At 52.7% G+C, this 118,502-nt stretch overlaps 4 protein-coding genes and 1 long non-coding RNA gene across 13 annotated transcripts; 2 read left to right on the forward strand and 3 right to left on the reverse strand.

Moving 5' to 3' along the window:
• Positions 1 to 2,621: 2,621 nt before the first annotated feature.
• Positions 2,622 to 14,275, reverse strand: LOC147598823 (uncharacterized). 2 transcript variants are annotated; one of them, XR_015260216.1, is made up of 6 exons: positions 14,235 to 14,275; positions 13,490 to 13,765; positions 9,809 to 9,948; positions 8,227 to 8,370; positions 5,345 to 6,900; positions 2,622 to 4,267 (listed from the first exon to the last, which is right to left on the reverse strand). It is a non-coding gene; the product is annotated as an uncharacterized LOC147598823 (long non-coding RNA). The 2 variants fall into 2 exon arrangements; XR_015260215.1 differs by lacking the exons at positions 2,622 to 4,267; positions 8,227 to 8,370 and having other exon boundaries at positions 6,183 to 6,900.
• Positions 14,257 to 25,794, forward strand: DHRS7B (dehydrogenase/reductase 7B). Of its 3 annotated transcripts, none has more exons than XM_086759916.1 (7): positions 14,257 to 14,405; positions 19,987 to 20,162; positions 21,211 to 21,326; positions 22,043 to 22,253; positions 22,946 to 23,038; positions 24,478 to 24,630; positions 24,973 to 25,794. In XM_086759916.1, the coding sequence occupies exons 1-7, from the start codon at positions 14,386 to 14,388 to the stop codon at positions 25,176 to 25,178; spliced, it is 975 nt and encodes a 324-aa protein (XP_086616042.1). In that variant the 5' UTR covers positions 14,257 to 14,385; the 3' UTR covers positions 25,179 to 25,794. The 3 variants fall into 3 exon arrangements, with proteins under 3 accessions (XP_086616042.1, XP_086616041.1, XP_010128068.2); XM_086759915.1 differs by lacking the exon at positions 14,257 to 14,405 and adding an exon at positions 14,797 to 15,873; XM_010129766.2 differs by lacking the exon at positions 14,257 to 14,405 and having other exon boundaries at positions 17,125 to 20,162.
• A 3,729-nt stretch (positions 25,795 to 29,523) lies between these two features.
• Positions 29,524 to 39,511, reverse strand: TMEM11 (transmembrane protein 11). 5 transcript variants are annotated; one of them, XR_015260214.1, is made up of 4 exons: positions 39,367 to 39,505; positions 38,087 to 38,365; positions 36,426 to 37,813; positions 30,337 to 30,440 (listed from the first exon to the last, which is right to left on the reverse strand). XR_015260214.1 is itself a non-coding variant. In XM_086759917.1 (2 exons), exons 1-2 carry the CDS (start codon positions 39,429 to 39,431, stop codon positions 29,924 to 29,926), a joined length of 582 nt encoding a protein of 193 aa, XP_086616043.1. In that variant the 5' UTR covers positions 39,432 to 39,511; the 3' UTR covers positions 29,524 to 29,923. The 5 variants fall into 5 exon arrangements, 1 of the variants encoding a protein (XP_086616043.1); XR_015260211.1 differs by lacking the exon at positions 36,426 to 37,813 and having other exon boundaries at positions 30,300 to 30,440; XR_015260212.1 differs by lacking the exon at positions 36,426 to 37,813 and having other exon boundaries at positions 30,300 to 30,440; positions 38,087 to 38,384; positions 39,367 to 39,480.
• A 2,738-nt stretch (positions 39,512 to 42,249) lies between these two features.
• On the reverse strand, positions 42,250 to 53,407 carry NATD1 (N-acetyltransferase domain containing 1). The gene is made up of 3 exons (XM_086760089.1): positions 53,191 to 53,407; positions 46,233 to 46,351; positions 42,250 to 45,743 (listed from the first exon to the last, which is right to left on the reverse strand). The coding sequence occupies exons 1-3, from the start codon at positions 53,285 to 53,287 to the stop codon at positions 45,627 to 45,629; spliced, it is 333 nt and encodes a 110-aa protein (XP_086616215.1). The 5' UTR covers positions 53,288 to 53,407; the 3' UTR covers positions 42,250 to 45,626.
• A 2,749-nt stretch (positions 53,408 to 56,156) lies between these two features.
• Positions 56,157 to 89,871, forward strand: MAP2K3 (mitogen-activated protein kinase kinase 3). 2 transcript variants are annotated; one of them, XM_086759791.1, is made up of 13 exons: positions 56,157 to 56,242; positions 75,048 to 75,080; positions 75,496 to 75,565; positions 77,433 to 77,481; positions 80,294 to 80,407; positions 80,906 to 81,025; positions 81,490 to 81,606; positions 81,761 to 81,812; positions 82,584 to 82,711; positions 83,343 to 83,420; positions 85,607 to 85,746; positions 86,508 to 86,553; positions 87,023 to 89,871. In XM_086759791.1, the coding sequence occupies exons 1-13, from the start codon at positions 56,227 to 56,229 to the stop codon at positions 87,104 to 87,106; spliced, it is 1,047 nt and encodes a 348-aa protein (XP_086615917.1). In that variant the 5' UTR covers positions 56,157 to 56,226; the 3' UTR covers positions 87,107 to 89,871. The 2 variants fall into 2 exon arrangements, with proteins under 2 accessions (XP_086615917.1, XP_086615918.1); XM_086759792.1 differs by lacking the exon at positions 56,157 to 56,242 and adding an exon at positions 69,901 to 70,181.
• Positions 89,872 to 118,502: the final 28,631 nt, after the last annotated feature.

A 118,502-nucleotide genomic window follows, 5' to 3' on the forward strand; every position in this document is an offset into this window, starting at 1 on the left:
GGAAACTAAAACTTCAAGGCCAAACATTCATTAATCGCACCCATAGCCTGCTTTGCCAATAGCAAAGGGCAGCAAGGTGCGGTGTCTTTGTTCCTACCACTTTCTTAGCCCACGTCACCACCAAAGGCATTCAATCTCTTCCTAGGTTCCCTGAGAAAAGATTCACCACCCTCTTCCTTTCTCATGACGGGCTTCCAGGGGGAATCTGGAAACTCGGTGCTAGACGTTGCTGCGAAAGCAGTATTCTTTAACTTGGCTTTCTCGTGGAGCCTGAGGCACCTCAGCTTCAGGATATGGCCCATGTAATTCATTATTAGCCAAGTGGAGTCAAGTTCCAACGGTCCAGGGAAGTTAAACGTTACCAGCATTTCGTTCAAGGTGGAGACAACTCAATGGGATGGGTGATTAACGTCCTGACAGCATCCAGTATTTATTCTCTGCGATCTGAGTATTTCCAGTTAAACAAAACCCCCGATATTCCTACAACCTAAATCCAAGCAGAGAGTTATTCTTATTCTGCAACAACCTACTGTTACTAATCTTGGGCTCTTCTCCATGGCTACCACATCAAAACAGGAGATAAAGATAAAAGAGAGAATTTCTGCCAAAGAAATTTAAGTCCATCTCTCTGAAAAAAAAAACCCAGGATACCAAAACCACAATACATATGTTCAATGCCCTGCAGATTCTGAAATTTTCACGGAGATCACTGTGCCACTCTTTCTTGCAGAGCCCTCGTGTTTACTCAGTGTAGAGTCTGGTGGTGTTTGTCCTGTGCAGAAATAACAAGAATTGTGAGTTTATAAACACAATTGTTTTCTTTTAAGAACACCTGCATTTGTTAGTGTTTCCATCTCAAAGAAGTATTTCCTTTGGAAAAACACTGATTTTTCTCTTTGGCCCATTCAAGAACAATTACACATTTAACTGTTCCTGCTCCCTGAGGTTTCATGGCCCACCACTTGAAGATCTCCTGAGCGTGTGAGAAGCATTCTTTGAGACACGAGGAACCCACATGCAGGACACCCATCCTCGACCACACCTGCTGTCATTTCCCAAAGGCAGGAATGTAGAAGCTTAAAGATCAACTCTTGGGGAACATTGCCAAGGAACAGACATTACCTTTCAAACTTAAAGTTCCCCCAAGGTTTTCCTGGCATTTATTCTCCACAAAGAGGAGCCTCTTTAAGCCAAAAATCCCATTTGAGATTCTTGTTGTCAAAGAACCGTTTTGGAACAAGAGTAAAAATCCACTCTAAAATAGTCTACAAAAGAATGGCTCTTGAGATTTTTTGAGGCCAGCTCCTGACTTGGGGAGCTTGAGGCAAGCTCTAGAAGGGGGCACTGTCACTAAACCCTTTGCTTTCCATCTTGTGAAGACACCAGAATCTTTCCTGCGAACGATAAATCTTCAGACTCTACAAACACTTCTTGGTTGTTCCAGTCCACGCAGCAAAGGTGACACAGCAGCACCGAGCAGCAGTTAAAAGAAAATAGGAGTGGAAAATAGTGACAACATTTTGTCACGCAGTAATTGTCAAATCAAGGCCCGTTCGGTACACACACAGACACAGCAGTTTACAAGTTTGCTGTAGTATAATTTACTCTTGGGCACAGCTTTGGAATGTTTCTAGAAGAAAACCTTTTGGTGCAGCAGAAAGCTTGGGAAAGGATTTGCCTCTGGGGACAGGAAACAGTTTCAGTCCCTCCTGTGTCTCTTGGAGGAATTTTTAATTTTAAAGCATTGATGATTATGCTAATTAGTGCTTACCCCCCAAACGACAATGGAATATAAATGTTGATAGTAGCTAAAACATACTGCAAATGTGCAGCAAATGCTGCCTCCAGAGAGTCATCTATGTTACGTGATAGCTCAGCTGGGAAGAAGCAGCATTCTCCACATGGAAAAGCGAAGTAACTGTTGCCTCGATCCATGTCATCCCAAGGTGGCACTTCTAGACTTTGCTGGATAGCCATGAATCAGTCGTTATTTTATCACTTGCATTAAAATGCCCTGAGAATTTAGTTCTGAGGTAAACGTGAACTTTTCCCTAGATCAGATGTATGAGGAACATCAAGGATCTAGCTAGGATTCCTCACATGAACTTGGATTACAAGTGAAGCTGACTTAAGGTTGAACCTACAAGAGGCTGAAGACCCTGGCTCCAAAAGTGGATTTAAAGGGGGCTATTCAGGAGCTTCCATTGTGTGCTGGTTTGAAACACAAGGACTGAATAGCTGGCAAAGTTCTCAATTCTGCACATGCTTGGTAGGACTGAGATAGGAACGCAGGAATATGCTGCCATAAAGTAGCACTCCTTACGTGTCATCCTGCCTCTGGTAGAGCAATCAGAGCTGATAACCAGTACACGATACAGGAAGATTCCTCAGTACCTCTCCTGCATTTTTTTCAGGCACTCTAAAACAAATTCCCCCACAGTCCAACGGGAAAGAACTTACAGAACAACTCTGTTTACTGAAACCCATATGGAAAAATTTTTGAAATCCTAAACAGAACACTTTTAACATTTTTAAAATACTCTATTTTTAAATCTTTAGTGATTTTTTTTTCCCTAGCTCAAGCCTTTTTTCATCTATGCATCATGAACTTCCATCCAAGTCGTACTACCATAACTCAATCCAAAGCCTTTAAAGCAGATCAGGTTGTACTTAAACCTCTGGAGATATCATAGGCAGAATCTGTTGCACGGTTCTGCCTGCAGCTGATTGCCTTTAGCTCCCGACAAAGTTCATCTGAGGTACTTCAGACACCTCACAGTCCGTGGGGAGAACGCTGTGGACCTGCGCATTTATCTCGGGGAGAAAGTTCTGACCTTGCACCAAAACTGAATTATCTGTACAGTCACAGCTACACCAGCTTCTCTGAAACACAGGGTTTGTTTCCAGCCCAGTCCATTGGGAACAGCACCTGATAGGTGCCAGATCAGAGGTTTCCGCATGGCTCAGTCCCTGTGCAGGAGACAGAGTGGCTTCTTGAATTTAAAATATTCAATGACAAAGGGTTTGTTCAGCTGCACAGGTCCTGCCAGAAGGATGCTGGTCGGTCCAAGAAGTACAAAGAGGTGGATTTCTATGGATCAAGCTGACTCAGAACTTTGTAATCGACTCCTGAAGTTTTTCCTTGGAATCAGGGACCTCTGTGTGGCTAATTTAGATCTACTGACAAAAACCTTCCTGGTCTTTGTGATCTTTTGCAGACCTCTTCAAAGTAGCACACAGAATTCCAAGGATTCATGGCCCATAGGTTCACGGCCCATAGCCCTAGAAAAACAGAACGCTTGCGCTTTTTTTTTCTGAAGATCATTCGTTAGATTTCCCATCAGCACTGTCGTAGGATGAAATCTTGGCCCCAGTTGAACTCAACAGGAATTTTGCCACTGACTGAAACAGAGCTAAAATGTCACTCCTGCTATTTGTCAAGCCAATTACATCCAGACAATACTTCAGCATCTGGCTCCGACCGAACACACAGAAAAGTTCACTCCCTTTGTCTCTGAAGACAACACAGGACGTTGGCTATCTCAGTATAAAATGAAAAATTTGTTCTTGGCAAGCTGCTCGTAACAAAGAGTGGATCCGTCCAGTGACACCATTGGAACCAAGTCCCCGTTCTTCAGCACATGGTTACTGGCAATCGCGTCAACAGTCCCTGTCACTTTCTGGGAGGGATGTCAAAAGCACCCATCTACTGTTGCAAGTCATTCTGTTGTAAAAACTTTGTTTAGAACAACAGATCTGCCCTCATCTGTGGTTTCCCGCAGACGAGGGGGGTTTTCACCCAATTCATCTTCTGTTTCCCAAGCTGCCGGAAGGTCCTTTGCTAGGTCAGGTAGCAGCTGTTCTATCTAAACCCTCTCTGAGCATGGCGATCAAAGGCAAGGTGACGGATAACTGATTATAGAAGGACAAGTGATGCGAGCTCGTTTCCCTCTCTAAAAACCCAGCTGAGACAAGGCATCACTCTTTTATTGCAAAATATTCAGGCTAGGTTAACCATGAGTGGGGTACATCTTTTGATGGCAGGGAAAAAAAAGAGAGTTATTTGATCAGTGGTGACTTAAAAAATTTGTTCAAATGGGAAGAATCATCAGATGGTGTCTGGAAGAAAAGGGATGTACGAAGAGAGGGGCTTTTATGCTTACGGCAGACAAGGATCTGCACAGTGCTGTTCCCAGCTCCAGGTACTGGTGAGATACCACACCGCACACCTGTGCAAAACCAGCTTCCTTCCATCTTGGTCCATCCCCTGGGAAGCAAAACCGAAATCAGGCTCCAGTATCTGATGAGCCTTAATTCCCAGCACTTAAATAATTAGCTTCTCAAATGTACGAAAACAACTCTCATTTTCTGGATTAATGAAGGAAGCTGGGTTCCACTGAGCAAAGCTATTACGGAGCTGCTAATGCACGGTTTGATTTCATCGCCTGCCGCTAAACGCAGAGCGATGCGGGCTCCTGGGAGAGCAAGGCTACAAGGAGAGCAACGCTGGAGGGTTACAGTGGAAGGCAGCAGGGAAAACCCTAGCAACACTTTGTGGTTTTCTGCAGAGCGAGGGCTGGCTTTATTTGTGCGTCTGCTGAGTTTTACCTGGGTCTGTGAAGATGCCAGGTGACCCAAAAGAAAGCTAAAGCTCAGGAAGCCAAACCTGAGGTAGCCGTGCAGCAGCTCCTGCCCAGGTTCTGTAGCCAGAGCCACAGAGAATGGCAAAGAGCTGTGGCGTGATGTCTTTCACAGCTGGAGGGCTACAGTGGGACTGGAGTGCACTTGTCCTCCCTGTTCGTTTGGCTTATGAATTGATAGGAAGCTGGTTGCAAAGAGTCAGCCTTGTTCTTGCTTCATCCTGGCAGGTACAGGCTTCAAACTCTTCAAAACAAACTTCTGGTCTTCCTTTTCTATCTAGGCACAGGACTGGTGATTTCATTTTTCCTAACAGGATGGAGAAGGGACTGAGAAGATGTCAGAAAAGACTGCAAAGGCTGCTTTGCTCTGCCCTGGGAGATTCAAACCTGGGCCGTATGACAGGAACAGCTCGACACTCCCAGGACTGTTCCCTTCCCCTCTCTGCGTCACTATTTTGCTGCCTTGCCCCAGCCTCTGCTTTTTCACACAGGCAGAACCAAAAGCTCGCACTGAACCTCTCTTCATGGTACATCAAATGGGGAGCAGAGAAAAACTAGGAAATCAGGGCTTTTGAGGTGTAACTCCAGCTATAGGAGACAGAAAGGCCTGGAGTACAGATTTCCATAGATTCTTCAACCATCAAAAAGCCCTTCAGTATGTCATTCCCCCCCGCCCCCCCATTAGTATGTCCAAATTAGCAGACCTGCAGTTCTGGATGTGGATTTGCGGCTAAATAGCTTCTTACACTGAAGTTCTTCTAACTGCAGCAATGTCAGTATGCCCTCAAGCACACAACATCTGTCACACCCTGCAAAACAAAACAAAACCAAACAAAACAAAACTTCTGACCTCTGTAAGAAAAGCCTGAAATGGTAATGGAAGCCCTGGGTTAATAAAGAAACCGTGGTGCAGACACGCAGCAGTGGTTGAGAGATTAACGAGGAAATCAAGGGAACGGGGATGGTTTACGCAACAAGGTTTGTGCTTCACAGCCCAATTTCAGAGACGGGGACCAAGGACACCGGGGACCTGCAGATGCTTAGGAACCTCAGCACCTTCCCAAATCCGGAGCGGTTCTCCAGAGGCGGCCGTTCAAAATGAAGCATCTTTGAGAACGCAGAGATGCTGCTTCTGATGTCAGGGCTTGTTGGACCACTGACTTCAGAGGAGCTACACCCCGTGTCATTCAGCTGAAGCAGTCAGGAAATAATTACGTACAGTGGAGAGTTAAAAGACGGTAATTAAACTGTACAAATAAATAACTGAAGTGACTAAAAAAGTTCACCCGAAGCCTACTTTTGGAGCACTATTTAATGTAAATGAATCACTTGGTGGACAATGCAACAATCATCTGTTCAGCTTCTATTCATTATCAGAAACAATACGAAAGGATTGGCGGGGAGCAGCCAAGTGCCAGAGGGAGCCCTTTAGGAAATACCACGGAATCTGGACTGGCTTTTGTCTGTTCTTCTATTGTCTTCTGACAATGCTTCGCTAATGAATGTCCAACGTCATTTTGGTTGTCCTTTTTTATTCCCCCCCCTCCCCAAACCAAATCAGTAGTAGTCTTGGCCTTTCAGGATGAACTGAAATGCTTGTTCGTGTTAGGAAGGCTTCGACACATCAGTTTTGCCAAGGTCTGAGAGGCTGAGCATGTGTGGTCTCATGCCCCCTGGGAAATCCCACTGTAGGTGATGAGGCAAAATCCTTCGATTTGGGAAAAAATCCACTAAGTTTTAAAGAAATCATCACCTATATTTGAAACTTCAAGCGCTCGCTGAGTTCAGTACTGCAGTGAGTTGTATACTCAGTAAATTCATCTTTTGTTGCTCAATTTGGAATGCCACTAACCTCATTCTGAGCAATCAGCTACTTTTCAGTAGGGAATATTTGTACAGATCATGCCCAGCATTATCTTGGGAGTTATCTGCAGGAAACTGTAAGCTAAAGGGAATCCCGTTAGGGATCCGGGGAGGTAAACATGCCAGGCAGACACCTCTGCTAAGAAGAAACAGGCCAAGAAGATAATATCAAGCATTGAAATATTGCCAGTATGCTTCAGAACTGATGATCCACTGGTGTTCACATCTCTCGGAGTCACTGGTTTGGAATATCTGAAAGTCCAAAACTGACACCACAGCAGGTATCCGTAGGGGTTCATTCCCTTCTCGTACCGGGTTCCTTGGCTCGCTCCGACATCCCCGCTGCAACTCACAGCTCCCGCAGCGACGCTGGTTCAACTCTTTGCAGACCTGCAGTCTGAGTTAAGAAAAAAGGGCAACAACGCTACACGAAAGAGAAAGGAGCGGGGCAGATAAGCAGGCTCGGCTGCGGAGCACAAGGCACGTGGAATGGCACCCAGACTGGACTTCTCAAGGTTGTCTCTGAGGCCATGAAGTACAGGGTTTGTTTTATTTTGTCTTAAATAAAATCTCAGGCTCTGCAGCAAATTTCTGCAGCCAGATTATTTTTGTCATATCCAGTGACAACAGAATATGTGGGTTTCTAGTTAACACTATCTAAAATTTGAGATAGAAATGCACACTTCATAAAATCTTGCTTCTAGCTCAGTCTTCCAAAGAAAAGAGACAAGAGATGGCATCAAACCCCCTAGGGCTTATGCTTGCAAAATCCCCAGCAAGTGAGCTGCAGAGCTTGGCTGGCAATTTGGGAGTTTTATGCACAGAGTGTATTCAGAACGCCACTGACGGTGGGACTCGAGGGGAGTGCTGCCAGCCCGTAGTGGGACAATTTTGGATATTACTATTTCTAGCTTCTTCCTGTCCTTCAGCTAGAGATCACTGCTGCCGAAGCAGAGGCTGCAAAATGGGTGGCACGTCTTCTCGGTGGCCACCACAGCTCAGCGCGTGGCATGGTAATGCAACCTGAAGTAGCTGGCGGTTTGGATGAATACGCTGGGCTGAGAATGGTGATGCACAGCCCAGCCTGCACCCTGGGAACTGGACAGAGACCTGTGGCAGCGGGCTGGGGCAGCGACGTCGAAAATCCGTCTGCCTGGAACTGCTAGAGCTCTTTGGCAGACACCATGTGTATCAGAAGTACCATGGGACTTGAGTTCAAGATCCAGGACTCCCAGTACCTGCTAGGCAGAGCTGCCACGTAGAGTCATGAAAAATGGGCGCTTCTCCTACCCCGGAGCAGGAACCCTGAATGGTGCCCTTGCACTAAATATTTTTACCACTGGCCATGGGTTGGGCAGGGAGGGACAACTACTCAGCCGCTGATAAACAGTAGTTTGTTTCGCAAGACCCCTGCCACCATTTGCACTAGATGATACTTTTTAATAGCAATCTCTGTTAAAAGACCAAAGATCTCAAGTATCCTTTTGGAAGGAAAGCAAGCCCTGATTACATTAACACCCAGTATATTAAAGGCGTCACCCTGATATTGGGATATACTGAGAAGAAACCAGAATAATTAACACCCTTTGTTTAATAAACTTCCCCTAAAATATCCCAAAAATGTATTCAGTAAAATTCCGTTCCTCCCTGCTCTGGTAAAGCATTTTTTTTTCGTTAGTCCCTCGAGTGGTTGCCTAAGTCAGGTCTGACTGTAATTACACACCTCACAGCAGCACGGGGAGACTTAATTAAGCGAGTCGCCGTAGGTGCGTTGTCAGACAGACACAACCCAGCGCTGCTGGAGGATCAGGCTGCAGTGGGCATCTTCAGTTAACAATTAAAGTTTGCAGAGGGTTTTGAGATCCTCCTGAAAAAAAAAAGCAGCAGGGACACACCCAGCAGCCTTTATTCAAAGCCCCTCAACTCCATCGTCAGGGAGGCTGCGGTTTTCAGAAATCTCTCTGTACTCACCAGGAGACGCTCTGCCACACCGCAAGATTTCATATTCTCTCCTCCCTCCCCCCCCCCCCAAAAGTGTGACTCACCAGTTTCAAACGGTGACATTTCATTCCCAAACTATTCCGGGAGCAGCTGGCTCCATAACCCAGGGGGGTGTGGGGAAAAGGGAGGAGGGAGGGAAGAGCCAGATTGCAAAGTGGAAACCACTCATTCTCTCCCGCGTACAGGTACGTCGCTTTTAAATTTCACATCATTTGGGACACGCTGGCAAATTCCATTGCAGAAAAACAATAAAACAAGCACATCTCAGGGAAAAAAAAAAATCTGCACGCCCCAGTGATGCAATTCCCCTCTCAGACAGGAGAGACTGGGAGAGCAGTTTGGTCTCCAGATCTAATAGCTGTGAGGAAATGCACTGTCCCCACTTCGCACTCCTCTTACTCCTCTGGGCTGCTCCTTCAAACAGCTCCCCTGTGACGTAGACCCAGGGTTTAGTCATCAGCAGTATCATGCTAACGATGAACAAATGTATGTGCACAACAGGGGAGTGACACAGAAATCACTGTCAGCTCCCAGTCCCGAGAGGAGTTTTGTGTCACACTGCAGCCCAGCGTAGCTGGCGTCCCTGCGCTGGGGACGTCACTGCCATCAGCACAGCATCCAGCATGTGAGGACGGGGCTGCTGCGGGCTTGTCAGCACACACATGAAATTGCTGTCACTGGTGCGCTGCCAGAGGCAGAGGCATAATCTCTCCTGGCCTCGGACTATAAATCTGTGCCTGGCTGATCGGCGTCATGGCAGCAATCCAGCCCCATTCATTAATGTTCGTAAAATTCCCCGGGGAGGGAGCTGCGAGTGATGCAACCTCGCGGCCTCCCCAATGGGACTGTCCGGATGCGCGTTCGCAGCGGGCGAGGCAGCCTGGCACGAGGGCACGGGCGCGGCAGGCTGCAGGTAGCCGTGCGAGCGCGTGGACGTGGACAAACGTCATCGCTTGCAGGCGAGGGCCGGCGGGGCGAGAGCCTCAGGGCCGATTCGGAAGGGGCCCAGCACAGCACGGTTATCACCCGTGTGTGCCGGATCGGGGTGCTGGGGGCAGGCAGCCCCGCTTGCCCTGCACGCGCTGTCACGGACGGTGACAGCACACCACCGCACACCCTGCTGTGCCTCGCACCGCACGAGCTCACCCATCCCCGTGCGTGTCTGCACAGGAAATGTTGGATTACAGTTTCATTCATCTCCTCTGCTGCCTTTGTAAAAGGGAAGGCTGTTCTTGTGGCTTCCTCCACCCAGCAGAGACTTGGGACCTTACTTTGGCCGATTCAAGCCTATTCCCACTCCTTACCTGGGGAAGCCTTCCCGAAATCCATGCTCATTCAGGGAAGAGGAGGCTGGCTCGCTGCTGGATACTGGCGTGCAGCAGCGGTGACCTTGGCTAGGTAGCCATCTCCTGAATACAAAGATGGATACAAACGCAGCAATTCCCTTTAAAAAAAAACAAACAAAAACCAACCAATCTTCTGCTAAGGTAGGGAAAGGCAGTGGTTTGTTAAATAAACGCGTCTGTCAGAGCTGGATTTTTTTTCCCTGCTTCCCTAAATGCCCTTCACCAGCAGAGAGGGGGAGGGGACCTGCTCTTTGAAGCCTTTTCCTTATGGGAATAGAAAACACGGAAAGAATTCAATTCTCTGCCACAGCCCAGCAGCACTGATACGCGCTGCAAACCCCAAGCGCAGAAGCCAGGCTGGCTGGTGGCAGCGGGCGGCTCGGAGCCGGCGTCCCCAGCAGCCTAGCCTTGCTCGGAATCCAGCAGCATTGCGTCCCCCGTAGTGCTAAAGCACAGAAAGAAGAGGAGAAGGAATGGAGACCGGGGAAGAAAAATTAGGAAATCTGTGCAGAAAAGAACCGCAGTTACTCAACTCTTTGATCAAAAGCACCATCTAGTGAAGGATGGGATCACTGCAGCCGGCGTTGCTCTCGGGCAGCTGCATCAGAGACAAACAGAATTTGACTTTCAGCACAGGTTTGCCTACTAAAAAAAACCCCAAATATCACCGTATGCACAGCCCGCGCTGTGTCTGAGTGAACAAGAACACGTCCCAAAATTGCCACCCTCTGTGTACACATTTCTGCAGTGGAAACGTGTTCTCCTCCCATCATCTCCCACCGGAGAATCTCGGCCACCCTGAAACCCGCGGCACCACAGGAAGAGAATGGTTTCCACGTTGTAATTTGGGAGCTAAGGAAAAGAAAAGGTAAGTGGCCGGCCCAAGGTCATGCAGGAAGCCAGAGGCAGATCCGGGAATAGAGACCAGCCACCCTGGACCCAGGGATGCCTGAACAATAGCACAGCCTCTCCCTCTGCTGTCATTTAACTCCTTCCTAACCCACCAAAAAGCAGAAGAGGGGGAAGATATACACTTCTGTGCGTATGTGCCTGCCACCTTACAGCTCCTGGGGGGCCCAGCCTGCAGACCTTACCTGCTTTTACCATTCTAAAATAAAGAGGGAAGGCAGCAGGGAAAGAAGGGGTTGCATATGCTGAGATCAGAGAAGCTGCAAGTAGGAGATCGTTCGATACACCGGGCCTGAGCTGCCCACTCAGCAATTAAAGCAATGGAAACGGCACCTCAGCTTTGCTACGTCTCCATTTTTGTGTGTGACAAAACATCACTGTACCCCCTGGCAGCATTCAACCCTGTTAAAACGGTTGTGGTGTGTGTCTGAGGATCTTCAGGTGCAGGAGGAGAGGATATTGCTCCCTCTTCCCCGGCTTTTGGGTTAGCTGCAGAGATCGAGGCTTTGCAGCACGGTCATACATCAGAAACGCAGCCTCACCGAGTTTGCACTGTTTCATACTGAGCTTGGAAATGCTGCAGTGCAGGGTCTGGAGAAGACAGTAATTATAAACAACTGCAACCAAACCTTATAGAAACTAACTTAAAAAAAAAAAAAAAAAAGACTCAGGCAGTGCAAAAACCTGTGAGTGCAGTGAACTGAACCTAGAGCAAAATTCTCCGAGAGAGAAGAGCCGAGAGACAGCGACCAGGTGTCCAGCAGTTCTCCTTGAGTCAGAGCCCAGTTCCAAACCAGACTGGGGCTAAAATCAAAACCATCTTCTTGGGTCCTCTGCCTGGAAGGGACACAGATGACTGATCTGCGCAGACCTGCAGAGACAAGAGGATGGAAAAGCCCCAAGAAGCCCTGGTTTCTCTGTTTTCTACCTTAGGTCTCTGTTTCTTCCCCTAACACCCTAGTCTGCTTTCATTCCCTCTTATAAACCCAATCTATGCAAGCAGGGAGGGGAGGAGAGGCTTCAGAGGCTGAGACAAGAAAATCTTTAATCATGCCAGCGCCCTTTGAACATTCACATCTTCCAGCCAAAGGCACAGTGAAATCAGAAGCTTTCTGTTCAAACTACTTCAAGGATGTTTTCCCTGGGGAAGGTTTTTGTTCCCCTCTGGGGATTTTTGCACAGATCTTTGCTCTTAGGGTAAGTAACCAAAGCTTTTCTTAAGAGAGAAGCTGCATCTTATACTCCTTGAAAAAAAAGGTGACAAATAAGAGCCTGGAAGAACTAGAGCACAAAATTGTTGCCCTAGAGAACAGGGTTAAAAGGCTGTAGATCTGCACTCAGTGATGCTTGCAGTAAAGCAGATGCCACCAACCACAAGTGCAAATAGTTCCTTGAGTTTGGAGATTTTTTCCTCCTCAAAAAAGAGCTCCTACACTTCAGGGGGGCAGCGATAGGCCAGCAGGATGTTTGCCAAGGAAGTGTTAAAATGCTAAAAGGGTTCCAGCCCTTTGCAGTTCTGGCCTGATACAGTGAGAAAGAGAAGAGGAGAGTGAGTGCTAACAAAAACAACAGGCGTAGTTTTGGAAAACTCTGCCAACATCTGCCAGCCAAGTCTGTATGGTCTCCAAAAGCAGACGTCCTGTATTTAGGATGGACTCCCCTCTAATGTTTTGGAGAACAAAGGCCTGTAAGCCACCTAACTGCCATCCAACGGGCCCTGTGTGCATCACGAGGTTGAAAGAAACGGTGAATTTGTTGCTAATCACACTAGGCTAACCTAAGAAAACAGAATCCTAATCAAAGCAACAAAGGCAAGCCTTAGTTCACTGAGCTTCCTTCTCTAATTGCGGCTCCGGTCTAACTCTTTGCTATGCCACTCGTACAACCGCTGCGGGGCACTTGGTTTCAGTCAGCTTCACCAGCACCTCCCAGTCTGGTGACAGACCATTCCCCGTTAAAATAAATAGGCTGACAGACACCAGGTAGACGGTCTGAAATGGCTTTTTCTAGCTCTGACTTTCTGAAGGCTGAGCTGATTACAGCCTCCAGTAAGGCTGCCATGACATAAATTACCTTCTTCTTTTTTTTTTTTTGTTTGGGTTTTGTTTGGTTTGTTTTGTTCTTTAATGTCATTTGTGTAAATAAAATTATTGATTCTTTCCTTTAATTTCATAAGGGTCCTGAAGCCAAAAAAAAGTGCATTACCGTCAGACCTTTCAGAATGTGATTTTTTAGGAAGAATTTTAGCAATTCTTTTCTCTTTTTTCCTGAAATATGGAACCCTTACTAATGGCAAACTTACTGAAATGAATTCACAGCTTCAGTGTATTTTCCTTATTAGAAGAGAGGAGCAGAACACTGTTATCATAAAAAACTTAGGATAAAACTGCCTTTCAGATAGCTCTTTATGTCAGCTATCTTTTATCTTGCTGCTGTTCACAGGGAAAAGACGCCTGGGATTAACTGCCTGTGTCTCTGGATAACGCTAAAGTCTTTCCGATTGCCTCTGTGTATTTATCTTCTGCTTATGCAAACCGTGACAAATGGGTGGAAAAGCTCCCCATGCTGGGATGAAGCCACGCGCCCTGTCCTTCCTCAGGGTAAAAGCTCCTTCCACCTCTGAGTCCATTTGGACTTTTGGGATCACTGGGGCCTCGGGTTTCCAAAGGCCAGGTCAGATTTGTGCTACAGCCTGGACAACGCTGTGTCCCCCCTAATCAGTGCCATTACCTCAACGAGGAGATTTAAAGCTGCAGACCCTGTCGCACGTTCAGGCCCCATTTCATCACAGACAAACTGAAATGCGTCCATACCAGCGTTGCAGTCTATGAGCATCAAAATCTCATTAAAAACTGAAAAAATCGGATTTCCCCGAGCAAGGCTTTGAAAGGGACTCTGCGGAAGTGCCTCTTTTTCTCATTTTACAGGAACTGGCCATCCATTCTTCCTCATAGTCGCGTACTGCACGCAGTCCCATCGCAAGCAGTTTCTCCGTCTTCACCTTTCCTGCGGAGATATCGGAGAAGAGACGAGAAGAGAATTTAGGTCAGCGTAATCGGCAATGGGCCCGTAAAAACACGACCACTGCCAACGGGCAGCCTTCCAGGCTCGTCAGGATCCGGCTTGGAGGTCAAATGGGTAATTACAGAAGGCTGTGGTAAAACAAGCCGCAGACGGAGCCCGCCCGGCCCAGCTGCTCAGGAACGGCCGCATTTCTCCATCCTGAATCTGGCGCTAAAAGTTACCCTCGACTGCGGGTGTTTGGGGAAGCCGAGCTGCGCCCACCCGCCCATTTTCCCCCCTCCACCCACGTCTGGCCTTCCCGTGCCCCAGGGACCGCTGCTCGGCCGCTCCCTGCCCCGTTCGGAAAACCCAGCAGCGGGGCCGGGGCCGGGGCCGGGGCCGGGGCGGCGACGCGGGATCAGCAACACCCGGAACCCCGGGCCCGCACCGCTGCTCCCCGGCCGGGCGGTACCTGCGAGCGGACCGGCGAGGGCAGGCAGCCCTCCGGCAGCGACTTCCGGTTCTCGCCGCGGACGAGCTGCTGTCATTGGTCGCTCTGGCGGAAAGCCCGCCTCCCCGCCTCAGGCGCATGCGCACCCCCCCCGGCACTTCCGGCGGTGGCCATGGTGACGGCGGTAGCCAGGTAGGGCCCGGCGGCCCCCGCCGCCCCTCCAGCAGCGAGCGGGGCGGGGCTGCCGGCACCCCGCGGTGACCGCCCGCCGGCGAACTCCCGTGGGGAGCGCACGGGGAGCTGCGCTGCCGTGGGGGACCGAGGTCGGGGGCGGGGGGAGGCTGGGTCAGCGCGACCCCGGGCTGCGCGCAGGGACCGCCGCGGTGCAGCCGGTACCTCCGTCCACACGAACACACCGGGCCGGGACAGACATTACGCCAACTGGCCTTTTCTCGCTGTGTTTCAGGTGGTTCTTGATGTGCGAAATGCCTGCAAAATCCTTTTTTTTTTTTATTTTGCTGGCACAGCAAATGTTTTCATTTTCTGATCACGCCGCTCTGTAACCTTTGTGGCCCGAACACCAAGAGAGGATTTCCGAGTGGGAGGGCTGGAAACGACGCTTGTAACCCAATAAAGGTGGCAGGAACATGCATGAGAAGGTGGTTTCTCAAGTCCAGTCTGGTTTCTGGGCGCTAGAAACACATTTTCTCCCCCTCCTCGTACCACGGGGCGAGGCAGTTGTTTTGCACAACAGTTACGTAGAAAGATAAGCAGGGTGCTGCTGAACGACCACGGAAATAGAGCAGATGGTTTTCCTGGCCACCGCTTCAAGCGATGCTGGTGAGACGGCAGCTTGTTCAAATCACACCAGAAAAAGTTAATTCAAAATCTTACAGCTGACGCTCGCCCACCCCTCAGCAAACCTCAAAGCCTTGTCCATTGCTCCCAGCTACTGCCCACAAGACCCACCAGCTACCGGTGCGGAGCACTTCTGTGGCAACTGGTACCACAATTTCTTTTGAGAACTCCAGTTGGGTTCCTGTATTCCTTCTCCCGAACCCCCTCTCTGTTTTCTGTTTGCAGCAGTTGTGTTGTAGCGAGGAGCTCTGCCCCGTTCCTGTGCTCCTTCTTCGGAGTTTTACTGGTTTCTGATGACCTCGGTGTATTTTTTACATTATTTTCTGCTTAGAAAGTTTGGGATTAAAGGTGTCCTTTTTGGTTTAATTCGTGCGGTACCCATTTTAGAGCGGGCACTATAAAATCAGAGTATGCCCCAAAACTAATTACAGTTATAGAGAATTGCAACTGACTCACAAGTAGCCTTTTTTTTTTTTTTTTTTTTAGTATTGATATTTATGGATGCTCTGGATTTAATACTAGAAGTTATTTATTTAGTACTAGGAATAATCAGAGGGTCATCTTAAGTTTTGAATTCACCTCTGTCTTTTTAATCTGGGGGTTAAACGACCCCCACCTTTCAAAGGTCACAGACCGTACGCCCGAGGTTTGTTTTTAGAGGCAGTTCTTGGCTGTGCTAGCATTGGACAGAGCGCGTTTGCCTGGACTGCTGCCATGTCCAAATTTAAGTCGGGTCTGTCCTGTCAGAAGAGCAGAGGGAGACACCATCTCAGAGTCACTGGCCAGGGAGTTCTTTCCCCAGGTAGGATATTGTGCTTTCTTCAGAATAAAGGCGATAGCTAACCAAGCTTAGAGCTGCTGTGGTGCTGGGCAAGGGCTTCCTTCGAAAAACGTGATTTTTTTCCCTTTCTTTTATCCCCCCACCTTTTAAATGACACCTTTTGATTTCTGAAAATAGCCTCCCAGTTGCCGTCAGCTGTCACGTAAAGGACAATGTGATTCTAGGTGGCTGAAGCCGAAGGAGAATAGGTGCTGGTCAGGGGAGCTACCATGGGGTTTGTTTCTTCTGGGACTCGATCTCATCTTTGCTGCCTTCAGTGCACTCTTGACCTTGTTAACCAAGATCCTTGTTCCTTTGGAAATCACTGTCCTGGCTTTTACAGCATAACATCCAGTTTTCTTTTAAGGGGAAAGTTGTTTTTTTTTTTTAATATGTGATTTATTCTATGATATGCCTTTCAAAGAGTTTTCCATCACCTGTATTTGCTTACTTGATCTGTGTTCTTCTTTCTGCTCCGTCATAACCTGCATGTTCCAGTCACGCCTTTTGGGATGGAGAACTGAGAATTACGGGACTTTCTTTGAAGCAATTACGAGCAGTGGCTTCTCTCCTGCAGATAACCTGGTGTCAGAGTCCGTCAAGAATTAATAACAGGCTTTTTTCAGCATTAGTAGCCAAAGTTTTGAACAGAGGTGGTAGTGGGGTCTCAGACCTTTGAGCAAGAGGTCTGAGGATATCCAGTTCATCTCAAATTATGTGTGGACACCCCGGTATTCCCTGCCCTCCCCCGTGTTTTTAATGTGGTGTGTTGTTATCTGCCCTGGGATGGCTCTAGCTGCTTCAAAGTGTTCTCTCTCTTAAGTTGGGTTTTATGCTTTTTATCTTCTTTTCCCAGCCTTTGTCTCGCAACTTAGCATTTTGTTGATGTGAATCAAGTATTTTTTAACTACGATCCATCTCATTCTCCACCAGATTGCAGCAATTTTTTCCTCTGGCTTTTGCAGCAAATAACCCTCATACAGAATATAACGTCGCCTTCAGGCTGCAGCATTGCTTTCCTTTGGCTTTTCCATCAAATAACCCTGAAAACTGCACACAGGGTAACTGCCACCCTGCTGTGTCAGCAGCCTGGCACTGGGCTCCGTAAGGCGGCTGTGACTGTACTGCAGTACGGCTCTGTGGCCTCAGCTGGTTTCCATGTTCTCTTGTTCCACCGAGAGTTCTTTTATCAATGATTTCCATATTCTCTTGTTCCACCGAGAGTTATTTTATCAATGCCTTTTTCAGCATGTTCAGTGTGACAAGCTAAAATAAGGACTCAAGGTTTGTGATACAAGCTAGCCTATGAAATCAAAGAACTTCTTGCTGTAGGTCTGAAGTGCTACAGAAATTTTTCTTTCCAAAATAATTCAGTTCAGCTAGGGTGTCCTTTTCTCAAGCTTGACTGAACTGCGACTTTCTTTTTTCTGCGGCTTTTTAAGGGCCGTTTGAGTACCTTTCTTAAAGAAGGTACTGCAACTGTATGCCCTAATTAAAAAGGCCCTCTTTCTCTGGTCCTTCTCTCTCTTGCTCCCCTCCTTCATCCAGTCTTTCTCTTCCCCATCCAGTATTCCCTTCCCCGTCTATCAGAGGGAGTTGATTCACGCTCCAGCCTGGAAGCTGCCCAAGTGGGTTGCTGCCACTTCCTGGGTTCTTGGGTTGCTGCAGCCTTCAGGCAGAGATTGAGTCATTTGCCCAGTTCCTGTACATAACATGGAGAAGAAGGAATAAAAAGAGAGAGAAAGAAACAATATAAGACTTGGAAAGATTTTTTTCAAATGAAAACATTCAAGGCAAACCATCTTTGTTTAGAAAAGTAAATGAAGAATAATTGATGTGATTAAGGAATAAGTTAGCCAGGTGTCACTGGTGCCTACTGGTGATCAGTACGTGCTACCTGACCAAAACACGGTTAGGTTTTAGTTGGTAGGCTTGGAGGCTCTTTTCCAACAGCCCCTGAGGCAGAGAGTTCAGTCCTTGCACAGTCGTCCTTTATTTTTGCCAAAGAATGTGAAAGAACCGTGCTGTAATCAAACACGGGACTCCCTCCCATCTCCTGGTGTGGTTTAGTTAGAAAAGGTGTTGGAAAAACCCCCTTTTCCCAGTTACCTTCTCCTCTGCTTTACAGAGTCACCTGCATTTCACTGAAATCAGAAGCAAAGCTGGTCAGGGCCAGATTTTTAAAATGCCTCAGCTTCAACCTGGGTTCTTAACGGAAGTGCCACTCCACCTGCCAGCTCCCACTCTGGAAATAAGGAAAGATCCTAAACGGGAGCAGAAGATTTTTGATTCCAAAATGTCCTGCAAGCCACGCTGCTGAATGTCAGCACAGCACCTGTTGTCCATGCCCACATCTTGTCTTCTGAATCTCAAGAGACTCTTGAGAGGGGGGAAAAAAAAACAATGGACAACATAAAGAGGGCAGCTGCTTTAAATGAGTCACTGATGATGAAGCAGTAAGGAGAACCCCCTGCTTACCCAGCCCAAAGATGGCCCGTGGCCCTGTGTCTAAGCAGCTCTTTCCCAGGAGCTATCTGGGGGGCGACACGCACTCTTCTTTTGTGTTAAAGCAACCGTACCAAGTCCTCTGCTGTGAATCAGTACAAAATGCCCTCAGCACAAACAGGTGGAGGAATAAGATGCTGCTCTGAGCAGCTGGGTGCTGTGCTCATGCACTGCTTTGCAACAGAATGAGTTTAATCCTTCTTTTGGGTTTCTGATTTCCCGCTTTGGGCACACTCCCCGTGCCCGGGGGAGGCTGTGGGCCTGTCTGTGTTATACACGTGTCACACAGAGAAGTGCTTTGCAGATTTGTGAGTTAGCTCAGGAATGGGAGGCTCCATGGTCCCTTGAGAAGAGCTGTGTACTAACTTGATGGCTTTATTTTTAGACCTTGTCAAGCTTGGTTAGAGCTAGCTCGGCTATCCTTATGTGTTACTGTATTGTGTTCTAGCTGTATCTCCAGAAATCCTTATTTTATGCAGTTCACTACTGTTTCAGCAAGGAAGTCTGTTCACTCACCAGCTACTTGAGGAATTCTGTCCAAATCCCCAGTGGAAATCTGGAAGGGCCTGACATTTTCCACATTAGCTCTGTTCCACAGCAGGTAGAGCCTCTGCCATCCCTTCAGCTCCATACAAGCTCAGTCCTACTTAATGACACCAAATTCTGGCTTAGCATTAGTTGCCTCTTGTTTTCTGCACCTCCTGCTGTCCTTTTGTTTGAAGTAGTGCGAGTTGTGTGCTCTGGCCTTTCCAATATCTTCCTGTCTTGCAGATCAAACTGCAAGAGTTCAAACTCTGCCTGCACAAGGAAGATACAGTAATACACAAAAGTTGTAGAGATTCCAGGAAGGGGTTGTAACTGACCTTACTGCGACATCAAGCATAAAAGCCTGGGGGTAACAGTGGGAAAATTAGTGACCTTTTTTACAGCAGAAGGATCACTTACTCTTTGGCCATGTAGTAAGCTGTAACATAAACTACTCCCTTGAAGGCAGTGGCTTAGCGAGGAGATTAGGGCTCTGCATTGGTATCAGAATCCAGTCCCAGGATGAGCTCGGTCTTGTAGATACCTTCAGCTTGAGTTTCAGTCACGGATTTAATTTCAGTGTATTAGAACACAGGTTCGTGCTGTTAAACTGCACAATTAACATCGGCATGAAAGTAAAGAGCATGCACGTAGGCGTTAGCCTAGTAGATTGGACACGTGGTTTATTTAAGTCAGGTAACTTGTCTCTACTAACGGGGAGACAAGCCCTGAGGAGCCTTCACTCTAAATACCCTTCGTACAAGAGAGTGAACCTACAGCAAAATGTGGGAACAGCGTCTCTGAGCCCGATTCTGTTACATGACAGCTGACAAGATCCAACACCAAGTGTCCTGCTGAGATGTTCAGATTAGCATTTAAATGCTTAAAATTGGGTACTGATTTTGAAACTTGAACTTTTGAACTCTTGAAGGTCTAAATGAAGGGATGGGGAAATCTATTGAAGATACCTCTGGATGGGATTTGGTTTATTGGTGGTCCGAGGCAAGCCTCTGCTAATTTTCTTGATGGTGAAATGGACTGTTTACTTTCATCTTGTGGCTCCAGGAAGACCGCTCAGAAAGGAAAACTCATGGACTTCACAAGCACAGTCATCATCCCACTGCTTTTTGGCAGCTTGGGGATCTTCGGCCTTTTTCGGCTACTGCAGTGGATGCGGATGCGAGCTTATCTCCAGGAAGCGGTGGTTGTGATCACGGGGGCTACCTCTGGCCTGGGAAAAGGTAGGTACCGAAAGAAGGGCGCCAAAGGTTTGTGGAAGGGGCCAAAGAAGGCCAAGCAGAGGTTTGTGGAAGGGGCACCTATTGGAATAAAGCAGAAATGAGCATAAAGTTCCTGGTGCTCTGAATTTTGAGAGGCAGATTGCACAGCCATATCAGTTATAACTATAGCCAGCACAAATTTTGATGCAAGAAAGTCTCAAAATTTGTTAAGGAAAATGTTAATCATGCTGTATAAACTGGAGCTCATCAAAGCACGGAACAAGTTTTGCTGCTGCTGTGCTCTCAGGGTGTCTTTTCTCTAAATCCTGAAAAGGCCAGGAAGTCAAATTATTTCTCTAAAACTTCCCAGAACTGGTGTTCTGCCTTCATCTTTGTTGTATTTCCAGAGACCCTGCCATACTTCTCACTCCATCTCCCTGTTCCTCCATCCCCAAGTTAAGGTATCTTCTCTCTTGTGGTACAAATCCATCCACGCTAAATTCAAACTCTTGGCAATATTAGTGCCAGTGAGTATTTTTTTTTTCCCAAATAAAATTTCTTCTTTGAGTGGATACATTCTCTAATTCTGCTTTCTAGAATTGCTTTAAAAGCCTTTTCTTGATGAAGAGGGTCCCCTTGATGAAGCCGTTAGCTCCACAGTTTCCAAAACCTTTGGAGGTGTTCACTAAAACTGGATCTCCTAAGATCCCCACTGCACTGGATGACATACGCAGGGTAACTGTAGTCCCTCTTAAGAAGGGCGTATAGTCAAAAATGAAGAGGCACAGGCAAATTCAACCAGCTGATAGGGGAACACGCGAAAACAGCACAAGAACTGCATAACGAGCACAGTAGCTGTGAACACACCAGCTGCCTCGCCGCTGTCACGTGTCTGACAGTCACAGGAAAATGGCATCTTGCTGACATCCCTCAGGAGTAATAAGGCCACCGTAGACCCTTGCCAGCTAAAAGAAGTTGTAGCCTATCACCTATCAGGTATGATGCGGATCTGCTGCTTCTCTCTGGCATTCAAACGTCTACTTTTCTCTCTCCCTTGCTTCCTCCAAAGAATGTGCAAAAGCCTTCCATGCGGCTGGCTCCAAGCTGGTGCTCTGTGGCAGGGACAGCGAGAAACTAAAAGACCTGGTGCAGGAGCTTTCCGCCATGACCAATCACCGAAAGAACGTAAGTGCGGGAGACGGAGGGGCTCGTTGTCTCCTGCGGCTGGGATTTCTGTTCATGTTGTTACAGAAGTTACAGAATTGCTTGTGGGCTGTTCTGTTGAGCAATGGGAAAAATGCAACTCTGTGGTTAGGGATAGATATTGCTGTAGGACGGCACTGAGCTGACACGTTGTATCTTGTAAAAACCCTACCGAAATAAGCCAACTGAAAGAGTCCTTGCCTAGTTCTGGAAGTGAAAACATGCGAGTGCAGAGCGCCCAGACCCTTTGCATCTGTATGTCACATAGCGAATCTGGAAAAGCGGCTTGCCTTCTGTTGGCTTTTATTTTTGATGTCTGATTCTGCTGACAGTAGCTAAGAAAGGTATTGCTGGCTTCTGAAGATAGCACAAGAGTTAAGTTTCTGACTATTTCAGACGCATTTTCTTTAATGAGACAACAGCAAGTTTTAGTACTAGAGGAAGATCTCACTTGCCCCTTTCCTAGCCTAGGTATAAGGAACAGGCTACGGGAGCAGAGAAAGATGAGAGCACAACCTGCTTCTGTCATATATCCCTGCCAGATGCAACTGCTGCACTCTCATTGCACAGGGTTTGGATGGCCCTGCTTCCCCGTTTCCAGAGCTGGGAAATTCCATCCCTCTAAGTCATGAGCATGAACATACAGCACGTTCAGCACACCCTGAACTGGTCTTCTGCTAATTTTTGTTTATTCACAGACACACAAACCTCACACTGTGGTATTTGACCTCTCGGACACAAAAACTGTCCTAAATGCTGCTGAAGAGATCCTGAAGTACTTCGGTTACGTGGACATACTGATCAACAACGCAGGCATTAGCTTCCGAGGCACAATTGTGGACACAGGACTGGATGTGGACAAGAAAGTGATGGAAACAAATTATTTTGGTCCTATAGCCCTCACCAAAGGTACTCGTGATCCAGATTACAGGGGGACAATGGATTTGGCTGATACCTTCTGCAGGCCAACACAACTAAGCACAGCTTAACTTCTGTTTGTAACTGTATTTGGTAGAGTACGGTATAAGAGGGGAGGAAAGTTTTGTTTTATGGGCAGGCCTAAAGTTGATGCTTGGGCATGACTGCATGGGAAGCACCTGATTAGAGAAACCATCTTGTTTAAAACACTTCCTGACTCTAGTCTGGCAGGAACTTACAAAGAGAGATATGGTTAGCTTGTCTGCGCTGATAAAACCCTAGAGAGCGCAGTATGGGTTCTAGGTGAAGCTGTACCTTTCCTAGGAAGCTTCCTGAGTTACACAGAAAGTTCAGCCTGGAGCGTGGCAGCAGCAGGAACTGGAAAGATGTCCTGGTGGCAGAAAAGAGTAAGTCCTGCTGACCACGCCTGTGGGAAATCATAGCAACTCCAACAGCCTTTGTGCAGCCTCAGTGGCACAAGGAGCGTCCTGACAGGTGAACATCCCAGCCAGACCGAAGCTTCAGTTCGAGGCCTCCTAAGCACTATCCCTTGCCCAGCCCCTACTCTGAATGAGGATATTGGAATTCACTTAGGCACCTCTGAATGCTCTGAAAGCATTGATTCTCAACAGCAGTAATGGCAGGATGGTTACTCTGAATGGGTCTTTTCTGTCTCTTGCTAGCACTTCTCCCATCCATGATCAAGAGGAGACAAGGCCACATTGTGGCCATCAGCAGTGTTCAAGGCAAAATAAGCATTCCTTTCAGATCAGCATGTAAGTACCTCCACGGAAGATGGGGAAGACATATTTGGGGCACTGAACTGAATGAATACTTGGCTACAGTTTCCACATTTAGCTCTTCGTAGAGCTGGCTGCATGCAGGGCAGGCAGAGCTGTGCATCATTCTTAGTGTGCTCGCAGATCTCTGACGGGTGTTAAGGAAGGCACTCTAACACAGAATCTTAGCCCTGTCCTAAAGTTGTTAAGGGATGGGGAAGGAGAATATATTTTCAGTGTCTTGAAAAGAGATTGATATTCCTGTCTTAAAATTTGAGAGTCCCTATAAACTTTCTGATTAATTCCATAATTTTATTGCACTTTATCCTTGCCTGGATAATCTCCTAGAAGAAAGCAGGAACTTCTTGTTTTAATAAGTTGTGAAGTGCCGTAGTACAACCAATGCCAACATAAAAGCCTGAACACTTCATTTGATCCAGCAGACTTTTCACTCTAAATCAGTTATGACAAGAAATAATATTGGTGAGATTACTATAAAAAGCCTTATAAAAGATGGAGGAACTAAGAGGAGAGCGTTTGTTATACAAGCATCTGTAAATCACTGAAAATAAACACAAACATGGAAGAGTGCAGTGGGGATGGCGTAAGAGTGGTAGGGCCTGATGCCGAGTGAAGGAGAGCCTAGAACGTCTGGGCCATCTGGTCTCGCAGATGACGTGGGTACGGCTGCACCAAGGAGCGTGTTCTGAAGAGCTTCCAGAGCGCTTGCAGTGAGCAGAGCCACACGGGCCTGGCAGCACGGAGCTCAGGCCTTGCCTAGGTCCTCAGACAGGGTGTGCAGCCTGCGCTCAGCTCTGTGCTGCTGGTGTCAGCCCCGCAGCCACGTTGCGGTGATGGCAGTCACAGTGGTAGTGACCAAGTATACGTGGAAATGGAGTGAGCAAAAGGAGGTGCTTGGCCACTTAACTGGGGGAAATCCTGCCCTAGGCCACATTTCTCTACTCCCGTCTGTTTGTGATCAGGTTTTGACTTGTGCGCAGCCCAGCTCTGAACCTGCTCTGCAAGTCCGGAATGCTCAGCGCATGTAGGCCAGCAGCCAATGTCAGCTCTGCCCTCCTGGCATCGCGTTCCCCCAGCCCCAGCCTCCCTTACCAAATGCTTCCCAAGCCAGGCTTCACATCTCCTTTATCGCGAGTGGGAGGCAGCTTGGGTTCACTCCGCAGCGCTTTGGCATAGCTGTGATATTAAGCTCAGAATCCCAGCCAGTTTCCAACTTGGTATTTACATTTTGCCTTCCTAAATTGCCTCTCACTCCCACTACCTGTTGCTGCCATTCACAAAAAAAACCCCAACCAAACACCTAAAAGTTGGAGAACAGCTGCTGGGTTCTTGCTGAGGAGTAGTTGCATTGCAGTGAAAAACCCATTCAGGGAAATGAAGCTTCCTTCAGCCTTACTCCTTTTCCTGTTTTTCAGATGCTGCCTCTAAGCATGCTACCCAGGCCTTCTTTGATTGTCTGCGGGCAGAGGTAGAGCAGTACGACATTGACGTGACGGTTGTAAGCCCTGGATACATTCAGACAAACCTCTCTCTCAATGCGGTAACAGCAGATGGATCTCGCTATGGAGGTGAGATACGATTTTGTGTCCTGTATCTAAAGCATCTCCACCTCACTGCATTACTCCAAAGTATGCTTGCAAAATATGGTCTCTAGTAGGGACACAAGTTAGCCCTGAAGTATCAAAGTCAACTTTGGATGCAAGGTAGGAACAGTAACCCCCCAAAATTTCGCCTTCCTAGAGAGCAATTACTGATTTCTAGCCCAACCATAAATTATACTTGCCTGTGCTCCCATACACAACTGGTGTGAAAAACCAGAGCCATGCAAGCAGCCATGTGCAGTTAGAGCAGAGCATTCCTAGGAAAGGTACTTAAACGTGGGCTTACCTTACTTGGCTTTCCTTTGGCAGTCATGGACAAGAACACCGCCGAAGGACAGACAGCCGCAGAGGTCGCTCACGTGGTTCTCAACGCAGTGGGACAGAAGAAGAAGGAAGTTCTTGTAGCTGGCCTGGCACCCTCCCTGGCTGTCTACCTGCGAAACCTCTTCCCCAGGCTTTTCTTCACCTTAATGGCAACTAGAGCAAAAAAGGAGAGAAAAGCAAAGGACTCTTAGAGCTCAGCTCATGCGAGCAGTAACAATAGGGAGAGGCCAACCCCCTGCAGTTTGGCTGGGACATCAGTGGAGGTGCTCCTGCAGGAAAAAACTTTCTCAAACTGCTGCAATTTACCATTGCATGGAGAGCGGGAAGCAGTTTCCCCCCCATCAGGGCAGGCCCTCTTGCTGGAAGACAGCAGCTAAGCCTCGCCTGAAGAAGGGTGCTCGGACAAAGCGGGAGAGCTGAGGCTGCAGAGGAGGGTAACTCAAGGGAACGCGCTTTGCAGCACGGGAGGCTCTCTTGCTGGAAGACAGCACCTTCCCTCACCTCACTCCAGACACGCTCAGCTTTACTGGCCTGCTACAAATAAACCTCACCTGTTTTGCCTTCACACAAGCAGATCTTAGCTCTCCCCACCCCATGGCCCTCCCAATCCTCACCTGGGAGCTCTCGTGATCCGTGTCTCCTTCCCACACCTTCCAATCTGATCTAGAACATGTTGCTTGAAGTGTCAATGTTCAGAGCCTCTGCTTGTTAACATGCCAAGTCATGTTGTATGTTAAACTAAAGTCAACTCCAGCGCCACTTTCAAAGAAGTAACTGATGTAAAATATAAGTTTTATTTGGCAATTATTTTATCTGTCTCAATGATGCCTCACTGATGTACGGGGGTGTTTAACTCTGCACCACCTGACAGGACAGTATTAACCCCAGCACAAGGTAATGCAGGGGAAACACTGAACAGATAAAAAAATAGCAAAGCGGGGTATGCTGTTGAGTGTAAATACTGCGCAGCTGATAGCAGCACACCTGCTTCGCCTGCAGCCTGGAGCAGAGTAGGCACGATTCTGTAGATGCCAGCAGAGTCTCCTGGCAAGCAGAGGAGAATCTGTGTGCGTAGGGTGGGCAGTACAGGAGACAAACCCTTGGTTCTCCTCTGTTTTAAGGCAATCACAGATGCTAATGAGGATCACATCCAGTGGGGGAACGATACCTGCCTGTTCACATATCACAGGCTTCAGGGAGTCCGAGTCTGACAGCCTGAGGGGTGCCATATTCCATCCTTCACCCCTTCTCCTCATGTGAGGGATAGCAGCACCACTAGGAAAAAGGAGGGGCTGCACAGAGATAGTTCAGTAAAGACAGAAATAATCTTTTTTAACTTATAACTGAAATAAACCCTTCTAGTAGGAGCCACGGTCCAGACCCCCACTGCCTCCTCCATGCACTTACAGCATTCTCCGTGTGTACTGCCTTGTATGTCCTGCCTGTGAGCGCACATCTGACGACAAATCAATCGCACTGCTGTTAAATGAAGCCTTTGTTCTACTTCAGCTCCTCACAGCAGGTGACATTGGAGGAAGGGAAAGCAGGAGGGTTTTGTTTTCCTTTTCTTACATTCCTGCAAGGTGCTATCGTACCAGTAGTAGCTGCAGAACAACATACTGCATCTGAGCTCTCTTACATCCTCCGTTAGCTTACAGCAGGCGGCGTGAATCCACACACAGGATTAGTCACCACAAAACTCTGATACAGGTGTGCAGGGTCAGCAGGACCCTCTCCTTCAAAAAACCTTTTCTTGACCACTACAGATTTACAAATGATCTCTGAGAATCCATCCCAGATGACGACCAGGACATGTTTAATGATCACAGTGCTGCTGCTCAGTTAGCACAGCCTTGACCGTTTTCACTGCAGCTGAGGCTGCAGATTTGTTACCTAAAGGCCTTGGGTTGAAATTACAAGTTTAAGCTTTCAGGTGTATGTATATTTTTTTTTTCCTGTTAAGATAGAAAACCAAGGCATTACCTTCTCTCACTTTCCACAAGGGGAGTTTCTGTGTTAGTAGTGCTTTTCCTTTCATGTTTTGCTTGTTCAGGTCCTCCATTTCTTGGCAAAATACAGTACTCCTGGCAGTCTTATCCAGCTGCTGTGCCTCATGGCTACCCAAGAAGCACTGAGGGGCCACTTTGCATTTCTGTGTTACCATCCAGGGTGCTGAGGGGTGTAACATGTCAGGCCTGAGGAAAAAAATTACGTGCAGGGCGTTACTGTAGTTCCTGTTTGAAATACAGCTCGAAGTCAGAGGTTATTGAGAGCGTACACGTTCCCCTTTGAAAATAAATTCCCTGTGACGACAGGAACGTAACAATCCATTTCAGAGCACCTCCACAATGGTCAGGATGGGCAGCAAAGTGCGGGGCTTTTGAAAGGGAGGCTTGTCCCCAGCCACCGTAACCCACAGCTGCCAGCACGGCAGGGGACAGAGACTGACCCCAAAGCCCCGCATGCAGCAGCCATCTCATGTGAGTCACTGAAACACACGACCCTCGGGATCCCTCTCATTCTGCCACGTCACCTCGCATAGTTCCAGCGCTGACTTACTAATAGCCAGGATGTCACCAAGCATGTTACCTAGACTAATCGCTAATATTTACTGGAAAACAAGCTCTCCCACCACCACTTATGTCCTCTCCACCTCAGAATGGAGTGAAAGGTGTCGTTTAAGACAGACCTACCTGTTGCAACAGCTGACTTTTCACCTTTCCTCCTGCGACAAGAGACCAGAGAAAACTTGACTTATTTTTAACTCCAGAGTCATGCATTTAGGGAGCCTACCAAGGGTTAGTCCTTCTGCTGTAGTTGTCATTCCAGGCAAGGGAAAGCAAAAAAAAAAAAAAAAGTGCCCAGGACCACCGAGGTTTGGTGAAGAAAAGGAACTAATAGCCCTGACAATTATTCTGCATTGATTAAAAAAGAGCAAGAATGTCTTTTGTGTGGCTGGCACAAGGACATTTCTGGGCCCTCTGCAGCAATAGAGGACATATTAGCCATGGCAGATGTGCCACTATAAAATTCATCCAGCAGACAGGACTTCAGGAACAAACGATGTCAGGGCTCGGAAGGCAGCCTGCCCAGCAGTCTTGGCCTAACCGCAGGAAGATGAAGTAGTTGCATTTCTTCCCCTCCTCTCTGCCAAGGCAACTGTACATTGTTGCTATAAATAGAGATGCTCTGGATCTCAGCTTCTAACTTTGCAGGGAGACGACTCAGCCACTGTACCAGCAGAAGAGGCAAAGGGCTGTTGCCACCTAGAAACGTCTCGATGCCACAGGAGTCTCCTCCAGCCCGCCTGCCTGCTCGGGTACAGCTGCCTGCACGGGTGGTAAAAGCGGTTGCTCCGAAGTCCCAGCAAACCCCATTTGCCCAGCACGCGTACGACTGGGATGCACGTCCTGCTAACACAAAAGCTGCATCAGCAGAAAAGCACAAGTGGAACCGTGGCCAGAAAAGCCTGCTGCAGTCTGGAGGCGAGGAGCAGTTCTTGCTGCCTGCTCTGGCGATTGGGAAAGGTAAAGACAGAACTACTGAATCTGGTTTCCGACCTCACGAGACTCCCTTCCAAGGTCAGTGCTTCTGCTGTGGGGCTCAGACCGCAGCCACCACTGAAGCAAGCAGTACACCTGCGTGCAGGCAGTGTTTATTACAGGCCTTTGCGCCTGTATTCAGATCATCACACTTGAAGCTTTGCCAAGCTGGCCTTGCAAATGCAAGCCACACCTATTTTCCATGTGGTAGGAGGAGATTATAGAAAGCAAGCCCCTATCTTTTGAAAGTAACTGGCAGACCTTGCAAACCAGTAAATACGTCCCATTCGAAGAACAAGATTTTGACAGTTTTGAGCTAAAAGATGAATTAATGCACAAGAATGAATTCTAAAATTCCAGATACCACAGTTACAAGATACAACCTTGCAGCAGTAGCAGGCAGCTCCAGAAGTGCGTGTTCCAAGCAAGAGCTTGGAATTGCACGGCAGGGCCATCCCAGTGTCAGCAGCAGTAAGAAAGCACAAAGGTAAGGCCGCTGGACTCCCACCTCGGCAGGCCTCAGCTGCACGTGGTACAACGCGTTTCAGTGGATATGTATCCACCTAAGAACTGGCACAGGAACGGAGCAGAACGTGTTTGTAGCTGGAAGCTTACAGTGTTATCTCCACTGTGTAGAGAAGTTACAGTTGGAGGTGGCAGGGCAGCAGAGGATTTGGACACCCTTAGCCCCAGCCATCAATATTTAAGCAATTACCAAAAAGATATAAACACCGGGGTAAAAAGTAAGCCCTCTTCCGAGAAACAGAAGTAGTCAAGCAAGAGGAAAAGCAACACTCTACAGCTATTCCTTCAACAGATGGCTGCTGTCAAGTAACGTGGATGCTGCTACCATGTGCAATGGCCAGGAGGAGTATCAGGGCTGTGTGTGAGCACGCTAAGTCATTATCACCGCTGGAGTTCTCAGAGCAAAGCCTCCATCCCCTGGAAGCACACTATAAAAGGGAACTATGATAACAGTAAGAAGAGAGCAAAAGCATTTGAAATTCTTATCCTTTAATGGTCAATGATAATTCTGGCTGGTTCTGTGTAATACAATTAAACAATATACTTAAATGTTTCCAAAAAAAGAAAAAAAAAAAAAGCAGCTCTCACACCCCCCTCTTTCTATAGCTTTCTTTTCCATCAACATTCCGCTGCTGGATTGGACTCCCATGGCCTAACATACAGCTCTCAAGTCACCACACATCCACATCTTAAGTGTAACGAAGAACTGAAAAACCTTGGTGCACCAGTGATGTGTTATTTCAAAAATAACAGCTCTATTAAACCAAATCCTTCCCAGTCTCCACTGCTTCTCAAAGAGGAAAAACAAAATGTTACTGTGGGAGTCTTAATACGCTTGTCTTTGTGGGTTTCTCTCTTCCCTGCTGAAGTCATACAGCATAGAGTTCATAGATCTTCTTTACACAGTACACCAGGGCGGCGAGTGCTATCGTGTTATGCAGTCTCTTTCTGTGCAGGTCGTCCTTCCTCACCAGCACCACTGGAGTGGAGGAGGTGAGCGTATGCAGGGGCAGGCGGGAAAGTTTATAGGCATCGTACTCGACTTGGTACTTGCAACAGGGATCAAACTGCCAAGAGATACCATACAGGGTGCAGCAAGCCACGCTCAGCACACCAGCAGGCAGGGAGATGTAGTGAGAATAATCGACTGGAAGCGCCAGAGGGGTGAAGAGACAGGTGGTGCCCGCTAACACGGCCGTCTTGTGCAGGCAGTTCCCGACAGTGATCCAGCGGGCCGTCTCATCCCCAATGCGAGTGGGCTCTATCACTATGTATTTGTACTGCGCTTCCAGGGCCTGCTCCAGCTCATACTCAAACTGGTCCTGAGCGTTCTCTCCGTTGTAGATCTCGTGCACGATGTAACAGTCCGTGGAGGACAAGGTGACCCTGTTAACAGGAAACACAGAATTAAAACTACAGAGCTTCAAGACAGACTTTACACCCACCCAGCTGCTGGGAGAACAGGAGAGAAAAACACCTGAAGGGAGGGCAGCCCTCAAGGTCAGTCACTGCCTCTGCTCAACGACAAGCAGCTTTTTCAAATCAAGATTCATTTCACATCAGCCGATTATGCCGACTGTACACTAAGTCCTGCCAAAGTAAGGCAAGGTATTTTTCCTTACCTTTTCCTGACTTGAAGTAGCTGGAACATTTTGAGAAAACGGGATCTTGTTAACAATCCTGAAACGGTTCCTCACACTGATACCCAAGCAGTTTCTCTACAGATACTGGAAACGTCACACCTTAGCAACCACAGCACATCAATGAATGAACTGTACAGACTTAAGCGGTTTTCACAGAAAATAAGACTAGCAATTCATCCAGCAAGAGGGCAAGGTGCACTGGAAGGTTTTAAGAGAGGAAGCATCTTCAAGTGAAGATGTCTGCCTTCTCCCCATAATAACGGCCTTGCTGCCACAGATGCAGCTTGCTATTCAGTCCTCCACAGTACACCCAACCTAGTAAACCCACAGGAAATCCAACAAGGACGGCCAAGAAACACAGCTGGAAGTGAAGGTGAAAAAGGTAACCGAGCGCTCTTACAGAACAGTTCACTCCCTCTGCTGAAATAGGGCACAGCAAAGCAAGAAAGGATTTATTTTTTTTTTAAACAGGGAAGAGCGAGCTGCTCGCTTTACCTCGGAGCAGGCTCCCTACTGGCAGGGGATGCACAAGACTTGTACATCTTCCATTTGAGTAGCAGCTTGTAGCTACCTAAAAATCACATCAATTTCCACCTTCCCTTCACCCTTCCACATCACCTTAGCTGCAGCTACGCGAATGTAACAGATTGCAGAGAAACAGGATTGTGACTGTCCACCTCTGCCGAGAAAGGGTAAAAGCCTATCGATTAGAACCAGGCAAAACCCTCCCTTCCGAGCAGGAGAAATAACTATTTCTGACATACTTGTGTTTAACCAGAGCAAAACTGAGCACGTGGCCTCTCAGGGATAAAAATATCTAGCAGATTCCTTTAGCAGAAGGAGAACAAATACGTATCTGACCTAAGCACAGCAGACAAAACAACCTCATCCCGACGGCATTCAGACCCTCCCGACACTGGGAGGCAAGACACTGCTGAGATGGAGAACAAAACCAGCACTTTTTGCTCCATTAGTACAATGGTATTTATGTGCACACACTGGAAAATAACGGAGGGAAAAAATACACATTTGCAAGCTGCTGCGTTACCAGACATCACCCTTGATGTGCAGCTCCAGTCATGCTGCAAAGGGTAGCGCGCGGTGGCCATCTGTAATCAAGAATATTGTTACGCTACACGCTGTTGCCAGAAGTGGCTGCTTTTGGGAACGGCAGCAAACACATCAAACAGCAGGTCTCAAGATGCACCAGCCTCTCTCAAAGCAGAGTAATAAGCAGTTTCATTAAAAGTCTGGCTGGAATTTATATAAACTACAAGGAAAACTCCACTTACAACCTAGTTATTGAGTTCTCTGCAGTGCATTTCCCCCTTGGCCTGTTCATGAGTAGAAAGAAAAATAAAAATCCACCTGGATGCTGCCACGGGCTTCTTTAAGGCCATCATCTTGTCAGACATGGTTTGGAAAATTGCGATAACCCTTTCTGCACAGGATGTGGTGGGCTCTGATGTTCTGTAGTGAATCGACAAGTATTTATAGAAAATTTTGAAGGACAGCACCTATATAAATTTAATAGTACATCTCTAAATAACTGTATCAGCTAACACTAAGGAGTTTCTAACGAATAATTAGTTAGCCAGGTGTTCCACTGAGACATTACAGACACAGCTGGTAATGGCTTCTGCCAAGGATTTTTTTTTTTCCTTGATGACAACTGTTCTAAGTGCAGCTTCTTCCAAATAAAAAAATTCCAGTTTCATTGTAGAAGACATGCAAAGACTTAAGGTACCTCTGTCAAACACCACCAATGACCCTGTGAAACCACTTGCTAAGGCAAAATGACTTCAGGGAAATCTACTGCTGAAAGGCATGTTCGAGCTGGAAGCTGACCCAGTACTAACACAACCCTCCAGATAAAATTAGTATTTCCTACCAAGGAGCATTTTCAGCATTTGGTAACACCTAGGAACACGCAGCGAGGGTCTGCAAAACAGAAGCAGAATCCAATTTCAACTAACTACTCCACAGAGGCTTAGGAACACGCACAGTCCCCCTGCCTCTAGAAGCACCATGGGGAACTAACTCTAGGAATTAAGCGAAGTGACTACATCAGATGGCATTTCTCCAGGCTCAGCACCAGGACAGGTGGCACTAACCCATCGGCCTCACTCCTCCTCGCTGAGGTCTTGCCTGTTTTTCTCTCTGAATATCCATTTTTTCCCTTTTGCCAGAATGTGTCTTGTGTGCAGAGCCATAGCACAAGCAACAGCCACCTGTCAAAGAGAGCAGGAATCCAACAGGCTTTGGCCAAAGGCAGTACTGCCCATCTCTTCTGCAATCTTTTGGCTTGCCAGGCTCTGGGGCTTTATAACAATAAAGTCAAGAAAAGCAGGATCCTTCTATGCCAAAATAAGCAGAATTAAAATATGTTCTGTTGAGAAAAAAAAATCACTGAGAAATAAACTGCACAAAGGCTTCATCCCTGATAGGGCGTGGCCCCTTGTCGATGCTGTTTCTCCAAATCAGCCCTCTAATATGGGAGTACATCTCTACCACAGTGCCGAAGCTGCAAGTGGCAAAACAGGTAATCCAAAAACAAAGGACAAAGAATGAAAAACTAGCTGCTCAAACAATAGGACACAGAGTCAGCAACGCAAGCAGAAAGCCTGCATTTCTACAACAGAGGAAGCGAGGTTTATCACATATCATTTCCACATGAGGACTGGCTGCCCCTGGAGGATGGAAAGCTGAAAACTGGTTTGTTTTCAGACACTACAGAAAGAGACACAGAGGAGATATGTAGGCTTGAGAGGGTTTTAGACCTTGTTGGCACACAGAGAAGGAGCAAGGACCTCAGTCTACAGAGGCAATCTCTCCTGACACAGCCTTTCAGTTGAACACAGCAGCTGCACATGAGCAAATCCAGTCAAAGCAACTGGATTTGCTCAAACACTGCAGGCTGTGGAGCTTGGCCCCCACCCCCCAGCAATGACAAACAAAAATGCAGAGCCGTGCAATCAACTCCAAGCTGGCATTCACCGGTTATGAAGTATGATGACTTTATATAAATTTCATTTTACTTAAAAAGAACAATAAGTAACCAGGGTCAGAGAGGATCTAGTTCCAGAAGACACGAAATGCTGCCACATGTCCAGAAGTCCTGAATATTATTTACTAGGCAGATCAGAACCTAAAGGCAGTTGTTAATATTATTCAATCAAATTCTTTTCCCTGCCTCCCCACCCCAAAAAAGAGGGCTACATTCAAAAGTTGTACAGCTGTTCTATAAGAATAGTTCTGGACCTTATATCCAAGTAATTTTATTCTATTACAGCTTCTCACGTTCTATAACTGGGAAATTTTAAATATCTCATTCCTGATGCCAACTGCATGCATAGATGGGAGAATGTGACAGTACTCAACTATTCAGCGTAGAAAGATGAAAATAATTTAAATCACCGACGTAAAATTTGGTATTGCCAATTTATAAATAAGAAATCAGTTGTTAACAGAGCTACCACCAGCAGGAGGGGTAAAGTGTCTGTCTTAGCTATAGGGCAAGCTTCAAATTACATCTGGATTATCTTCCTAACATGGGAATATCAGAGAGCACCAGGAGAGGGGTGCTGCAGCTGGCTGAACAATAGCAGCTCCAGCACTTTCCCAGTGACAGCCCTCAAAGCCGCTCCATTTCTCTGCCTCCGACTTGGAAGCAGTCTCCTAGCTGCCTCTTGAAAACAGCAGCCTGCCTGTTAAAGTTAAGTTTCAGCTGGACAGACTTTATGGATGAAGAAATAAATACCCTTCTAAGGAGGAGGCGCAGTGCCACTCAATGCGAAAAGAACTTAAGATTTGCCAGGTGCCAACTGGCAAAAAGAGAAACAAATGAGCCCAGTGCTGAAAACAGGCAGATGACAACATCCTGGAAGAAACCCAAGCATCCTTCTACCACTGTCTGCTTGCAGTGGAAAATGACTGAGCCTCAGGAGTTCATTGCTCTCGGCCTAATAGAATCACAGAATCATAGAATGGTTAGGGTTGGAAGGGACCTTCAAAGGTCATCCAGTCCAACCCCCCTGCAAGGAGCAGGGACATTCCTGACTAGGTCAGGTTGCTCAGAGCCTCATCCAGCCTGGCCTTGAATGTTTCCAGGGATGGGGCCTCCACCACCTCTCTGGGCAACCTGTTCCAGTGTTCTATAACTCGCATCGTAAAAAATTTTTTCCTAATTTCTAATCTAAATCTACCCCCCTCTATTTTAAAACCATTACTCTCGTCCTATTGCAACAGGCCCTACTAAACAGCCTCTCCCCATCTTTCTCGTAGGCCCCCTTGAGGTACTGGAAGACCGCTATCAGGTCTCCCCGGAGCCTCCTCTTCTCCAGGCTGAACAGCCCCAACTCTCTCAGCCTGTCCTCATAAGAGAGGTGCTCCAGCCCTTTTATCATCTTCGTGGCCTTCAGTGGACCTTCTCCAACTGGTCCATGTCCTTCTTGTGTTGGGGGCTCCACAACTGGACGCAGTACTGCAGGTGGGGTCTCACCAGGGCAGAGTAGAGGGGGAGAATCACCTCCCTCGACCTGCTGGCCACGCTTCTCTTGATGCAGCCCAGGATGCGGTTGGCCTTCTGGGCCGCAAGGGCGCATTGCCTGCTCATGTTGAGCTTCTCATCCACCAGCACTCCCAAGTCCTTCTCCTCAGGGCTGCTCTCCATCCATTCCCCGCCCAGCCTGGATTTGTGCCTGGGATTGCCATGACCCAGGTGCAGGACCTTGCACTTGGCCTGGTTGAACTTCATGAGGTTGGCACAGGCCCACCTCTCCAGCCTGTCAGGGTCCCTCTGGATGGCTTCCCTCCCTTCCAGCATGTCGACGGCACCACACAACTTGGTGTCGTCGGCGAACTTGCTGAGGGTGCACTCTATCCCACTGTCCATGTCGCCGACAAAGATGTTGAACAGGGCCGGGCCCAGCACGGACCCCTGAGGGACGCCACTCGTGACCGGTCTCCACATGGACATCGAGCCGTTGACCACCACTCTCTGAGTGCGGCCATCGAGCCAACTCCTTATCCAATGGTGTTCCTCAACCTGCCAGATAGGCTTTTGGCAAGGGTTTGTACTCATCCAACTATCTCAGTTCTGCAAAATGTTCAGAATCACAATTAGAAACAATCCCAATCTGCATAAAGCACAGGTACAGTTCTGTGCAAAAAAAAAGTTCTTTCTAAACCCCTCCCATACCACGCAGGTAGTTTGCTTCTTTTAAAAGAAGAATGTTCCTGGACAACAGTATTGCTCAGAGCACCAAACATACTGATTAACTGTAAATGAAGACTAGTCTGATTAGCAGTTAAAAAAATAAGAAGGGAGAGGCTTGCATCAGTGTGATAACGCCTGTCACAAGCGGCACACACACAAGCACAAAGTCTAGTTCAGCAATGCAACAGAGGGACTCCATGCTGGCTGTGCAAGTGACCTGCAGAAAAAGGACCAGCACAGTGTCTGGGGTCAGTGTCTGCATCTCAGCCAGGCTGGAGTAGGTCAATGAAGTCAAGGCGTGACAAATTCTAACATTAAACTTCCCTCCCCCCACATAAACCCTTCTTGAAAATTAATTTAATTTCAATATTACGGAATGGGCTGTGGTCTGGCTTTAATTCTCAGTGGAAATACTCCACCTCAAAGTCATATCCAGCAGCATATTTTTCTACCCAGGAGAGCTGCAGGGTACAGTGTACAGAAAGCACCAACACATCCGAGCTCCAGCACCTGAAGAATTGTTTCTCTGCTGAACATCCGCAAGATCTCCCAGTCCCAGGCCATCAGCCACGGCTGTCAGGCCTATGGCTTTAAGAAGGCCATTCTCAACAGGCTGTCCACGCATGCATTAACGCGGAGGAAGAACAGGAAAAGGCTGGCTATAAAGCAAGACTTTCGTTCCAAAGATGTACCTTAAATACAAATAGGAAAGAGAACAGAAGAACATAGATGAGATCTTCAGGCAGCCTCAGCAAGGGAAGACAACATTAAGGAAAACATCACCAGCCTATAACGAAAAACCCCAGCCACCAGACAAAAAGGAGGTGTCAATTTTAAGTCAACTAATGATTAGCCAGGCTAATGGAAATAGGTCAATCATTGCTGTAAGCAAACAGAGTAGCAGAAATCTGAGCGGCGCAGGTAGGAAAGGAGAGACCTCTTCAAGGGTGCAGAGAAGCCAATACAAGCGGCGGTGATGACAACAAAGCTGTTCTTTCTGGAGTTTGTTAGAACATCTCCCGGGGGAACAAACAGCATTCTGTCTTGTGTTCTGGCGGTCATCGTGCTGAATTTTATACAAAAACACTAAGTACAATTCAGTGTCTGTTCTGTATAAAAAAGTTGTTTTGGTCTACAGATTAACAATTCCCTTTAGACAGTCTCCATTAAAGAGTCTATCCAGAAGGAAGAAAACCAAATGTTTAGTTGGTTCTCTTCAGTGTTTTGGGTTTTGTTTGACCTTATTATTTCACCACCAGAGCACCAGTTGGGGTTCACAGCCAATACCCTTTGAAATTAACATCCTTACATTTAGTCCTACTGAGGAAAGCACTTTGTGACCAATTACAGGCTTCCTTGTATCAATAAAGTCGTTTATGAAGGAATACAGACGCCACAGAGTTGCTGAACTTTTTTCATTTTTTTAAGAAATGAAAGCTGGTCTAGTCTAACAGCAAACAGTATTTTATTCACTACCGAGTCTCCTCACACCACCTCCCAACACACAGATGCCTTTTAGACTAGCTGGCTAACAACCGTAAAAACTCCCTGAAGCAGCTCATTTATGAGGAAAGCTGGATTAGCACATTCAGTTCAGAGGAATGTGTCTTTGGACAAGAATCCTGCCCAGTGCAAGAAAACTGTATTCACCGTATAAAAAGCAGATGTCGTCATTTGATGACATCAGGTCTGTCAGCACTGCCCTTTACACAACCGGCGTTGCCAGCAGTCAAACCAGATCAGTAGGTGTGACGATTTAGGATGAGCCACCGCTCGCGAGAGGCAGAGGCCCAGTCACGTGTATCTCCGGCTCGGCAGAGGAAGGAGCAGCCCCTAGCTGACATCACCCGGCACCTATTAGAAGTATGATCTTCCGTCACGTTGGTACAGGATGACACCTGTAAGAATCACCACCTTCTGATAGGGATTGGGAAACGCTGGTCACTGGTGTATCTGCTGTTCTGCCATGTCACTTCTACGCTTTCTTACACATAGCTATATACCTCTCACTGCCAAAGGAAAAGCAATATACGCAGCAGGTTCATGAAGTAACCCAGGGTTATGAATAAGTATTTTCAATCATAAGATCAAGAGTCATCATAGCTTAAAAATTCACCTCCAACTACAGTTATTGTATAGTTCACAGATTAAGTTACAAGGCAACAACTCACTTGTAAGCGTGCACCAATTTCCATCCTTGTAGAATAATTTTCACTGAAGTTTATTAAGCGCTCTTTTCCATATTTTTTTCTTCACTTCTGCTGGGAGGACAGGTCTGCCACACGAAAACTCCACACCTTGTGTGCTTTGCGCTGGGGTAAGTGCCAGCACTGGGTGCAGACAGCTTTACCGCTGTGCCACTGAGCTCGCTGGTATTCTTAGTTGTTTATATAAACTACGCTGATGCAGTAGTTCCATTGGCTCTTCCAGCTGAATTACTTTTAAACTCCCTGAAAACAGACAGCATTCCTGCGATTCACATTAGCGCCACAATTTTAAGGGCTGCTTGTGCCTCTCCTTGGCGATGCAGATTCGACGCCATCAAAAAGAATACTGCTGAATTACAGCAAGGAAAACAAACGAAGCAAAAGCCCCAGCAAAAATTAAGAGGGATATCAGAGTCTCTAGGTAAGGCAGCAGGAGAAAAGAAAACGCCTCACAATAAAAAACGCAGCAGCTTTCAGCAGCTGCTGGTTACATCAGTCAGCCCTGGGGCAAAACGGGGAAAACGCCAACGTAAGGAAATTCAGGATTGAACTGGACATTTTAAGTAGGTAAAGCAGCGTGCATGCAGATTTTAAAGTAGCTCAACAAGATTTTCCTCTGTCTCTTTCTCCCGTTGTAAAGTTACGATTCTCAAACTTCTACAGCTACTCGGTGGGCACTCCCAGCACGTCCCGGCTGCTCCTCGCTCCGGACAGAGCCAAGGAGGGAGCCTCGCACAGCACCGCGTCCACCACCCCCGCCCGCCCCCGGGCCCCGCGGACCGGGGGAGCGCGGCCGGGCCCGCCCCGCAGCGGGAGGTCACCCTGGAAGGACTGGTGGCCGCCCTTCCCGCCTTTAAAAATAGCCGTGGAAGGAGCCTCCCCGGGGCTGGCCCTCCTCCACCCCGGCCCCGAGCGCCGCATCCCCGCGGCGGGAAGGGCCGCGGCCGCCGCCGCCGCCCTGCGCTGACCTTCCCCGGCCCCCTCCGGGGCCCCCATCCCCGCGCCCGCCCACAGCGGGAGGCCGCCGGCCCCGCACAGCTTCCCCCGGGCCAGCCCCACCTCAGCGAGGCCGCGTTCCAACCCCCCCCCCCCCGACTCGCCCTGCCTGGCCACGCTCCCCTCAGCGTAGCCCCCGCCCTTGCCCCGGGGTCGCGGGGAGCTCCGGGCGGCCGCAGCCCGTCTCCTCCCGCTCTTCGCCAGCCCGAGGAGACCCAGCAGCCCCGCACTCCCCAGCCCCAGCTCACCGCTCCCGGCCGCCTCCACTGTTGGTGCTGCCGGGGCCAGCGCGCCTCCTTCCCCACGCCGCCATCTTGGAGACACTCGCCTCGCAAATGTCTCCGCCAAGAGACCCCGGGCCCGCCGAGACGCCCGACGGGAAATGTAGTTCACGGGGGCCGCCGGAAACACTCAGCAGGCGGGGGAGCGTGCTCACGCGTAGACTACAAGTCCCACAGTGGCCCGCGCCACCACCCGGCTGCGGAGGCCTCTGGGACGCGTAGTCCCCTCGGGGGGCGTGGGGGTGGTAGGGCCGGACGAGGCGCCAGGGCGGGAGTGCGAGTGCGGTCCTCGGTGACCGGCGGTCGGCTGCGGCGGGCTGAGCAGCTCCGTGACCCTTGGCTCGGCCCCTGCTCCTGGCCTTTTCCGCTGGCGAGCCCCAACACGAGCGGGCCGGCCGCGGGAGGAGCGCCGCGGCGGGTCCCGGCCTGCCCCGCGGTCCCGCCATGGCGTGGGGTGGGAGGGGGCCTCCGCCGCGGCCGGGCCGTGGCGGGGAGCGGGGTGGGCCCTCACCGAGGTTCAGCAGCGCTCCAGAGCATGAGCGGTGCTTTGTCTTCCTGCTCGCAAGAAAACGCGCGGTTTCTGTTAGCAGGCGGAGGAGGAACGGAGGAGCCCCTCAGAGCTGCACCTCTCAGGGGATGAGACGGGGCGTTGCTGGGGCAAATTTACCCCCTTAATCCATTCTGAAAGAGGAGGGAATGGAGAGGCTGCACCGCTGCTGGTTCTCCGAGGACAAACAACAGTTCATAGTCAAACGCTCCACTAGAAAACAAAATGCAGCTTTGCCACTGTCCCAGGTTTCCCAGCTCCCGTTGATCCAGCAGCATTCAATGCCCAACGTTTTGGGAGGTGTCCCAGGACCCACCCTGTCCTCAGCCTCTGGCCCCAGGGTCTCCCCACAGCGCAGCAGGTCTGCCCACAGGGACCTGTGTTGGGGTGCTTGGATGATCCATAGGGATCCATGTGCCTCTTCTGGGCCCTCTCTTGCTCCCCGTTCCAACCCTCCCAGGAGAGGAGCCTTTTCCTCAGGAATTTGTTTTCCCTTAACAACCAGCAGCTCCCTGCTCCGCAGCCTCCCCTTTCCTGGGGATACTCTGCACTCCCAGCTGTCCTCCGCACGACTAGCCCTCCTCCAGCCTGACGGTGCATTTCAGAAGACAGCATCGCTGTCTTTGCATCTCACATTCCTAGAAAATGCCTCTTTTTGACAACATTATTTCCACGTGATGTAATGTAACCAAAGAGAACAAACCCATGGCTGCCTCGGCCCTCCCGGACATCATCAGGCTGTGCTTCCAGACTGCAGGGCCCTCCCGCACCCCTGCTTTCTCAGCTGTAATTTGGGGGTCGGCTCTTTTGGTGGAGGGAAACGGTCCGTTTGCACGAACAAGAGGCGTTTGGGAAGCGTGCCCGGCCTGGCAGAGCGCGTGGCCGAGCGGCGGCATTGCTGGGACGGGCTGGAGCATCGGACTGTCTGGAATGTGGAATGTAAACACAGCGTGTTACCAGCAACAGCCCAGCTTCGTGCTATAACCCAAACCTACCGCGCTGTCTCTTGGGAGGAGCAAAACCCACGCTTCTGCCTGCTCAAATTGCAGCCCAGGGGCCACTTGCCACTTGTCATGTTGGATCAAATCGTAACTGTAAATAAGCTGTGCCCCTGCCTCCCACCACCCCTGGCATTTTCAGCTATTGAAGCTCCAGCCTCAGCCTCCATGGCTCGCGCCCAGCTTTGGGAAGCGACGTTAACTGGGAGCCCGAGCGCTGGGGCTACGCTCCGAGGGCTGAGAAGCGCTGGCCCTGGGAATGAAGCGCCTTGTTCCTCTGAGTCACCTGCCCACCCACCTTGCTCTGGACAAGCACAGCAGGGAACAACTCCACCAGCTGGCTATTTAAATGTTTTCAAACATCTTGAACTGATGAACACAAGCATTGAGTGTCAGCTCACAAGAGGCTGCATTTGCAGAAAATCTCTCAAAGATTGTTTGGCCTGAAATCTCAAGGCAGGACTGGCGAGCGTGAACAGGGGCGGATCTGCCGGCAAAGGAGAGGAACCAGTTGTGATCCCGCTCAGCCCAAGCTGCACGCAGTCACCACGAGGTCAGCCAGCCCTATGACCTGAAATAAAATTCAATAGCTTCAGCCCACGCCTCCCTGTTGGTTTGCAAAGGGAACATGCCGGGCTCGCCTGGGATCTGGCTCCGAGGTGCTCCGTGATGGGAGAAGGGTGCTGCAGGCAGCGTGCGGGTTAGGTGATGAAAAGACAAGAGTGCCTGCCCACAAGTCACAGGCAGCTGTGGCCAGCACCAGGACTGGGACTCCTTTGTCCTGAATCTAGCAAGTGTCTTACAGACCTTCCATCATCCTCACCACCCAGATGGGGTTCTTCTTGCACAAGATCCTCTTCCTCATGAGGGAAATAACTAGCATTTTCTCCATTTTTTTTTGGAGGGAAAGGTTAGGCAGTAGGAGAATAGCTGCTGAGTACACCAACACGCAGATCTGCCAACTGCTGCCTTTTCTCTCACCTTCTCCAAGACACTGACAGACGCGTGGTAGTTACTGTCCAAGAGATTTGGGGATAGATGTGTTAGAGGAGGTGTTTCTTTGAGGATGAGAAAAAGATTGTTTACATTTAGATAGAAAATGAATATGCTGCAACAAGGCAGGAAAAATCATACCCTGGACGCAGATTGAAGAGCAGAGTTGTTTGACAGGACCTGTGAAACAGGCTCTCTGCCGAAGCGACTCAGCCCAGCGGTGACAGAGCTGGGGATGCCCAAGGTCCCCCTGTTCTGCAGGCACCTCCTCCTGCCTCCCACCCAGCGTGGCACAGTGAAGCACTGCGGGTGAGTTAAGCCACACTTTTTATTGTATTCCATGCAATATGTTCAGGTTTTATAGTATGACAGAGGGAGGGATAAAGAGAAATGTTAGACAAAGAAAAGCAGAAAGGTCATTTGTAACAGGTCCTGAGAAGGAAAGGCACATCGTAACCACCGAATTCAACAGAATGGAAACCTGGGACAGAGGAAGACAACGCTGGAAAGGGGATGAGGGAGGGGGTGTTTCAAGTTGGGCGATGTGGAAGCAGGTTGGACAGCAATTCTGCGTTTCCCCACCCACCCAGGTCTGTAGTTCAAATGGGTTTGAGGACCCCAATATTCAACCAAACCACTTCCACATTGCGGTTGCCAGAGAGAGTCCAGGATCCCCAGCTCCTCCAGGCTTAGTCAGCACCAAGAAGCAGTGCAGTACTCAAAGCTCCTTCCTGCAGAGATGAGCTGGGACAGGGCAGCTGGCGGGGAGGCAAGAGGGAGGGCCGCCCAATGCCGAGGGACCCTGAGCCATCTCCACCCGGCAGTGCCAGGTCACAGGAGCAGCGTGGAGCACAGCATCGCTGGTGACCTGTGGGTATTGCTATTCACCAACATCAAAGACCACGAGGAAGGGAAGGCTGGGGCAGAGGATGGGTTCAGCAGTGAAACGGTTGGCACAGACACTGGTACGTCTCTGTCAGGTCAGACACCAGAGGGATTGTAGCACCTCGAAGGGAAGCAGCAGCAAAACCACGTGCTGTGCCTGATTTAAGGCAGCGATTGCCACTTGTGATCCAGTGCCGGGAAGCACGAGGTTCCTGCCAGAGCAGCACGAAGGGCTCCAAGGCTTGGCTTGGACACTGGGACACTGCTGGTGCGGCGACCACAGCACACCCTCCAGCGAGCCACTCTCACGCAGCAGGCGCTACGGGGTACTCCTGGGAACTGTCACACAGTGGAAACGAGCACAAAACTAGGGCAGAGCTCTGCAGCGCTGGGCTCACACTATTGCTCCCACCAGGCAACCAGGCACGCATCTCTTCCAAGCACCCAGCCCCACTCCAACAAAGATATGACCGTGTCTTATCTTGGCTTGCAGCAGAGGAGACGGTTCAGCTTCACTTTGAGATCAAGAGCAGGGATGGTTCTGTCACCACTCAGCTGTAACAGAGCCAGCCTTGCTCCTGTAACTAGATGTTGAAGTGTGTTTTGCACATTACAGAGTGAACATTTAGCAGCCCAGATTTCTTTCTCAGGCCTCTTTTCTTTAGTTCGTTACCTGCAACCCTTTCCCAGTTCCTCTAAGCCATCCTGAAGGCTGAAATAGGCAGACTGAGATAGGCAGCAAGAGGGCAGAAACACGAGGCAGCGGCAGGGCTGAGCCCGGTGCCTTTCCTGAGCGGCACAGGCCAGAGGTGGGTCTGCCCCCGCGCACAGATCCCTCCCCTGGCAGGTGGTGAACACGGGCAGGGGCCTCACAGCCTGCGGTGTGGCAGGGCAGGGATGGAGTTTGGGAGGTTTTCCTCAAGCCTGTGGGCAGAGGGCTGCCTTATGTCGGCGGTGGGCAGCCCACGAGCACAGGCAGGTGGCAGGGCTTCGCCTTGAGCTGGTGACCGGGAGGAACAGCTCAGGGTCTCCCTGGCTGAGATCAGGCTCAGGGTCTCCATCTCCAACCAACCCAGCCAGGAGAGAAGGCTGTAGGAGCTTTTGCCTTTGCTGCCATGGACTTTGCACTGGGCTCTGGAAGAGGGCTGAGCTGCCTCTTGGCTAGGGCTTCATTTGGGCACAGACTGTAAACTTTAGTCCCTGATGAGATAAGCTAGGTCTAGTTTTATCCTCCAAGTGAAAGGCTCTTTATCTCATTCTGTCTGGCTGCAGCCCCCAGCAGCTGCTGAGGGCTGGCGTGCCAGCAGCACTGCCTCCCCCACCGCAGCCCATCCCTGGGACGTTGCAAAATCCCGTGAGCTCGCGGGGAGATGCTCTGGGGTTTAGAGCTCAGGCTCTGGAAAGCCTGGGCAAGGCAGGACAGGCAGCAAGCTGGAACCAGGCAGCGCCCTGCCATCACGGTGTTACCTCTACATCCGCCTGTGGCAACGCTGAGCTGTGCTACAGGGTCATCATCCGCGGAGGTAACAGCACGACACAAGGGGGTTCCTGCTGCTGGCCAAGGACCCCACGATGCTGCCAGCGCCCAGGGCTCAGAGCTGCGAGGCCAGTGAGCAGACAGGTAATGCCCTGAGCCAGGGCTTCTTTCCAAAGGCTGTAAGCAGAAGTGACCAGCATCCAGGCGGAGGCAGGTGGCTCTAGCATCAAGTCCTGGAAATGGGCCGGGACCAGGTCCTGGAGGCCTTACCCCCGTTGCTCTCAGGACACGATGAAGGCTCAGGCCTTACGATCTGGGGTGCAGACAGGAGTACAGAGCTGGAGTTGAGGGAGATGGGGGGAGCCTTCCTCTTCAGCTGCAGGAAACCACACTGGTGCCTCTAAAAGTATGGGATGTCCCCTCATTGCTTAGGCCAGGCTGGCCATTGGGGCTGGTTCTCCTGAGCAGGCTGTATCCACACCGGCACGGTCAACACTGACAGCAGGGAGCAGAGACAGGAATGACAGCCCACGACCCTGCAAGGATGCTGAGCTGGAGCTATGTACAGAATGCTGGGCAGGAGCTGGCGTCTCCGGGAAGCAGCATCTGCAACTCAGCCGCCTTTCTTCCTCTGCACACTCGCACTGCATATGCTCTGCCGCAGCCCCTGCGGTCGAAGCCCGCTCCTCACGTGGCTCCTGTCTCTAGGCTCAAAGGTGTCACCATCCCAGTGTCTCCACAGCCAGTGCAAAGCCCTTGAGGCACCACCACAGCCCACACGTTCTCATCTGTACTCAACATGGGCTTGGGCAAGGCTCAGTGCCCAGCAGATGCTGCAAGGGATGAACCTGCCAGGGGGCTGGGGCTCCTCCAGCACCTCCCTCTGTCCCACAACACTTAATCCACAGTATCTCCTCCAGCTGCCAGGAGGAAAGTGGGGCTGGTACCCCATGACCACCGCAAACCAACATCCCCCAGCAAGTTCACAGCTCTCGCCAAGTGGAGGGGAGACGATGAGGTACGGATCAAGTCATCCACTGGTCTTGTGATGGAAATTTGGTGGAAAAATCATCCTCTTCCACCTCTTGGCTTGGGAAGAGCGGCACCGGGGGGCACCGCGTGTGCTTGAAGCCAGCCTGGCCCAAGGGCCGTAGCCATGCTCACACGTGGGCAGAGAGGAGGAGGTCATGCCCACACTCATACACCACATGGACACACTTAAAAAAATGGGAATTGTGAGTGTGGGAGGGGGTTTCCTGAGACCGCAGAGAAGCGAAGGCCGCGTTGAAGTCAGGGACAGGGGTGCTGGTGTCAGAGCCGGCCTGCCTTAAGGCTGTAAGTGTTCCAGGTACTGCGGCAGCGGGTTCTCCTTGACGTATTTCTGAATGTACCAGCACGTCAGGTGAGCTTTCAGGTCCTCCTCCACCACAAAGTCCAGGGCTGCCTGCAACCAACCAGAGAGGACAGATGAGTTACAACCAGCACCCCCAGCCTGTGCTCTCCTCTGAAGCCTCGCAAGGGTCCGGACTCCCGTACCCTGCACGTAGCTGAGGGAAGCAGCAGGTTTGCTGTCACATACCCCCTGTGCAAGGCAGATGGAGGGAGAGGCCTCACAAGGGCTTTAAATCTTTGAGGTGAGGGGGTCCAGCCCCCAGGAGAGACATTGCCTCAGCCCCTGCAAGGTGGGCACGAGGGCTGTTCGCTGCGCGGAGGAAAGGGGCGAGCGGCTGGACGTGTTGGCACTCACCCAGCCCATCTCACCACCAGAAATAGGAATATCTGACCCCAGATTTCCACCTGCCCCGCCAGCTGCCCCTATTTCCCATCAGCTATGCATGGAATTCCAACCTGGTGGGACTTGGCTTCAGCCAGGATCTCTAGCCACAGCCAGGATGGCAACAGCTTGAGCCCTCCTGGGTGGCTGGGGCCGTACCTTTGCGAGGTGCTTGGCTATTCCTCTCCCTCGATAGGCGTCCGGTACTTCTGTGTGCTGCAAGTCCACGATCCGCTTCCCCACGTATTCATAGAGCAGCACCGCCTTGTCGTGGCAACCTGGGGGGTGGGAGAGAGGAGTGAGGCTCGGGATATCCCTGGGCAGCCCTGGGCTCAGTGTCGGATGGAGCTGTTCAGCGGGGAGCCCGCAGCAGGGGACAGGCAGCCTTGGGACTGCCGCACAGCCCTCGCACAGCTCCTCGCACCCACGGAAACGGCTGTGGTGCTGGGGGGTTTCTCGTAGGAACATCTCAGCGAGGTTTTCCTTTCTGTGACATTTGGATGTCCATGTCGGTCCCCCTGAGGTGCAAGCAGAGGAGGACGTGCTTGGCTTTTCCAAGCCCCTGGACCTTTTGTACCCAGCCCTGAGTTAAGGGCCAACATGCCAACACAACACATTTAGAGTCAGAAAGCAGCTGGCAGGGAGGGGTGGGATGTGTTGATGGGGGAGTGAGCAAAAAGAGGAGGGGGAAGAACGGGACAAAGCTGACGCAGGTAACAGCCAATTCCTTTCTACAGCAGTTTTTTTTTTTTTTGTCCCAGCCTGTAAAACAGGACGAGACTTCTTGGCCTGGTGGTGCAGCCTTTGGACAGATGCTTTATAGGGAAGATGCCGGGAGAGATGAATCCCACAAACACACAAGAAAGCGCACGCAGGCGTGCAAGGGGGGTTGTGCACACACATCTACATGCGCACGCTCAGAGGCTTCCTGTTGCAACACCCTGACCTTTCTCACAGCAGCTCAGTCACAGGAAAAAAGAAGTTTCAGCACACGTAGATGGGAGGAGAGCTAACAACACCCCTCTGGCTTCACCTGCAGACCCTCCGGCTTCAATGCAAAAGCAAACATTTCACTTCTAGAGGGTTTCTGTATTTTAAAGTGAGTTTCGGAAATGCAAGGTTCCAATCAAAGGGACAAGCTCAACTAAAATAACGGAAACCTTTCCTTTCCCTCCAAGAGCCATTGGAGGGTGAAGGGCTGTAAGGTTCCTCTGTATTTGCTATAGGCTTTAGCTGAGCTCAATACACTTTATTTTATTACATCTCAGCTGACAACTCCAGCCCAGTTCCCCTCATCCCTGTATTTGAGAGGCGCTAGAAATGAGCCCCTTTGAATTCTGTCTTCCAAGACAAGCAGCTCAAGTTTTTGTTCCTGCTCCTTCTAGGTAGAGACTCCATCCTCCTTTATTGGATGGAAACCTTCACATTTCCCCCCTGAGAGGTGGGGGGGAGGGAGAACCACAGTATTTCCCCGTGGGATCCAGGCACCCCAAAAAAGCCAAGAGCCAAGGGAGAAGATGTAAGGCCACAGACTTGTCTCACCTGGGAGAAAGCACGCCCAGGTCGGGGCACGGGCAAGGCCGGGTGCCCTCACCCTCGCAGGATCAGCGAATGCTCAGCAGCGGCTCTCTCAGAGGTGCCGTCGGCAGAGCTGGCAGCAACCAAGGGCTGTAAAACGCTCTCGTAACAGCAGCTGTCACACGCTCCAGCCCTTCCACTCTGCTCTCCTCCCCGGCCAAAACTTTCCATAGCCTCTGCCTGAAGCTTTGGTAAGTTTAACACTAAAATCTTCTCTAAGTGATGACAAAGCAAAAGATCTTTTTCTTTTTTTTAAAAAAAGTATACATGATCTGTTTAGAAGTATCACAGACACAAATGCATTTTCAAGCAGAAGATGACGCAGCGTTTGGAGGACCTGAGCTCTGTCCTGGACAGTTTCCCTGGATATTCGCTGTGTCACCACTAAACCCAGGCCAGAACAGGAGTTGCAGGGTGTCACCAGCGTACAGATGAACACATCCAGAGCCCAAAGGATTTTACAGCCAGCTCTGCAGAGAAAGCCAGTGCTGCCAATGCTGTGGGAAACCAGTCCCAGTTCAGAAAAACATCCCAGTTCAGCCAAGTACATAAATGCATCTGTATGTGCTCACTTTGGTGATGGGACCCCGAGCCACCCAGCACGTGAAACCACAGGGGCTGAAGGTGGGAAAAAGCCCTGATCAATAAAGCAGAAAAAAGCTGGGATCCAAAAGGGTTTCAGTTCTGTGAGACAGCTCCCCACTCGGATTCTCTGCTGTCGGGCTGTGCGCTCGTGGTAACCCTGCCTCCGCAGCAATGCCAGCTCGCGGCACAGGTCCTGCAGAAACAGCCTCTCCTGGAGATGGAGATCTCTCTCCCTCTGCTGAGCAAGGCTGAAGGTGGCCAACAGCTCGCAAAGGGAGGGAAGGACTGGCCGGCGGAAAGCTGGTTTCCTTCAAAAACAGCTACTCTGCACATCCTCTCCACACCATCCTCTCCAGGAACAGCTGAGTGAGGCAGGCTGTACCCCCAAACCAGGACTGTTCCTGGGCTCTTCATGAGCAGGTCTGGAGGGAGAAGATGCACCTTGCCACAATACAATGCTGGAAGAAGCCAGCCTTGCTGCTACGTGGTACCTTGGGCACAGGGGGCTGCTCCCAGCAAAGCTGGGGGAGCTGGAAGCAGCGCTGGCCCCTCACTGGAGCAGCCCAGCCCCAACTTATTGCAATCCCCCCTAAAAAGAGAGGGCAGATGAGCAGAAATCACACAAAAACATGGCACAAGAGGGACGCTGCAAGCCGGCCTCCCACGTGTCTGTCTCGTCCCCGCTAAAGACTTCGGGGAGTTTTATCAGCCTGCACAGACTGAGCTTGGCAAAACAGGCTCAGGCCTCAGCCGGCCCGAGCGGTGCCCCACGCGCCTGACCGGGATGTTTGGCTTGCAGACACTCCCCTGCGCAGCGCCTCGGCATCGAGGCCACCGCGAGCGAGGAAGTCTGAGTCAATGCAAATCAGCACAGCAAGAAAGAGGAGCAAGAGGAGGCTGCGCAATGAAAATGGCAGCAATGGCAGCACAGCTGGTCCCCAGCCTTCCCTCCCTCGAATCACAGGGAAGGGGAAGCTTTTCCGGGAGGTGGGCGAGGGACCAGGTCTAAACTTGCTCTCCACGGAGGGTTTCCACTGGGACCAGTGGCACAAAGCTTCCACCCGAGCAGGGCTGACAGCTTTGGGCGGCAGGCGAGGCCCCTGCGCCGCCAGCTCAGCCCACACCACCAGACCTAAGTCCCCAGGCCGGGCGGCTCATGAGCCTCAGGGAAGCAAGCAGTGAGCCCGGCGCCAGCCCCAAGCTGAGGAAGGAATGTGGCAGGCATCCGAAAAGACACAGACACCCTGCTCCAGCCCATCCTTTGCCGGCCTGGCGAGCGCTGGCTGCCTGCAGGCCAATTTCTGCCCTCACCAGCCTTTGGAGGCAGCCCCAAGCCTCCTCGGGCCACTGCTGTGAAGCCATCCCCTGAGAGCAATGGGGAAGAGAGCAGATCCCAGCCCCATTTCCCGCTCTCTGACCCAGGAAAGCCCAGAGGCAGGTAGCAGCTCAAGTTTTTTGGCTGCTGAACCATAAGGCTGTGGGGGGGGCGAGCCGAGAGGACGAGACGTCCTGAGGAGTGTTTGCATCCCAGGCCAGAGCTCGCTGCACGCCGCGGGCTGGCCTCACTCCCCAGGGAGCCACTGGCACGTTACTACGGAGAGAAAACACAACAGAGCACAACAGACAGAACCGAGCGGAGATGGCGCAACCGTCACGGAGGGGCCTCGCTTGCTGGAGCGGCGGCGGAGGGGCACTCTGGTTTGAAGCAGTTTCCTGTTCAGGAGCTCTCGAGGCGACTGTGGCAAAAGAGAAGAGTGGGGACATCTTGATACAGCATCCGGCAAATACAGCGTTCAGCAACCAGATTCCTTTGTCCCCGCTGCAAACTCACTCGGCAGCTTTCCCCTCCTGAAGGGCATCTGTCCTGACAAGGAAGAAAGCACCAAGGCACAACCTGCTCCAGTTTTCCTAATAAATGCAAGTCTGGACTCCTGACAGGAGCTCCTGAGACCCAGAGCAGCAGCAGGCCAAGCAGGAGCTTCCAGACACTGGATCCTGCCCAAACCCAGCCGGAGGTTTGGGAAGCGTGGCTTGCTGCACCCACGTGCTAGATGAACAGGAGCATGGGCGTCCAAGAAGCTCACGCATCCCCGAGGAACCAGAGCCACGCACTCATCTCCTGGCCAGAGAGCCTGATGGGCATCAAGAAGTCAAAGAGGCCACTGCTAAAAGTGCTGTTCCCCAGCCCCAAGCAGCGGTGCCAGCAGCTGGACTGACCAGCCGACTGCTTTAGGGTAGAGGTCTCTTTGGGTTTCTTGTTTTGACCAGAAATTTTACCTTGGATCCAAAAAAATACCCAAACTCCCCAACTATTCCTCACAAAACTGGCCTATGTGATTCCTATTGAAGGTTTTAGCTCTGATAAATCGATGTTTTCCAAAGTCACTGCATGGGGAGGTTTCCGGCTAGCTCGTGCTGTTAGTCACATCTTAGCCGATTACAAATCCAGTTGGGCGTCTTTTTACGCTCCTCTCAAAGGCATAACGAATCTCAGCGAAGTCTGGTTACACTCAGCTTCCCAATGCTTCTGCACTTGTATGCAAGGAAAAAGGGAACGGGTTAAAGTGAAGCACCTCTATCAGAGTTTTAGGAGCCACGTGCAGCAGTGAGAGCTGAGGGAAGGCAAAGGTGACGCAACCCAGGAAACACCAAGCTCAGTTCATCTCTCTGGTGTGCGAGGATGGAGTCCCGACACAAGGTTACGTGGGACGATGCTGGAAACAAACACTTTCACAGCTTTCACAGTGTCTCAGGTCTCTCGCTATAGGGATTTCCGTAAGAATATCACCACAAAAAGTTTTCTACTGAACATCCCACTACCGTAAACTACCAAGCCATCAGGCCAGAGACCAGTTATTATGAGAGACGAGCAAAGCCTGGCTCCTTGCTCCACAAGCCTGAAGCACCCGTGTTTTCCCGGATCGTTGCCCACACTCAACATCTAACTGGAACCAAGACACCAGAGACAAGCTGGGAGCCCACTGGTGAGCTGTGCGTTCACCCCACGGGCTGCTGTTCATGCCTGCCACAGCGCAGTAACACGGGACAAAAGTGCTCCCAGAGGGACACATGGGTCACACTGGAGCTAAAAGTCCGTGCCTGGCCTATTTCTCATTATTTCCCCGCGTGCAGCAGGGAAAAACCTGCCAGAGGCTTCAGCACCGCTGGTGCTCATTGTGCCGGGGGCAGGAGCGACGAAGAGAGCAGCCCAGGAAATAAACACCTCGCCATGCACTCCCACAGAGATGGTTATCTTCTGATCACCTTCCAGGGCTTGGCTGTTACCAGCAAACGCCTAGGAAGAAGAAAAAATAAAAACCAACCCTGATCACGGGGATCCACCTACAGCCCCAGGAAAGGCCGTGGCTCCCCTGCGCTGTGGCAGTCCCCTCCTGAAGCAGGGGGTTTTGTGCCGATTCACACACGACTGCCGCCACAGGTCCCAGAGCCGATTCTCTCACGCTCAAAATTCATCCTCTCCAGACCTGACCCATCCCCGCTCAGCCACCGAACACTACTCAGCCGACAGCCCGGCTGGCAGAGGTTTTATTCAGCAAACCACGACAAAAAGATTACATTTCCCTAATAACTGACAGTCCTTAGCTCTCTCCGTCTCCTTCACGCACATCCGAACTTCGCCGACAGCGACAACACCGCGTTACAGCTCTCGCGATGGCAGCGGGGCCCCGTCACCTGGGACCTCGTTTGATCTCTCTCCGTTTGAAATAAGCAGTTGGTGAAATTGTTTTGTCCGCACCCAGCACACACGTCTCCTCCTTCCTTGCTCCACCACTGCTGCGCTTTGTAATTAGTGGTTGAAATAAAAAAAAAATTAAAAAAAAAAAAAAAAGAGAGGTGGGGAGAGAAGAGCCTAAAATAAAATCCAGACTATTCCTGTTGTTTTATTGAGAATGCCTCCTACAGCTTGCATAATTTCTGAACTACCCATTTTATTTTTAATTTTTTTAAAAAGGCAACTACCCTGCAATTTCCGTAGGGCAGCGAGACAGCGTGTTTTCCCCAGAGCTGTTCTCGGCAATGACAGACAGACAGAAGGATCACTGAAAATTTGGAATTAACCACTAAAGAGAATGGCTGGAAAGGAACCCGCGTGCCACAGAGAAATTTTAGTGGCACCTACTTTTTTTGTCACTCTGCCCTGATAGGTAACAGAGCTGTTTTGGGGTCACCATGTCACCAGATCTCCCCAGTCCCCCGGATGCCGAGGGCAGCTTGGCTCTGTGCTGCGGGTCCTGCTGAACCAGCTGCCAAGCGCCCACAGCACCAGGGCCCCTGCGGGCCGCTCACACCCCCCGAAGAGGCTTCCCAGCAGGAATCCCACCGGAAAAAAAACACAGAAAAGCTCCCAAACCAAGGACCGGCCCCCCACACCGACCTGGTGTGCCACCTCCACGTCATCCAAAGGCACCCGCTCCTGGGTGGGGGGGGCAAGCTAGTCCCCCCTAAAACCTACCCAGGTCAGGGGTCCACACACCACTGCCAAGGGAGCCAAGAGACCCCCCCCCCAGATCTCCCCGGCCAAGCTTTTAGGGTGAGGTGGGGGCAGGAAGGATGGGGGGGGCACCAGCAGGAACCAGGGATACTGGGGAAGGTCCAGGGGGGCACAGAAGAGTATTTTGGGGGGCACAGGGGCTCTGGGGGAGGGACACACAGTGGCAAGGGGGAAGAATACAGGGGAAGGTGCTGGGGGACGCAGCAGCACAGTGGGGGGAAAATGGGGGAAAATGGGGGAAAATGGGGGAAAATGGGGGAAAATGGGGGAAAATGGGGGAAAATGGGGGAAAATGGGGGAAAATGGGGGAAAATGGGGGAAAATGGGGGAAAATGGGGGAAAATGGGGGAAAATGGGGGACTGGGACCCCCCGAGAGGTAGAGCCGGGGGCAGAGGGGAGCAGGGAAGGTGCCGGGGAGCGCCGGGCCCGTCGCCCCTTACCGTTCAGCCGCACGGTGAACTGCCGCCGCTTCCGATCGTGCTCCACCTGGATGGGGCAGCCCTGCTCCAGGAGGCCGAGCGGCGCCGAGTGCGCCATGGCCGGGCCGGGCCGTACGCCACACGGAACCCCGGCAGCGCCGGGTCCCGCCCCGGAACCCCGAGGGCGGCGGCGGGGGCGGCGGGGCCGGACCGGGCCGGGCCGGGCCGTGGCGGCGGGGGCTGCCACCGGCGCGCGGCCGCAGGAAACCAGCTGTGCGCCACGTGCCCGCGGCCCAGCCAATGGCCGCGCCGCCGTTTTGTTTTGGTACGGCCGTCCGGTTCTTAAAGGGGCCGCGCACCGCCCGCCCCACCGAGCCCCACCGGCGGGCGCGGGCACGGGCACGGGCACGGGCACGGGCACGGGCACGGGGTCACCTGCCGCCAGTGCCATCTGCTGCCGGTGCTCTGTACTGGTTCTACACGGGGTACTCTGTAGTGCCTTACTGGTCCTATACTGGTCTACTGGTCCTGCACTGGGTACTCTGTACTAGCTTACTGGTCCTGGACTGGTCCTCCACTGGGTACTCTGTACTGGCTTACTAGTACTGTACTGGTCTACTGGTCCCGTACTGGTGTACTTGTGCTGCACTTGTCCTGTACTAGGTACTCTGGTCCCATAGTGGTGTACTGGTCCTGCACTGGGTACTCTGTACTGGCTTACTGGTACTGTGCTGAGGCCCAGCACTGGGGCACTGGCACTGCCCCGCTGTGCCATCAGCTCTAGAGGAGGTACTGCACTGGGTACCCTGCCCGTACACTGGGTTCTCTGCACCAATGTACTGGTGCTGCACTGGTGCTGGACTGGCACAGGGGGCTGGCGCTGTGCTGGTGCCCTGCGCTGACACGGTGGGGTGCGGTGGAAGCCCCAGGTCACTCTCCCAGGAGCGGGCCCTTTCCCAGGGCGCGGGGTCCGGCGGTGCCCCAGCGTGGGGCGATCCCACCTCGCGGAAAACCTCGGAAAGCAGCCGGAGGTTTGTCAGGGTGGCCCCGCTGCCGCCTTCGAGGTGCTCGTCCCAGGGGTCCCAAAAGCGAAGGAAACGTTGAGCGTCGACGGTCACGGGAGCTGTCGCAGCAGCACCTCGATACACTTGAACCGACAGCTTTCCGAGGCGGGCGCTGAGCCCGGCCGAGGCGCCCGCACGCCGGCTGCGCAGCGGGGCTGCCTGCGCAACAGGAAAAGCAGCAACACCGAGAGTTGATCTGCGACTCCTAACAGCTCACCGGCAGCCACCCTGCTCCTAAATACCGCCTGGTGCAGCTCGGCCTTGCTTTGCTCATCCTTCGGCTCCTGCTCCCCCAGTCGGAGTCCCTCCGCTGATTAATTCCTCAGGCCGCTCAATCTCAGTTTGTTTGGTCCGTGCTGCTCCGTCGCCGGCGCCGGCGTTGTGCCCCTCGGGGTCACGCTCTCCTCCCGCTCCCGTTGAGCACCCGCCGGCCCGCAGAAAGGAGGCCTCCTCCATGAAAGGCTGGAAAATGTCGGCGGTGAGACGGATGCTGTCCTCGTCCTCGTCCCCTGCCTGGCGGCCTTCACTCCGCCTGTGCTCCCACGCCGTATGGCGGCGCGGGAAGATAAAGACGGAGAAACACCCGGAGCCAGGGAACGCGAGGGAAGGCAAACGCTGCAAAGAGCCGGGCCAAGCGCAGCTGCGATTTCGCAGGGAGGAAGATGAGCGGCACGAGCCTGAGGGCAGCCTGGGGCGAACAGAGAGAGGGGCCTAATCCTGCACCCCGCTCGGAGCTGAGGTCTGGGATGCACCTGCGCCTCCCTCCCCATCCCAACGCGGAGCGCCCTTCCAGGGGTGCCAAAAATCCAGTCTGCTCCCACCTCCTGCTCGCCCAGCCCGGGCAGTGACACCTCCAGTTCTTGCGCCACAGCGAATAACCCCGCGGCTGGGCCGGAGTGGAGTGTTTTTAGAAAGGCCGCTCACCTGTGTTGAAAGACTTGAAAGGCGGTGAATCTACTACGTCTCTCGGGAAGGTAATTGCTCCCCCTACTAAAAACCTGTAATTTATTTCCCACTTGAACTTTTCTAGCTTCCATCTCCAGCTGCCGGATCTTACGCCGTCGCTGCTGGGTTCCGGGTCCGTTTGAGGCACCGGCCCCCTGCACGGACGCAGATCCCTGTCGGCCCTGCTCCTTCCCTCCTGCAGCCATTCCCCTGGGATGCCTGGCTTCGAGGCAGGATTTCCAGCCCTCGAACCGATCCAAAACGCTCTGCAGAACACGAAGCTGGGAACAGGCCGTGACGGGGCGGCTGCGATTCCACCTGCGCTGGCTGCAGTGGCCACCCCTCCAACCTCCCTTTGTGTCCGTATGGGTCAGGCTAGGAATTTCAGAAAATGGCGCTCGTAATCTCCTTTTTTTTTTTCCTGGTACAACTGCATCACTCACGTCCTGTTCACCCGCTACGTTCTGTAGCCCAGCTCAGGTGTTTGGGGGAGCATCCTCACCCCGGGCCGTGCCATAGCACGTTGCTGGGCTAGGAGGGATTGATTCCATCGATTTTTTCAGCCAGATCCACCAGGGGGACCCACGGAAGGTGCGATGAGCTTGGCCGGTCTCAGCTGCACAATGCCACACTCACCCCCGCGCTCCCTGCCCACTCCATGCGTGGGGCGAGGCGTGCCGCAGGCTCTGTTGCCGGGCAGGGCTCTGCGCCCCAACCCCCTCCTCTGCCCTGTGGGTGCCCCGGCGGGGTCACACCGGTGGTGGGGACACCGGGGACGCCCCGGTTGCACGGCAGCTCCGCGCTCTTCCGCCCGCCCGCCTAACTTCACTGCCACAGCCGTGCCCGAGAACCGCGAAACTCTTCCCGCCGAGGGAGTAACCGCGCCTCCTCCCCGCCGCTGACCAATCCCGGCGCGCGGGAGAGGGGGCGGGGCGATGGACGGCTAAGCTCCGCCCCCGTCGCTGTTCCCCGGCGGCCGCCGCGCTGGGGCCGGACTCTGCCGGGCGCCGCGGTCTGCCCGGGCGCAGCGGGGCCGCCGCCGGCAGCCATGTCCCTGCCCAGAGGTAAGGGCCGCGGGCCGGGGGCTGCTCCGCGGGGCGAGGGGGAGCGGGAGCGGGGTCTGCGGCCGGGCTGAGCCGCGTCGTCGGGTCTGGCGTAACCCGCGGGGACGGGGCCGTTGCCGTTGCCCAACCCGCCGGGCGTGGGCCCCTGCGTGGGCCTTCCCCGCGGCCTTGCTCCCCGCCGGCGGCCCGGCCTCGTTCGGTGGGACCGGCTCCCGCGTCCCCCTGAGGCGCAGAGCCGCGGGGTGGCCGTGGGCTGCGCGGAGGGGAGCCCTGCGGGGAGGGAGGGGGCGAAGCTGCCGTAGGGCTGCAGAAGCGTCAAAATGTGGGATTTTCACCCGCCGCTGCCGGAGCCTTTCCACCGCAAAGAAACCGCCCGTGGCAGCTCAGCGAGGGTCGCGGCCGGCTTGGAGCAGCGGGCGCCGAGGATGAGCAGAGCCTTCGTCCGGGCCTAACGAGGCGGGAAGGATCCCGGTTCCCCGCGCCGCGGCGCTTCGTTTCGGTGGCTGGGGCGCAGCCGTGACCCGATGCCCAGGCGTGTGCCGGGAGCGCCGCGGCGGAGTTTCCCATTGTCTCCGCCGTACGCAGCTGGCAAACGTGACCGTGTGTCACGGGTGTTATTTATAGAGCCTCGCCGTGACTAAGGTGGCCTGGTCGCCGTCCCAAGGTGAGCGCCGCTTGGCAGGCATCAAACCGGGATGACACCACCAGCGTGCCGGGATTGAGGAAGACTGGGAAATGGCTTTGCTGGTGTCTTGGTGCTCTGGGGAGCCGGTTGCATCAGCGCCGTGAGCGCTGACCGGACAGAGGAGGGAGCACACCGAGTACGGTTGCTGCCTCTCTCTTATCACCGGAATAAAATTTGAGGGGTTTTCCTTGTTCGGGAATGATGCACTGGAAACTTGAAGTCAAGAACCATGTGAGCAGATGAACGCACCTCGGCGTGACTTTTTTTTTCCCCCCCTCTTTTAAATGATCCGTGTCTTAACCGGAGGGAATGTGGACCTGAGTTTCCTGTTTGCTGTGTAAGCAGGGTGTGAATCAGCAGCGATTTACGGTGCTGCTGAGCGGAGCTGCTGACTCACAGGTAGGAGCACATGCCTCCAGCCGCCGTCCCGCGTTGAAAGGGATCAGCTGGGCTTCTTAAAAAGGCTCTCACCAGGTCACCCGAGCCCAGACCTCAGGTGCCGTTGGCGGCGTGCGGATGTGTGGATGGAGGGAAGAGGTGAGCCTGGCTGAGGGGCCTCTGGCAGATGAGGCCTAAGCTGGACCCAGGAGGATTTCGGGGGAAGCAATCTGGCTGACAGCAAGAGGCAATGCCTGCGGGAGCACCTGGGAGCGTGGTGGCAGCTTTTGCGCTCTTGGAGGAAGTTTTGAACCCTTCTGGGTCTGCAGGTTGCGTGGGGCTGTCGGTTGTGATGAACCGGTTCATTCATACAGTCGCTCCTAGTACCCTTTGCTGGAGGTGTTGCGCATGTGCTGAGTGTGCCTGGTCTCTGCTGGCACTTTCAGCTCTGGGTCTTCATCTGACTTGAGCTCCCTTGCCTCCGTGGGGGCAGCATTCAGTGCGGGATCAATCCCAGACGTGTGTAACCCAAGTGCCTCTTCAGAACTCTCTCCTCTCGTCCTGCTAGCAGTCCGCTGTGCCTCTCCTTGGTTTTGCATCTGCCCTCCAAGCAGGTTTGCCGGCTGCCCGCTGCTGCGTAGGCGTGCTCGTAGGTCCGAGTGCGTGCACCGGCTGCTGGGACTGCGGAAGCTGCTAGCAGCACTTGTGGCATCTCCTTCTGCCTCTCCTTTTGAGCGCCTTGAATTTGAGCTAAATTTCCCAAATTTTCCTTGTGGAAATTCAGCGAGTAGTCTCAGGTTTCCTTTTGCTGGTGGATTATGGTAGTAAACGGAGGGTGCTGCGCTGAAGGTCTGAGGTTGGCTGTTTCCAGGATGGATGCGTACCAAAACTTGCCTGCCGTCATTTTGACTTAGTCACGGGGTTGTCTCCTGCCTTGGGAGTTTTTGGGGATGCGCGTGGCTGGCCGTGACACGCGTGATAGGAATGGTGCTGGGCGAGAGCTTTGCCTCGTTCTGCACTAAACATAGCTGGTGAGATAAACACCTTCTGGGGATTATGCAAAGCTTAGGAAGGATTTCGGCTTTCTTCCTCTTCCCATTGCTTGTATCTGCTTGATCAGAATTATCTCGCAGGATCAGGTGTGTGGGAAAATGTCGCTTGGTTTCTGTGTTATCTCACGCTGTCAAGCCTGATGTTTACTAAAATATGCAAAAGCTCCTCGTTGTCTCGGGTCACCAAAGCTCCCTCGAGCTGTGTTTCGTGGAATGGGTGGCACTGAGGGAAGGAATTGTCTACAAACCCGTGTGTCCTTGCAGAGCTTTGCAAGGGACGCAGCTTGCCACACGTGGTTGGTCCTGGGCATGATTTTCCAAGAAAGTCTGCACCTTTTTTTTTGGTGAAATGGCTGCTGTGAAGAGAGGGGTGTTGTATCCGAGAGGTTAAAGCAGAGGAGGAGGAAGCCTCAGGGAGTTTGCAGCCCTTGGGTGCGTGCAGAAGCAGGACAGAGGATGCAGGGTCTCTGTTAGATGTTTTGTGTACAAATCCAGGCTGCTGCCTTTCCCCAAGGGCTCAAGGCGTTTTACTGCCTGCGTGTGAAGACCCGTGCTCCTGTCACCATGGCTGTTGGCTGTGACGTGGGTGGCCCCAAGGGAAGCCTCTCCTGGAAGGACAGGCCGGAGCGTGCTGGCAGGGAACGCTCCCCGAAAATGGGGAGTTTGCTGGAGAAAGCAGCTGTGCAGCTGTGGGAAGGTAGGATGCACGGATGGGGTCTGGAGAGAGAAAACCTGCTCGGCCTCTCCTGGGTTCACCCAGCGCCAAAGTCCTTCTCTTCAGGGGAGAGATCTTCCTGCGGGAAGATAGGTGCTGTTGGGGAGAGGGGGGGATCTGGCTGGAGCTAGGCTGTGTTTCTGGGGAGGCAGCTCTCCTTTGACACTGAGGCTTGGGAAAACCCGCAGCGAGAAATGCCAGAACCCGGGGATGAACTGGTACTTGTTCTGGTGGCGCGTCTATTCTGGGTAGGTAAATAAGCGGTGGGGACGGGTCTGTCCCACGCCCTGGCCGTGCCCTCCGTGGGAGCCCACCGCCGTTATGCAGTTCGGTCGGCTCTGAATCCTGTACTGTCTCGTGTGCCATTCACTTTTTTTTTTGCTGCCACCCCAAAAAAAGGCAGTTCTGCTGAAAATACATGCGGGGCTGTGACCTGCAGAAGCAGGGCTTTGGTGTTGGGCTCCCATTGCGTCCAGGCAGAACAGACACCAACCTGGGTGTGTGTGGGCAGGGAGGTGGTGGGACTGGGAGCTCTGAACCCACAGAGCCAGGTTTTTATTTTAGTTCTGGTTGAAGCATCGTGGAGCTTGCATCCAATTCACTATAACAGTCAGAGAGAGTGCTTTGGTTCTGCCTTCCTCATGCTGCTTTCTGCTAGCATAATGGTGGGCGCCTGGAAAATACCACGTTGAACGCGATAAATGTTTAGCTGTGCTTCAGCAATCCATTTCCCTCCCTGGAGGGATGCTCCTCTGCTTTTTTTTTCAGTGGATAATGCTTCTCCGTGAAGGCTGCTGCTTTTATTTTCCAGCTCTGGGCTGCAGTCCAGGGCAGAATCGGAGTTTGCTTTGCCCCCGTTGTTTGCAAAGGTGGTCATCGTTGCTGGAGGAAACTCCTGTGTGCTTTGCAGAGCTTCTCTTTGGGTGCCTGGGAATGGGTGCAGATTTCTGGTCCCCGTGATTGTGTGACCCGAGAAGCCACCACTGCGGATGTGGGGTTCTGTGGGTTTTGGACGGAAGATGGTTTTCACTGGTGTTAATAAGACCCTGCCCGGGCAGGCTGTTTGCTGGAGAAAGAGCTGGGAGAGGAACTTGAATTGGCTGGGAGGTGATTTTACTCTACCAACAAAAAGTTTGGGGTTTTACTGGCGTGACTCCGGACTGTTTGTGGGTATGTATGGAGTTAGATCTACCCGCGGCCTGTTTTGCTGACAAAACTCTGTAGTGCAGCTCGAGTGTTAGCCAGGGATTTTGAGTGAGGGAGAAGGCAGAGAGGACTTTTTTATGGTGGAAACTGGAAGTTTCTGTTGATTTTCAGCCTGGGAGATACCCCGTCTCCCCGCAGCCCCTTATCTGTGTGGGGACGATGCTGCATTGTGAGTCTAAATGTTCGTTGCCCAAAGGAATACCGTAATTACTGGGCAGGACTGTAGCTACCTCAGATATCACGGTAGCGTCTTGTGGTCCAGCTGGCCTTGGTTTGCAGTGGGTCTGAGTCTCTGCTCCCTTTTCTGGAGCTGGGATGGGACTCCCTGCCTGCGCCTTTCTCCTGCAGCCGCTTCTCTGTCCAGAGCCAGAGCAGAGCTGCTGCCAGTGTGGGGTGCAGGGGGTTATTGGTGGGGCTGAGAGGAAGGGCAGGGTTTGGGGGTCCTGTGGTCCCAGCGGGTAGGGGAGGGAGGAAATCACTGCCTAGTGCCAGGGGGGGTTCTGGACCTGCAGTGGGGTGAAGGTGCGAGCAAAGCAGACTCTCTCCAGCATCCTTTCCCCCAGTCATCCTGTGCTGCATTGTCCACGTCGCTTAATTAATCCATGGGCTTAATACCACGGGGCTCCGTTGCCCTGTTGCAAAGATGATGGGCAGTGCTTTGGAAGAGCACATCCCTTTCAAGCCCCTGAGGCTGGTGGGCTGTTCTGTGTGGCATGATTGCCCTTGTGTGCTGCTGGATCTATCGCAGGGGGAGATGGGGAAACACGCGAATCGTGGGCTTTGAGGTCAGGAGGGACGATGCTGAGCATCGTGCTTGGCTGGAGGTCAGGACGTTGCTTCCAGGAATCACTGCAGCCGGTCCAACAGCTTTTGGGTGAATTCAGCAGGATTGTGTAAAAAGACACCCGAGCTTGTTTTTAAAGACATCCAGCGCTGGAGTTCGGTTTCTCTGAAATGTGAGCGTTGTGACCTTGGGGAGCTGTTTGCAGCGCTGGGGTGTGGTACAGCGGGATGTCTCTGCCCTGCCCCTGCCTCCGTCCTGATGCTGGGAGCAATGGTTTTGTATCCCTGGTCGCCTGGAAGCCGGGGAAGGAGACGTGTGAAGGTGATGGCCTGGCTCTTACCTCCCCCTCTGGGAGCTGGCAGGGTGCAGGAGGGGCTGGGGAGGGTCTGGCACCCACCAGGCTGCTGCAGCCTCCGTCCTCCTGCCTGCACCGCACTCTGGGAGGTCGCTGCTGAGTTTTGTCTGTCCTGTGCTCCAAGCCTTGATTTCATGATTTCAAGTGAAATGATTTTTTTTTTTTTCTTCTTTTAAAGATAAATTTCTGATAAAACATAACTTGAGTGGAAGAGGAGGCAGGATGAGGAGGGAAAAAAAAACTTACCAGAAGTTGTTTGTAGAGCATCCACCCTTCCTTCCCCAACACCACCATCAACAAAGAAAAATCTGGTTTTGGAAAGGAAGAAGCCTCCAGAGTGCTCGATACAAGTAGTTTCCCATCAGAGGCTGCTAACCTTCGCTGTGGTTTGGCGCTGGCATTGGCTTAACTGAATGAACCTCCCTGAGGATGGTGGTACTTGCTCCCTGCACCCCTTGGACCCTCTCCTACCTGGGAGCTGCCTGTTGGGCACCCAGAGTCCCTTGTCACGGGGCGTTTGTACCTTGCTCGTCTTGTCTCCTGCCTCGATAGCACCTGTCGTATCTTTTAGGAAACTTAAAAGCAGCTTTTAAGGATGGTATTTCATTCCCATAAAGGTATTGGAGATTTCCGATAAGGAATGCATAAAATGCAGCTGGGATGGGGTTCTACCGGCATCTCTGGTGGTGCCGAGAGCCGCGTCTTCCCTTGCTCTCTGCCGGTGATGGGTGCTGATGGCACCAGCAGTGCTGTGACCCTCGGCGTGGGGCAGAGGGACGGGACGGGAAGAAGCCCGTCTCCAGGGCTTGGCAGGTGACGGTCATGTGTCTGACAGATCATAAACACGCAGGGCTGGTTACGTGGACGGGCTGGGGGTGGTTCAGAGGAGGATGACGAGGTTATCTGGGGAGTGTCAGCTTGTCTGGGCTTGCAGGCCAGTTAGATACGGCTTACTGGTGCACGTGTGTAAATTCCCTCCTAGCCCCAGTCTCCCAGGCACGGCTGACGAAGCACCTGCGCTGCGAGAGCTGGCTGTGGTGGGTCAGGTGCTGTGCAGCCCAGGCTGTCTTTACTGGTTTTGGTGGCAGCATCCTGACCTGGCTTGCTGGAGGACGTTTGCCATCCACCTCAAAGCAGCCGGAGCAGATGTCCTCTCCTGCTGCACGCATCTCTCCCTGCAGTCTGTTTCCTATTAAAGAGAGCGAAGGGCGAGCACACTGCGTGGTGGAGGTGTTTTTTTTGCTGTAGGATGGAGATCTTGGTTTAGTCGGTGTGACAAAGTTGAGGCTTGAGAGGGAGGTGACGGAGCAGCAGAACGTGCAGCCCCGAGGACCAGCGAGGATGGTCGCTCTGAGTCAGTCCTGAACGCGTGCCCCACGGCTGCAGCGGGGCGTGTTGTCCTGAGGGACGTCTCTGCAGCTCGTCACTAAAAATGACGTGGCTCTTTTTCTGAGAGCCAAACGTGCTCACCATCAAGGCTTTTTAAGAAAGCTGCTCTGCATAGTTAAAAATCCCCGGCCGCTGCGGAATGCTTGGTTTCTCTCTTGACGTGCTGCCAAGTTGCACCTCAGCCAAAGATGAAACAATCTTGTGCTGATACGTTGCTTTGGCAGCTCTTTGTCATCTTCCAAGCACCTTTAGAAGGTGCTGGGGGGGTAGGTGGCAGGCCCAGCCCCACGTGCCTGTTTGTAAAACCCCGTGCTTGCACCCAGAGCATCCCTGCCAGCATAGGGCAGGGCAGCGCAAGGCATTTTTGTGCGTGTGCACGTGTGCTCAGCTGACTTTTGAGGTTTCCCTCGTGTCCCCGCAACTGAAGTCATCCACCCTGTGCTGAGTCTGTACCCGGTTCACCCGTGATGCTCCCCTGCCAAACGCCGTCCCTGTCAGTGAGAGCTCGGTAGTCGGAGGACCCGAATGATGTAACGGGGTGCAGAAAGGAGGATGCGGGTGCTGGGGGGGTGGGAGGTGGGTGGTGATGCTGCCAGGGGACTGGCACGAACCTGCACCAGCCTCTGCTCTGCACTCTGGCTTTCTTTCTTTTGCAGCATCCGCTTTCCTTAAGTCTGGAAGCAGCTGCACGCTGCCTTAAGGCTGCCAAAAAGGGAGGAGGTGGTGGGTGTTTTAGATCTGCTGCTTCTACAGCCCTGTGTGGTGATCCTTCATTAGCATCTGCAGCCCATTTCCTCCAGGTTTTTGGATGATCCCTGCGATGGCTTGGCTGTGAGCGTTGCTCGCCTCCAGCATCAGTGGTGAGCACTGGGTGCCGGGCAGGGCTGGAGTGGTCCTGCAACACGAGGATACCCACAGGGCTGTGCCGCGGCCGGGCTGCCTCTCGTGCTCTGCAGACGCTGCTCTCTTGCCCAAGAGAAGCTTTTTGCAGGTATTAATTACGCCTGCCCCTGCCTGGTTTGTTGAAGGACGCCTGGGTCGTGAGAGTAAAGTGGAGGCTGGAGGAGGTGACTCTGGAAAGTGCCAGGCAGAAATTGTGGGTGAATATTAATTGAATCTCGTATCAGTCTTGCGTGTGCTTTGCTAAGGTGCTAGAGAACGACTCAGCTTTTCCTCCAGCAGCTCTCCTGTACGTGTGGTTTCTTTTTCTGTGTAGGTTCCAGGTTGCTCCAAGAGTTTACCCTTAATTGTGGATCCACAAAGAATTTCTCATTCGGTAACTGTGGATTTCCCCGTGGGGTTTTACACTTGCAGCTCAGCGAGGGAAACTGTGTGTAACCATCGCAGGGAAGGGAGCCCGCGTGCGTTTCCCTTTATCTCAAACAGGTTTGACGTTTCACACATCCCCTCCCAGCTCCTTTCCTTGCCGTTTCACATGCTGCTCTACAGAACATCGCTTGTTTCCCCAAAATGCTGATGTGAGGCTCGCTCTTTGAGGGTAAAGGGGATTTTATTTCTTATTTAAATGGCAATGGTTCTTGGAAGCCCTAAGCATGCCCCACGAGAAGCTGAAGGCTGAACTGCACTGAGTCACAGCCTGCGAGCTCGTGAGCCGGATGCGTTGGGACCTGCCCGTCTGCGGAGACCGCGGGCTTCCTGGGACGGAGTGACAGCGCTTGAATCCGGCTTTACTAGGAAAAGCCTGCAACGCTTACTTCCCCTGAACGTTGGAAAAATTGCAGTGCAGTAGGCGCGTCTGAGAGAGGTAGGCAAGGAGTGAAATAAGAGGGGGGAAAGATAAAGCCCACCCAAAGGGAAGCAGCAGAGTGAAGCTGTGCCCTTCTGCCGCTGGCCACATGGGACCGCGGTGGCGGGCTGCAGGCACGTCGCCTGCATGGCCCCTGCCTTTCCCAGGCGTGAATCAAAGCTGCCCTGTGGGTACTGGGCAAATCCACTGCAAAATAGGTGTTTTCCCCACACAGAGCTGTTGCAGCCTCCAATAAGTGCCTGTGGGGGCAAGGTAGGAGGGGACAGTGGAGGGTGATGCTGGGCAGTGGGGCTGGGGTGTGCTGGTGGTCCAGTCTTTAATTGAGGGGGCGGGAATTTTAAGCTTTGCAGCAGGGAGTTCGGAGGAACAGAGGAGAAGTGTTTGCAGGTGACTTCTGCAAAACATGGAGCTTAGCAAGTACATGGTGCTTATCTTTATATGCAGATATCTATCTCTGTACGTCTCCCTCTATATATTTATCTCTTACTGTATAAGGTAGATATGTAGATACATCTTTAATTTCCTAAACTGATGAGCAGCAGGAGCTGATCTCATGGACCAGCTGGACATGGGACGTGCTCTGGGAATGTGGGCGTACGTCTGTCCTCTGGGGAAGAGGAGCAGCAATGGGAGAGCAAGAGGTGTGCGGTGCGGGTCAGGGGGATGGTGTGGGTGACACCAGGAAAAGGGTGTCGGCCTCTCTTGCAGGTTTCGGGAGCCAGCTCTCCACTCACTACGTGAGCCTTGACTCCCAGCCCCGTTGCAAGCAGATTATAGAGACCAAACAGGTCATCTGCTGCCTCTCTTGACTTGGGAGCATGGTTAGTGGTTCAGACTGATGCTTTTCAGCAGGGCGCTGAGGTTTGTGTGCAGTAGCAGGCTTTGTTTACATGGAGGTGAGGATGAGCGGTGGCCTGAGGGAATTGGACCGTCTCCATATTCCCTGGCTGCTCTCACCCTGTGGTTTTCCTTTGTCTCATCCAAGCCCAGGGAGGCCTCCTGGCTCCCCTGTACCTCATGGTGGATTTTTCTCTCAGAAAAACTTAGTGGAGAAACCGGGGGCTCCCCAGCTGAGTTTGCAATATCTGCGGTGAGCTGACAGACCTAAAGCACGTGAACTGTGCATGCTTGGTCCCAAATCGCTGGGAAGCAAGAAACAGCAGGCTGCAGGATGTCACCATCCAGGTCCCAGAGGGTAACGTCACTGCAAACTGTCGGAGCAGCTGCCTGCCCCGTTCTCCAGCGCAGATGCTGGTCTCAAGAAATTCCTGCCTGAAGTCTCCGGGCCAGGGAAACACCTGGGTCAGTCTCTTGTTTCTGCTCCTTTCCCAGAGCAGCTGGCTGCAGACATTGAGGCCTTCCTTGTTTTTTGTTTTTTTTTTTTCCCCCTCCATGAATTCTGTTCAGAGCAGGTGCCTGCTCTGTCTTACATCATTTGCAGAGATTAAATCACTCTATCCCTGCCTGAAATAAATTGGAGGGAGGATGGTACAAAGCTAACTCTTTTTTTTTTTTTTTTTTTTTTAAACAATTGCATTAGAAGCAGAGAGGGAATACTTTGCTCTCTTGCCAAGTTTACAGAGTCTTGGGGGCACCTAGAAGTACTTGAATTGCACCAGTTTGGATAGAAAAGAGTGGCTGTTGACTCTGGAGTTGAGTTACAGCTGACAATTAAGAAGTTAAATGACTCTCTTCCTTTCCCAGGAAGAAAAAAAGCTAACCATGTGCCTCCTGTCAAGCTGATCTATTCCAAAAACGATTTGAGTTTTTTCTCCCATCAGGAAACTGTCACGAGCCAGTCACATCAATTCCAAACTGGTTTTATTTTTTCATGGCTTTGCCTATGGGCTGAGAAGTAACAGGGGGGGAGCATTGCTCTGGAGAGTGTTTTCTCTGGTTCTGGTTCTTTTTAGCACGCTCTTTGCTTCTCTCTAAGCGCAGTCTCCTTTGCCTTCTCCCAACAATTAAGGCGTTGGGGCTGGGATTGCTTCCAGACCTTTGTCTCGTGGCGGCTTGCCAGCATCTGCAGCTGAGTCGGCGCAGCCCGTGCCAGTCCCACGAGATGGCTTGTGGCCACGGGTTTTGGGCTGGCCACGCACCCCGCGGGCTGGCTGGACCTGTGTGCTGCCCAGCTCCGTGGTTCCTGACGAGCTGTGGGTTAATTACCCGTCCTGAGCGTTTTCCTCCCGTACCCTTGGTGGGTCCGTGTTGACATTGTGCTGCAGCTGAGCTTTGAGGAGGTGCGGCCTCTGCCACTGCTTTTTTGGGGAGAAAATCCAGTCGGAGCGATGGCTGCAAAGGAGGCAGTCTCCAGCCCCACGGAGGATGCTTTGCCTGCACCCCTGCTCCGAAGAGATGCCCCTGTGACCATAACCACCCTCACACTGGGGTTTTGCACGAGCTCTGGTGCAAAGCAGCACGACTCCTGGCATGTACGTGGTGTGTCCTGTAATGGTATAGCGCAAATGCCGGCTAGCTTCCTAAAGGCAGCCTGGTGTCTGCTCTTGTGGGTTTCTCAGAGAAGAGCCTGTGTGCTCCATCATCATGGGGCTACAGGATAGCAAGCTGCCACGTGGAAACAAAACACAAAATCACACTTTTTTTTCAAGCCCTCAGGGTTATGCAGGTAACCTAAAAATACAACTGGAATGGAACTGGGCGGTGACATCCTCTTGGAGCTGCCGGCAGAGCCAGCGCGGCTTGCGGTGGCGTTATCTGGCCAGTGCACGGAGGCCGGGTGTGGCTCTGAGCCCCAGAGGTGGCAGCGCGGATGCCGGCCTCTGGCTATCGGTAGCGTGCCCGTCCCCAGATCCCTTGCTGGGTACCGGGATGTCGCACCCTTGTCCCTTACATTGGTGTCTGCCTTGGCATCATCGGTGTGACATCCCACTCCACTGGAGGAGATGAGCCCTGCGTGGTGTCGGTGATTGATCGTCCCCAAGCACTGTCCGAGGGGGTGAGAACGATGACCCTGCTTCCTTTTCGATTGGATTTGGTTCAAAGGCTTTGTTTAAAAATAGCGCTGCCGCAAAGTTTCCAGCCCATGGGTCCCGTGGGGCTTTCCTGTGGGACGTGCACCTCGTACCTGGAAACGCAAGTGCATCCCGGGCTTGGGGCAGCGGCTGTGTTACAGCCTTGGCCAGGGACACTGCTGCGATTCCTGGTCAGATGGCGAGGTGCAGTGGGTATCGGGCAGCGTGGCACTGGGACGACACAGCCAGCTGGTGCATGGATTTTTCTCTGATCAGACGGAAAAGGGTATCCCAAGCATCTGCCTATAAAAAGCTTTTTGCCAGCCCTAAATGGAGCATTCCTCTTTTGGAGCATTCCTCTCTTGCTCCTCACGGCAAAGCGGCTCTTCCCCGGTCCCTGGCTGCGACGGTGACCCAGCCCGAGCCCAGACAGCCTCGAGAGACTCTGCCCCTCCGCAGGGGAAGGGTGGGGAGAGGGGCCCAGCGTTGGCAGGGCGCTGTTTGAGCTCATTGCTGTTTTTAAGGGTGTGCTCTTCCACTTATTCAAGCCAGCCCACTGGCAGGAGGCTGCTGGGAGCAATGGGAGCACAGCTGCCATCCCGCTGGACCCCCGCCTCATCCTTGGCTCTGCCCTAGCTTGCCTGGACCTGCAGCAAGTGCCTTGACTTCTCCCTCAGCTTCCCTTACCAGTTACAGGGTGATGTCCCAGGCCAGAGGTGTGGGGAGGCTTCCTGAACTCCAGTGAAATACTCCGTGCCTTTTGTTCCTCCGGGATTACCTGCAGGCGTAGAGCGCTGGATGATTAATGGCCGGTGGCATGCGTCTTTCAAGGCTGGGCAATTCCAGCCCTGTCAGCAAACTTTTGAAAGAGCTGCCAGAGATGAGACTTGAAAGGATGCTTGGGTTTGTGGTATTGTTTTTCTTTTTGGTTTTTTTTTTTTTTTTTTTTGGTTTGGTTTTTAAGGTGCTTTTGAGATGCTGGGAAGCTCTGCTTTACACCACCCTGCTCCCCAGGCACTGAAACCCAACAGGACCGATTCAAAGGAAATCGCATTTCCCAGCCCACCTGCTGTGTAAGGGGCTTTCTGCTCCAAAGCAGCGCTGACTTTGTGGATGTCTGCAAAGATCCTTGGAGCACCTTCTGTCTGGGACAGGGAATTTGCTGTCAAACCAGAGTTAACGATGGGAGGACGACGCAGCGTCGTTCTCCCTGGAGCTGCTGGGATGGGTGCTGGTGGCTCGTGGTGCTGTCTGCGATAGCAGCTCCTGCGTCAGCATCCTTTATGTGCTGATGGTCTGTGCCTGAAACTATACCCTGGGAGTGGAAATGCGCCTGAGAAAATACCTTCCGCAGTCCTCCTGGGGCTTGTATAAACACTATTTAAAATTAGAGTCGCTCATTATGTTGGTATGTGCGTTTACCTTGACCTCTGACATTTCTGACTGCCAGTGTGTACGGCTCCCTTGTACCCCCTACAAGTTAGGGAAGGGCTCCGGAGGCATATTTGCTGTAATTAGTTTAAGGTAACGAGGCTGGTACAGTATCGCCCCTCCGGGCTGCCAGGGAAGTTGAAAACAAAACTGCAGCCCGTCAAAGCTGGGTCTGGCTTTGATCAGGGACGTCAGCACTGGCTTCTGCCGGGCTGCTTTGGAGGGAAAGGGGAAGAGCAGCAATGCTGTGCCATGGCTTTTCTTACATGTGTTTGCAGAGAAGTGAATGATATTTTTTTTTTTTTGTTCCCATGCCTCCTTCTGGCTCTCTTGCTATTCACCCAGCCAAATCCTTGCAGCGATTTATATTTTGCCACCAGAGATGCCGTCTCGGTTGTCACCCTGGAATAGCTGCTAAGCTCCGTGCCGGTATTGTCATGGAACAATATTTCTACTATTTGTTGTGGTAATAGTTGTTAGTGGCAAAGCAATTAGCATGTCACCTGCAGCACAAAGGAACGTGACCTCTTTCTATCCCAGCACCCCCTCGGTGCCCAAACCAGTGAGCGTGGGCTTCCCTCCGCTCCGATGGCTGGCCGATGCTGGGTGGCAGCGGGGCTGTCCTCGAGCGAGGGTCGCTCCGGTGGGATGCATGGCAAGGGGGCTGGAGGAGGCGGGAGCGAGCTCTCTGCCTGCAGGCTGGGTTTGAATGATTTAATTTGTCGGAAGAAAACGCGTCCCACTGGGATGCACTGTAGCAATCCAGTGCTTGAATGGCTCCCGGAGCTGGCTCCCCCCCAGTTTCCTGTTGACGTCATTTGCTATTTCGCTGCTGCAGTTTTTACAACTGTTGAGCTTTCAAGGGTAATCAGAGCTGAGTCCGGCCAACCTCGGCAGCTGCCGATGAGGGAACGTGGTGCTACCTTCCCTGTCTCCCCCCGCTCGCCTTCGCTGCTGCTCCCAGCCTCGCGGACCCCCGGGAGCCGAGGTCACCGGGCGAGGAGAGCCGCGTGAAGCCGGCGAGCACATCGATCCGTGCGTTCCTGCTGAAAATAACCATCGGTGCTTGCAAGAAGTGCCCTGGGCTGGATCCTGCAGGATTTTTTTTTCCCCTCCTTCCTCCAGCCCCCCACTTCATCCCTCTCGTCTCCCAGGCTTGCCGGCACTGTTCTTCATTTCTGGGAAACCATGGACAAGAAGCAAGGTAGATGTTGAAATTTCCAAAACACGTGGTGGGGAAGCGTGAAGATTCTGGTGCTAAAAGGGGCCGTGTAACTTTTTTTGGTTGATCCATGCGGTTTTACTTCTTTCTCCTTCCTTGTGTGGGGGGGTCATTGTTTGCAGGGGATCTCTTTTTAAAGCACAGGAAACTTGCATGTTTTGCGTGGGGTTGAAACACTGGCATCTTAATTGTAAAAAAAAAAATAAAAATCTAGCGTGGCTAACGGAAACTATTTGGAGGGTAGAGCTAGCTCCTGGCTCCGGTTTTGGTTGCATTCTTGGGACGCAGGGTTTTCCAGCAGCTCTTGCATGGTCGCCCTCTGCTCCAACGCCTGTTGCGTTGGAAAGGCAGGCGCCCACGGTGGGCCCCAGCAGTCAGGAGCTCTGATTCAGCGCAGGCTGACAGGTTGTTTTGAGGCTGCAAGGGGCTTTTTCTGAAGCGTGTTTTTTTCCTCCTCCTCACTGGCTTTTTTTGCAGAAGTGGCGAGCGTAGGGCAGCAGTGACCCGCGGGAGCCCCTCTCCGTAGCGGGACCTTGGCGGGCCGATGAGTGATGCCTTTCAGCAGGTTGAGAGCCCTTTTTCCACTTCCACAGATAGCTTTTTCCACTCTCTGTGGTGGAAAATAGCACAAAGTGAGGAGCTGGCTCTCATGACCAAAGCAACCAAATTCCCCTCTCTACTTTGCATCCTGCCTCTCCCTTCTTTCTTTCCTTTTTTTTTTTTTTTTCTTGATCCTTTTTTATTCCAGCTCTTTCTTTGCAGCAGGGCTGGGATCCACCCTCCAGCCCTCTGCCCCATCCGTGGCATTCAACTCTCCTCCTCGGATCGAGGAGAACCGGGATGCATCCAAAACATTTTCCCCGGCGCTAACAAAGCGGCACGGCTCTGGAAGCAGCATCCCCTGCTGCAGCCGTCCCCTGGACTTCACCTGGGGCTGGAACCAGAGCCCTGGGGAGGCAGCGGAGAGATTTCATTTCAAAGGTCGACTCAGGCAAATAGTTTTATTTACAGTTCTTTAGATTGTCCTGTTCGTTTCTCTCCGCCCACGCCAGCAGAGTGGGAAGGCTAAACCTCCCAGGGAGAGGTTCAGCTTAATAGGGCTGAGCTTGGTGGTGGCGGCAAAGACGAGGATTCAGATGTTGAATTAAGTAGTTCCAGGAAACGTCTGTGTCAGTTCTTAGCTGGTGGAGGTTATAGCATGAGAAAAAAAATTGTTAGGCTTTACTTTTTTTCTTTCTTTAGGAGGAAATGGTTCCTTTCTTAGCATAAAGGATGCAGTTACGTGCCTGTGGCATCACGTGGGTTGCAATCTCATCCGCACCAGGAACTTCTGTCAGCTAATTTTCCCCTGCCCCGGTGCAAGGCACTGTGCAGCGTGCCCCCGCAGCCGGCAGCCCCTTCCGCTGCCCGGAGCGCCGTCCCGGCAGCACCCAGCCGTCCCCCGGCAGCGCCCAGCCGTCCCGCATGATCAGGGCTGGCGGCGTGGCCCCGGGGCTTGCAGGGGTAACTGGGACATGTCCCTAAATCTCCTTGTCCCCCTGCCCATGTGGAGGGATCTCTGGAGGGGAGCTGTGTGGCTCTGTGCTTGCAGTCACCCCTCTTGCAAGAGCCCAGTGCCCTGGGAAACTGGGAGTGTTTCCAGGATTTTCAAGTGACATAAATGATTCTTCACATTGTAGCAATTCCTCCTGCGCTGACCCTACCGGGATCCCAAACGTGGGAGAGACAGTGCTGAGACCTCACTGCTGAGGAGCTGACAGCAGCTGCGTGTGCCGGCTAAAAGCAAATGCTGCCCCGGGACGTTCCTGGGACAGGAGGGCTTGAATTGCAAGGTCTTGTCATGCCCATCCCACTGCCTTTTTGTTCCTCCTGTTTTATTTTTCTTCCCTTCACCCTGCCCCGAGCAGACTGTGCAGAGTTTCACGATAGGACAGCTCATCTCTCTCTCTTTTTTTTTTGTTTTTTTTTTCTTTTTTCTTGGCTGTACTCAAGCAGAAGTGGTGCCAGCCCACTCAGCCTCTGCCCGGCTGGACCCGTGCTGCTGCTGCAAGCAGCAGGAGAAGCTTCCAGCAAGAAGCAAGAGTTCAGAGCAGCCTGCGGGGTGCTGGAAAGCTCGTGACAAATTTAGGGAGAGTCCTCCGCCTCAGCTCCCCCGGCTGCAGGGCAGCATTGCAGCTGATTTTATTCCTGCAGGCATGGGCTGAGCTGAGTTTTCCACCGACGTAGATGGCCCAGCCAGAGCCTGGGAGTGGTGGCAGAATACCTCTGGGTTAATTGGTGCTTTTCCAGGTTGGAGCTAGGGAATGCGTCAGATTGTAACTGACCCTGGATGCTGGAAAGTGAGGGGCAGTGGTTTGGGGGTACAGGGAAGCAGGCTGATGTGCAGGACCCTCGTTATATCAGAGTTTACGGGGGATGACCGATGCGCAGAGATGTTAAATTACTCTCCTGTGTGGTGCAGGTTTGTAACGGGGAATCTCCTCATCCCTTGCTGCCCCTCTAACCTGCGCTTGCAAATCCTCCTGCCTGCGAGCTTGGGCTCCACCGACCAACGCGCCTCATTGATTCCTGACCCCGGGCTGGGTGCTCTCAGCTCCCTCTGGCCTGGCTTTTGCAGCCAGGGCTAAGGAAGGGCTGAGGCCGCAGCCCGCGGGACGCCTGGCCACAGGAGTGTGTGGATCCTGCTCCTGCTGCGTGAGTCACCGCGCTGCGGCCGGCGCTGCCAGGGGAGCCGGTGACACAGAAGGCGCTTTGTGCCGGCTGCAAGATTACTATGGCAATTGGGGAGAGGGAGAGCAAACAGATTAAGGAGAATATCGGCCGGGATGGGGCGTATTTCAGGGCTTCATGTAGAGGTCTGGCTGGTAACTGCCTGGGGGGGCTGTGTGCAAACTGTCTCTGTTTTGGAGCAGGTCATGAGGGAGAAACGCTCGGTGCAAGGCTGCCAGTCAGCAGCCCTGGGATGGGATGGGTGCTCACGGTGAGCTCCCCAACTTGCCTGGGTGCAGAAGGACTCTGGGTTCCCCAGTTTTTAGGTTCTGTGCTTGGTCCCACGTGCTGAGTAGCAAGAGGCTGGGTGCAGGAAGGGAAGGCATTTCTGAGCCCACAGACAACATCTTTGCTTTGGCTCCGTTTTGCGTTTGCTCCCGTCGTTGCTCAACCAGGTATTTTGCAAAGTGTCACCGTTGGGCATGCTGGACTATTGGTAGTCCCTCTTCCAGCCCTGCTGGGTGGGCGATGGGTGAGGGAAACTTTGCAGGCTCATTGCCATGACACGGGTCAGGTTTCCAGCCACGCGGGTTCGGTTTGGGATGGAGCAGCTCGCTGGCTGGTTTCATCGAGTTCACATCGTGCCCGTGGCTCACAGGAACTGTGCTAGTCCCAGACCGTATGGGCCAGCTCTGGTGCAGAAAGGGTGGCTGATAAGTTGGGGACCTGGACTGATCCGTGCTCATTCCCTCAGCAGGGAGGGATGCTGCTGGTCCTGCAGTTGGGACCTTTGCAGTATCTTGCAGACCAGCTTTCACCTGCAGCCTCAGCGGGGTTTGCGTTTGGGGAAGGACCGGACTGGGAAAGGGGGTGTCAGGCACCCCTCTTGGCTGAGGCATCTGCAGCTGGCGGGGGACAGGGATGGGGATGGTGGCTGTCTGTGCTGGGAACACGCTGGACAGGTATTGTCCTTCTGTCTCACTGCTGCAGGAGCTCTTGCGCGGTGCTGGATCTCCTGCTGAATTCCCGGCTCCTTGCCTCTCCCCTCCCTTCCCCTGCAGCCTTTGGAGTGCTGGACTTTGTCCGCACGCCCGTTCCCGGGAGCCAGGCAGGTAGGAGCTGTTTTGAAGGGTTTTCCAAGGCCAAGCCGAGCCGTCCGCTCCCAGCCCTCTGCCTTGCTGTTCCTGCTTTTTAATGCATCTTCCAGCCCTGTGCAGCCAGAGGCGCCTTTAGCTGCGAAGCGCAGCTGCCCCCGTGTCTTGGGGGATCAGGACTTCAACGCTCTTGGCTCTTCAGCTCCCATCCCAGCCCCTCGCGGTCTGTTTATTTTCCCAGTGAGCTGGGGTAGGTGGGCAAGCTGTTTGCTGACAGAGGAACTGCTGGGGCTTTGGTGAGCAGCCTGGGATCTGAATCGGTGCAGGGAGCAGATTCTCAGCCCTGCGCTGGTCTGCTGCCCGTTGCTGCCCACTGCCCCCCCCATGCTGGTGTTATCTCTTGTCCCTGAAGTTTCGTCTCCAAGTGTTTGACCTGCCCTGAACCCTGTTTCCCTCGGCAGCAGTGGGTTAGTTTATCTCAGTGCTGTTGGGAGTTGAGGAGCAGGAAGAGAGCATCCTCTTGCTGGTCACTCCTGGTGGGATCATGCCTTGTCTAGTGGGGTCTCGGCCTCAGCAAGCCTGGGTTTTGTGGCCAGTTCACTACTGGCTCTTGGAGTCAGCTCCTGTCTGGTTTTGCCCTGGTTTCCCTTCGTTGCTTGTGGGGTGTCCCCTCTCCTGCTGGGAGTGACTTCTTGGTTTTGCTTGAGGTCTGGTGGCCATTGCCGTCAGTGCCAGATCCAACCCGCGCTGCAGAACGGGTCTGGCCCTTCCGAAGAAGGCCTGGGTGGGGGCTGGGGGGCTGTGGGGCAAGGAGGAGCCGGACAAGGAGCATTTTTGGGAGCCCTGTGCATCACTAATGGCATGGGGACCTCTTGTGGCTGGAGAAACAGGGATCAGGCCAGGCTTTGCTGGGCTGGGCTCAGGCAGCTTGCCTGCAGTGCAGACAGGGTTGCTCTCCTTGGGCCCTGCACGGGACCGTGCGGGGTTGGTACCCAGTGGGTCTGGAGCATGAAGACTGAGCTGGTGTCTCCCTTCTCTCTTTCAGATTCCAAAGGATCCTTGGAGCCGCACAAACCAAGTAAGTGTCCAGCAGAAATTGCAACTTTAACCCATCTCCTGAACATCAGCAATTCAAATCTCCAAAGACAGGGGACTGTTAATGGCCATGGAGGGTAAAGAGCACTTTTGGGGTGTCTGAGGAGCACAACAAGGCCGTGCTTGGCTGCAAGGCTTGGAAAATGGTCTGTCAGTGCACCCCTGGGTATTTCTGCAGGGAAGTGCTTGAGAAGGACATTGAGACCCACGTGTGCTTCTGGCTCTTGTCTGAAATTTTGGGTAAATGGTCATGAGCACTGTGACCTTGTCGTCCGCTGTAGCTGCACAGTGTAGGGGTGCAGGCCCTGCCTCCTGTGCTTGGTGGCCACAGGCAAGAGGATGCTTGAAGGAAGAAAAGTAAAAATGCCAGTTGTTTACGTGTGCATCTTCTCTTCCAGTGAAAAGCAAGAAGAAACGGGAACTGAGGATAACATGTGTCCCCATCAAGCAGCCCGTTGCCAACACAACGTAAGTGTCTGCTGCATAAAGCCAGGCAGCGATTCTCCAGAGCTGGGTTCAGCATTGTCTCGAGGGGAATGGCCTGCGTAGACTTTACAAAATCAGGATAGTTAATTTTTTCTCTTAAGCTCTCGCTTGCAGGTGATGAGAAGGAGTTGCACACACACACACATTTGCATGCACGCGTGTGCACAGCGCGTGTTCTCTACGAGGTGCCTGTTTGATTTGAAATGGCTGAAAGGCGAAGGCCAGGAGACTGCTGGGAGACTCTTTTCAGTCTTTCTGCCGTGGCTGTGCCAATGCCAAAGGGCAAAGACATGGTGGAGAGAGCAAACTTGCCCACGGGAAGAAGAGGGGGAAGTTTTTAGTGCAGGGGAAGAGAAGGGGTGGTGGCAGCTGGAGTGAGGCAGGAGCAGGGGGATGAGGGTTGGGAGATGCTCTGCATGGCAGGGCATCCTCCCCCTGACCTGTGCATCAGGGCTGGTTCACAGCTCCCCGCCTTGGTGCGAGGAGGACGTGGACGTCTTGTGTTGTTGTGCCACTCACTGCTGAGCACCAGCCCCTGGCATCATCTCAGGGCACTGTAATTTCTCTCTGCCCTGTTTGTTTTGTGCAGCTGATGTTTGTTATGCAGTGGGGGAGAGCCCAGGGCAGTGGCACTTGGTTTGACAAAGAGCAGACAGCTTAAGTTCCTCTTCCATGGTGCTCTTCCAGAACACCTTGGGCTGTTTCTCCACCACTGAGCCTTGTTTGCTCCAGGAACCCTTTCCAGTTCCAGGAGAGCAGTGAAATCCCCGAAGGAGAAATATCACTACTGAAACCCCCAGGTAGATAGGGCAGATCTGCCAGAGGGGGAGCCAGGGGAACTCCCTAGTTAATGATGTGCAGCCTGGCATGCACACACCGAGCCCTGCGCACCACAGCCGCCTCCTTCCCCCACGGGTGCGTCTGTCTCTGCTCCTGTCAGTGTTTTAATTTCCCCTGGAGAAGAAGTCATGCTAGAGTTTGCGGGGTGCTTGCATGCCCAGAGCGCTCCTGTAAAAGCTAGTGTGAGCTATCCACAACTCCTTTTCTCTGTGCTTTTTAAGCTGCAGTGCAAATATTTGCGCAGTGCAAGGCTTTTGCTGTGAGCCTGAAGTACTTCCTTGAAGCTGGAGGTTGCCGTATTGCTCTGATGGGAATTGGGAGGCTAAACCAGTTGGGCAATCTCACTCTTAGAAGGTCCCAGGGGACGGGAAGAGCAGAGAAGTGAGGCACAAGGGATAAAACACTCATGTTGGCTCTAAAAGTACCGTGCTGCCCGTAATGGGAAGTGGGCAGCAATGAGGAAAAAAGCCATAAAGACAGACTTTCGCCAGCGTGGTGGTGTGCAAAGCGTGACTGAAGTGCTGCCTGCTCTGCCTGCCGCGCTGCCTGAAACAGGCCTGCGAGTGTACATAAATGACTCACAGGTCAGGAATTACCTGTTGTTCCCTCGGCGTGTGTTTCGGGCTACGTGGCTGTCCTGTTACAACACCTGCCTGTCAAAACATGAGCTGCTCTACCACAGAAACGTCTCACCTCGTTGGTCTCGGTTCCTCAGGCTCCTGAGCAGGGGATGGTTTCGTAGCCTGTTGGCTTGCTGCGTGTCTCACCTAACTGACTCTCTGGGGTTCTTGCTGGCTGCGTGCAGCAAGCGCTTTGTGGGTGTGGGCTGAGGTGTTACTGGCACAATTAAACCCCTTGTGAGTGTTTGGAGGGGGCTGGTTGGAATCCACGACAACAAGGCACGGTGGAGAGCAGTGACTGAAAGTGCTCGAAGGAGCATGAAACCTGGCTCTGGCCAAGAGGGTTAATGAAGCTGGGCTTTCTCCTGACTCTGTCTCTTTTCTTGCAGGCCCCCGAGGAACTTGGATTCCAGAACATTCATCACCATCGGAGATAAAGTACGTGTCAATGTGGTTTATTTTTCGCTTGCTTCCAATTTTGTTTGCCCCCTGTATGGGGAGTTTTATGGATCATGCCTGACAAGTCAGATCAGATCTTGAGATTTCAGAGCACCCCATGAGAAGGACAGTGCTGTCCTGGTGCAGCCTCGTGGGATGAGACATCCCGCAGCAGGACCTTTCCCCTGTGGAGCAGTGAGTGGTGTGTGTGTATTTAGAGCAGAGACTGTCAGGGAGCTGAACGTGCCTGCACGACAGCTCGTCTCTGAGCCTGTGCGCTCGCTGGCTGGTCACTCCTGCCTGCTGGCAGGCCCTGCAAGGCAGGTGGGTGGCATGGAAGGCTGTGTGCACAGTTTTGTCCGTACTGGGAGATCACGGCGATCCCTTGACAGCCCCACCGGCCACCTCGATCTGAATGCAAGGACCCAGCCCATCCACACCAAATCAGAGTGGCCTCACTGCGCTCTCTGACTGCCCCAGACAAAGCCCCCTTTGTCCTGCTGACCTGCAAGGCTGCGTTACTGCCTGTGGCCCGGGAGAAGCTGGGCACAAAGCTTCTCTCCGGCTGTGCAAAGCCTTTCCTAGTGACCTGATGAAGAACACTGCTAGAAATAGCCACTGTCTCTTTTTTATTTTATTCTCTTGTTATGGGCTCTCCTGGGGCTGCAGAAGGCTGTTTGCAAGCGAGCTAAAAATACCGTGCATTGTATCAGCCCTATATCTAGCGGCTTACCTTCCAGGCTGGGAAGTAGCTCGGCTGATGGTGCAAGGTTTTAGGGTTAGGGGACAGACAGGAGAGGAGAAAGCTTTGGCTGGATCCAGGGAACAACCCTGCTACCTCTGTTATTTTCTGGCCATTGTATTGTGTGTATTAATAGGTTGGGGAGAGATGCTCTCTGTAACAGCCTGGGCATGGCGTGTGCAACAGGAGAGTGCTGTAGCTTGGGGAGCGCTCTCTGGGTTCACTTCCTACCCTGCTCTGCCTGCACTGGTGTTTGCAGGCGGGTTCTGGTTCAGGTATTTTTGAGTGATGCAGCGTGGGATGGAGGAAGAGGGCTTGGGCAGAAGACCAGCTTTGGGCCGTGGGGGTGGATGGTGACTTTGGGTCCATCAGATCCGTGCAGGTGATGCCCAGCGTCGTCACTACAGGCTCAGACCCCCAGGGCACGGAGTGAGCGATGCCAGGAAGGCACGGCTCTGTCGGTGCATCACCTCTATTGCTGGGCAGGGTGATGCTGGTTCCTGGAGCGTGCTGGGAACTGTCAGCTTCTGGGGAAGCCTTAGGGTAAACGCCAGGAAAAAAAAAAAGCCAACAATAACCTGGAACAACTGCAGAACATGTGTCCTTCCTGGAGGCTGCGAGCCTGCACTGCTCCTCTGCCAGCTGCCCGGTGTGGCAGGGTGGATGCATCCTCCTCAGCCCCGCTCTCCTCGTTTCTGGATCCACCGTCCTGCCCAGGAAAGGGCCGGCACCTTCCTGTGCTGGGCAGCGCATAGCTCAGCGCTGAGCTCAAGTGCAGACCTCTCGTGCTCCCTGCCTCGGCTGCCTGCCAGCCACATCTGCCTCAAATAAATGGAGCCGGAGCCGGTGGGAAGATCTGACAGACCTGGTCACTGCTGGCCGTGCCGTGGCCAGCGCCGAGGGGAGCTTGTTGGCCGGGAGCCCAGCAGCCACGTCTCCCAGCTTGTCTCCTTAAAGCCAAAGGCCGCTTCCTCTGCACTCTGGGTGTAGCTCGTAGGCATGGTATCCGGAGCTGTGCCGTGGTTGTTTCCCACCCTCGCTGCCTTTGTGGCTACTGGGGCAATTTGGCATCCTGGTATTATATTTTTGTTCCCTGAGACCGGAGGAAAACTGAAGGCTGGATGAAGCCTGGCTAAAAGAAGGCCTGTGACTTATGAGGAGTGATGAATGCAGCATCCAAAAATAGCGCATGTCTCACCCGGTTTGTGCCCTGCCTAGCAGAGCATGCAATTACAGGGTAACACGTCTTTAGGGAAACTTGTTTGTGGGTTGCGCAGGAGCTCGCTGGCTCCCTGCTGCATGGTACACCGCTTGTCTGAGCACTGGGGATGGTTTTTTTCCAGCTTGAAGTGAGACTTATGTAGTTGCATTTGCCTGAGCTGCTTCATGCTAGCTCACGTTTTACCTTGCTGGCTGCTTTCTGATGGTGGGAGAAAGTATGGAAAGCAGATAAAACCCATTTGAACTCCCTGATAATTAGGGATTGAGTTGCTGGGTTGCTGCATGCGCCATCGCATCCAAGAGAGGCTTTACACAGGCGGAGGTGTTATTAGACACATGGGTATGTTTGTGACCGATGATCTCTTGGGCTGTGGGGCAAGGTGGGGGATCCTCGGCTGTGCACAGAGATTTGGAGCTGTGACAGAGGTCCCTGAGTGCTGCCCGTGTTGGCACAGGAACTGTTAAAATCCTGCAAGTAGTTCAGCAACCGCAGAAATACCCTTGCGTGGGTAATCCCGAGCAGGCAGAGAGGCACCAACCTTTGGTGCCCTTTCCAGTGGCAGTGTGCCCTGGCTTAAAGGATGAAAGTCCTGATCTCTAGCTGCAGAGGGGGAATTAAATGAGCCCTGGTGAGTATGGGGTGAGAGGGTTTTGGGGTCTGGTTCAGCAGAATAAAAAATACACCATTCTTCTCTAAGCGTGGTGCCTCTGGTTCGTATAGGAGCTGGTGGTCCTGTAGGTACCATTGTTTGGAAATGCTCTGCGTGAGTGAGCTGCAAGTGTTAGACCTCTGCTGATGACCTTGGTGATAAGCGTGCCTGCGTCTGATTTTTGTCTCTCTTCTTTAAGAACTTTGAGGTGGAAGCTGATGACCTGGTGGCAATTTCGGAGCTGGGCCGTGGGGCCTATGGCGTGGTGGAGAAAGTCCGGCATGCGCAGAGCGGCACCATCATGGCCGTGAAGGTGAGGACAGCTGCTTGCTGAGGGAGGTGGTGGTTGGGATACATAGCTCCAAGGGAGAGAAGAGACTCTGCTGAACTCCACTAGTCACAGCAAAATGGGGACAGACTTGTCCTGATTTGGCAACCTTTTGATGTCCCCAGTGTGGCTTGGCTGCTGGAAGGTCTGTGCTGATACCAGCTGGAGACTGTGGGGTTGATCAGCAGGCTCTGAAAGCCAGGCTTGGTGCCTGCAGTTAAAGAGTGCAAAGCTTGCGTGTCAGAATGCCTGTGCAGGCTGCTGGCCTGGTCCTGCATCCACTGAAGAGCTTGCCAAGAGTTTGTCATTCATTAAGGCGCTGTCTGGAAGGGGGAATCTGGGCATCTGCCGGATTGCTACTGGCCACAAAATAAACCCAAAACACTTGGCCTGGCCTCAGAACCATTCATCTCTGAGTCAGCCCAAGGGTTAATGGTGTTATCCCACATACATCAAACCCCTCTTCTTTCATATTTGTCTCAGAGGATTCGAGCGACTGTGAACACTCAGGAGCAGAAGAGGTTATTGATGGACTTGGACATTTCCATGAGGACAGTTGACTGCTTCTACACTGTCACCTTCTATGGAGCTCTCTTCCGCGAGGTACTGAGCTACATGGCACCTGGGGCCCCTTGCAATTGTGGTGAAGGCACTAAACTGTCCCAGACCACCTCTGCTTTCTTCAGCCCAACTGGGCTGTTTGAGATGCTGCCGTGGCTTGAAGTCAAAGGCTTGCCTCCTTCAGGCGGTGTTGACCAGGTCCTGTTTCTCACTTCAGTGGTAGATGCTCAAGACATTGCCCTTGGCCTGGGCTGACTTCGGGGTAGACCCTCAAAGGGAGGCCATCGCAGGTAGTTTTGGTGGTACCTGGACATCTGTGTCCAATGCAATCCAGTGCAGAGCCTCTGTGCTGGTGATACGGCCACCAGTGCCTGCGTGGCAGGGACCTTGGCTTGCCCTGCATGGAAGGGGCGGTGTCCATTTGTCCATCCATCCTGACCGCTCCCTTCAGCTCCTGAAGATTTTCAGGGAATTCCCTCTCAACTGCTTTCTCTCCTCGTTTGCAGGGTGATGTGTGGATCTGCATGGAGCTCATGGACACATCGCTAGATAAATTCTACAAGAAAGTACTGGAGAAGAAGAAAACAATCCCAGAAGACATTCTGGGGAAAATGGCTGTGTCTGTGAGTGTCGAGTGTCTCTTCAATTCTTATGTGGTTTTGTGCATCCTCCGAGCCTGTTAGAGGTTTCTGTTCAAGGAAACAAGTGATGTGTTTGCAGTGGAAGGTGGGTGCTCTGTGTGATTAATGGATGCTCTTTCGCTTTGTTTGTTCCCAGATTGTACGAGCTCTGGAGCATCTGCACAGTAAACTGTCCGTGATCCATAGAGGTAGGTGCTGGATGGGATTCGCATGGTGTGGCTGGAGATCTAGCCTTCAGTTAAGTTATGTGAGGACTTCTGTCCAGGATGTGTGTGGTGTATGTCTCTGAGATGCCTACAGGGGGGCCTGATGGTCCTTGGGACCGTGGTGGACAGATCTATCTGCCCAAGGCCTATTCTTGAGATGTATCCTTCATGCCTCTACTTGCATGATGATGTTCTCATCCTTCTTTCCAGATGAAGGGTTGAATATAATAACTGAATTCCTCACTACCTGTATTTTTATGGGCATCTCTAGCTTTCTTTGAGTACAGAGATGCATCGAAGGCAGCTCTTGGGGACAAAATGCCCTAGCCTTCCTTGCTTGGTAGTTGGGAGATGGAAATTGCAACACCCAGGTCCTGTTCTTGATCCTTGTGTAGCTGTAGATAGATTGTGATGGGCTGAGACCAGCTGTCCTGAGAATGGTAGAGTTGAGCTTTTAAGACTGTTAGGCACATAAATTTCCCCTAAGGAGCTGGGTATTAGCTCCTCAACATTTTATTTCAAACTTTTGACCTGCCTTATTAGAGAGGAGGCCTGTTCTGCTTGCAGGGGCATGGTTTAGTTTTACTTGTGAACAAGTTTTATTGAAATAAGACTGGAGGGGCTTTGTCTCCCTTTCCTTGTGTTAGGGCCTGCCTGCTCCCCCCCCAGTCAGTGGGGAGTTTCCCATTGTGGCTCAGGCTCTGTGATACCTCTGCAAAGGCCCAATCTGCCCTCTCATGTTCTCTCTCTTAGACGTGAAACCTTCCAATGTGCTGATCAACAAGGAGGGGCACGTGAAAATGTGTGATTTTGGGATCAGCGGCTACTTGGTGGACTCCGTTGCAAAGACCATGGATGCCGGCTGCAAACCGTACATGGCTGTAAGTGTGCTCGCGTGGGGCCGGAGCTGCCAGCCTTTACCTGCCTTCAGCCTTTACTCGAAGAGGCTGCTGCTTAGAATCAGTCTTGGTTAACCTCTGTCCTGAGAGAGAAACTACTTCAGAGTGCTCTGGGCTTTCTGACTCAGCACAGCCCTCCAAGGACGGGATTACCCTCTCTGTAAACCCTGCTGTGTGTGTTAATCCCGCAGCAGACTCTTCCTCTGCCGCCTTCCATTTGCAGAAGGATGAAAGACTGGCTGGTTGTGGTTGTGGTGGTTGGAAAGACTGCTCCTTGTTGGCTAGAAAATGCTGAAGCTTTTCATGGCAGGATGGTTTTGTTTCATCCTTTCAAGTCAGTATGAATTTTCCATGGCATCTGTGTGGGTAGCTTGTGCTCCTGGGGCAGGGATCATGCTGCAGGGATAGTACAAGTCTCACTGAGGAGCTGGAGGAGACAGTTTGTGGGTTGTGTGGAGCAGTCAGTGCTAGATTTCACCTCAGACTCTGCCTCCATGTGGACATGAGCCAGGGGAATCCACCCAACCTGAGCTTTAAGCCAGAGATTTGCTCTGTGGAGTTTGCACTGGGGAAATGAGATAGAGTTGTAATACCTTCCATTTTGCTGTTACAGCCAGAAAGAATAAATCCTGAGCTGAACCAGAAGGGCTACAACGTGAAGTCGGACGTCTGGAGTCTGGGGATCACAATGGTAACACCGAGGGTTTGGACTGGCACCCTGCAGCCCTGGGGTTGGGATGGGATCTGTACTGGTGGGGCTCTAACCCTTCTGTGAGCTGGTGACTTCACCCCTGGGTGGATGCCCACCAAATGAGGCGAAATTCTGGGTGTGATAGCTCAAGACATGAGATGAATTACCCAGGGCACGGGGTGGTGGTGCTGCCCCGTGCACGCCAGGATCCCTCACCCTGGGCAGGGTAGCTATGAGCTGGGGCGTGCAGCCAGCGTTGCCACCACTGCTGTGGCTCTTGCTGAATTGACTGACAAGCTTGCCAGGAGATAATCCATCTCCTGCCCCTTCTCTTTCCTCCTCTCCCTACTTGCAAGTTCCTGCTGGATCCTGGGAGACAGATAAATGCCTTTTATCCCCGCGTGGTTCCCTTGTACCCCTCTGCTTGGTTTCACAGAGCTGCTTGTGTGCAATGCCAGCTCTGCATAGCTCCAGTTAGCTCTGAACTGTGTTGTGTGGATGGCAGACTCAGAGAGGGCGATATCTGGATGACAGTGGGCTTAGCTGGGCATCTGAGCCTGGCTTTTAATTCCTCTGCAGTTCCCCGTGCGCTGACTGGAGAGGTAGTCAGCAGAGCAGGGTTTGCTGCAGCTGGGTCGCAGCCTTCCTGCCTGCACCCCTGTCCCGTGTCAGCCTGCCCTGCTGCAGCGAGGGGTGCTGTGCCTGGTTTGCAGCAAGCCCTGCCTGCAGGGTAGCTCAGAGCAGCCAACAGGAAGGGGAAATACTTTCAGTTCCAAAATTGCAGCTGCTCAGGATGGTTTATCTACCTCCTACAAGAAGCGGATCTTGCAGAGAGCAGCTGAAATCTGGCGCCGGAGGACAAAGGAAATCCCAGCTGTTGGCTCGAAGGGGATGCCGCCTGGGAACGTGTCTCTCACTTTCCAGGACACTGTCTCTCTGCGAGTAGATTATTTTCAGGGATTTTTCCTGCGCCTTGTTAGCTGTGACTTGTTTTGGGCGCTGCATCCCTGCCTTTGTGTGCGCTGCACAGATCTCTTGGCAAATATTCCCTCTTCCCCAGCTAGTTTTGTCTGCAGTGCCAAACCCAAGCCCCTCTCCTTGGTTTCCCCATGCCAGTGCAGAGCAAAGCTGGGCTGGCTGGCTGGAAATGAAATCAGCTCCAGCTTTCCTCCTGAGGTGCAGGAAGCTGTGGGATGGGAGATTGTGTGAATGACGAAACCTCTCAGCTGTTCCAAAGCTGGATGGGAGAGGGGACCTTGCTGAAAGCTTGCCAGCCTGCAGCTGAATGGAGCCCTAACCTGTCTGACTCCCTCTAATGCCTTCTTCCTGGGCTAGCTTCCTGTTTTTTTTTTTTTTTATTTCTGAAGGGGTTTAATTGATTTCAGACTGGCTGGTTTTAGGGCCATTGAGCTGCAGGGCTAATCCAGGCCTTTCCGGGCTGGTGGCTTGATTCAGTTTTCCAGCAGCAGGAGCTGAGCTCCCCAGGCCCAAGCCAGAGGCAGACGGGGGTCCCAGACTCTGCCCGGCGTCCTTTCGGGTTTCTCATCCCTCCCATTCCATCCCATTTTATCCCACCCTGCCAGGCAGGTCTGGAGGTTCTGCTGCCTGTCTCGAGACGGGAGCCAACCCTTGGCATGAAGCGGCTGACCAAGAGCTCTGATGGGCTTTTAGGTGTTTGGATGGGTTACAGAGCAAAGGTGACTTGTAGGAAGGACTCAGTAATGGAGCTGGTTTGGCAAAGATCTTCCTAAGTGATGTTCTAGCACTTAGTTTTTCTTGGGTTTGTGGATATTTTTTTTCTACGTAGCTCATAGAGTACCAGTCTGAAGCCCAGGGGCTGGCTTGTGGAGAGCAAAGCACTTTGGAAGCTGGTGTAGAAATGGTGTGCTGTTATTATTATCTTTTTAGATAATCCTTTTTTACATCTCTTTGGTGGCTTCCTGTAAATGCATTAATATGATGAGCCAGCCTCAAAAGGAAGTATTTTTGGCCTCTGGGTCTTTGTATTAAAAAAAAAAAAAAAATAAAAAAGGGGAAAAAAAAGTGGTATGACCCAAATTGAAAATGGTTTGTAAGGAAAGAGGTTTCTCATTTTGCATGTTAGCTGGCTGCAGAGGCTGAGGTAGACAGGCTGTGTGGGGTTGTGCTCGTCCTGGTGTCTCATGTCAGCCTGTCTCCATCCTCAGATCGAGCTGGCCATTCTTCGCTTCCCGTACGAGTCCTGGGGGACCCCCTTCCAACAGCTCAAGCAAGTGGTGGAGGAGCCGTCGCCCCAGCTGCCCGCCGATCGCTTCTCCAAGGAGTTTGTGGACTTCACGGCGCAGTGGTGAGTCTCTCGCAGGGAATGGTGGCCTCTCCCAGCCTGGGTGAAGAGGAGCCCTGATCTATGGGGGCTGGAGCAAAGTGTGGGGCTGGATTTGCTGTCCTTTCAGAGCCCTTTTCTCTCCACCTCACTGTACCAAGACTGCTGCTTAGCCATGGCAGGAAGCACTGCCCAAACTGGTTTTGCTCTCGTCCTGACTCAACCTAGGCTGGTTGGAAGGCGCAGAGGTTTCTCTTCCCCTTTTGCTGTCATTGCTGCTGAACTTTTGGTGGTTTCTGGCAAAGTGGCAATGAAACGAGAACGAACCCCTGGCAGCATCTGGGTGCCTCTGGGTGAAAGCTGATTTGTGGTTTTGTGGGTACCACGCACAGTAGCTGCTCCCCTCGGGGTGTCCCTCTGCTCCCTGTGTGCTGCTTGGAGCTGCCAGGCAGGGGTGAGCCCATCGAGGCAAGGTTCAAACGAGCCTTGAGATGATCTGCCACCTCCTCTCCTCCCTGTTTGTTCTGGTCTGTGTGGGGCAGACTGCAGCGAGCTGCTTGGCTTGTGCTTTTTGTGGTGAACACCATGAGTTGGCCTTTCCCAGTTACTTGCCTGGCCGCTTTGCTGGTGGTTCAAACCTGCTTGGCCAAGGAAGGAGAGGAGTGGGTGCTGCCCATGAGAAGGACGTCCTGTTGGTTGAGAAGGGGAGATCCCTTGTGATAGACCATGTATAGAAAAAAAAAAAAAAATCCTACAGCCTTTCTCTCCCATTTTTTGTCTTCCAGCTTAAGGAAGAACCCCGCTGAGCGAATGAACTATTTAGAACTTATGGTAAGTGTGAAGCCGTTTCTACTGGTCTTCATTGCAACGCGTTTCAGAAGTCAAATGAATGGTGCAGCAGGTTCTGGGAAAATGGGACAGCAGGATGTGTGGGTGATTTTTCAGATACGGAGTGGTTTGGGTGTAGGTGGGAAGGGTGTATTGATTTCATAGGTGCTAAGGTCAGGGCTTTAGGTGTTTTCTCCCTCTCTCCTATCTGCTCTTGGTGAGTTTAGATCTCAGATGATGGTAGTTCAGCTGCCAAGGTGGGCTGTCCTGCTGGGGTTGAACCTGGAAACGCCAAACCTGAAAGCATTAGTTAATTTGTAAGCTAAAGGATGGCGTTTGTGGGAGCCTGGGGAGGAGGCTGGTGTCCACCTCTCCCCCAGTGCCTCGGCAGCTGTGTGACATCCCCAGGGACTGCTCTTGGGCTCGTCTGTCCTTGGGTGTCAGCTGATGTTGTTTTTGGTCTTGTTGGCAGGAACACCCTTTCTTTACCTTGCACGACACCAAAGAGACTGACATGGCCTCCTTTGTGACAGAGATCCTCGGGGAAGACTCCTAACTCAAACCTCACGGCTTTATGCAGGCCCCTCCATCCTGGCTTCCCCGCAGAAGAGCGAATGAGGACTCGAGTTAATGGTGGTTTGCACAAATCGCACTTCCCCAACCCGTGGGCATCTCTGGCCCCATCTGGCCTTGCAATCTCTTTTCTCTTTGCCCTGTAAATGAAATCCCCCAGGATGAGCCTTTTGAGGCCAACACCCTTCCAACTAAGCCACGGAGACCGAAGGCTCGGGAGCTCCCTGCTGATGCCAGTGTATCCCTGCCGGGGAGAGGACCGTGCCCGTGGCGCCTGAGCGAGGCCAGGGCAGAGGGTGCCAGAGGGCATCTCCCCTCCCCAGCGCCCTGGTGCGCAGCGCAGGGGGTTTGTGTTTCTTTGCTGCCCGGGGAAGGCAGAGAGGAAAAATGCTGCTGTGGTTGCCCTGCTCTTCTCTGCCAGCTCAAAGCCCCTTCCCCCCGAGCCTGGTCTGGCTCGCCTTTCCTTTGTGCCTGGCTCTCTGCCCCCAGGAGCCTGCACAGCTTTTTAGGGGGCTGTGGGGCTCTGTGGGCACGCACCAGAGGCTGTTTTCATGCCTGGCTCGACATCTTAATGATCCCTTGAGGCAGCACCAGACCAGGCGTCCCCTGACCTCAGTTGATACGCCACTCTCTTGGAGGGGGAAAAAAATACGCATTTTTCGATGAGCCCACCTTGACGCAAGCTGCAGCTCACGCTCTCCCCACGCCTGCCCACGGGACTTCACCCCGCGCACGCTGCTCCCTTCCCCACACGGGGACAAGGTGATGGAGGGAAAAGCAGGTCCCTGGGCACTGCCACTCTCCCCTCCAGCCCTGGGCTGGGAGGATGCATCCCCGCTCCGGACGTCTAACGCCTTTCGCAGCCCCTGCCTCCGCCTTCCCTGGCTCCTGGAGAAGACGTTGCTCCATCTCCCTTCCGAGCTGGAGCTCCTGTAAGACCTCGCACTGTGACACCGCTCGTTTCGGAGGCCGTACTTGCGCCCCTCGTGTCGCAGGCTGCCTTCGAAGCCTCCAGCTGCCCGCCGAGGTGCCAGCCGAGATCGAAACCCCAGTGACTCGCACGGGGGCTGCCGACAGTTGTACATTTGATGTCTATATATAATGGACTTTGTAACATGTTTCCTAGTTTTAATCTAACTTGCTATAAATTAAAGCCCTTCTGTGTGGGAGGAGGGAGGAGCAGTTTCTTCTCCGCTAACAAATCCACTGTGAAACCCGATGTGTTTCCCCGCTCTCCCAGCCTGAGTGCTCCGCGAGGAGCTACGGGAGCAGAAGGGATTTCTGGCTTCTACTGTACCTGATCACGGGATAAACGCACCGACTGTGGATTTTGTTGGGTTTTTTTAATAGATTGAGTTTTCAGAGGGATTTTTTTTTTTCTTTTCTAATATATATTTGTGTGTGTGTATGTGTGCGCTATATATATATATATATATAATATTTTTGAATCAATGATGAATGTCTGAATGTCTACGTGGCCAGCAGATCTGGTGAAATGGCTAGCATTTTTCTGGCTAAATTTGGGGTGGTGGGGACGGGGTCACCAGAAGACACCTTGGTCTAAGACTTTCTTTTTTTTTAAAAAAAAAAAAAAAAAAGGAATGCATCTATTTTTTAACTAAATCTTTTAAAAACGTTTTTTTTTTTTCTGAAATGCATGCCCTGGAGGTCTGGATTTCAGGGTGCATTTCCAGCGTTCAGCGTCCCTGACCCAAGAAAGGATGATGTCCCCCCAAATTGATTTTTCCTGGGGTTTGAAGCAGCGCTGGGGACCCTCTCCCTGGGACCAGGGCTGCTTGACACCTTCTGTTCCTTCGAGCTGCTCCTGGGGGAAGCTGCTTCAGGGGAAATGATTTCCAGTCCTTCACACCCCCGTGCTGGGCGTCGTGCAGCAGCGCTTCCCCCCCCCATCACCGCTCTGATCCCCTTCCCTGAGCTGACAAACCCTGAGAGAACCGTCCCGGGCTGAGCTGCACAAATCCTGTTCAGGTTTGGGTTGACCTGAACCCCCCCACCCCACCTCTTCATGTAAAATAAGAAAGTGATTGATGTTCTCCACGTCTCCCTCCTCGGTCCGGCTCTGCAAACCACCCAGTGCTCTCCGGGAGCACCCGCGCCCTTACCCACTTGGTTTGATAGCTTTGCAGCTGAGATGTACAATTGTAATTTTTTCTTTTTTTTCATAGTTGGTTACTTTGGATTGGTTTAGTTTTGATGTTGAGCTTTTGTTTTTCTTCCTCTTCTCCTTGTTTCGACCCCTTTCCCCTTCCTTTATGTCGCCTTTTTTTGGTGCTTTGGGGAATGGTGATTTTTTTTCATGATTTTTTTTCTTTTTTTTGGCTGCATTTCTCCTCCTGGAGAAAGTCCCAATTCCTGTATTTTGGGGAAAGGGGAGCGTCTGCCCTTTCAGACACGGGGGGAGATGCCTTTGGGGTGGGCTTGGGACCCTGTGGCTGAAGCAAGGCTTTGCTGAAGAGGCAAACACAACACCTCCGTGTGCCATCTGCTCGGCTTCGTTCGCCACTGGTCTCACCTGTCCCTCTTCACATCCCACGCTTTCCTGTCCTGCTGCGTCCCCTCTGCCGTGGCCGGGGGAACGGCAGCCCTGGGGGGAACCAGCTTTTGGCTTTCAGGTGGACGAGGATTTTTGACTCGCATCAGAAGCCCCTCTAACCTTGTATTTTTGAGAACGGTCTGTACCCGTTAAACCCGTTCCTTGTTTTCAATAAAATTCACCTTCAGACCTGCTTTTTGTCACTCTTTTGTTGCTGTTGAGCATCAGTGGTGGTCTGGTCAGGCTCCAGCGCACCAGGGATGGGTGGGCAGCGCCCTGGGGTGGGGTCCTGCAACCAGCGTCCTTTCTCCTCATATGCTGGTCCCAGTCTGGGGGTTGTATGAGCCGGGACCCCAACAGCAGCATCCCCAGCTCCCCCTGGGACTGCTGCTGTGGGGCACGGGGTCCCTCGAGCACCAGGATCTCGGCGTTGATTCTCTGCCCGGAGATGGCACTGAGGGGTGTCGGTGATGCTGTGGGTGAGCAGGGACCTCAGGAAAACCCACGGGCCCACCCGCACGGCGTGAGGAATGGGCTCGGAGGGGGCGCGACCTACTGCAGGGCTGGGACCGAGCTGGAGGGCTTTCCGTTTCAATTACCAGCTTAATAGCTGCAGCGAGAGCCGTGAAAAATGCAGCAGTGCCTCTGAGGAAAGAACTTCAGGAGAAGTGGAAAATTCATCACTTTGAGTTCCCTTATTAGGAGAAATGGTGTTTTTCCCCCCATTTGTCTGAAATACAGGCAAAAAGAGGTTATTTCTGCCTAGTGACTTCCTAGTGACTATGGGTCTATCGTGAGGTGTAAACAGGCAACGGCCAAACCCGGGCGAGGAGGACGCGGCTCTCGCTGCAGAGAATGGAAAACTCAGCACATCCACCACAGGGAGGGGCCCGTCAGGGCTGCAGCACCTCAGCCCTCCTCAATTTAAGTGCCAGCAGCTTTTCCCCGCCCTTTGCTGAGCAGCACGCATTGGGAACACGGTCTCTAAAAGGGCAGACCCACAGATGCGCTCCCCCAGTACAGCGTGGGTGTTTGTACTGGTCATACTGGGCCGGTGGGTCCCTCCGGGAGCTGCTGAGCTGGAGCTCACGCCGTTCCCGAGGAGCCGTTTGCGGAGGAGGGCCGGCTGCAGCGCTAGCAGGGGCTGTGATGATGCAGCCGGTTTTCTGGGGCTGCGGGTTATTTATTTCGCTTAATTTTTTCTCTCCTTTCTCTGAAGGTGGCTGAGGCTGTATCCAGGGAGAGGTTTGGGTTTTTTTTTTTTTGGTTCAGGTGGCCTGTGGGCACCTTCCAGATCGATAGCGTGAATTAGCGAGTTCACGCAGGCCACGGGTGTGCGCGAGATGTGTTCCATCCTCCCCTAATAGCTGTCTCGCCCGGAAACTTCCGACGCTCCGGCTCTGGTAGCACCTCAGCGCTAATGAGCTGAAGCTGCAGGATGTCAAGGAGAGCTCGGGAGCACGGATCAGCCTCACCAGGCCGGCCGGGAGCTTTAAAACCCTTTCAGCTGGCTCCTGGAGGGACTGGTGCAGCCCGTCACAGAGGGAAGGGGTGACGTGAGGTGGGTGGAAAAGGCCTTGGCCGCCTGTGGTGAGCTGCTGGGGAGGTCGCCCAGCTCGTTTCTCAAAAAAAAAAAGGGGTAAGCAGCTTGTTTTGGGGTGAGGAGAGCTCAAGCTCTGGTTCAATCACGAGTATCCAGGTGCTTTGCTGCCTTTGCTTTTTCCCCTGATAGCTGGCCATCCCTGGAGATGAATTTATAAGTTTTGTTCTGTTTTCACCGCTGGCTTGGACAAAGCATCTCCAAGCCTTTTCCATCCATCCGAGCAGCCTGGTTTGCAAATCCAGCCCCAGCGCGTGCGTATTTACGGCAAGAGCCGTGGGACCTCTCCGTGCATAGCTGCATCACTGCTGCGTCCCCTGCACCAGGGCCAACGGCAACTCCCCGTCGACGGGCTGCTGGAAAAATGGGGTGACTTTCCTGCTGTCTTCAGCAGGAGCCCCAAAGCAGGAGGAAAACTCCCGGCTTGCCCGGAGAACGCAGACCTCCTGGCTTCTTGGATTTTTCAGAGGCGGGAATGCTGGTGGGGAAAGGTGGAGGTGGGAGAAGGAAGCGTGAAAATATCAAACCTTGAGGCGAGGGAGGGGAGCGAGGAGGTCACCTCCTACGCAGGGAGCCCCGCTCCTCTGGAGGCTTTCCACCCCCGGCGCGCGGCGGCTCCGGCCCCTCGCGCGCTGCGTTAACCTTTCTGGAAATACCAAGAGGTGCTGGAACAGGCTGTTTATTTCCAGACGCCGAGAGCGGCGAGCGCCGCAGGCATGGGGGCTGCGGAGAAGCCTGGCGAGCCGGGGTGGCTTTTGCACTCGATTTACATCTCGGAGTGAAGGAGACGGGAACCTTGATGAATCAAAGCCGTTACCTTGATACCGACTGTGTTTTCCCGTGTCGTTCCCCACTCAGGGCGGTTTATGTCTTTTCCAGAGTGATACGCTCTTTTCGTCCTATGGAAGCGGAGAATTCATAAATAAAATCCACGGTTTCCGACAAAAGCTCCAGCTTGGGTCTGACGCTGCCCCAAAAGCCACGAAGCGTGCACTGTGTGCCTGGCTTCTCCGAGCATCGCCGCGCTGGCTCAGCGAGGCAATTCGTTATTTCCTAGGTCGCCTCGACCCTCCGCCAAGGCCCTGCAGAATATCACCGCCTGCGACGGGTCTTGTTCGGCGCCGGTGATGAGAAGCTGTTGGATGAGCTTTTGGGGGTACCCCGGGTGGGAGTCGCACCCGGTGAGGCCGTGCTGGTGGCAGGAGGGGTTTAACTGGTGTGCAGCTGACCCCAGCCCTGGAAACGGGAGCCCCAGGGATGCTCTTTGCCTCCCCTCCTCGCAGGGCTCGTAATCGCTGTGTAAATACCCAGCAGCTGCCTCACCCGAATCGATACGGGCCGGTGCTGTGCAGCTCCGGGGATGGGGAAAGCCAGGCCGGAGCGATGGATGGGGTGGTTGGGTGCAGTTTTGGGAGGCTGGGGTAAGCCAGGGGGCCGTGGAAGTGCTGGCAGCTCCACGGGCTCTGCCAGCGCGAGGTGTCGGGGCGGCAGCAGCGCTTTCCAGGGAGCCGTACCTCCGGGTTGTCTTCCCACCCCATTGGGTTTTTTAGGGCTGCTGGTATTTTTTGGAGCTGTACGCTATGACTATCATGTGCCAGGGTCTTTCGCTTTGCTCCATGCCTCACCCGAGGGCCCTTCTCCCTCACAAAGCGGGGATCGGGGGCCGGGATCGCGTTCAGCGAGGACCCTGCCGCCTCACCAGCCAACCTTTGCCGTAACTCGGGGCTGAACCAGCCAGAATTTGGGTTTAAGGTGGGTTTCCATTCAGGAAATTTTACTGGTGGTCAGGGGGACCTCAGCGAAGACTGAAAGGTTGTTTTTGTGGGTGCCCTCCCGAGCTGAGCCCCACCGGCAGCGGGACGTGTCCTTTCTCGTCACCCCGCCTCCCCCTAAGTTTCTTTAATTGCAGCTTTCGGAAGGATCTTCCCCTTTATTCCCCCAAATCTTCTCCTTAATTAAAATCCTCAATCTGGGCCAGCGGGGAGCAGCTGTTGCCTCTTCGCTGCGTCGCTCGGGTGTGTCGCAAGCTGCTGGCCATGCAGCGACAGGACGGGGGACAGCGTGGGGACGGGGCTTACGCAGAGGTGGGGGGTGCTGGCATTGTCACTGTCCCACCTGGCTTCTCCAGGCATCCCAAGGCGATGCTGAGAGGAGCAGGCTGCTACGACCACCCTTGTCTTGCCCATGGGAGAGCTGAAGTCACCTGAGGTCCCCCCCATCCTTCGTGTCGTGGAGTCCCTCCCCACAGGCATGCAAACACCTGAAGCCTCAGTACCCCATGGAGAGGACACTGGGCTCAAAACCAGTCATTTTGGGTTTGCCCAGCTCCTGGCCTGGAGAAGGGCTGAAAGATGCAGGCGGATGAAGGTGATCGGGGAAGCTGGGGCTGGGATTGTCCCCTGAGATCAGGTCTGCCCGGAGCCTTCTCTTCTCCGAGATTTCACTTCCAATTTACTGGCACAGCCATTTTTCATTCAGGGCAGTGGCTGATGTGCAGATTTATACCGAGTGGAGCACATACAGCCTTCGATGGATCAATTCTTGCAGCACGCTGGGAGAAAGGGACCTGGCTGAGCACACGGCCATGCAAGGCAGTTCCAAAAGCCAGCCCCAAATTTTGTGCTCAGGGTGGGCTAAAAGGCCAATCACCCCTCCACCCCCCCGAATCCATGCTCTTCAGCCCCGATTCTGTTCCTGTTTTGGGCCAGGAGAGATTTCCACTGACCTTTGTGGCACGTGTCTCCCCTGTACTTCTTATGGGGTGGCATGGGTTGACTTTCGGTCTTCTTCCAGCTCCACTTTGCTGGAGGAGCCAGAGGCTGGTGTAGCCCAGGATGGCTTCACCTCCACCCCGTTTTGCAGGATCACATCCAGCCACAGACAGTGGAGGCTGGATTTGTATGATGGACATAATGAGGTGGCTTCTTCAGGAGACCTTTTTTCCCCTCTGTCAGGTGAGTTCTGGCTACTTGGTCACCATCATCCCTTGAACCTCAACGTCCATCCTAGGTGCTTGCTACTGGTGCTCTGAGCTTGGCCTCCAGACGTGTCTGAAGCTCTTCTCCCTCCACATGCAATGCGTTGTGGTTTCTCTTTCTGTTTTGGGGGAGTCAGCTCCCCCGCGGTGGTGGAAGAGGACACCCTCTAAAAGCCAAGCAGAGTTTCATCTCCTTGCACCGATGAAACTGAATCCAAGAAAAATATCTGAGGGTTTGTTTTTTTTTTTTTTTCCCCCTCTCATTAGGAATGGAAGACGAGAGTCTTTCTTCTGGGTACTATATAACCAACATGAATTATTTAGGACAAAGCATCTCTCCAATAAATAATTTTTTTGTGTGTGTGGAGAGATTAAATCTGATTTTTTTTTTAATATAATAACAAAAGCAATTTCTCTCTCATAAGCCCTCATATTTCACGCAGTAAAGAGATCCCAGGCATCCATTTCTGTATCGATCGGCAAATAGGTCCTTGTATAGATTTAGTTCACCCAACCTTGTTTAATTTTGGATTCATTGATTCAACGCAAAGATCGAGATGAAAAGCAAGTGGGCTGTTTCCAGTGCTGGTGATGCTATTTTTAAATAAATCTAGTGCATGCTAAAATAAATATGCAAAGCATTTTGTAAGTCTGTATAGGGGTGGGGAAGAGGATACCAGATGCACTAAAATATTTAACAAACTTTTTCTCGATTTCTCAAAATGCATGCTTTATTTAGTAAACACTAGTGAAATTCAGTCTCCTCCAGTATTCTCTCCGATGGGCCGTCCCGCACCCATCGCCTGGTGTGAGCAGGTACGCGGGACCTTGAGGGAACCGTCTGCGCCGTGACATTGGTGCCACATTTAAATGCAAAGCTCATTAACGGTGTCTGGGATTTTTTGTTTGTTTCTTTTTTTTTTTGGTTTTGTTTTCACGTTTGTTACAAGAGCAAGAGATGAAATACCTATCTAAAATTCCCTTTCATCTCCAGGCAGGTTTTTTTTTTTCGCTCCGTTGCTCAGATGACAAAGTTTCTCCTTCAGAATTTTATTTGATTTCAAAGATGAGAAAGAATTAAAAGCATCTCCGGGAGGCTGGGATCACCTTACTCTATCCGGAATCCTCAGAGGGCGGATGTGTGAACTGGCAAAGGCTCCTGGCCCCGAGGGATGGAGTTCATCCTGGGGCCGGATCCACGTCCCAGCTTTTCTTTCACCTAGGGATGACTGTCATGCAGATCTCAGCCCGCTTTCCCGGGAACGGCGTCCCGCTCTGGGTGTGCGTGCCTGTCTCCTTGAAAACCTCGGCTTTCAATCCAATCAAAAGTAATTGAATTGTGGTTTTGATCACGTCTGACAGCAGCAGAGATCTTGCTGATAATCAGATCCCCATGGGTGACAGGGAGACGGGGCTGCTGGAGGAGGGATGTGAGATGGGGGCTTGAGTGCCTGTGCTGATGCTGCTTGGTTCCCTACGAGACACCAGAGAAGCTACACAATAGCCAAGCTCCATCCATCTGGGATCAGCTCATGTTTTGGGGCTAGGTGAATTCACTGCATGTCTCAACGGGGACTTAACCAGACAGGTTGTGTTGTTTCTGGTCAAAAAAAAAGCCAATTTGCTTGGCAAAGCCCCGAGGCTGCTCCGTCTCGCCGCGGGCGGGGTGGTTGGGGAGCACCTCCGGCATCCCCCAACGCTGCTGCTCCCGCACGCGTGGTACCCAGCCCGGCCTCATCCTCGCCTGGCTGGTGTCGGGATGCGGGCTCAGCTCTCCGCCTCTCCTGTCTGCTACGGCTGGCAGCAGCACGTGCGTGGCCAGGGGCAGCAGCGATTAATTACAGGAATTTGTGTGTGATTTACACAAATTCACCTGGAAGCGCAGCCGCTGGGACGAGGGGGATATTCCTCGTGGAAGGAATCTTCATGAGAAAATGGGGCTCCCCAGTGCAACCCCTGGTGCCTGCAGCCCTGTAATGTGGTGCTGCCACTGCACGAGGCCGTTAGACATGCAATGAGTTTGCAAGGCCTCAGCCTCAGTCCCCGAGGCGCTCGCTCCCCTCCCGTAGCGCAGCACAGACCTGCGGGGTGCAGGACCAGCTCTGTCCATCCGAAAGGCTGGGGAAAAAAGGGAGGCTGGGCAAATTTTGGGGAGAAAAGATGTTCTCTCTTGGTTGCCCCTCACTTCTTTGGGGTTTTTTGTTCTCACTTTGAGTTTAAGGCCCCAGACTAAGATGCAAGATTGCCAGTTCCAAAGGCTCTCAGTTGCTTGCCTTTCATTGCTGATTGTTTTTTTTACCCCCTTTCTACCTTATTTTCATAACTCACTCCTTGAGAGGTGCCAAAATATTAAAATCCCAGGAAATAAACCCAAGAACACCTGGACTGTGTTTCTCTGTGGCTGCAAGTCAGCGGATTTCTGGGGATTTTCAGCGGATTTCAGGTTTCAGCGGATTTCTACTACAGTGAAGGAATTCAGACTTGGTCTCTGTTTTCCGAAGCTTTTGGCGCTAATTGAAGGAAGCATCTCCTCTCCACGGGCATGCAACTGTGGTTTAATGCATCTGATCTCCTTGGATGCACTTGTTCGCGTTAATTACACCAACACTTGTCAACAGCAATTCTGCCACTTCGTTCTTTTTTTTGTTAACAATTTTTTTTTTTCCTGGTTGATTTTTGACACCTGATTGCTCTGTCATCAGTTGTCTCCTGTGACTGCTGAGCTTGGACAGGACACACAGCACCCACGCACTTCTGCCATCCGGCCTGGCTCCCCTGAAATCTGCTGAACTGGAGGGACGTGGAGTGTGAATGTGTCCGTCAGCCTCAGGGGAGGATCATGTTGCGTCCAGGAAGTCTCGAAATCAAGAGAGGGTGATCCAACGCATCCTTCTAGCTCTACGTCTGCAAAGCTCAAGTCTTTCCTTGGCTGTGAAGGTGACAACGGCATCCGTTCCGACTTTAAATAGGGCAGTGGTGGGTCTCTTCAGACCTCAGTGATTGGCGCTGGTTTGGCCAAGTAGAGTTGAGTGTTGGCTTCGCCAGGGCTCAGACTGGTGGGACTTAGGTGGAAGTGGCTGAACTATGCTGCAACACGGCTTGGAGATGGAAGAGACCCACAACAGTAAACTGCCAGAGGAGGATGGAGGGTTGTAGTCGTAGTTGCAGTGTGTAAATGACAAAAGAGAGACTCCTGCAAGGAGCGTTAGCTCAGTGCAGGAGATAGCAACAAGCCAAAAGACCTGAATATCATGGCCAGAAGGATGAGAGATCATTGCCAAGCTGTCAAACAGACCAATGCTGAGCCCAGAGGAGACCTGAGGAGTCGGGAAAAGAAACGACGAGGTCAAGAAACTGAGGTGTAAGGTGACAGCTAGAAATAGAAGGGACCAAGTGATATTTGTATCAGAGGTATCACAGGGAAGGCATGAAGAAATCCAACCCTGAGATACCCAACTCCTTGTGCTCAAGCGTTTCTCCTTAAACTCAGCATAAACTGTCTTAATCGCTCTTCTCAACTAGCCGCGAGAGCGGACAGAGCCGGGCACTTCCACCAGTCCACTGCCTGGGTTCAGATCACTAATGAGCTAATTAGTTGCTATGGAAATGCAATGTGGGAGAACTTTGGGGAGGAAAAATTATAGGTATTTTTTTTTGTTTGGGCCCTGTTCCTATAGCAACAGGAGAACTTGTCACCGAGTACCAGTTGGTTTCCATGGAGTTGGCTGCTAGTTCTGGGTTATTAATGCCTCCAAGCATAAAACAGTGCGGCTTACCTCGTAGGACTTGAGGGTTGTCCTCCATCACATGCACGGGAACTTTGCATTTAGCCAAAGGCCTGGCCTGGCTTTTGCAGCGAAAAGAGCATGCTCCCAGCAGTTGGGTAGGAGTGTTCATCATCAATGCATACAGTGCTAGAAGGATCTATTAGATTCCCCCTCCCTTGAATTCAAGACGCTCTGGAATGAATAATCCATCACTTCGTAGCTTGTTTCACTTGCAGCATTGCCTGATTTTTAATTGGATTTTCTCTGGGTTCAGCTTCCAGATGCTTGGTGTTGATCTGCCTTTCTCTGCTAAATTACAAAGTCTTTTAGCACCTGGCAGTTCTGCTGTAAAGGGACTTACTGTAATTAAGTCACTTCTCATCTCACCACAACAGGTTCTCCTGAACGAAGCCATTTGTTTTCCTTCAGCCTCCCGCTGTGAAGCATTGCTTGCTTTTGTACACCTCTGAAGAGAAGGGACATGGCCTCTGCTCTGCAGCCATGCTGGAGGTCCGTCGAGGGACCTCTCCAAACTCCTTCAGAAGCTGAGCCTTGGAACCAGGCTCCTGAATGCTAAAGAGACTGGATTTGGGAGAGAGGTTGGTTTTATGCTAGGTTATAATTTCCCTCCCACCAGCTAACTCCTCACTCTTCCGCAGGTGATAATTACCCAGTAGGAGCTAAAATGTCTCTCCCCGCTCCCCGCTTATCAACCCATACTCCACTTTGAAGGCATCAGCCACTTCTTTCCAAAGCATCCTGACCGATTCCCGCAGCCGTGTGAAGCTCGGAGCAAGGGCTCGCAACCTCCGTTGGCTTTGAAGGTGATGCACCAACTACTGCTTCTCCCGGGGAAGAGAGATCTCGCTCTGCTTTTGAAGGCAAATAAGGTGACCAGCATGTGGACAAACCGTTAATGGTATTTGGCTGAGTGCACCGCGCAGTCGGAAGGGAGGCACGAAGCAAACCAGCTAGCAAAGGGCAGCCGCTCATAACCAGCCCTTCTTCAAATCTCTTGGCAAGCTTTGCTCCTGGCCTCGCGGCTCCGCATGCTGGGCTCACAGCTGCTCCTTCGCCGTTGGTGAGGCACAAAACGAGGGCGAGAGGAGGATGGAGGATGAGTCTGAGATGAGTCGGGAGGAGAGTCCTGGGCCACCGAGGCAGGGGTCTGGCTGGAAAATGTGGAGAAGCCGAATCTTCAAGGTGGAAGAAAGGCTTCATGCAAGAGTTCCTATATCTCCTTACTGCCTCTTGAATTATGGATAAATTATGTTAGAAATCCTTCCGCAAAATCTGTGTTCTTTCATGCATTTCTTACCAACGGTGGTACCCATGGCGGGAGAGCCTTGGGAAATGCCGTATTTAGGGAACCAGTGGTGTTGGCTTTAGCATCCAGACCAGCTGTTGGTTGGCCAGTGTCGCCTGGATGAAGGGGACACATCCAGCACACCAGGAACCCATCTCCAGGTTGGGAATCCAGGATGGCGACACAGAAGCTGAGAGCAGCAGGTGCCCAGGACGTGATGTGCTGGCAATGCTCCGTACAGCATTGCCTCGGGGCAGCTGGTGGGGTCTTTGGGCCTATATCAGTGTCTTGGCTACAAATAACCGTGACGTTCTTAGTGGCCATCTCCAACCCAGCTGCAGCCCATGACTCACGGGCTTCCTGTCCTGTTCGCAGCAATGCTCCACGCTGACTCATGGCTATGGAGGAGTGTTTCATCCTGATCCCACAGCCCCTTGATTTCACCAAACCAGAGGTCTCCACTGTAGGGCTCTGAAATCTGGCTGGCATCCTGCAAAGACACGCGGCAGATGGTGCTCTGTCCCCAGCTTCACCTGGTTCTCCTCCTCCCCTTCCTTCACTCGCAGCTGGTAAGAAATTCTTCCTGGCTGGGTTTGGTCTGCAGCTCTCCCAGTCGTGGCTTTGCTTCTCCTGTGCTGTTGGAGCCCCTCATGAAATCAGCGTTTCCCCACTCAATGTCCCAGCCTTCCAGAGCCCGGGGCAGCTACAGCTCTGCACCAGAGCAGGCACGTGGCCTCCTCGCGGTGTGGGAAGGCAGCTGATAGAGCCTCAGTCAGCATCCAGGAGCTGTTTGAAGCAGCATCTGCAGAGGGGTCTGAGCACGGGAAGGACCCAGACACCTGGGAGGAGAGGGACCAGCCTTTGGGAGGTGGCTATGATTTGTGACACTGGCCACAGTGGAGCTGTGCTGGTTCACTCTGAGCAGCCGGCACCGTTGCGGTAGAGTAGGGGAAAGGATGACGTGTCCCGTGTCACAAGGTAAAGCCAGGTGCCAGCCAAGAGTACCTTGCTGGACCCCTCGGGGTTGTGATTGCTCAGATCTCCTCTTCTCCAGCCCATGCCCATGCTCTGAGGGGACCTGGTGGAGCCACTTTGGAGGGGTGTGACGGCAAAGGTGCTGCTGGCCGGTGGGGCCACCAGCTGTGCAGCTGGAGAGCTGTGGTGAGCACTGGAGATACCGCCCAGCTCCGTGGCGAGGGTGGTGGCAGGAGGAAGCAGTGTCTGGTTTTATGACACACAAGCACATGGTTTGGATCTGACCGACCTTCTCCTGGCAGAGTTAGGAGCCTTCTGCTGCACCCTGTGCTCCCGGGGAGGTCTGTGGGAGAGCCATGGGACCATGGGCCACGTCTCATAGAAGTCATATCTAGTACCCGTCTGTGAGAGCTGGCAGCGGGAGCGTGGCCACAGAGGAGCTCCGTGGTGGGATGGGCCTGGGTGGCTTCTCCTTGTCACCCAGTAACTCTGCCATGAGTGCAACAGGCAGGTTTGGGTTGTTCCCCACAAAGTAGGTGAGACCTGTTTGGGTACAATGTTATCCCAACCTCCTGCTCCAGGTTTCTGCTCTCCCCAGCCCTTTGGGATGCTTTCAGCCGGCTTTGGTGTGGGATCGCTGTTGCTGAGATGTCTTGGTGAGCTTGTGGAAAAGCCTGAGGTCCTTCCTACCACTTACTTCAGCCCCCTGACACTTACCCCCAGGATTTGTCCATGTTGGAAGGGTCAAAGAAGCTCTACAGCAACCGAGAGCCCACAGCTTGGCGGCCCACCGATTTTCCACCCACGTTGCTGGTTTTAACCGGCCGTAGCTGGGATCGGAGCATGCTGCGTCCCTGCAGAGCTCTGGTTCTGCACTGCTTGGCCCTGGAGCAGCTCAGGACGGGGCAGGGAGCAGCATTTGTCCAAAAGCCTCATGCATGACTCTCAGCTTCAAGCTGAAACAAAACTACGGGGTGTGAAGGTGTGTTATAACAGCAAATAGCGGGGCTACCTAGCAGCAAGCCCCGGTGGGATTAGTCCTGGATGAGAAAGCCCTTTTTTTTCCCTCAAGGAATGGTCACAGCAGCCCCCAGTGCTACAAAGCAGAGAGCAAGAGCGTCTTGAGAGCTGAAGGGCTCGCTGGCAGCCTCTTTTCCTTCGCCAACCGTGGCGAAGAGAAGGCTGTACCTGCCAAGGGGTGTACCTACAGCAGCCTCCCATCCACTCCCTGCCCGCTGACGGCCTTGCCTCGCTCGGAACATGTCTTTCCAGGTGAGCATGGGAAGGTGTTTCCTGTGGAGCCACTAACCAGCGGTTGAGCAAGCGTTGCTGACTCGGATGCAGATTTTCCCACTGCCCCAGCCCTTTCCCTGCTCTGGATCCATCCACGGGGAAACATCTTCTCCGAGCTGGTGATGTTCCCCGGCTCCTCAGCCTCACCCGTGGGAGGAGTGGACACGTGGTGGTTGGCTCTGGGCTCCGCTGGCAGAGTGGTGAGGGTTGGCTCTGAAGAGGTGAGAGCTTTCTTCATCCGTGCTTTGGAGGTGGGAGCAAGAAGAGAGCTCCAGGAGACATCTTCAGAGAGTTGAGAAAAAAGGAGCTGGGTGAGTGTGAGTCCATGAGTTGGGACGGGATGGGTGAGCGCGTGTGGCCGCTCCAGCTGTGTTTTACCTTCCACTGTGTTGCAGGAGGCTCCTTGACTGCCAGAAAAGGGGCATTTGGAGGTTCAAAAGGTTGATCTCCAGCAGTCCATGACTGCTGGATGTGGCCTAGGTGCTTAGAGGACAAACCAGCCATTTCCTGCGGGACCCAGAAGGGTTGGGAGCAAATCTGGGTATTTTTCTCCAGGGCTGCTCTCCTCATCTGCGCCCAACGGTGAAGGCAAGAACGGATGTGGTGGCCTGGGGATTATCTTGGTGCTTGAAGAGACTCGGGGTGGTTTCCTGGTCTGCCTTGGGGTGCAGCAACGCGTTCCAGCCCCCGAGTGGGGCTTTCATTTCCCAGCTGGGCAGCAAGGGGTGAGCAGACGCTTGCTTTCGGGCTCACTCTTGCTGCGAAGGGTTTCCCTTGCTCCGCCCGTCCCAATGCGCCGGTGGCTTTGCCGTGCCCATTCCTGGGGGCTGTTCACAGGGCAATCTCTGACGGGAATTCCTGGAATTTTGGTCACCAACAGGGATTTTTTTACTCTGTGTACGGACAGGCCATTTTGCGTCTCCTATAACCTGCGGGGCGGGTTGTCCCGGGGCCGGTGGCTCCCTGCGGATCTCGTCTGTGTGTCTGTGCCAATGAGGTGCTCACGGTGCCCGGGGTCGAGGGATGCTGCTGCAGGGATCTGAGTCTAAGAAGGACTCACGGGGCTGTGTCCCATCTCTAGGACACCAAGCTCGGTTCTCCCTTCTCCATCCTGTTTAAACTTTTCAGCAGCAAATCAGCTTCTGCCACAGAGCAAACATCCTCCTGTAAATAATCCGCACAGATGGGGCTTTATTTGAACAAGCTGATGTGCGCCAGCCGCAGAGGATGGTGCAAGGAAGTGCTGGGGTGGGGGCACCTCGCCCAGACCTGCCTTGGGCTTTTCCTGAGGCTGGGGGATGCCTGGGGTGCCCACATCTCTTAACTGGTGCTTAGAGCCGGGAAGGTCCAGGGAGTTGAGTTCTGCCGTAGGAGAGAGGTGAGAAAATAGGTCTCGTGGTGGTGGAAACCTCGATGGAGATGGGGAAGGAGGGAGGAGGTTCCTACTGCTCTCGTATTGCTCCTCGCCTCCTCTTGAGCTGCTCTGTCCTGTGCGAACAGAGCTGCCAAAAGCAGAAGATGTTAAAGTGCTGTCAAAGGTCTCACTCGGGAAACTTCAAAGCAAACAGTCCCTGCATTTCCCAGGCAAAACCGATCCTTTGGGAAGCTCTGAAATGCTTCGACACCCGGGGATTGGAGGGGTCCCCTCGCCCCCCTCCATCCGCCCAGGGGACAGGAGCCCTTTGCTCACTGCAGGCAGGTGGGACTCAGGAGCCCTGCGTGTGGCCTCCCCTTCCTCATCCAGGCAGAGCATTTTTTGGGAAGAACTGGAAATGCGGGGCTCTGCCCTGAGCCCTTTCCCGACCGTACAGCAGATCCGAGCCCAGGAGGGAGGCATCTCCCCTCCGCTGCGTCTGCGGGCTGCAGGTGATGGATGTCACGGAGCCAGGCAGCTCTATGATTTATAAATCGTAGCAGAACGGCCCAGCGCCCACCAGCCGCAGACACTTCCACCTCCCCCGCAGTCAGAGACGAACCCAAGCCGCCCTCTGCCCCGGCCTCCGCTCCGCTTCGCTGCCAGCAGCCGGGGCTGCTCTTGTTTTGAATAGAGCGTTTCTAGATAGCAGCAAGTGACAGGAGAGTGATTTGCGGTGTGTCAGGTTTCCTGCCCTTTCTCTTACAGCCTCGGCTCATAAAAATATGCTCCCGCTGGGATTGCCTCGGTTCCATCACTGTTGGCCCGTTTCAAATCCCTCTTTATTATCTGTATTAAGGAAAGCGCCTGAGGGGCTCAGGAAAGCGCCTGAGGGGCTCAGGAAAGCTTATGGCACCAGCGCCCAGCAAAGGCCAGTCCCTGCCGTGGCTGTGGGATGAGGAAGGCTGATTTCCATCCCTGGGGAGATGAAGGGACGAAGGCAGGGAAGGGCTCACCCCAACCCCGGCCATCGCGCAGTTGAGTTTTGCAAAGACTCATCTCACACATACCTTGTGTGCGCTTTGCCTTTGCTTTCAGCTCTTGATCCCACTGCCTCTGTAAAATCCCCTGCTCAACAGGGAATCTGTCGGCTTCAGCACATGGCATGAAGTAGTTTTTGGTGGGGAACGCCATCTCAGTGGGCCAGGAGCCTTGCGCACCCGCTGCGGTGGGCACGGGACCAGGGAAGCCGGGAGCTGCCGCAGCCCCCACCGCCTCCCTGCGTGACGCGGTGCAGAGCCAGGACTGGTCTGCAGCACCGAGACCCTGAGGACATCAAACAAGCAATTAGCTGAGGGTGATGAAAGCATCCGAGGAAAAAGTCCGCTTGCAGAAAGGAGCACAGAGCCTACCTGCTGCTCCCCACCACCCCGGCGTGCCGTGCTTTGCTTCCCTACGGCTTCTCCCTGTGCTGGGATATCTCAAAGGGCTTCACAGCCATCATTAAATTAAGTTTTTACCAGACAATCCAGACTGTTTCCCCTTTCTAGATGGGGAAACTGGAGGATGGGATGAGACGAAGTGGTTCACCCAAGCCCATGCAAAACCTGAGCAGTGGATCTGAGTCCCAGCCTGCAAATCCTCCAGCTAATCTCTGCTTTATTGAGGAGCACCAGGGGATTTTTAGTGGTCCTGTTTAGACTATTCATTAATTTTCCTCTCTTTAGTTCCTCTCCACCTTGGCAGAGTCGATTTCCTTTATTAGCTCTAGACTTTCACCGTGGTGACAAAGCTCCTAGAAGATCCCTTCCCTCTTAAAAAAAAAACAAACGTGAAGCATCCTTAGCTTGCACGAGTGGGTGCAGCTCCATTTCCTGGTGCTAAAGGTGCCGGCTCTTCCCTTTGAGAGCACTTCAAGCACTTACACTCCAGCTTCTGAGAGTTACGGCACGGATCTTGCCGAGAGCTGAACATTTCCAGGACCTTCGGGTAGAGAGAAGCAAGGGAGGACAAAAAATATTGGTAAGGGAACCAGGGAGAAGTAAAGAGCTTGTTGCTCAGGTGGGAAATTGCTGTGTCTCCCAGAGCTTCCATCTCTGCTGAAGGTTCCCCTCGGCCGGGGATGGCATGGGCAGCGCCGCGTTACCGATGGACCTGCAGAACGGTGGCCCAAAACCGTCAGGGAGATGCCAGCCCTGGCCATTGCCACCAGCAAGGGGACGGTGCTGCAGCGTCCCGCCACGGCACAGCCCCAAGCTCAGCTGCCGGCGACTCTGTGTCGGCACACGCTGGCTCTGGGCACAGGGCGGCATCGTCGTGGCCAGGCGGCAGCGCTTGGGGTGGCTGAGATGCTGAGGAAAAACCTCCACTGCGTTTGGTGGATTTTACAGAGAAATGGGGAAACTGAGGCACGGGCATGTGCTGGAAGTCACACCTGAAGTTAATCTGAAGTCCCTGGAGCCCCTTGGCTCACATTACCCTTTCTTCTTACTCCTTCTCCGGACTAACTGTGACAGGGAGGTTTTTTTTCTTTCGTAAAGAAAACTGATAGCTTTATGTTCATAACCTGGGTATGCGGCAAAAATGTTTGCAGGATGGAAAGGGGCTGGGGAGGCTGGTTTCCAGGAGAGGCTCTTGGATGCTGAAGGACCCAGAAACGCCAAAAAAAAAAAAAAAAATCCCCTGGCTGTAGCAAACCCAGAGATCCAGCAGGTTCGAAGCCGCAGAGGTGGGTGCTTTTCCAAGGGGGTGGGAAGGGGATTCGGGAGGGGAAATTTCCCTGGCCGCTATACTATGCCTCTAAGAAACTGGGCGCCAGTCTGAAGGAAATTGGGGCCCCAAACAAGCTCTCACTCCTCTGATGAAGCGGGAGGAGAAAAATAACAAAAGCACAGTGTCCTGTCAAATTAATTAACAGAAAAAAAAAAAAAGATTTTTCAAAGTTTGGGTCCTCAGAAAGGATGTTTTATTCATGGCCCGGCAGGGAAGTGCTGGTGGTGCCATTAATTACGGGAGCTGCCGGGTGCTGCGCCTGCTCCGCCGAGCTCGGCTCAGCTTTGTCATCCCGACACCCGGGGCGGGGAATTGGGGCGGCGCAGGGAGCCCACGGGGCCAGGATGCCTGCTTGGGATCACCTGCCGCCACGAGCCCTTCTTCTCCACCCTGTGACCATCTATGATGCTGGATGTCCTCGGCCATCCGGTGAGTCCTGCCGCCCTGCGCCGTGCTCAGGGGATGAGTGTCGCCTTGCCAAAAAAGCAGAGGCGATGTCGAGGATGGACGCCCGCCAGCCGAGCAGCCGCAGCAGATCACCGCCCTCCCCGCCGGCAGACGCCGAGAAGATCTTGGCAGCCGATGGAGAAGCAGCGCGAGTTCACGGCTTGGTCAGAGGCCCAAATAAAAAGGGATGGTGTTATCAAAAAAGCACATTTGAAGCACACCTAACTCACTCAGCGGCACCAGGACAAGCCAACAAGGCCTGGCTTGGCCTCTGCCCAGCTCCTCCATGCCGGGTGAGGGTGATTTCACCCCCAGGAGCAGCTCACAGCTCGGAATATTTCCAATTCTAGGAATTTTCCCCAGTAACTTTCCAGAGAGGTAATAAAATATTTGGTGTTAAGCAAACCAAAACAGGTGCTGGAACAACACAAGGAGGAAAAGGGACCTGGGGATGGTGCCTGTGACAAGTGGCCACAGCTTCCAGAGGTGGGAAGGAAGGGGACCAGCCCAAACAGCACCAGTCTGGAAGATGGGCTGACTGCAGCAGGACAGTCCCATGCCTGGGCAGCTCTCCTTCAAAACGCAAAGCATCACATTTATCATATTGCCATGAAAGAAACTTCTCAAAAAATCCCTTTGAAAAACAAAAGCGGTGAAATAAGGGTGGGAAGCAGGACAGAGACCTGGGCTAGAAGAAGAGGGTGACCAGCGGCATCGTTAGCTCGGCTCCGAGGTTGCACCCCGGGGATGGCTGGCATACCCAGGCCAGGCGTCCGGCTGGTGGCCTTGCACGGAGAGCAGGGTCTGCTGTGCCTGCGGCGTCTGCAAAGGCAGGCGACAAAGCAGGAGACGCTTTGAAAGGGCAGGAGCATCCTCAGAGGAGCGAACGCTGGATTAATGAGGGAAACAACCTCTGGCTGCCTGGCGAGGAGGGACGGTCCCTGGGAGCGTTTGGCAGCGGGTGATGCTGAGCGGTGTCCTGGGGACCCATGGGGCTCCCCGTCGCCACATGGAATTTAGGGAGCTGGACTCAATGACAGGGGATGGTCCTGCCTCGCTCTCCTGGGAGGCTGCCGGGACCAAGCGCTGCATTAACCCAGCTCTTTTAATCAAGGTAATGTTTGCTTGCACCCGGGCCCAGGCGGTGTTGCGGGGGAGGATTGATTGCTGAGCCGCGGTCCTGGCACACCAAAACCCAGCTCCGGCATAAGCTTTGGCTCAGGCAGACCCCACTCATCTGTGCTTCCTAACGCAAACAGCATGTCATTTTTGGAGGAGACACAGCAAGAAAGGGAAATCAAAGGGGGTACCTGAGCGCTCCTGGCCCCGCCGCCCCGTGGGCAGGGCTCCACCAAACCCAAAACTCCACCGCTTCATAGAGGGACAGGGTCTGCTCCTGCACCCACCTGAGTTCTGTGGGCCGCAGTCACGTTCAAGAAAATAATGTGTCTAAATAATCCTATTTGGGGGAACACATCCTGTGTGCAAGGGGCTCACATCCCCCGAAGTGCAGAGGGACCCAGAGCCTCTGCCCTGGGACAGCCTAAGCTGCACCATCAGGGAACCAGCATCAGCTACCCAGGGGGATGCAATTAGCTTAATTACTGAGAGTATTTGAGGGAGGATGGTGCACTCTGCTCAGCTGAGTCTAACAAGAGGAGTGGCATCTTCTTCCCCAGCCTGCTGGGTTACGCATAGGAGGAGTGAAGTGGGGTGAGTTGGATGCTGGAGGAGGGGAAGGGCTGCCTGGTGTGGAGTTTGGCGGTGGGGTGAGTTGTGCCAGTGCTCAGCCCTTTGGGTACTCCCTGCTCCTGCACGGGGGTCTCAGCACAGCATTGTTGGGGGAGGCGGCGTGGGACAGTCTGTCACCGCAGCAGGGCTGGGCTGGCTCCCAGGCACGTCGGCTCCATCTGCTCCCGCAGAAGAGCCCTCCTGCTCATCCCCCGCAGCCAGCCAAGGGTGACTCGTAACCCTTGCTCAGAGCTGGCTCTGTGCAGAGCCACGCGCTCTACAAAATCCACACTTGCAGGGAAGAACCCCCCCATTAGAATTTTTTTTGAGACATTTGATGTTGAGCAAAGCTTTCCTGCAGTGTGGGGTGGATGCTCTTGGAAGGTGGTTCTGGGAAGACAGGATTTGTCCCTGGGGACAGACGGGCAGGGACCTGCTCCTCGCTGTCTGCACCCTGCAGGGTTAATTAATGACAGCCCTTGGAACGTGTCAGTCCCTGAAACTTTAATGCCTTTACACTGATGCTTTAATTATTAAGTGTGGAGGTAATGGAGAAGCCAGGCTGGGAGAGGTGGCTGGGCTCACCAAGCGCGGGTGCCATCCTGCATCCTGGACGTTAACGCATCCCTGCTCGATGCAGCTCTGACACGGCTTTGGCCCCCAGCCTGCTTTGTCTCCATCCTCGGTGCTTTTTGGGGAATTTCCCCCAGCGTGTTCCAGCTCTGCAGGGACCACGGAGGGCCTCGGTATCTCTTACTCTGTGCCTGTGGTGTGTTTTTCTTGTTAAACTTGCTGGAGAGAATTGATGCTCTCAGGGGGCTGACGGAGATGTCTGTGGACCCTCTGAACTGATCTCTGTGACTGGGTTGGCTGTAACTTATGGCTGTTTCCAGGGTCCTCTCCCTGAGGTACAAACAGCATCGGGTCGAGGTGGAGGGGAACGAGCTCCCCAGGCAAAAAGTGAGCGTGCGCGGTGCTGAGACGGGGCTCGTCCGCAGCTGCCGTCGGAGCCTAAAGGTGCTGGGGAAGAGCCTCCCTCTAGCTACAAACCAGCAATGTGTTTGCTAAAAAACCTGTAAAACTCCAGTGCTATCGGGGTAATTAATTAATTACAGCTCATTAGAGGAATTACAGTCCCATTAGTACCTTTGAATCAGGGTTGGGGAAGAAAGCCGAGCCTCAGAGGATGTGAGTAGGGGCACCGCAGCTGTTTGCACTGGGGAAACTGGGAACGCTCTGGGGCTGTTTTGTGGGGATGGGGTCAGCCTTTCTTGGGAATGCCCGAACGATGGCTCTTTGCTTCCAGGGAAATGTGTGTGGGAATTGCTGCCATTTTCCCAAAGCAGAAGTGCCAGCGCTGGTGTTTCCCAGCCTGCTCCCGGGAGCTGGTGCTGGGTGTTGGGCTGTGCTCCGTCCTGCCGTGCTCTGCCTACGTCCCTTCTTGGAGACAGCTCATGAGACTCTGCTTAAGTGCGGGGGTGGATGAGGGGAACAGGCTGAGCCTGCATGGGACGTGGGTCACGGAGTCCTGGCATCCCAGCTCTCTGCTCTCTCTGGGAGCAAATCCTCCCTCCCGCCCTGCTTCTCCCCTGGAAATCCCATTAGCACTTCCTTTAGTCTTTGCTTCGCGTTGCTGTCACTTTCTGGTTGCTCATTTCTTTGATCCCTCTAGTTCATTATTTTTATTTCAAAGAATTTTTAACTTTTTTTTTTTTTTTTTTTAAAAAAAGGGGCTCCAACGACAAGTCTAGGTGAGTGTGGACCTTGCTGATTAAATATAGCAACGAGCCGTGCCGATCAAAGCGTGCCAGCTGCGGGGTGTAGCGCTTGTCCTCTGCACGCCTTCCTCCTCCTCCTCTTCCTCCCTGCCGGGACATGGAGGAGTGCTCGGGCCTGTCACGAGCCCAGACAAATTGCTCTGGACCTTAAGCCTTGGCTGGAACAAACACCAAGTTTCCCCAATTTCCGTTTGCCGAGCCTGATGCTCGGGATCTGGGTGTTTCTGTAACGCAGCAACACACCTCATGAATAAAGATTAAGTTGATTAAAAAGGAAAACCCAGAGCAAGGCGGAATAAAAGTGATTTGCAGAGATTAGATGCTCTGGCACATCAGGAGTTCCCTAAAGGGCTGAGCTAACATGCTCAGGCATAAGAGCTTTAAAACCTCTTTGCTGTTTTGTAACTGGTGGCTTTGGGTGGAGGTGATTAACCCTCCCATTTGATAATCGTCCTCGTGGGACACCGGTGAGATTTCGGCACTGAAGGACCAACCCAGTCCAGAGGCCAGCATCTCCTGCTGTAACCTGTTCTGTGCTCTCCGTGGGATGGGCTTTGGGCAATTACACCAACTGTTCCCTTTGCATGGGGGATAGGGAGCAAAGGAGGGGTGCGAGCCTTGTACCCCAGCAGGCACAGCCTCTTCCATCTCCTGCATCCCAAAGTTGGGATGTCCCTTGCTGTCAGGTGGCCAAAGAGGAGATTTTTCAGTAATTGAGCTTCAGGAGAGGAAGGAAAAAAACCAAATCAAAGTTTTCTTATTTGCAAAAGCAAGGCTGAAAATGAAGCACCTCCATGTGATGCCCCAACAGGCAGCATCACTATTTTCTTTCCCCAGGATATTTCCTTCCCTGGAGAGCCCCACGGTCCGAAGCACCGGCTGCCTGCTCTGGGGCGAGGGCTCCGCCACGCTCTGGGAAATGGGCGCTGGGTATTATTTAATGAAGCAGCAGGGAAAGGAATGTGCACATGTAATCTAGAAAACCCTTTGTCCGGGATTTACAGGGGTAGATATAAGGGCAGAATCCAGCCTGCTCCGTTTTAGTGACGCAACCTCTGTCTTCATCCGAATTTATTACTTGCTCTCAGGTCTGCAGCAACGTCTCTATTCTGGGCCAGGACCTTGTCTTGTTAAACCCTGTTTGAACCAGCAAGACCGTTCCTGTACCAGAGAGATTATGAAGTAATTGACCTTTTAATTCTGGCCTGAAAATGCAATGCTTTCTACACTGTGTTTTCTCCCCCCCAATTTTCTTTCCTCTCTGGAGCTGCTGTCACTGAGCTAACGCTGCCTGTGCCCAGCCCCGGGGTGATCTGTGCCCGTCTGGGACCTCCGTGTGCCCCGACACGAGGGGAAGCCCACCCTGAGGTGGGCACGGCTGGAGCGGAGCATCCTCAGCACTGTTGGAAGAAGGCGGCTACAGAGCAGGATGCCAGCAGGGGCAAGGGGGTAGAAAATTGAGCTAATTTAAAAATTTCCATGATAGATTTCTGAATTGGATTACATGACATGGTTGCTGGTGACGGCAGGGTCTGGAGTTGATGATTCAGGGTCCTCTTCCCTCCTGCCTGTCCCTGCGTGACCCGGGAGCTGTGACTCCTGCTGTCGTATTTTTTCTTGTGCGAGCCAAATTCCATCATGGATAATTACGCTCTGTCTCTTCAAATTCCTCAGGGAGCATTGATGCAATTTGCTAGTCCTCTCCCTGCTGAAGGAGCCTCGGGTCGCAGCAAGCGCGATGGCCCAGAGGTGGCCGCGTTGCAGGCACGTGAGCACCTGAACCTGCGAGATGCTCAAGCTGGTGGGGCTGGTTCATCGTCTGCTTGCTTATGGAAATAAAACGAGTTTTCTCTGAGGTTTCTGGATGGTGATGGGTGAGGGGAGGCTCAAAGGGCGCGTTTGGGCTGGGTGAGCTGCCGGCGTAGGTCGGGATGGTTGTGCTCGCGCACAGGAGGATGCAGCTGTTCTTTCGGGAAGGTGGCAAAAGCTTTAAATCCAATAAGAAATGCAGCCGGTGGAGTAGCAACTCCCCCCTGCTCCGCTCCCTTCTCCCTGCAGTCACACCCATTCATCCTGAGCGGTGGCATCCAGCGCCGTATTTTGGCAGGAATTACTAGCCCATCAATCCAGGCAGCTACTCCTTTCCCCCCTGCGGCTCCAGAAGGCAATAAGTCCGCAGCCATGCAAATATTGAAACGCTGCGCGTGGGGGATCAGTGACTTGGCAATTAAATGATTTGACCTACAGCTCGTTGAGTACCAGCAAGGCCAGGTGGAGCTGTGCTTCTTCCCAAAACTTCTGCCCAAAGGAATTTCACTGTTGCGGATCCTTCTGTTTGAATAGGCTGTTTGTTTCCTACGGGCTCGGCGTCTGTACCTATGGGGCTGTGCAAGGGCTGGGCTCCTCACAGAGATTTTTGGGGGTGCCAGGAGTAGTTTCTGGAGGAAGGCAGGCAATCTTCTCTCTAGCACAAACACCCCTGAATATTTACAGGGCTCTTCACACAAACATTGTGGAGAACAAGCATCTCTCTTTGTTCCTGAGATTGTACGTGCTGAGAATCCTCGTCCAAACAAACGAGAGGGCTTTTCTTCCAGCAAACATCACAGGTCTCTTCTTTTTTTTTTTTTTTTTTTTTTCTTCCTCCCTTTTCCTTTTCACATGTTGTTCGCTCTGTTCTGCAAACAATGTTCTTCTTAAGCCCGGGCAGAAAACTCTATCTGTCTTCAGCACATGATGCGACGGCAGAAAGCAGCGATGCCTGCTTGGCAATGAGATTAAGCGGAAATCATTTATAAAGGTCCTCTCATCCCAGAGCAAAGGGAGGGGGGGAATAAAAACAAAAAACCCCACAGACTGCTTGATTTGGATGGCTGGGCACACAACTGGGGTTTACAAGGGCAGTAATCAGAGCATCTCCCAGTCTGAGATCTGGCACAAGCTCCTCCTTGGTTTTGAATGGCAGCGGGTGGCTAACAGGGCTGGAGGATAGCTGAATTTGCTCTCTTGGACCACGGGCTGTGGGTTGTTCGCCCCGAAACTACTCGTATATCTTGCAGCATAGCCTGGGGAAGGGGTTTTGGTGCAATGTGGGCTGTGGTTTGTGCTATAGTTGAGGTTCTGTATTGTGGCTGTTGGAGCTTGCAGGATGGCGTGGCTGCTGTGATCCAGGGGAAGGGCTGTGCAAAATCCCTGTGGCTGGTCTGGGGGCTGCTGCTGGCTCTAACATCCCGAAATCCCAGTGCTCCTTCCCCTACCTGGTAAGAGGGCACAGGCTCAAGGGTGCTGTCTTGGAGGAGGAGGAGCCCAGGCCATCATTGCTCCCCACTGATGCTCAAACTGGAGCCCAAGAATCCAGCATGAGCCTGACCCAAGCAGGGATCCTCACCCCCTGAGAAAAACCTGACCTGACCTGTCTGGCCCAGGAGCACAAGCATTTGCCAAGAGAGTTGAGTAACAGGATTGCCCAACAGGAACAATGTTGGATTTTGGCAGTGGGAGATGGAAACGCCAGGCTCTGTCATCCAGGATGGAAGTCGAGCTGCTTGCCCATCTTCTCCCCGCTGAGGGGCTTCCCCATCCCTTCTGCTACTTTCCAGTGGGATGATGCTCCCCCAAAGGTGTGAGGTTGGGGTGAGAAATTCCCAATTGCTGCCGTGGACTCACCTCAGTTAAGGTCATTGCTGCTCTGTTTGCAATTACGCTGCCTGTGCAGGTCCTGCCAGGCTTTCCTCGCCTCCCCAGGCTCACTCCAGGTGAGTTTTGATAGAGTGTCTTTATTGGGTCGCGCTGGCCTTGGAGCCCAAAGGCGAGCATCTCTTGCAGAGCCATAAATGCCTTCAGGACTACCGGCTTGTGAGCCAGCGGGGAGCGAAGAATTGCTGAGTTTGGGCAAATTTGTCATTAGAGAGAAAACGGCTCTTCAGGTTCCTCCCTGAGTAATGCACAACTTAAAAGAAGGAAAAAAAAAAACAAAACCCTCCCTGACAACATACACACCAGCATGACTCAAAAGAAAAAAACCACCTTTTTCTCATTCAACAAATTTTCCCGTGCCCGCTCCCTGCTTTTCTTTAGAAAATGAACTTCTGGCTAAAGCTATTCAATCTCACAAAGCAATTCGATTTTGACAGGAGTGCATATTCTGGAGGAACGTGGTTCCATCAGAGTTTCTCCAGCCAACTCTAATCCCAAATGCCTTGCTGTGACTAAACCTCATTTCTATGTTAAGTACCTCAGCTTGCCTGTAAGGGCCAGGTAAAAACTCAATCAGTCAAGTAGCCTCCCCGCAGTCGTCTTGTTAAACACTGGGCTTTTTAAAGTTCTCTTCTTTTTTTCTTTAATGGAGCAGAAGTGGAAGAGCCCCTGGGGAGAGGTGCAGTTTGATCCCTGGTAAACCAACCCAAAAATTTGTACTGGGAAGCTGCCTTGCATCAAGGAGGATGAGGAGGAATGGGGGTCCTTGGAAACCCTTCGCTGCTTGATCTTTTATTATCCAGCATCCGGAATGGAGGGAAAGAGAGGAAAAAAGTCAAGAAATGCTAAAGAACGTGTACGCATTTCTCCTCTCACATGCGCCTGGGTACCTGGTGACAGCCACGTTACCCGCCCAGCAGGGCTGGATTTAAGGCACCGGCTGCTGGAGCAGAGGGAGGACCTTCCTCTTCTCCCAGGGGCCTGGGCCACCCCTTCTCTGAGCACCGCACCGTGATGCTCCTTGCTTTCCACACTTGTGGTCCCCACACGCAGTGCATGTGCCACCTGAAAGAGAAGGATGTGGGAAGATCTCCATGTGGGAATTCACCCTGCCTGGTCTTTGCAAGTCGCTGCATCGGAGCATCCCGGAGCAGCAGGTATCGCCCGATGCAATCCATCATACAAAACCCACATCCCACGTGGGATTCCCTGAGTCGCTCCAGAGGGATGAACACCCCAAAAAAAGGGAACGAGCTTTTCCCCGCTCCTTTAGGAGCTCCCTGCCCTTGGCTTTGCTGGGTGCTCTGCCCCTACGGCCGAGCTGCAGCTGTGATCCGGCGCGTGCCGGCAGCTGTGTGCGCTCAGTGCCGGCGCGGCGAAGGCTGGCGCCGATCCCAAACTCGCGCGGCGTTAGGAAGATACGTGTGATTGCACAAAATGGGGGAGGGAAGCATCCAAGAAGATCACAGTCCATCTCAGCTTTTGGAAATGTGAAGTTTTTTTTGGTTCAAGAGGAATCAGAATACTTTGTTTGGAGATTAATTTATTTTTTTTTTTTTTAAATGGGGCTTTGCCTTGATTGGTTTGGAAAATGACTTTAATCCAGAGGAGAACTGTGGTTTTACAAGCGGGTGCAATAACCTGGTGAGAAGCTCGTTCATTTTGCATAGAGCAAGCTGTTTTGAGCCTCATGGAAAAAAAACTTCATAATTTTCTCTTTCACTTAAGAATAATTTGTTTCCATCTGAATGCACAGTCTTCCTTTGCTCAACAAGCCAAAGAATAGCTCAGCCCTTTGTCTGCCCAGCTCTGGGCACCTCTGAACTCCTGTTTTCCAAGCCCAGCCTCCAAATACCCATCACAGGCAGCTGATCCCCGTTATCTTCCTAAAACACAGCTCTATTTCAGCCTGCCCTCCTGCCCTCCCGGCTTCCCTGACACAGCACGGGTGTCCAGTGCGGGTTTTCCCGTGGCTTTGAGCAGGGGATGAAAACTGGGAATTTTGCGCCGGTTTTGACCATTTCTTCAACTTGGTTTGCAAATTTTGAGCGTCTTCCTCTGGAGCCTGCAGCTGTCACTTAATGTCACGTGCTTGGGGACAGGACTTGAGCAGTTTGTTAAGGTTTTACACTTATCCTGTGTATGTATGTCGGGTCTGGGGGCTGTGGCTGCCACAGCCGAACGGATCCACTTGCCCTTTCCCACACCCTGGAAGCTGCATGTGCCCACTTATTTGGGGGGGGTGGGCTTATTATTTTTGGTTGTTTTTTTTTTTTTTTTTTTTAACCAAAAACCCTGTGCAGCCAGGTCGGTAAAGCCCCTGGAGATGTGAGCCTGGAGGGAGGACATTCAGGGAGGAATCGGCATCTGCCAGCGCAGCCCCTGCCTCAGTTTCCACCTCGCTGAGCAGCCTGGAGGGAGAGATAGCGCTGACAGTTTAAGTGCTGTAGATGCTAGCAGGTCATCCTCTGCAGCTTGCTAACACCCCAGCTACCAAATCCCGGAGGACCCCTTTTTCTGTCCTTTTTAACCACTGGGGATGGGTGGCTCTTCTCCATACACCAGGATTTCTCCTGGAGCTACGTCTGGCAAAGCTTTAGAGATGGGTCACCAAGGGGTCCTACAGCTGCGTAACGGGCACACGATGGGGAGAGACCCTCAGGCCACCTCTTGTGCCTGTATCCAGGAGGACGTCGCTGTACGACACGGCTGAGCAGGCCAGAAGGGGTTATATAAAGTATTTACTGCTTGTCCCACGTCCGCCTTGGGAAGAAGCCAACATGCTGATTAGGTGACGTCTGCTCGGGACGGGGTGGATTTTGCCTCGGAGCATCTGCTGCCTGGTCTGGTGGTCTTGGAGGTCGTTTATGTAAGAGGCCAGTTGGGCTCTTTGGTTGCGGAGAGCCCTTCGGGAAAGCCTCCGGATCACGCGAGCTGTATGTCTGACCCTGGGATGTCCAGCCTGGCCTGGGCTCTGCTGTGAGCAGCCATCAGTTGGCTGGTTGCTGCTGGTCTTTCCTCCTCCCTGTCCTAAAATAATCTGTCTCATGGGTGAAGGAAAGGGGAGCTGAGCGCTGGTAGTGGAGTAAGGAGAGCAGAAAGGGGATCACGGTTTCTCCCGGTGTTATGAGCACTGTGGGCAGCCCAGGGGAGCTGCCCTTCACCATTCCTTTTGGGGCCAAAAGCCAAAGCCATCTTTGTCCCAGCCGGCCTGGGATGTGGAGACAGCACAAGGTGTAGGAAATCTTATCTGCTGCCCCAGATCCTCCCCCCAAACACTGCAGGTCACGACAGCAGCAGATAAGCTTCTTGGCCTCCTGCTTTGTCGTATGTTTGCCAGGCAGGGTCCCAGTGTGACAAAGCCTCTGGCCTGATCTCGGGGTGGTGGCATGCTGAGGGCACACAGTTTTCCCAAATGGGCTCTTTTTTCTGCTCTTCAGCTGCAGATAAAGACCAGGCTTCCACCTCCAGCCACGGTGCAATGCTCTGGCCAAGGTCTCCTCAAGCGTTTGTCCCACAGACATGGCCTGGGCCTCTCTGCACAGTGAGGCAGGTCTGAAGTCCTGAAAAGGGTATCGTGACCACCTGGAAAAGGTACATGACATCAAATGGGGCAGGGCAGGGTCATGTTTTGTGGAGGATATGATTGCTTGGGCCAGCGTCGCTCGTGATGGAGCAAGGATCAGCCTCCCCGAGGCGAGCGGTGCCCGTGTGAAGGAGGAGGGAAGCGGAGGAAGAGTCAGAGGAGGATGCTGGGGAGTCATATCCCCTCGGGACCCTGCTGAAACAAGCTCTAATGGGTGAAATTAAGCTGAATAGAAAGGGAAAATTTCCTGATATGTGTTACAGTCTCCCGAGGGACATGATGCAACCCCAGCAGCAGGGTCCCCACGGCAAACACGAGGTGGGAGCAAACCTCAGCGCGGGAGTCGTGTTCCCACCGTGGGGCAGCCCCTGAGTTTGCAGCGAGCCTGAACCCGCGGCGTGGCACGGGGCCAGCCCACTGAGGGACGCCAGCGCTGGGATGTGACGGCTGACGCTGCCAGCGTCCATGTCATGGCTGGGGCTGGAATCCAGCTGGAAGCTGGATGGAGCAATCCTTTATTAGCAAAATCTGCAGAGTTTCACTGGCTACAAGTGGCGTCTCATTTTGTTGACTGGCAGAAACACAAATGTCTTTTTTTTTTTTTTTTTTTTTTTTCCTTCCCCTGTGCTAGCCATTTTGGGAGAGAAATGGTTCATCTGCTCTGTGGCTTTTCATAAGACAGGCTGTTGCTCTTGGCTGGTGGTTCCTCAGGCCCAGTCTTACCTTTGCTTTTCTTTCCCGGGCTAGTGGATGCAAAAGTGCTGGGCACGGTGCTGTTTGTACCCAGCCTATGGAGAGTGGCTCCACACCCTTGCACGACAGTGGCCAATTCTTGCCCCCGTCGGCACTTTCTGGTCCTCGAGACCTTGCGCGTGGTCTCATAAACGCACCACAAGCACTGGCCTCAGCTGCCATACTCCTCCCGCCGGCAATCCGGCTCCTTCCCTGCCCTCCCTCCCGGCCCCGCTGAAGCACGGCCAGAAACCAGAGGTGCACAGGGATGTCCGCTCTCCTTTTTCTAGATAAATCTATGGCAGTGCCACAGTTCATCACTCCTTGTGCCCGGAGTTCAGCTTCCCTGAGCTATTTCGGTCGTGCTCCCTGCTAATCAGCTGCTGGCATAGCCCTCGAGATGCTCTGGACATGGAGACCAGGTCTGAGCATCCATCTCTCCATCATCCAACTGCTCCTTGATGGCCTCAACTGCTCTTCCAGGCTGAGATCCCCCCAGTAAACCCCCATCCCTATCACACAAGTATCTTTTCTTCTGTACTGGGCCAGCACCCTTGTTTTCTCCCTTGCAGCCTCAGTGAGCGCTCCGGGGGCGAGAGCGATGCCCACAAACCCACGCCATCCTCCCATACGTCTGCCGCATCCCCTGGCCCGTTCTCTTCCCGAAACCCGCCAGGACTTGGCCCTCCGCACCATTGCGCCGGCCAACAGCACGACCTGGCAGAGCCGGCACCCCGCGCTGATGGCGATGCCAGTGCCCGGAGCAGATGGCCGCAGCCGTCCGGTGCCTTCCCCGCAGCCGATTTTTCGG

Source organism: Chlamydotis macqueenii, chromosome 15, assembly GCF_036417535.1.
Source record: "Chlamydotis macqueenii isolate bChlMac1 chromosome 15, bChlMac1.mat, whole genome shotgun sequence".
Classification (NCBI taxonomy): Eukaryota; Metazoa; Chordata; class Aves; order Otidiformes; family Otididae; genus Chlamydotis; species Chlamydotis macqueenii.

Bases quoted from the DNA above. Each gene is read 5' to 3' on its own strand.
- DHRS7B (XM_010129766.2), top strand. From the start codon at position 19,859: ATGAAGGGATGGGGAAATCTATTGAAGATACCTCTGGATGGGATTTGG. The intron at 20,163-21,210 runs GTAGGTACCGAA...CTTCCTCCAAAG, and splicing joins TACCTCTGGCCTGGGAAAAG to AATGTGCAAAAGCCTTCCAT. The intron at 21,327-22,042 runs GTAAGTGCGGGA...GTTTATTCACAG, and splicing joins TGACCAATCACCGAAAGAAC to ACACACAAACCTCACACTGT.
- TMEM11 (XM_086759917.1), bottom strand. From the start codon at position 39,431: ATGGCGGCGTGGGGAAGGAGGCGCGCTGGCCCCGGCAGCACCAACAGT. The intron at 30,441-39,366 runs GTGAGCTGGGGC...TCCTGTTAACAG, and splicing joins AGTGGAGGCGGCCGGGAGCG to GGTCACCTTGTCCTCCACGG.
- NATD1 (XM_086760089.1), bottom strand. From the start codon at position 53,287: ATGGCGCACTCGGCGCCGCTCGGCCTCCTGGAGCAGGGCTGCCCCATC. The intron at 46,352-53,190 runs GTAAGGGGCGAC...CCCACCCCCCAG, and splicing joins GTTCACCGTGCGGCTGAACG to GTTGCCACGACAAGGCGGTG. The intron at 45,744-46,232 runs GTACGGCCCCAG...GGTTGGTTGCAG, and splicing joins TAGCCAAGCACCTCGCAAAG to GCAGCCCTGGACTTTGTGGT.
- MAP2K3 (XM_086759791.1), top strand. The intron at 75,566-77,432 runs GTAAGTGTCTGC...CTTTTCTTGCAG, and splicing joins CAGCCCGTTGCCAACACAAC to GCCCCCGAGGAACTTGGATT. The intron at 81,607-81,760 runs GTGAGTGTCGAG...GTTTGTTCCCAG, and splicing joins TGGGGAAAATGGCTGTGTCT to ATTGTACGAGCTCTGGAGCA.